Genomic DNA, 144,061 nt, shown 5'->3' with positions numbered 1-144,061 from the left:
ACACACACACACACACACACACACACACACACACACACAGTGTGTGAGCCTGGGAATTCAGGAGTGGTTTGCATGTGTATTGTTCTGTGCTGATGGCAGGCCTCAGGCTGGGAGACTAATGCAAAAAAGGATTAGTGTCTGCTAACTGGTGATCATTATCTGCTGGGAAAGCCCCTGCAAATAGGAAACCACTCAGAGTCAGGGCTCACAGCATGGGAAACTCTTGTTTAAAACACATCCAGATAAATGACATCCATAGCATTCCCACCTTCTACTAAACTGGTGACCTGGTCAAAAAAAGATATAAGGTTAATTGGGCAGGATTTGTTCTTGACAAATTCATGTTGGCTTCTTCTAATCACTGCATTATCATCAAGGTAATTATAGATGGACTCCTTATAATCCATTATAATTTTTTTTCTGGCATTGAGGTCAGGCTGACTGGCTGGTAGTGTCCTGGATCATCATCTTCTCCCCCCTCCTTTTTTTTAAAGAGATCACCATCAAAATGCCTTTGTCCCATCACTGCACAGAATTTTCACTGCCACTAAGTCATTAAAACCAATGCAAATATTATTCATTTCTTTTTTTTTTTTAAATAAATAGGATTAATGTACCAGATGAGTGAATTCTGGACAGTTTTCCGTCACTGATCTTTCATGTTTCAGATGAACCTCTTAAGTTTTCTAGAGTTCTTTGATTCATGCTGACATTTTGAGTGCAAAACGGTTGCAGGGGAGAATGGAAGCACAGGCAAGTAGAGCCCCTGGTTGCACTAAGCATGGGAGGAGGCCCTTGCTACTGGCAAATTTAAAGACCCCAGATAATTTTCATAGAAGATACATGAGCAAATAACCTGTTCTTAACTTTCAAGTTTTTAAGCCTATCAGAGACAGATGCCAGTGGGTTTGTGTGATAAAAATAATTTCAGAATTCTGGATATTTTAAAAAGAAATAGTGTTACATTTCTGAAACTGTAACTACCACTTCAAATTAAAATATCTTTATCATGATTATATGTTGGAATAAACATATATGATGACAAATGTATGTTAAATTGCCTTTTTAGATGGCATAGTACAGTTGAACCTTGTCTTATGCAAGGGATCCGTTTCGGACCCCCCCACATAAGGTGAATTCCACCTATGCTGGAGCCCCATACATTTGCGTTTGCATGACGCCGTGGTGGCATGCACGCAGCAGCGTAACAGTACGTATGTGCCATGGCCGTGTGCCCCATTCATTCGAATGGGATGCACCGCCCCTTCTGCCCTGTGTGCTCCTGCGTGGCTTGAGCGCATATGTTCAAGACTGCGTATAGCACACCCGCATATAACACGGGTGCACTGTAGTGCTTTACTGATGTTATTTCCTTGGGTGAAAATTGATAGTTTGAAAAAGGTTCTGTGTCGCCCCCTTTTTTGCTCAGGAAGTTTAGTTTTTAAACCCATTCCATGCTTCAAAGCTTCAGAGCCCTCAGCACATGCTTAAAATGATATTGTTGCTAACTGCTCTGGAGTTAATCTCAACTCCTGGCGACCCTATGGATGAGACATCTCCAAGACCCCCTGTCTTCCCCTGCTCTGCTTAATTCCTGCAACCTCCTTAATAGAGTCCATCCATCTGGCATGTGGCCTTTTTTTCTTCCTACTTCCCTCCACCTTTCCCAACATTATTGTCTTTTCCAATGAGTCCTTCCTTCTCCTGATGTGTGCGATCATCATGATCTTCTTCTGATTTCCTGACTGCAGTCCCCATTTCTATCAAGTTTGATCCCAGGTATGGGAATTTTTTTTACTATTTCTATTTCTTCATTGTCTAGGTTGAACTTGTGAAGGTCCTCGGTGATCATTATTTTTGTTTTCTTTATGTTCACCATTAAGCCTGCCTTTGCACTTTGTTCTTTGATCTTCCTTAGTAGGTGTTCCAGGTCTGTGAGGTTTTCTGCCAGTACTATGGTGTCATCTGTATATCTTAGATTGTTCATATTGTGAAGTCGAAGGCTTTCATGGCCAGCATCCATAGTTTTTAATGGTTTTTTGGGGGCTATGTGGCCATGTTCTAGAAGAGTTTGTTACTGACATTTCGCCAGCAAGCAAAACAATACTCAAAATACCAGCCACAGATGCTGGCAAAATGTCAGGAACAAACTCTTCTAGAACATGGCCACATAGCCCAAAAAAACCCACAAAAAACTATTGTTGATATCCCTTCCTCCTATTTTCACTCCTTCTTCTTCTGTGTCCAAGCCTGCTTTTCTTATAATATGTTCTGCATACAAGTTGAACTGATAGAGTGAAAAGATACAGCCTTGTCTGACCCCTTTGCCAATTGGAAACCATTCTGTTTTTCTATGTTCTGTTCTGACAGAAGCCTCTTGTCCTGAGTACAGATTCCTCATCAGGACTATCAGATGTGTTGGCACTTTCATGTCTTTAAGGGCATTCCATAGCCTTTCATGATTTATGCAGTCAAAGGCTTTGCTATAGTCTATAAAGCACATGCTGATTTTCTTTTGGAATTCCCTGGTGTACTCCATTAGCCATTGTATGTTTGCAGTGTGGTCCCTAATGCCTTTTCTTTTCCTGAATCCCATTTGAACCTTTGGGATATATCTCCCAATGTATGGTTGGAATCTATGTTGCAAAATTTTGAGCATGATTTTGCTTGCATGGGAGATCAGTGCTATGGTTCTATAGTTGCTGCAGTCTCTTGTGCCTTCCTTTTTGTGGATGGGGATATGTACTGATTGCTTCCAATCTGCTGACCATCGTTTTGTTTTCTATATCTGTTGACATATGTTGGTTAGCACTAGAGCTGACTCTGTCAATGTAGATTGCAGCAGTTCAATTGGAATATCATCTGTTCCTAGTGATTAATTTTTCGCTATTTCTCTTATTGCAATTTCCACCTCACTTTATAGAATTTGGAGTTCATCTTCATATGGCTCTTCGTTCCATGTGTCCTTCATTTTGTCATCTGTTTTGTATAATTCTTCTGTATATTGCTTCCAATGTTTTTTTTAATTCTCTCCTGGTCTTGACTTATGTTACTTCTATTGTCATAGAGCATCCCAGGCCTTGGTTTGTCCCTTGATTTCCTGGTTCTTGTGAAATGGATCTCTTGTTCTTCCCTTTTGTTGTTGTCTTCTATTTCTCTGCATTGCTCATTGTAGTAATTATCTTTCTGCACAAGCCGTTGTACTGTTGCATTCATAATTCTTAGTTTGTTCCTATCTCCATTTTGTTTTTCTTATCTTCTTTTCTTTATTGCATGTAGTGTTTTTCTGTCATCCATGCTTTTTCTTTCTTTTTGTTTATTGAAAATGTCTGTCTGCATTCTTATTTTATTGTGTCCCTGACTTCAGACCATAGTACAGTCTTCTCAAAATTTAATCAAATTCCCAGTGTTTGGGATCTACTGAGATATATGAAGTTTATGCCAGTGAAGCGGCCATTCCAGGTTACAAGTGCCAAATGACAACTAAAATAGACCACATAAGACTCACCATGATCATCATCAGTGTCTGGCTGACACATTTGAGAGCTGGTTTCATCTGTACTACTGTGCCTTCCCCAGCTGAGGAAGATGGCATACATCAGTGCATCTTTCTCATGTGGGGGACAGGCATTTATTGTCTTAATGTGCCAAGGGTAGCATATTGGCTGCAATTGTTTCTTTTTTTCCTGGAAGTTCACCAGGCACCGGCTGAGAATGGCTTGTGGACTGGTCCATGGGCCATCATTTTGAGCAGTAGTGGTGCCAACAGAGACCTGTGTGATTTATCTGGCTCAAGGGAGCTGTAGCTCAGTAAGGAGCTGGCTTTGCCTGCATCGCATCCTTGATGGAGGCAGATGGAGGATGCAATGGAGTGACATGCTTAATGAATGCTCCTTGACCCACACAGCTCAGTCATGAATCAGGTTCAGTCCCCTCTAAGGCACCATTCCTAACTGAGAAGTTTAAGGAGAGAAGGGAAATACGGTGAGGTTGCAAATTCCATCATTATTGCTCATCACTGAGCAGAGTTAACATGGAGGATTAACCTGCATGCTCCTTCCCCTCTTGATTTGGTAGGCGTGCAAACTGGGGAGGTGCTTTCCATGCCAGAGTCCAGGGCTGAGGGATGGACTTCTCTAGATCCTTTGCAACCCAATGGGAAGCTTCAATTTGCCACCCTTAGGCTTGGAGGCCTGGTGGGTCCTCATCCCTGCCATTGGCTCAAGGTCATCATTTGCTACCATCTCAAATATATACTGTAGATACGTTATTTGATTTATTGGTGGAGGGGCACAGAGATAGATACCCAGCTCTGAAAGTGGAGGAAGTTAGATTGATACTCCCTGTGTGGCATACCTCACTATAAATAGCCATGGCAGGACTGGGTGTGAAATCTAGATTTCAGACATGTGCCAAGGGGATGGGTTTTCACTTGCCCTGTGCCAAAGACTCAAAGAGTGAGAAAAATGCAAGTGGGGATGGTGCCTGTCTTCATCACAGAGCTAGGGCAGAAGTACTCAAACTCTGAAATGATAAGGAGACACCACTTTGTCATTGTTTGTCAGCCTTTGCTCATGACTCAGTGGCCTCCCTTATGCTGCCCTAGTTCTCCTGGGAGAGTGAGGTGCCATCCCAAGCCACATTTTTCTCCCTCTTTGGCAATGAGTGAGTGAAAGCCATCCCTTTGGCACAGGTCTGAAAGCTAGGTTTCAGTCCTAGGGGAATTGCCATGGCTATTTATAATGTGCTGTGTCCAGAAGCCACTGATGGAGGAGAAGACTTCAGGATGAGACAAAGATTTAAACTAAATATAAGAAGAACTACTTCTTCATACTTTATCCTTGAACCCAGTCAAAGAATTTTAAAAATATATACTCAAATGTTTAAAAGGTGGATGCATTTCAAAATGCCAGTGAAATTTAGGCCCCATACAGACAGGCCAAAATAAAGCTGCTCCGGGTCACTTTGGAAGTATGCTGTTTAAATGAAGCATGCGTCCTAAGAGTATTGAAGCTGCACCAAAGCTGCGCTCCAGTCCTTAGGACTTGAGCACAGCTTTGGCGTGGCTTCTGGGCTCTTGGGATGCACACATCATTTAAACAGCATACCTCCAAAGTGATCAGAAGCAGCTTTATTTTGGCCTATCTATATGGGGCCTTAGTTTCAGTTGTCAGCAACCAGCTTGCTTAACAGATGCCCTGGAACTACAGAGAAAACGCACCATTCCAACCAATGGGGGGCAACATTTCTCTCCCATTGGTGTGATTTGGGCACTGCCCCTTGCTGTTCTATACAGCACAAGGAGTGGGGGAGATGCAAGGAAGGGGAGCACTATAGTTTCTAGAGTTCTGTGGCAATTCTATAGAAAATGCTGCATACCATGTGCTTCAACTGATGCAAGAAATATGGTACTTTCTGCTCCAAGGCGTGGAAGTGTTTCTTTCAGAACTAAAAGGGACCCCTTGATGGAATCCAATTGAAACCTCTCAGCCAGAGTTTGGAAGTAATGTGTCACATATGACACTGTTACTTGCAACAAATTACCTCGCAGATTGGCAGGGGGGCGGTGTGTAACAGGAACATAGATATTTAGTTTAATTGTATTGCAGCTGTTGTCTTAACAGTTTTTAAATTGTATTGTGTTTTTGAAATGTTGTATGCCACTTTGTATCCTGTATTTGCCGAAAGGTGGTGTATAAATAAAATCATACATACATAAGATAACATTCGCTTGAGCAGATGAAAATAAGGGTGCATGAGGCCAAACAATATCAGAGTGTGATCAAGCTGGCAAAAGTTATTAATGAGGAAGAACACACAAGTTAGAAGTTTACACAAGTTACAGCAGTTTGCTTTTGCCTGAGCTTCCTAGGAAGGGCAAGACTCAGCCCCCCTCTTCTACTCTTCCTGCTGCTGAATTAATAGGATGCAAACTACTTTTGCACTTTGAACTCTTTTGCATCAACTGAGGTAACTGAGGAGAAAGTGAGAGGAGGAGAGACAACCAGAACATTTTAAAAGCACCTGATATACTGAGATGACAGAGGATTAATCAGGACTCTCCCTACCAAATTGGGACAGTTGGAGGGCATGCAATACATTTTTGGGGAAAAATTCTGAAAATTTAACTCATATCTATTCTAGGTATATATTTTCAAAGCTGCTGAAAGAATCAGATAGCAGGAAATTAATTGGGACTGCTCAGTCAGGATATTTGAAGGATACAAAGGGCCCGAACAGACAGGCCAAAACAAAGCTACTTGAGGTCACTTTGGAGGTATGCTGTTTAAATGACACACACATCTTAAGAGGCCAGAAGCTGTGCTAAAGCGGTACTCCAGTCCTTATAACTGGAGTGTGGCTTTGGCATGGCTACCTGCCTCTTAGGATGCATGCATCATTTAAACAGCATGCCTCCAAAGTGACCCGAAACAGCTTTATTCTGGCCTGTCTGTTTAGGCCCAAAGACATGTTTCTGTTGCAGTATGATGTAATGATGTTTCTTTCTGGAATACTACTATTTATTATTACTTGTTTTGGAGGTGGATAAAAGTGTTACCATCTTACATAACTGTATCAGGTGGTCAGAGTTGTTTCCCATATATGGTTTTCTGAAACGATAGGTCTCATATTGCTCAGAGAAGCTCAGGACCCTGTCTCCTGCTGGCCTGGGAGGGACGTCTAGGGTCATTCAGTCTGAATCTTTGGCCACTCTAGTAAGTCCTGAAGGGAACCAGCAACACTTCTAGAGTGGCTGGAGGGTTGCATCATTGTAAGCTGTATTTCTGAGTGATGCAACAAGCAACAGACAGGACTCTGAGCTGATCTACATGTATCAGCAGCACCCTTGCTTTCAAGTGAACCGTAAAGAAAGACCCTTTGCCCACCGCATGTAAATAAGCCACATGGCAATGTCCTTCTCCCTGCTCCAATAGTAAGAAAAAGAATGGCAATGCAGGTTACTTCTAAACTCTCCCCAAATAGTAACATTGGAGAACTGTGCTTTTAGACTTACAATGGACAACAGAATTAAATGCATTTTAAATGTAATTTTCCAAGCTCTGATCTCAGCAAGGTTCTGATCTTCCCCCAGGTTCTGCTGACTCAGGTGGGCTTGGCATTACATCTGATAGTATGGTTTACACGGATAAAACATTGGACTAAAGCTGTTATCACCTCTGCGCATAGTCCGGCTCATTGCCCGGCAGGGTAAAGCAATACCATGATTGATTAATCTGTTGGGCCCAAAATAATAACTTGCTGATTGCATCACTTTTGAACATGAGATGCTTCTGTTATGCCACCCTTCAGAGGTCACCTTCAGCCTTGGGGCCAGGAGCCAAAGAGTACAAGACTGTTTTGGGATTTGTAGCCTGGGGAGGATCATACAGTCTGCGTGTGGCCACCATCAAATTTGGTGGTAGTTTATCACATTTAAAAAGGTAAAAAGGTTTCCCCTTTGACAAGATTGTCTAGTCATGTCCGAGTGCAGGGGACGGTGCTCATCTCTGTTACTAAGCCGAGGGAGGCAGCATTGTCAAAGACAACTCCATGGTTTTATGGCCAGCATGACTGAGTGCTGAGGCACACTTAATGCTGTTATCTTTCCACCAAAGTCGTACCTATTTACTTGCAATTCTGTATGTTTTTGAACTGCTAGGTTGGTAGAAGCTGGGACTAGTGATGGGAGCTCACTCCGTCATGTAGTGCTTGGGCCTCGAACTCCAGACTTTGTGATCATCAGTCAGCATCTTAACTACTAATACACTGCATCACATTTATAGCACCTTAAAACCATTACTTCACTTTGTCTTAGGACATTACCAAACAAGTCCTGCTCTCGCAGCAATCACTCCAGTTTTTTTAAAAAATGCAAACATACCACTTTCAGAGCATCTGTCATTGCCCATCTTCTCAACTGCGCAACTGGGTCTTTTGCCCCATCATACTCTCTTCCTAACTCACCCTTAACTCCTGGTCCTATTTCCTACCCAGCATACCTTTTGTTTATTCCCCCCCCCCCCACCTTTTTCACATAATTCTGGAGCTCTGCTACTGTGTGTTACTGTATATACTTGAATATAAGTTGGCCTCATAGATAAGTCAAGAGCAAGTTGTGGGGCCAAAATTATGGATTTTGATATGACCCGTGGATAAGTCGAGGGTAAAACTTAGGGGCATGTAATGAAGGATGTAAAGGACGAAGTAAAGGAAAACAATGGCAAAGAACGTACAAGATTCCAGCAAGCATAACTATTTCTGCACATACAAAAGGATGGATGGATGAGAGAGTAGAAGGGGGTCAGTGCTTCCAGGGCAGATTAAACTCTTGCCTTTCACCATGCGTTAAAATACAGTATTTACATTGAACTGTGGATAAGTCAACTCAGGGTTGTTTTTTTGGGGGGGGTGTCAATTTTTAACCTAAATTTCTAGACTTATACATGAATATATACAGTATTTTTTTAAAAAAGTAAAGGAATAGAATAGAATAGAATAGAATAGAATAGAATAGAATAGAGGGAACCAGGCTGCTTGGGAACAGCTTGGGGCAGGGGACAGGAAGACACTGGCACCATTTCCCTGCCAATATCATAACTGCTCTGGCAATGATGTTTCACACCGGGGGACTAGTGCAATTGCAAGGTTATTGATGGGCTTCCATCCTCAGTGAAAAGAGATGCAGTTGCTACAGGTCAAGGACAGAGCAGCTATGTGTCAGAGACATTTTCATGCAATAAGTATTGCCAAAGCCACATTTTTCTAGTCTAATCAGGGTTTAAAAGCCACTTGTAATTATCTCCTTAGAAAGAAAACAGTAGTAAAGCCTTAATTTCCCCACCCCCATACATTTACAGACATGGAGTTTCTGCAGAGCATCATAGTACCTCCTTGCTTCTCAGTAGCTCCATTTTAGTTGTGGACCCTGGAAAAAAAGGGGCTCAACACCCCACCCCACCCAGTCTAGGCTGGAAGTACTGATCCCTACCTGAAATGATCCAGCACAATGGACTACCAAGACTCCTATTTAGTTAAGATTCCCCAGGCATTATCGGTCTGAAGGGTACTAAATTATCAAGCACTAAGAAATATAAAGATAGCTATTGTCATTGAGCCTTCCCAGAAATAGTAAAGGCTGCTTAGTCTGTGCCCACCTACTGGAGGGCAAACTCCACTGAACACCTGGAAGGGCATTTCTTAAGTGTGCATTGTGCTTGTAAGAGTCTTCATATTTAAGGATATTTGAATAATAATGGATGTGGAAAGTAATTCACCCTCCAAAATTAACTTGCTTGTTAAAGTGGAGCCCCTACCACCCTAAAAACAATTTCAAAGATCCAGGTTTTGATCACAGTTTGGGAAGTTCTCACCATCTGAGCTTGGTGTTAGTGTGGGCCCTTGGTATCCATTGGTGTTTGGTTCCAGGAGCCCCCTGTGGATACCAAAATCTATGGCTGCTCATGCCCCATTATACACAACGACATATAAAAATGATGCCCCTTATGGCTGGCACGCCTACTTGTTCTATGATAAGGAAAGAGTGAACCGTGATTTTAATAACCACTTTGTGACACAATCTTTAATGAAAGTCTGGAAGAAATATAAGAGGAGAATCTGTTCCAAAATTCCCCTATGGGCTTTTTCCCCATGAGGCTTTTTTTAAAGCAAAGCTTGCAAATGGAAGGAAATTGGATTTTGTATCAAGATTTGTTAGTCCTAGTCCTAGAAGGCTTGGATTATAGAATGAAATCGCAAGAAGAACTTAGAGAGGAAGGTTATGATATCTCTTGGTTCCTCTGTAGACAATTGAGAGAACGTTACTTGATGGATAAAAAACAGGAAGGTATTGGGAAAGAGAATTCAGACTTAGAGAAAGAAATAATGTCAAATAAAGAAGCATTATTATCAAGACTGTATAGGTGTGCCTTGAAATTTTTTACAGAGGAGGAGGTAATCAAAGATAATATGATTAAATGGGCCCGAAATTTTGGATTTGTGATAGATTTGGACCAATGGGAAATAACATGGAGGAAAAGACTGAAATACACCTGTTGTCAAAATGTTAAGGAAAATTACTACACAGTTTTTTTCATTAGTATTTAACTCCTGACAAATTAAGCAAAATGTATAAGGATTGTAGTAACTTGTGCTGGAAGTGTGCTAAAGAGAGAGGAACTATCTATCACATGTGGTGGGCTTGTGAGAAAGCAGTTAAGTTTTGGAAACAAATTTATTTTGAAATTAGAAAAGTTATAAAACTTAAGATTTTTAGGCTCTCTCCTGAAATATGATTACTTAACATAGTGGATGATTTAACTGAATGGAAATACGGTAAAATTTTGTTTTAATGTTAGCAGCCGTGAGAATAGTCTACGCCAAAACATGGAAGAAGAAGGAGATACCTTGGGTAGAGACTTGGGCCCTCAAATCACAATGTTACTGGTATTCTTCTTGTTACCTTTTACCTTGTTGTTACCTATTGTCTTATTTTGTTATGTATGTTTTGTTGTTTTGTTAATGTAGTTAATGTTTTCAGTGTAGTTAATGTTTGAATGAGATGTATGAATGTCCAATTTTATATATGTGATAGTTTTTAAAAATCCAATAAAAGTTGTATTAAAAAAAATGATGCCCCTTATATAAAATAGCAAAATCAGGGTTTGCTTTTGGGATTTAAAAACAACAACACATTTTCAAGCTGTGATGGGCATAATCCATGGTACTGAGGGCTGACTGTATTATAGGACAAGACAACAGAGAACAAAATGGAGTAGTAGATATTGCTTCCTAACAGGAGTGACATTAATCAATTTTTTCAAGAGAAGCCTATAGAGAAGTGCCTGGGTGTATAGTGTCCAAACAGAGAAGGATTTGAGGAACTTGAACCATTTCCCCCCCTTCCCAGGACTCATTCTCACTTACATTCAAACTGGTTTGCAATTTGCCTTCGCTCCATGTTGGTAATGTGATCGCAAAAGGTCTGTCATTCCCATTATGAAAGCGGATCTTTTCATTATTCCCTTGTAATCACTTCTTTTTTGGCATGATTGTCATCCCCACTAGTTTGCCCTACTTCAAAATGCATGTCAATCATTTGTGCATCATCAGTGATGTAAGCAGCAGCCAGGCTTGGGAACCATTTCAGTGAATAGTGGTTGCCAGTACATGCCTGGTTGTTGGCATGTGAGGTGCTGGCTGGGTGTTGCTCTTGGTTCTAGGGTTGCCAACTTTTCAGTTTGCCCTTATAGCTGTGCTTTTGATAACAGCTTGTCACACAAATCTTAGCTATGGATAAACTGACCATTTATTTTGAAACACCTGCAGTTTGAAACACCAGAGCCAGCTAGCTGGTTCTTTTTGCTCTCCTACTTTTGAACACATGAAATGGGTTGCACAAATCTAAACCATCACTGCATTCAAGTTTGAAAACTTGACTTAGGCTGCTGCTGCACTGTAGAATTAATGTAGTTTGATACCGCTTTAAATGTCATGGTGCCATCATATGGAATCCTGGGATTTGTAGTTTGTTATTGCACCAGAACTAGGGTTGCCATATTCCGCCAGGGGGTGGGACTTTCCTGGTTTGGGGTGGGTCCACACGGTCCCGCCCCGGTTTGCCCCCGCCCCGGGATTCCCCCCCCCCCCCGGGATGGACGCCAGGCAGGGAAAGGAGCCTCCCCTCAGCGAGGTCTGTTCCCTGCTTGGCCTCCTCCGCCAGTGATGGAGGCGCCCAGGCAGGGGAAAAGGGCCTCGTCTCAGCGAGGCCCCCTTTCCCTGCCTTGCCGCCTCCTCCGCTTATGATGGAGGCAGCCAGGCAGGGGAAAGAGCCTTTCCTCTTCTTTCTCCTCCTCCTCTTCTTCTGCCTCCTCTCATCCTCCTCTTCTTCCTCCTCCTCCTCTTCTTCTTACTCTCCTCCTCCTCCTCTTCCTCTCCTTCTTCTTCATCTTCTTCTTCTCCACCTCATCCTCTTCTTCCCCTCTTCCCCCTTTTTCTTCCGCTCTACTTCCTCTTCTTCCTCCTCCTCCTTTTCCCCTCTTCCTCCTCCTCTTCTTCCTCCTTTTCTTCTTCTCCTCTTCCTCCTCCTGTGCTTCTTCCACTCTTCCTCCTCTTCTTCTGGTTTTTGGCCAGAAAGGGAAGCACATTTCTGCCATCTGTCTAGGAATAATGCCAAATGTCCTCCATTTTGATTGTGGCTAAGAAACATGCATTTATATGAAAAAAATTTTTTAAAATCATCAATTTTGTCTTCCATTTTTTAAAAAATGTGCCCTATATTTGAAATTTTTGTCCTACATTTGTCCCGGTTTGGAGGTCCTGACTTATGGCAACCCTAACCAGAACTCTCTGACAGACAAGGCTAAATGCCTCACAAAACTACAAATCCCAAAATTCCACAGCATTGAGTCATGGCAGTATAAGTGGTGTCAGGCTGCCTTAATTCTGCAGTGTAGATGCAGCCCTAGTTTCTCTTTCAATTTTTTAAAAAATATATATTATTTCCCCCCTTTTCCCACTGATGCTGATAATTCTGGGAAAAAACTAATATTAATTTTGAGAATGTAAATGTTTTACCATTCAGTTTATATTTTGACCATACTGAACACTAATCCTCTTTTTGACTGCAGGAGGTGAACAAGCCAGGGAAGTCACTACAAGTAGCTTTTAATACAGTTTTGTCAGACTTTTGGTCACCTCTTTTACCGCTCATCTTCAGCTCCTCTCTTCTTTCAGCCACCACTCATGATTTCAAAGAATTACTGCTTATAATTCAAAAAAAGCAAGAGTAGTGAGCCTTCAAAGCAAAAATAAAATATATTCTAACTATGCTGAAAACTAGGTTTTGAGTTTTAAATGAAAATAATTAAACCTACCTGTGCTAGCTCCCCTAAATTCCTACCACCATCCATCTGCACCCGTTCTTCTTGTCTCTCACCTATGAAAGTGCTCTTGCTGAAATTAAGGTTATTTCTGACTTTGCAGATGTCTAGCCTTGATATATGGTCCAGCTGAGCCTGACGTCAGGGGCTTGTGGAAAGGAGACATATTTTTAAACCTGACTGAGAGGTCAGACTGGTCTATGGGTCATTTGAGTACCTCAGCTGCAGCAAAACCCTGTGAATGTTTTATGTCAAAGGAGTTTCAGGGGCAGTTTTCTCTCTCTTGCATGTAAAGCTATCTTTCATAGTGTTATATGTGGCTGTTAAGCAACTCCAAAAGCAGAACTATGTTTCCCAAGTTTCTTTGGTGGGAGTAGCTGTGCTTTAAGCCACTCTTACTTATGCAGTGTAATACATGCTCATCTCTAAGACCCACTGTTTTAAGCTCCCACTGTGGGCACTTGGTTCCACCAAAACAAAACGCTTCCGCATCCTCAGTCTGTGATTCTTTCAGAAGCCAATTGCACTGTGATCTATAAAACCTTTTTGCTCGTAAGTTTGAAACATTAAATGTCATCCGTTTCAATGATATCACTAAACATGGACTTCAAGCATTGCCACTCATGGACACCGGACTTATTTGACTTATTCACTGAAGGCCGTTCATAAATTCCTTTATGGGGATCAGAGAGCTCTCCTAGAGGTGTTGTGGAAGATCAGGGAATCCTGCAGTTCTCTTTTAACTTCCAAAATAGGTGTGTTAGTGTGCTACTCTGACCAGGGAAGCAGCAGCAGCAGCAGCAGCGGATCACTATGAGGCAGTGCTGTCACTGGGGGAGGTGACACTCCAAGACAGGGTGACATATCACTGCTCCTCAAACATCTGCCTTTTGGCAGAAATGGGCTGTGGCATTCGCCTATGTCCAATTAAAATGCTGCAGAGATGGGGTGAGTGGGGTGAGGCTGAGTGGGAGGAGAAAGGAGAGCTCCCAGATTTATTTTTAAATTAAAATTTCAAGTTTCAATTTTTTTAAATTAAAAAAAAAATTTCTAAAACATCAGATTTTACCAAATTTTCACTTTAAGCACATGAAACTATGTATATGTAAATACATTTAGGCTGTGTGTATGACATTGTAATTTAAAAAGACAATTTTAATTTGTGCTGGTTGTTTATGTCACAACTACTACCATTACATTCAGTGAGATATGGGAATTATGATTTATCAGTAACATTAGTATAAAAAACATGACTAAGGGTTATGTATGGTGTGGCATAGGAGGAGGGTGACACCAAACCATAGGGACACCACTGACTAGGGGAGTGCAGGAGATGCCGATCACACCATGTGACACCCCAAGGGTGTGTGAAACACCAAACATAGACTCATAGAGTTGGAAGAGACCACAGTGGACATCCAGTCCAACCTCCTGCCATGTAGGAACCGACAATTAAAACACCCCCAATAGATTGCTATCCAGCCTCTGTTTAAAGACCTCCAAAGAAGGAGACTCCACCACTCTTCAAAGGAGTGTGTTCTACTGTTGAACAGTCCTTACTGTCAGGAAGTTCCTCCTAATGTTGAAGTGGAATCTCTTTTCCTGTAGCTTGCATCCATTGCTCTGGGTCCTATTTGCTAGAGCAGCAGAAAACAAGCTTGTTCCCTCCTCAGTATGACATCCCTTCAAATATTTAAACAGGGCTATCATATTACCTCTTAACCTTCTTTTCTCCAGGCTAAACATAAACAGCTCCCTAAGTCTATCCTCGTAGGGCAAGTTTTCCAGACCCTTCACCATTTTGGTCATTCTTCTCTGGACATGCTGCAGGTTCTCAACATCCTTTTTGAATTGTGGTGTCCAGAACTGGACACAGTATTCTAGGTGAGACTACTGCTCCACAAATGCCTGCCTTTCTTAAGACCAGTAAGCAAAAGTTTTGACATTTCTGAAAGAGTGTAACGCACAAAATAATACTGAAACCAGAAAAAAAAAATAGATGACAAGTTATAGAAGGTCATAAATTGTAGGTCATAAGACACATAATTCAGAGAATTCACAGGAAATCAAAATGGATGGGGATTAAAGAGATTTGTTTGCATAATGATTAAATGAGTAAATTAACTTCAAGAGATACTGATTTTTTTTGTTTTTGTAGTAAATGTATGTAATAAGACTCTTGTACTTCAATAATGTACCAATCTTGAAGTTTCTCTACAAATAAATTACGTAAAAGCAAAACTTTGGAGCTCAGTGGAAAAGAAGGCAAAAGTGGGGCGAGTTTCAATGAAGTTAGTAGCTCCATATGGTTGCTCTTCTCTGAAATAAACATGAAAACACAAGATTGTGATCAGAGATTTCCCATATTACGTCTACTGCAACCCTGAGTTCAGGACATCATGTTCCCAGATGGACTCCAGCAGACCAAGGATAACTGTGAACTGGGATTTCCAAACTGCTAGGTGAGCCCCTGAGTTATTCTGTCATTCATCTTCTAGCAGCTTGGAAAAACACTATTGAGAGGCTTCACACTCTGTGTATGTATGTGCACCTAACTGGTGATACAGACCAATATAGAAACTGCAACAGTCAAAACTCATTCCTTTTTAAATATGTTTTATTGAATTATAATTAATGTTGCAAAATACAAATAGTGTGAAGCCAACAGAAAAGTTCTTTCTAAATTTTTTGTTATATTTATGATCATATTTTGATTTATTATATTGCATTCTTTTACTCACAACATGACTTCTGTTGTTGTTGTTGTTGTTAAGTGTCTTCAAGTCATTTCCAACTTATGACAACCCTAAGGTGAACATATCATAGGGGTTTCTTGGCAAGATTTGTTTAGAAGGGGGTTGTCTTTGCCTTCCTCTGAGGCTGAGTAAGTCAGATATGCCCCAGTTCACTGTGGTTGCATCCACACTGCAGAAATACTGCAGTTCAACACCATTTTAACTGCTGTGGCTCAATGCTATAGAATTCTGGGATCTGTAGTTTGTTGTGGCACCAGAGCTCTCTAATAGAGAAGACTAAATAGCTTACAAAATCACAAAACCCAGAATTCCATAGCATTGAGCCATGGGGATTAAAGTTGTATCAAACTGCATTATTTCTACAGTGCAGATGCAGCCTATGTGAATTTTCATGGTTGAGTGGGGATTCAAACCTTGGTAATGAAAAATTGACAAACCACAATATAAAGTTTTAAATGTATAGCTGTGACTTGCTTGTTGGTCTATATAGCTATATATCTGTATCTATAACTATACAGCTGGTGCAAGGTGCTTCAAAGTAGACTGTTATCAAGAGTATAGAATGGGCCCTAGGTATCCAGGACCCCCTGTGGATACCAAAATCTGTGGCGGCTCAAGACCCATTAAATACAATGACACAGTAAAATGGTGTCTCTTATATAAAATGACAAAATCAGGCTTTGCTATATTTTATTTGGAATATGTTCAAACTGTGGATGCTTGAATTCATCGATAAAGAATCCATGGATATGGAATCTTCTACATCCAGTGCTTAATTGATTTGTCCAGGGGTGCATCTACACTGTAGGAATAATGCAGTTTGATACCATTTTAACTGCCATGGCTTATCCTACAGTATATTGGGATTTGTCATTTTGTGAGGCACCAACGCTCTTTGGCAGAGAAGGCTAAAGACCTTGTAAAACTACAAATTGCAGGATTCTATAGGATTGAACTACAGCACTGAAAGTGGTATCAGACTGCATCTACAGTGCAGATGCACCCTAGGTGCAGTGGCATCACTAGCGGAGTGTAGAGTGCGTGAACCATACTGGGTGACAGAAGAGGGGTGACACCCAGCTAAGTGGGCCCCCCACTTCCGTGCTGCATGCCATTTTACTCACAAGGAGGCAGGGATGGCGGGGCCAAAAGGGTGTGCCCTCGCCTTCCTGCCCCTTCCTGTTGGAGCAGACTCCCTCATGAGTAAAGCAGCACATGGCAGGAAGGTGAGGGTGTGCCCTTTTGACCCTGCCCCTGAAGCCCCGTCCCCTGCACCAGGTGACGCCCAGGGCTGGGATGCCACTGTCTAGCTGAGCTTTAGAAGTGTAGAATATAAAGCTTTGTTCCTAATTCCCTGCTGCAGCTGTCTCTTGCTGTCAGTACAGCAAAACAGGCTAAGGGAAGCATGTGGTAGTTTATGTTGCAGCCTCCCTGAAATAAAGAAGTCAACTAAGGCTCCCCTACCAAGGTTACTCAGCAATGTCATCATCATTGCTCCTGCTGATAAATTTAGCCTTGACTGGCTTATAAATTAATATAAGCTGCAGCTGTAGGATGAGGAAAGTCTTGAAGGCTGCTCCTCCAGAGTGTAAGAAGAGGAAGATGTGCCCTTTCCTCAACACATACTGTTCTAGTGAAAACTGCTACTTTCAGCTGCTTCTAGACCATCACCAAAAAAGGCTGATCCTTTGCTCATAGATTTGAGTAAGAGCCCATGAGATTGAGCAAAACTCCTGTCCCACATACCCTCCAACATTTTGCTGATGAAAACAGGGACATGTGTGGCCCAGCAACATCAGAGTATGTTTAAGATGGCGAACTTAATTAAGGAGGAAGAACACACAAGGTGGGAAGAACCTGTATCAGTTTGCTTTTGCCTGAGTGTACTGGGAAGGGCAAGATGCTGCTCCTCCTTTGCTGAGTTAAGTATAAACTTTTCACTTTGAATTCAGCAATTGCACTAGTTGAAGTACAGTGGGCCCTCAATATCCCCTGGGGTATGGTTCCAGGACCCCTTGTGGATACCTACATTTGTGGACGCTCAGGTCCCATTATATATGGGTATAATGTAGTTGCTTATACAAAACAGAAAAATCAAGGTTTGCTTTTTGGAATATATGTATTTCTGGAATATTTTCAAGCCATGCATAGTTGAATCCATGGAGAAAGCATCTGTGGATATGGAGGGCAGAAGTAAGCTGAAGACAAGGGGCTACATGAGAGTAGGAGGGAGACAATGGGGCCTTCTAAAAGCAGCTGGCAAAGTAGGATGATAGAAGATTATTTGGGATATCCCTGTCAAATTGAGACAGTTGGAGGGCAAGGACCCATAGAACATCTCACAGGAGTATATCACATGGGGCTTTTTGCAGGTCAGATCCGGGGTGACTCCTGGTTCAGCTATGCGAATTAGTCGTAACGTGAATGTTTTATCACACCTGGTTGCCCTTCCGTTGCCCTTCCGAATCGAGGGGGAATCGAATCCAAGGCAAGTCATGTGATGTGGATTCATGCAAAGCAGAGTGAGTGCAAATTGTATTACCACACCAGTGCATACCAAGCGGATTCAACGATTCGAATTGGGACCCTTGCGCATGCTCAGTGGGCGTCTGGATGCTGTCCTCCTTCCCTGCCTCCTCCATAGCTGTCATCCTTCATTGGACTGAAGGAGCAGTCAGGGGATGATGGGATAGGTCACAGGGGGTCACTGGAGCCAGGATTTGGAAGTAGGAACAGACAGGGGATGATGGGATAGGTTGCAGGGGGTCACTGGAGCCAGGATCGGACTGAAGGAGCAGTCAGGGGATGATGGGATAGGTTGCAGGGGGTCACTGGAGCCAGGATTCGGATGCAGGAGCAGGCAGGGGATGATGGGATACGTCGCAGGGGGTCACTGGAGCCAGGATTTGGATGCAGGGGCAGGCAGGGGATGATGGGATGGGTCACAGGGGGTCACTGGGGCCTGGATTCGGATGCAGGAGCAGGCAGGGGATGATGAGATAGGTTGCAAGGGGTCACTGGGACTAGGATTTGGATGCATGAGCAGGTATGGGATGATGGGATAGGTCACAGGGGGTCACTGTAGCCAGGATTCGGATGCAGGAGCAGGCAGTGGATGATGGGACAGGTGGCAGGGTGGCAGAGAGGACGAGATGGCATGAAAGAGCAGGACGCAGGGGGCCAGGGGGGCGACATTGGAGTGATCTTCCACACCAGACCAATTCGAAGTGAAATCAAAGTGAGCTTGAAAGCAAATTCTGTGAATTGACTTTTTTCCCGATTTTACCAAAATGAGGGGTCACTTTGGAAACACTGTGGAAGCCCCACGGAAGGAGCGACCATAGAAAGGAATCTCATCTGATAACACATTCACGTTATGACGTGAATTCGCATTGTGGACCCGCAGTCACCCCGGATCTGAGCTCCAAAAATCTCCAAAAACCTCAGTGTGATAAATGCCACAGTAAAAGTGCAGAAAGTGCTGGTGGGATTTTTCTGTGCATCATATTCATTTAGATTAACTGGGTGCCTATGCCGCAACAATTCCTATGTATATAAGATGAGGAAGTTCTTATTTTACAGTGCTTTTTAACCACTCCTTAAATAGAGATGATCAGGATCTATTGGCACTTGCCTCCTTTTCTCTCTTTCATTCTTTCTGCTTTTAAAAGGTTGCCTTGTTAATGTTGTTAATCTGATTTGTCATTTGGTAAGATTCAAACCCTTATCTCCCCAACCTCCTAGGGTAGGTACATCTCATCAATATTGACCCCAGACATATAGATGATTTTTATTTGTTGCATTTGAATCACACCTTTTCTCTTTAAAAAAACCAACTAATAAAATTAAAAGCAGAGCAAATTAAGGAATAAAGAATTAAAACCAAATTAAGCAATAAAACCATTACGTCACTTCCAGAAAGCTGGCTGTTGTCTCAACTGCCACCTGAGGCTCCAAAGAGAGCACAGAATCAAGGAGTACTCTCATAGTAAGAATTTGATATTTCAGGATAGAAGATGATCCCTTCCAGAGCAAGTTGAATCCAGATTGCCAAATTGGACTTTCTGCTAATGGGCAGCATCTGTATTGCCAGAGTTTATTTTCAGCCCTTATCAGGAGCACTATCATTTAAAGGTATTGATTGCCTCATAAGCACATAACCTCACTCCAGAGTTTCAGCCCCAAGTGCTCCATGTACAAATTGAATAACATGGAGGAGAGAAGAGAACTCTGGCCATGCTGTTGAACGGTGATTCCCCCAGCAGCATCTCATGGGTATGACTCAACAGGAAGGATTGGGACCATAGCAATACAGTGTGTTCACATCCTAATCCAGGCAGGGGATCCAGAGAGTCCATGCAAGGGTGCAGCTATAGGGATGGGAATTGAGAGATTTCTTCTTCACAAATAAGAACATTGCCCTCAATGACATTTCCTTTTAATCTCCAAATTTCTAGTGCTGAGTATCTGAGCATTTGGAAACACAGTTTAGGCCAGGGGTAGGCAACCTGCGGCCCGCGAGCTGGATGCAGCCCAGCGAGGCCTTGGAACCGGCCCCAGCCCAGTCCTGCCCGCGATTGCCGCCAGGGGCTTTGGCCTCTCGTGTGCAGGAGCAGTTGTCTATAGAAGCCTCAGAAACATGCATTTATATTAACATTTTTTAAAAAATCAGCAAATTTTTTCGCGTGTCCTCCATTTTTTTTTAAAAAGTGTCCACCATTTGAAAATTTTGTCCTACATTTGTCCCGGTTTATTTATTTATTTAATTTTTTTAAAAAATATTTAATTATTTATTTTTTGGCTTCGGCTCCCCAGTTGTCTGAGGGATAGCAACCCGGCCCCCGGCTCAAAAAGGTTGCCTACCCCTGGTTTAGGCATTCAAGGGAAAGGGGCAGGCACAATGACCAAGGGAATGTCCACACAGCAAGAGTAAGAATTCTAGGTATGAACAATTTTTCCTGTTTCACTTTCTCAAATGCTAGAAATCTGGAAATTGAAGGAAAAATTTATTGGGCAGCAGAATTCTTATTTGAGAGGGTGATGTCCTCACCCTTGGGCCCATGAAAATTAATAGGGGCATGCCCCCCTCCAGTCCTCAGTGTGGGTCACTCACCAAGGTGACCAAAACAGTTATGGTTTGCTGACCTAGCCTAAAGCTTGGCAGAAATCAGTCAAGATAATCATGGTGATCCAGGAACATTTGGTGTTGCAGTCCTCTCACCAAGAGGTTAATCTGAGACTGGTCTTTAGTTGGTCAAGACTTCTAAGCCAACAACAGGTTTTGCTTTGTTGTTGTCGTCACTGTGTACCTTCAAGTTGTTTCCGACTTATGGTGACCCTAAGGGTAATTGTATCCACTTTATCTTGTATCTTGGGGTTTTCTGGGACTGAGTGTGTGTGTGACTTGCTCAATGTCACTTTCCATGGTTGAGTGGAAAATCAAACCCCAATCTGTAGAATCAGACGCTCAAGCTACTACACCATGCTTGGCTTTTAGTCCAAATCCTCCAGCCACCATGGCCACTAGGCTAGCAAGCTCACAGACCATAGGAAAGGAGTGGGCAATTATAGAAGACTAGGGAGCCACATTAGCCCTCCTGAAGACCTTGGAGGGCTGCACCCTCCACCCCACCTGCTCCCACCTGCTCCCCTGGAGACAAAAACGCATGGTTTTGATCTTCTTGGGCCCTTAGAGGGTGGTTTGAGGCAACCTCCGTCTTTTTGGAAAATTTTGCAAAGTTTTGTTTTGATCAGAGGGTGGAGTGTCTAAGGGGACTCCAAATATGGTGGAAATACCCTCCAATTCCCAATCATCTGGGGTCATTTTAGAGCCACAAAAATGGTCCTAGAAAGACCACATTTTGCCCACTCCTGCCATAAGACAACTAATGTCTTAGTCCATTTGCAAGGAATTGACTCTATATCTCCAGAGGGGGCTGGCAAGACTTGGGAGTTTATCACACAGGAGGAATTTCTCTTAATTTCGAATGAAAAGAAAGTGGGACCAGAACACATTCACGTGAATTCGCTAGTTCAGATAATTTACGTGAATTTGAATTGCGTTCGAACTGACTTCCCATTACCCGAAAATAGCTTGCCATTGCCTGAAATTGCGTGTGGCAGTCTATCATGCAATAAAGTTAAACCCCATGATTGTGTTCAGATTGCCATTGGATTATTTTCTCTTGTCTGATAAACTCCAAAGAAAAAGCTAATCTAGTGCTAATAAGATGAGAAGTGGATGCAGGTGGAAGATAGGAGTTCCGTAGCTTTCTTTAGAAAAGGAAGCTTTGGGCAGGTGCATCCTTTCTTACCCCAGTACAGTATCATCCTAATGATGACAGGATTTGCCTGCCAAAATTTCCCCTCACCTGCTCAACTAGGAAAGCTGCAGGAGCTCTGTTCTCCTCTGCATTTTGAATTCTAGAAATGCTGCCATCAAATCCCAGAAAGAGCCTGCAGCATCTGAATGAATCTTTTGTAACAATTGAGCCCTCTACAGTCAGCCTGTATTGCCTTTCACACACCCCAACTTGATGCCTTCTCTATGGTGGGATACAGACCACCCCATTCCCCAATGGATCGGGGCCTGAGCTGCCACAGCAGCAGCCGTGGAGGCCTCAATCCGCCACTTTTCCAGGCCTTGGGGAAGCAGCAAACGCCGCTTCCCTGCGGCCTGGAAAGGAGTGTCCTTGAGGCTTTATGCCCCAGGGACACCCTGACAGCAGCGGGGAGGCAGAGAAAGGGGCCACTTGGCCCCTTTCTCTTCAGTATCACTGGCGCGGCCGTGTAAAGCCCATGCCAGCAATACGTGGCGCAAGAGGAGCTCTGTTTTGGAGCTCCTTTGAGCGCCACTGAAAAGGCGCCACAAGCGCCCTTCAGCAGTGCCAGGACGTAATGGCTGCACTGTGCCATTTGGACACAATGCAGCCTGTATGTCAAAATGGTGGCGCCTGTGTGTACAGGGCACCGCCATTTTGATGCCCCCGTCATGTGCTAGGGGTGAGGCTGGTATGCACGCTGCATCCTCGGCCAACCCCTAGCACGTGACGGGGGTGCACTATCTGCCGGTATGTACAGTGCCTATGTTCCTTCAGAAAAGTACCAGTGGTGCTAGAAGCGGGATTGTGGGTTTGTCAGGAATAAAAACCAGACTGTAGAAAGTAGCCCACAGAATCAGTAGCACTTGGGTTGGTTCTTTTCTAAAGTAATTTATTGCTGCTTGGTCTGCTAAAACACAACAACGATCAATTCCCATTAACACTGCTCCTTTTTTAAAAACAGGTAATCCATTAATATTGGATCCCAAGAAGGGTTACTTTATGGCTATTAATGGAATCCAAATTTTACTGTCCTTTGTCTTAGTCCGCACATGGCCAACAAAGGTGTGGTCTCTGCCTCCACTGAGATCCCTCCAGACCAAATGAACGGAAGCAGGCAACATCTGATACAAAATGTAGGCATGTGACTCCAACATCAATATTTTTTTCTTCCTTCTGCATTATTTTGTTCACATCTTTTGCCTATGAAGAAGTCACTGGACTCTCTCTCGCCGCCGCCGCGGCGCTTTTCAGCGGGGGCGGGGCCGGTGAGAGCGGCCCCATAAAGCCGGCTCCCGGCCACCCCCCGAAGACGCCCCCCGCCCGCCCTTTGACACCTGGGCAGTGGCCCAGGAGGACTCTCTCTCGCCGCCGCCGCGGCGCTTTTCAGCAGGGGCGGGGCCGGTGAGAGCGGCCCCATAAAGCCGGCTCCCGGCCACCCCCTGAAGACACCGCCTGCCCCCTTTTTCACCTGGGCAGCGGCCTAGGGGGACTTTCTCCCGCTGCCAGAACAGCGCTTCCGCAAGGGCCACTAGAGGGCAGAGGAGACGCACCTGTCGGCCGGTAGACGAAGAATGTTCACTGCGATTTCTCTTCGTCTCTTTTGCTGTACTGTGGGGGGGGAGGGGGAGGATATGGAAATGGGAGATGTTTTGGCTGGGGAGGTAGGGGATAGTCCATCTAATGTGAGCGGAGCTCCTATTGAAGTAGTGTAGGCCAGGGGGAGGTATGGCAGTAGGAGTAGGGACTTGCGTTACAGGGGAAGGAGAGATCGATGCTTAATACCTATCTCTCCTTCCTGTCCCTCTCCTAACCAAAGGGACCTGAGGGTCACTCCAACCACACCACAAACCCTGACTCTGCTCCTGTGCAATGCCAGGTCCATTAAGAACAAGTCCTACATTATTTATGATCTAATTGAGGATACCAACTGTGACCTGGCTTGCATAACTGAGACCTGGCTTGGGCCTGGAGGGGAAGCTGTGTGGGCCCAGGCCCTACCTGCCGGGTACTCAGTGAAGGACCAGACCAGGTTAGGTGGGCGGGGGGGGGTGTCGCCTTGATCCATAAGAACACCTTGTCTCTTTCCAGGAACCATGTTCGTCAAACTTCCTACATCGAGTGTATTTACCTGACCCTGAAGGCCAGAGACAGTCTAGGGATTCTGTTGGTGTACCGGCCACCTCGTGCGCTAACAGACTCCCTTAACGAACTGACACAGCTGGTCTCGGAGGTATTGTTGGAGTCCCCCAGGCTTTTAGTCCTGGGAGACTTCAACATTCCCTTCGCGGCCAGCTATGTTCCATCCGGTGCGGTTCGTGAATTCATGGACACCATGACTTCCATGGGCCTGTCTCAACTGGTCTCGGGTCCAACGCATTCTGCGGGTAATATGCTCGATATGGTCTTTTGTACGAGCATGGAAAATCCGTGGGCGGAAATAACCAACATTTCCCCCCTGTCATGGACGGATCATTTCCTGGTAGAGGCAAAGATCAAGGCTTCTACCCAGATCCCTCCCGGGGGTGGCGGACCTATTCGAATGGTCCACCCTCGAAGGCTGATGGAACCCAATAGGTTCCAGGAAGTCCTAGAGGGGCTTATGGTTGGAAATGACGGCGATTCTGTTGATGCCTTGACCGGTATCTGGGATACCGGTCTATCTAAGGCTATACACAGTATTGCTCCCAAGCGCCCTCTCAGGCCTGCTTCCAAACGTAAGCCCTGGTATACGGAAGATCTCCGGGCGAGGAAGCGGGTTCTGCGACGGCTAGAGCACCGCTGGCGGAAACACCAGCGCTTATCCGACAAGACTCTCCTAGACCGCCTTTTGGAGGACTATGGAGAGGCGATTCGTGCAGCTAAGAATTTGTTCTATGCTGCACGTGTCGCGTCCGCGGAGTCGCGTCCGGCAGAGTTGTTCAGGGTAGTGAGGGAGCTAACTCAGCTCCCTCCTGCCCCGAACCAGATCCTTGAACCTTCCAAGGCCTGCTGCAACCAATTTAACAACTTCTTCGCGGATAAAATCTCTTGGATAAGCGAAGGTCTTGAGGCCAGCCTTAGAGCAGAACCTAGAGTAGAGGTATCCAGGGCATCCGTGAACTTGGTTAGTCTGGATCAGTTTCAGTCTGTCAGTACCGAGGATGTGGACAAGATCCTTGGAAGTGTTAGGAAGACAACATGCCCTCTCGATCCCTGTCCCTCATGGCTAGCGGCACAGGGGGGGCCGGCTGTAACCTTGTTGTTACAGCGGATTATTAACACCTCATTGAGGGATGGGCAATTTCCAACAAATTTGAAATTGGCCATAGTAAAACCTCTTTTAAAAAAGCCCTCCCTCGACCCCCTGTTGCATAATAATTATCGGCCAATCTCGCTATTGCCATTTTTGGGAAAGGTGATCGAGCGAGCGGTTGCAATCCAACTTCAATCGATCTTGGATGAAACGGAATATCTAGACCCATTTCAAACTGGCTTTCGGGCAGGTTACGGGGTTGAGACTGCTATGGTCGCCTTGGTCGATGATCTCCGTCTGGGCATGGACAGGGGAAGCGTGTCCCTGTTAGTGCTCTTGGACATCTCAGCGGCTTTCGATACCATAGACCATGGTATCCTTCTGGGGCGCCTGGCGGAGGTGGGAATCGGGGGCACTGCGCTCCAGTGGTTCCGATCCTACCTCTCCGGGAGGTCCCAGATGGTGCAGCTGGGAGACGTGCGCTCCGATGAGAGGGCCCTTACATCTGGGGTCCCTCAAGGAGCCATTCTGTCTCCCATGCTTTTTAACATTAACATGAAACCGCTGGGAGAGATCATCCGGAGACATGGGGCGCGGTGTTATCAGTACGCTGATGACACCCAAATAGCCTTCTCTATGTCTCCGACTGATGCAGTGACCGGGAGTGGCGTCTCTCCTCTCGTGGCCTGTCTGGAGTCGGTAATGGGCTGGATGAGGGACAACAGACTCAGCCTGAATCCAGAGAAGACGGAAGTACTGGTGATAGGTTCCCCCGGTCCGGGGTTGGCGGTGGTTCCACCTGTCCTGAACGGAATCACGCTTTCCGTGAAGGACTCTGTACGCAGCTTGGGGGTGCTCCTGGACTTGTCGCTCCACCTTACATCTCAGGTGGATGCGACGGTCAGGAGCACCTGTTATCAGCTTCGGCTGATACGCCAGCTGTGTCCCTACCTTGACCGGGGAGACCTTGAAACTGTTGTACACGCCCTGGTAACCTCTCGTTTGGATTTCTGCAATGCGCTCTACATGGGGCAACCCTTGTACCATACCCGGAAGCTGCAACTTGTGCAGAATATGGCAGCCCGTCTGGTCACTGGCACTGCCAGGGCCAGTCATATAACTCCAGTCCTTAAAGACTTACATTGGCTGCCTATTCGCTTCCGGGCGCAATACAAGGTGTTGGTAATTACCTATAAAGCCCTAAATGGCTTGGGCCCAGGGTACCTGGAGAACCGCCTCTCTCCGTACAATCCGCCCCGCGCACTTCGATCTTCAGGGCAGCTATTGTTAAGTGTTCCAGAGGCGAAATATAATTCCACCTCTAGGAGGGCTTTTTCCATCTCAGCCCCCAACCTCTGGAACGCGCTGCCCTTCGAGCTCCGCTCAGCCACCTCCCTACCTCAATTCAGGAAGGGGTTAAAAACCCATCTATTTGAGCAAGCTTACCCTGACCAGTAACTCTTCCCCCCCCCCCATGTCAGCATCGTGCTGCCGACATGTTATTTTTTATTATTTTTATTGAACTGTTTTTAATGTATTTTATTTGGTTTTGTGTAATTGTATTGTAATTTCTTGTTGTTCACCGCCCTGATTTTTTAGAAGGGTGGTATATAAATAAAATTTTATTATTATTATATTATTATTATTATTATGAAGAGTGTGTGTGTGTGTGTGTATATATATATATATATTTGCATTTTGACTGGCAATAAATGTATCACTCTTTTGTGGATTTTGTATTTTGTTTCATTTTACTGTATGGCAGGCGTGACTACTCCTGAATATGTTTCCATTAGTTTTGTGTTTCATTACTTTTTATTATTTGAAACAATACATTTAAAAATCTGAAATCCCACAAAAGTAGTTTTAGGAGTAACAGAGCCAGTGTGGTGTAGTGGTTTGAGTGTTGGACTACAACTCTGGAGACCAGGGTTCAATTCCCTGCTTGGATGTCCTGCTTCCCTCTGTGAGGGAAGCACAGCAGGAGAATATGCACAGGAGTATTCCAGAGTCCAGTCCAAGGGTCACACAATGCCAGTCAATTAGTCATAGCAAAGGGCAGAAGCAAGAGCATGGTCAGATAACTTGAATCCAAGAACAAGGAACACAGGAGCTGCAAGACCAGTTGTAGGCTGCAAAGAACCTCTGCAGCTGGAGGGCTTTTAAAAGGCCTCTGTTTCTCTCATCTGAAACCCATTAGCTCGCCTCTTGGCTTCCAGCCCAGAAGACCTCCTCAAGGACTCCTTGACCTGCCTTCTCTCCACAGGCCCTAGCACCTGCAGCCTAGAGCCTGTTTCTCCCCCTGCAGCTTCCTGAGCCTACTCTGGGACTGCTGATCCAGGCAGCCCCAGATCTGCCTCTGTCTCAGCCTCCACCATGTCTTCAGAGTCTCAGTCCTCTGACTGTGCCTCTAAGTCAGGCCCAGGTAGAGTTGCCATAATTCTCTACCACAAACTGGGACAAAATGTAGGACAAAATTTAGAGCAAAATGTAGGCCAATTGTAGGATAAAGCCCAAAATGCAGGACATTTAAGGTCCTCCATTTTTCTTAAATATCCTACATTTTGGGGTAAATTTTATCCTACAATTGTCCTGCATTTTGGTCTAAATTTTGTCCTCCATTTTATCCCAGTTTGTGGTAGAGAATTATGGCAACCCTAGGCCCAGGGCAGTCCATGACATTGGCCATGAAAACCCACTGGGTGATCTTGTGTGAGCCATACACTCTCAGCCCCAGAAAACCCTGTGACAGGGTTACCTTAGGGTTGCCATAAGCTGCAAAAGACTTGAAGATTTAAACAACAACAGCAACAACAACAACTGTAAACAATATTTTCCATCATGACCAAAAATTAATGATGCTATCAGTCATTCTGTTATTTTGCAAAAATAACATTGTTGTCTTCTAGTTATTCCTTAAATTCATATGTTTCAGGTAGCATTGTTACTTTGTCATGTGTTATTCCAAAATTCTGACAATGGATTATTACTAGAGCAGTGGATTAACAGTAGGGACGTCAATGCCTGGGGAAAATATCTGGAAAATTTGGAAAAGCCTACTTTCCCCATATTTTCCTCTCTCTCTGTGTGCATAGAATCCTATAAGGGAAGGTTTTGTGTTTTTCTCCTGGGTCTTCATGTCTCTAATTATCACTGGAAAGTACCTGCACAAAATAAAAGTGAATATGGAGTAGTGGCAGAACTTAGTGAGACCTGGTCTTAAAGAAGTCACTGCTATGGTAAAATAAAATGTGATACAAACATGTGCCAGCAGCTGAATCAGTTCAGTGTATTATACTCTCAAGTAAGTATGCATAGGCTTGCACTACTAGAATTTAAACCAGACCAGAAGCCCATTTTCAACAGAAATGAAAACTTATAAATAAATTGAGAATTTGTGCAGCCATTCTAATTAATTGAAAATGTTTGATATCTTTGAGCAAAATATACAATATTCAAGAAGGATTTCGTGTCACATACTTTTGACTCATAAACAGGTTTATGATCATGTAAAGTAGAATTGTGCTATCACGCAACACCTGTAGTCTCAGGAGGAGAGTGGAGATGTAACTATGTCCCCAGTAGTGTGACCCCAGGAGTGTAACCATTGTGCAATAGCAACGTCTCCTTGTGCTTGGCATGTCCCAATGAACAATGTGTGATGTTGTGCAATGAGAGCCCCTCATGTGCAATGCCTCATTTTGCATCATCATAATTTACTAGCATGGTGGTATATTGTGCCAGTAATGTAGCTTTGTCATCATAAAGCTATACATTGTAGCTTCTGACACAGGATCTTTGCCCAGATCTTTTCTACCCAGTGGTTTAAATGTTGGTCTCCAGAATCGCAGTCCAACTGTCAAACCATTACATTATCCTGGCTTTCTTAACCTGGGTTTAAAAAACTCACAGTTTTCTCTTGAGTTTGCTTGCAGGAAATCTTGCCAGTTCTTGTAGTGTGGACAATGGATCCACCTTGGATTCAGGACAGGCATGGAAAGGCAGGACAGATCACTGCCTGGCAGATGCCCCATCTACCTCAATGTCCAGCCCAGCCCAGCATGGTTACAGGAGGGTATGTCCCTCCCTAGCCCCATTGCCATTAGTACACAATTGCTTGCTCTGAGGTCAGAGACCAAGCACCCAGGTCACAGCAGTTCCAAGGAGCAAAAAACATTTTGTAATCTCACCGAGCTGGGAACTGGCTTGGATATTGAGGTAAATGTCAGTGCTTGCCATGCAGAGAACTGTCTTGGCTCTGCCAGGGAGCTGATGGAGGAAAGGCAATAGAAAATGCAGCAGCAGTGGGATCTGACAGAAAAGGCAGCAGTGATGGACCAAAGCAACATCTGGATGCAGGGAAACATGCAGACATCTACCCAATGTCCATGTGGAGAAACAGGTAACAGGGTGTCTCCAGTGTGGGTCCCAGGCAGAATAGGTTGGGAAGTCCATTTGGACTTTGCCCCTTTGTGTAGACTAGCCCCAAGAAAACCCCATGACATCTTAGGGGCACCATATATCCAAAATGACTTGATGGCATGCAACAACAACAACAACAACAAATAAACATCTAGTCATAGTACATGGTAACATCTCAGTTTCAAACATAGTAACATTTCTCCCTGAGCTCACTCCACATTCTCAGCTTCCCAAATCCTGTTCTGATCTTGCCAGTTTCTTCCTGATAGCCGGGACTCTATTTCTGACTTGCCCTAACTCTCTTACAGATTAGCCTCTAGGCCCACAGCTCGACCCCTCAGCATTTAATGAGCTGTGATTGGCTTGCCCAGCTTCTTGCTACACAGCAGTATTATTAGGGAGAGGTTTTCATAATGATATAGATTGTGTTTCCTACCAACATATGCAAGCCAATTTTCTCCTTTGCTTGATTTTGTAGTTTTCTACCCGTTGTGTCTATCTAGGATAAGTCTTCAATAAGCAGCAGCAAATCTGCCACTTTTATGGTTTTGTTTGTGAGACTGAATTGTTTTATTTTTGGATCACATTCACATTAGTATACCACAATTCTCCTAAGACTTTGTTCAACAAAGATTCTTTTTCTTCTTGTGATGGTGATTCTGAATATGCCCAATTTACCCCTTCTCTTTAAACATCTGCCTCCCATGTGCCCATCCTGGAAGGATTTTGAAGTCCACGTACACAAAACTCTATAAATATAACTGGATTTTCCATGGAAGATTTTGACCTGGCAGACCTGATGATGGGAGCTGAAGTTGATGTATCCTTGTGCCCAGGAACAGTTTATAAATTAAGTGCAGATGTCATGGAACACGCATAAGATGCCCAAATGGTAGTATAACAGCAGAACACTCAGATCCCACACTGGGTCTGTGACAGAGATAGGTGAAAATCTATGTGGGAAAGATGGCTGTTGCTAATATTACTGTTAAGAATCGTGTGAGAGGTATCTGTGCAAAAGCTGTTGCAGGAGATTTGTGAAGCACTTTAAAGACCAAAAATGGAAATCGTGACACTGCCCCCCCACCCTTATGTTGTTGAACTGAAATTCCCCAGCAGCCTTAGCCAGCATAGCCAGATGTGTGGCATGCTGAAAGTTGCAATCTAGAGGGTTTAAATATTTCCACTCCTGGCTTAGAGGATCACTCTTACTCCAGAGCACATGTAGGAGATGGAGCACAGCACTCCTTACCAACCGAGACCCCTCCATTTCATTGATCAACAGACTGTTGCCAAATGAGTTTTTATGGACCAGAATCCACATCATCATACATAAGGTTTATGTGTTTATACGTTTATATTTCACTTGTTGACATGTGTGGTTTTATTGTAGCATTAGTTATTGGTGGTTTTAGGGAAGTTGCCATCTGTCCTGGCCATCCTGTGTGGAACCGGTTCAATATACAGTGGACCCTTGGTATCTGCTGGTATTTAGTTCCAGGACAATCCCCCTGTGGATAGCAAAATCCATGGATGCTCAAGTCCCATTAAATACAGTGGTGTAGTAAAATAGTGTCCCTTATATAAAATAGGAAGATAAGTTTTCCTTTTTGGAATTTATACATATTTTAAAAATATTTTCAATTCATGGATGCTTGAATCTGTGGGTATGGAGGACCAGCTGTAAATCAATATGTGTGTATGTGTAAACATGAGGACAATGGCCTGATTTTCCTGTCTTTCTATAAGAGTTTGTGCAGATACCAAAGCTGGGATGATTACACTATTCTCATCAATCTATGAATGGTTCTACAAGCACCTGGACAACTTCAACAGGAAAAATGAAACCATTAAAATTAGCAAAGTTTGGCTACCAGTTCTGAAAAACATTAAATCAAGACCCAGCAAATGCAAATGAAAACCACCCAGAGTCAGGGGTGTTCTCAGCAAAGAATGGATCTCTAATTAAACAGACACAAATCCTCTTTGCATATCCTGCCACCCTGAGGCCTTGCCATTCAACAACAGAACAATACACAGATTAACATGGAAATCACTCTTCCCAACCTAGGGTCACACAGTGGAGCATATATATGTGCCCCACTCACTTCCATGACAGTATTCTCTGAAGATGCCAGCCACAGATGCTGGTGAAACGTCAGGAACAAACTCTTCTAGTACATGGCCACATAACCCAAAAAACCCACAAAAAGCTGTGAATAGTTATTTTGCTTCAGATAGAATTCTGAGAGACAGTAGGGTTTTTGGTGTTTTTTTGCATTTAATGATCCCATTTTCTCTCTCTACTTATCCACCCACCTTCCCACAGGGAGATAAGACAGGTAAATATGCCTGACAGTTAGGTATAATAAGATTTCCCCCCCTAAATGACCTTGGAAATTTCACTGAAGGGCAATCTGCAATCTTTTAAAATAAACCACACAGTATATCTAACAAACAGATTTCTGGTCTGCAGAAGCTTATGCTACAATAAATCCATTACTCATGACTGCATTTTCTGTATCTTGCGATATTGTCCTAGTGAACATCTGAAACCAGTTTTCCATCATGTATAGCCACACCACACTTTCCTAGGCAGTTGCTGTTTCTTTTCCTGAATATCTGCTTTGGTACTTGTATGTCTACAGATAAAGCGCAAGGCCTTTTCTGTGACTGCAGTGACAGTGAAGAAACCTCAGGAGATCCACTGTCTCCTGCTGCAGCCAAGTTATTAGAAGACTTTTTATATATTTCCAAGAACTAGAGGCAGTCTATAAATTTCTGTCATGATGATGATGGTTATATATATTTATTTTTCTTCTAGTGTTTTGCAATTGTATTTCTTAGAAACATTTTATTTTATATGTGGTTTTATTTTCTATAGTAGAGAAAAATCATTCAAGAGCTTGGAAAGCTAGTTCTTAAAAACAATTTATTTCTTTTAGTGATTAAAAGCTGTTACTAATTGGAAAAAGAACAACAGCTCATTGTGACATTTGTTCCTTTTCAGTCAGTGTTTATTATTATTTGAACCTCAGGAATGATAAGGAAATACCATAAACTATAAAGACTGTCAAGGTTCTTCTAAAATACTTTAAATGCTGTTTTAAAAATTACTTTGAAATGTAACAGAATTGTTACTTATTACATTCATAAGCATAAATCCTGCTATTAGTCCTGAGTAGAGTAGACCCATTGAATAAATTACACTTACCTATGTGTTGACCCACCATTTGATTATGGATTCAATGAGTCTATTCTAGTTTGGACTAACCACTAGGATACCAGTCATATTTTTTTTCTTATTACTTTTGAAATAAATTGCCAACATTATGACTCTATGTGATGTTTCTTCTTCAAAAATAAATTGGTCCTTTTCTATTTGTTTTAATAAAGTGGAAAAAGTATATTACTTTGAAATTTAAGTTATGGTGATCTTGTTACTGGGGAAAAAAAGCAACTTGCTCTGGATAACTGTTACTTGAACCAATTACTTTCAAATTCCAAATTTAGAAAAACAAATAGAAAGATATTGGAAAATAACTGAGAAGCACATTTGGGAGACAATGTGCTGAATGCAAAGCTGAATTTATGAGGAAAGTGTGAACCATTGTGCTAAGTCATATGTTGTGAAGCAGCCCTCATCAGAGTTTTGTATGCATTTTTTTGAGCGTGGCTACGATGTCTAGGGCTTGGGATCTTCTTTAACTGTTACAGTGGTGCAACACACACAAACACAGTTTCCCAACAAAGGAACCCATGTTCTGGCCCAGCCAGGCGGGGGCGGGTTGTATAACAAGGCAAAAACACAAAAGGAGGCTGATGCATTGGGAACTCTGACAGATGCCTTGCAAGGAGGCCCTTGTCTTCTGGGTGACCAAGGATTTCCTAAACCCACACGGCCAAAAACGTGTGGCATCCAGGCCTGGGAAAAAAAGAAGAACAGTCTGGGATTCCATCCCTGCCTTTACGTCAAGATTCCCTTTTACTATTGTACAGCCTTGGAAATTAGCGATCAATATGGAACAGAAAGGCCGTTGTTCTGGAGAGGGCGGCCAGCCAGCTGTTTATCTCAGGGCATGTCAATGCCCCTCTTGTTAGCATAGTTATGGCCGTTCCCTACCCCACCCCCATCCTCGTCCTCAATCCTCAAGAGCCACTTGCGAGGCAAAAGATGAAGGACTGTGAAGTTTCAGATGGTGGGGAATATTCCCTGTAGAGATTACAGCCACCAACCAGCATAGGAGCCTTTTGGGGAAAGCAACAGCTTCAGCTGAAAGAACAAACTGAGAAGGGAGGCTTCAGGGGACTGGGAATGGAACTGAAATGAGTTCAACTCTTTGTCAGCGGCAAATTCACTAGGGGTACATCCAAACTACAGAAATAATATGTTTGGGGACCACTTTAACTGCCATGGCTCAATGCTATGGAATTCAGGGATGCATAGTTTCTTGTGGCACCAGAGCAGAGTACTGAGCCATGGCAGTTAAAGTGGAGTCAAACCGGATTATTTTTGCAGTGCAGATCAGCCTAGGAGATGGAAGAGTACAAACAAATTTAAACAGAGAGGAAGCAGAGGGTTTTTCCAATATTGCAATCCTCCCTTCAAAATATTTCTATCCATCTGTTGTGCGAGAACAGATATTCATTTACTTGGTGTTAGGCCATGGCAGAAATTCATAAGGCAGGGGCAGACAGATTTCAAGCTTATGAAATTTATTTGAATTTGTGATTGTTGTTTCTGACTAGGACCCCAAAATCCACTAATTGGAGCCAAGGGCAGACATTTGGAATTAAAGAATTCTAAATCCTGAATTTTGTTTTGATGTAGCTCAAATCGGCTTGCCAAGATTTGTGCCGAAAGATAGGGAACTAGGGTCATCAGAGTGAAAACTGGAGTGGGCTCCCATGCCTTAAATGGTTGTGTAGAAGAGGACACCGCATGATGGTGTGAGCTCCCTTCATTAGTCCCAGTTTCTGTCAACCTAGCAGTTCTAAAGCATGTAAAAGTACACCAAGCCATGTTATTTTTGCCTCCTCCCATGCATGCACATCATCTTATGAACACACCACCCCAGACTGTCAGTTACCTTTCTCTTTCTGTCCAGCTGCCTTCCCATCGGATGCTCTGTGTGTTCAGCCACACAGTTGCACAAACGATACACTATCTGTACAATGCATCGGTGTGCCCAATGACACATTGGCAAAGCACAGTCATGGAGGGCCCCAGTAGTGTCACTGAGGCAGTGTGGTCTGCATTGAGTGACACCCCAGAAGGGGGTGTGACACCCCAGAAGAATGGGTAACACCCAGTCAGCCCACCCACACCACACCCCCTGTTGTGTCCGGTGCATGTGCCACTCAATCTCCCCACATACACACTGCTCCATTCTCCCGTGTGCACTCTATGAGTGAGGGGTACTTCATGCCACTCCATCCCTCCACACATGCTGCTTCAACCTCCATGGGCACGTGCCACTCCAGTCCTGCCCGGTGTGCAGGCTGCTCCAGCCCTCCTGCACACATGCATGCTCATCAGGAAAAGGGTAGGCCAGTTCAGGGAGAGGGGGTGCGCACCGTCCCCAAAAGCTCCCACCTCCGAAAGCCAACCTGGAAGTCCTGCCCCTGAAGTCCACCCCCCTGCGCTATGTATCACCCAATGTGGGAATGCCACTGGAGGGCCCCCGTACAAGCCACTTTCCCCTCTTTTGTCTCCTTGTTGGACTGTCTGATTTGTGTATGTTTTAATGACATCCATTGCATTATTGGTGATCTGCCATGTTTGTTATATTGTTGCATCATATAGTGTGTGACAGGTCGATGGTGTGATGGGTCGATGGTGCAGCTGGTGACTCATGCACCCGCATGGTGAGGAATAGCACCGGCAGCTGGTGTCTTAACTACTAAGCCACCGCACCCCTAATAATTATATATTGCCTATTAGAACACTGACCATCCTGTGGAATAGCTTTCCAAGTCAAATTTATCAGATCCTGACATTGTTGCAGCCATCTGCAGCCTGACACCCTCTAGATACCTTGGACTATAATTTCTACTATCCCAAGACAACTTGAACCATGATGTGGCATCTAGGCCTGGAAAAAGATTACTCTGGCCCTGCTGACCTAAGATGATGGGAGTTGTAGTCTGACACATGAGAGAGAACAGAGGTTTAGAGGGCTGCTTTATTGCTTCAGGTGACTGGTGAAAACAAGTTTCTTGCATAAAATATTTTGACTCATGCCAGTCCTTCTGTTAGGTAGCGTAAGGCATGTGCCTTAGCTGGCAGACACTCATTAATGTGGTGGAAGTAGCACCGGCCAGTACCTTCCATTGGAGGACAGTGCTGGCTGTATGCTGAAGAAAAAATCAGCAGCCAGTCTGGTCACCTTGTGTAGGTGGCATAAGAAGGCAGCTACCTTGTCCTTTGATTTAGGCAGCCAGTGCCCATGCTGGCTGGGGGATTCTGGGAGTTGTAGTTTAGGGCCAAGAGTTGGTTTTCTGACATAACTATGCCAGGAGTAAAAAAGAGATGGAAGCACGTTTAGAAGAAGAAGAAGAAGAAGAAGAAGAAGAAGAAGAATTGTTAGCCACCTTTCCTTGTAATTTTGGAAACAAGCAAAGATATTTCTGGGTTGTTTTTATTTTTTAGACAAACAAAGAAGGTAGGAACCTGCTCACAAGGTTAATTGAATGAGATGGTTGTGTGGTCTTGCTTTTTCCTGCAGTAGCAGATGACCCTGTAGTAGGAATGGCTGGGGAAACAGGGAGGGTAAAAGGACTAACAAACTAAAGCAGAAGCTGCCTTTCAAAACTTCTCATAAACTGCTAATGAGACTGTGCTCCCTGTTCCCACAGATGAACGACACAAGAGAGGTTGGTGCAATCTGCTAATTGTGCAGCATTTTACTTCTATTTACAAATTATCTGCTCTCTTGCATTGGCTTGATTCCCTTCAAATAAACATTCTCCTTTTTGGGGTGGTGGCAGTTTACAATTGGTACATGTTCTGCCTGACTGTTTCTAAATTTGGTTTTATCTGGAACGCCATGAAGCATAGCTGCTTATCCACCACTTAGTGCTTTCTGTCTAAGGAAGCTTGTGCCCAACATGCTGTTATGCGTTAGTGTGACCAAGAACCCAGAACCCAGGATGAGGCTGTGGTTTGATTCTTAATATCTGGGACAAATGGAGGGTGGGGGAGGAGGATGACAAGTAACAGATCTATTCTTCTCCCACAATAGCCCAGAGAGTATCAATTTACTGGTGTACCTGTTCCTATTGGGAGGACACTTGCTACTCCAATCAGGTTTCTATTCCTTTAAAGCTGTCACCCAGTTCTCTGGACAAGATATCACCAGCCATTTATTTCAAACCATTTATATTGAGGTGGATACCAAATAGGGTTGTCATAATTCTCTTCCACAAAACTGGGACAAAATTATATAGGACTGGATTGGGCCGCTTATCAACAATCTCCCAAAACACGCCCCCCCTTTGATATTTAACATGGTTTTATTTCAGTTATTGTTGTTATTTATTTATATATTGCTGTTAATTTATATTCTAGTTTGTTGTGGCACCAGAGCTCTCTGACAGAGGCTACATAGTTCACAAAACTACAGATCCCAAAATTAGCATTGAGCCATGGCAATTAAAGCAGTGTCAAACTGCATTATTTTTGCAGATTAAAGTTATGTCACTGAATTCTGGAAGGAAATTTAGCAAAGGGGTGTTTTTTTTCCTCTTTTCACAATGTGTGTGGAGAGAAGCTCCCAAGCAGCAACCAGGTCAAGAAGAACTCTCTTCTACTCTGGCAGCTACTTGGAAGAGAAGTACTTCCATCACCTGAAGCAGCATCACCATACAATTAACAGAACACAACACAAACCCTCCTTTGCTCGCCTCCTTTCTTTTCCCTTCCGACCTTCTGGGCTCTGGGTCTGGCACACCTGCACAGTACAACCCAGAATCTCAGGCACAGGATGGTGAATCTTTTTGCAGTTTCATTCTTGCTTTTAGGATCTGGGATCTGCTGTTTCAATTGGCCCAGTGGTCCAGGACATTTTTCAGACCCTTCAATCTGGGATTTTCCTGGTTTTCCAGGACAAATGGCAAGCCTCACACCAAATGGCTGCTGGCCACATGTTTCCTCACCTGTTTTGTGGCCTTCACAATTTCCTCTCTTACCACTGATGCTCTGCCACTGACAACATGAGATGTCATTTGTCTTGAGAAGTGGCTGTGTGGGGAGCACACGCTGTGCTTCAAACCAGCATCATACTCTCAGAGGCCTCCCAGAAATGTAGACCTGTTTTAAATTCTGCACATCTTGCATGTCTTGTTCCCAGAGGCCATCTTGTTTTGTTTTGCTGTCACCCTTGTTCTACTGAATTTCAGCAGCAGAGCAGAAGGAGCGAAGTGCGATTATCAGCAGGTCCAGGTGGGCAATTTGGCTTGCACTGGGGGATGTCATGGGCCAGGAGTTGGCTTCCCAGCTGAACAGCAGCCTTCAGTTTGGGAAAATGAAGTGGCTCCACCACTAATTACTCCTCCAGGCCACAGAGGCGAAAGGTACTAATGAGAACCTGCTGGGTACAGCCCTTCTTAAGCAGGGCATGAGGTGGTCCTCAGTAACATCAGTAGTTACTAGCCTGGACCTTGTTCCTAGTATCCTTCATCTCAAACCCCTACCTTCTGTCTCCTTGGATTTCTTGATCCCTGGAATGTCAGACCCTTACATTTCTTGGACATCTGAAATTGTTTTGAATCTTGGAAATCACCCCACAGAGGCAAGCAATTTCAAGACTGTTATCTGCTGCTGGATACTTTACTCTTTACTTTATTGTTGCCTGGTGACTGGACCCGGGAGGAGGGCTATAACAGTGGTGACTGATGGTTCACATAGTAGATGGAGCAGTGAATTCACTCTAGGTTTTAATCCAAGCTTTAAATGATCTTTCAAGTGCTGAACCTTATTCCTAAATAAACAGGATGAAGAAAGCCTTTAAATCTAGGCAAAAGAAGGAATAAATTCACTGCCCCACTGACATGGGATCCAACAACTGGCATTGGCCTGCAGATATTGCCCATACCCTTCCCAAAATAAATCATAGCTGCTTACAAGTTTAAACAGAAACTGATGAGACTACAACTAATACTAGATATGCATACACACATAATAAACAAACAGCATAGTTAAACAACCATAAGATGGGAATCTGACATCAACTTCAGTTTTAAAAAACTGAAGCAAATAAGGAATTTATTTCCTCTCTTCTGTCTTTGGAAAATTAGCAGGAGGGGTAAATTATAAACCTTTCTTGGAAGGGGGTTCTTCATTGTTGGGGTAGCAACAGAAAATACCATGCTCTTGATGGGGACCACAGTAGAGTCACTAGGGGGGTGCAGACCGCGCCAGATGACACCTTAAGTTTGGCAGAAATGGGCTGTGGCATTCATCTGTATCTCTTTAAAATGGCTTAAGAGATGGTGGCAGTGGAGTGAAGCTCAGTGGGAGGAGAAAAGAGAGCCCCCAGAATTTTTTTAATTTAAAATTTAAAATTTTTAACCTTTTTTAAAAATTGAAATTTTAAAATTCTCTTAAAATTTTCTTGAAAAACATCACATTTCAACCAAATCTTCACTATGTATATGTAAATACATTTTGGCTATGCATGTGTTATTGTAATTTGAGGGTGTAATATTAATTTTGCTAATTGTTTTATGTCACAACTATTAGACTGAAACTACGTGTGAAAGGGATCTAGGAGTCTAAGTAGACCACAAGTTGAACATGAGTCAACAGTGTGATGCGGCAGCTAACAAGGCCAATGCGATTTTAGGCTGCAACAATAGCAGTATAATGTCTTGATTAAGGGAAATAATAGTGCCACTCTATTCTGCTTTGGTCAGGCCCCACCTGGAATACTGTGTCCAGTTCTGGGCACCACAATTTAAAAAGGACATTGAGAAACTGGAGCGTGTCCAGAGGAGGGCAACTAAAATGGTGAATGATCTGGAAACCATCCCCTATGAGGAATGCCTTAGGGAGCTGGGTATGTTTAGCCTGGAGAAGAGAAGGTTAAGAGGTGATATGATAGCCCTGTTTAAATACTTGAATGGATGCCATATTGAGGAGGGAGCAAGCTTGTTTTCTGTTGTTCCAGAGACTAGAACGCGGAACAATGGATGCAAACTACAGGAAAAGAGATTCCACCTCAATATTTGGAGGAACTTCCTGACAGTAAGGGCTGTTCGACAGTGGAACACACTCCTTCCTCGGAGTGTAGTGGAGTCTCCCTCCTTGGAGGTCTTTAAACAGAGGCTGGATGGCCATCTGTCAGGGATGCTTTGACTGAGAGTTCCTGCATGGCAGGGGGTTGGACTGGATGGCCCTTGTGGTCTCTTCCAACTCTATGATTCTATGATTAAATTCAGTGGTATATGGGAATTATGATTTATGAGTAATATTACTGCAAAAAACAAACAAACAAACAAACAAAACAAACATTACTAAGGATCCTGTATAGCAGTGGTTCCCAACCTGTGGGTCGGGACCCCTTTGGGGGTCGAATGACCCTTTCATGGGGGTCACCCAAGACCATTGGAAAACATCTATTTCATTACAGTTATGAAGTAGCAATGAAAATAATTTCATGGGTTTGGGTCACCACAACATGAGGAACTGTATTAAAGGGTCATGGCATTAGGAAGGTTAGGAACCACTGCTGTATAGTGTGAAATGGGAGGAGGCCAGTAATGGGGGGTGACACCATAAGTTCCCACACCAGGTGACACCAACCCTAGGGATGCCACTGGGGGGGGGGGGAACCTAGCTTGCCATCATGTAGACATCAGAGTAATATGTATGCACTTGTTGCTGTGTGTCTTCAAGTCATTTCTGATTTATAGCCAGACTAAGGCAAACATCATGTTTTTTTAGCATAATTTGTTCAGAGGGGGTTTGCCCTTGCCTTCTTCTGAGGCTGAGAAAGTGTGACTTGCCCAAGGTCATCCAATGAGATTACTTGGCTGAGTGGGGCTTCGAACCCAGGTCTCCCAGTGTTCCTATCCAACACCCAAACCACTACACCACACTGTATATGAGATTGTCTTAAATGCTGGGGAAGCTCATGCTGGGAGGAAATATTTCCTCAACTAAGCAAAGCACAAGACATTTCAGACGAGGGTGAGAAAGCTGTGGTTGAGAACCAATTTTTTTTGCCTGCACAGCTTCAAGAAGCCTCAGAATACACTAACAAATTGGCCACCACCAATCAATACAATAGGCACTGGCTCAGGATGCCACAAAGCATCCTGGGGTAGTCAAGGCATCACCAAATATGAATAAATGTAGTAGAACCGAGTGCCAAAATGCACTACTGTTGATAACAAGCTCAGGCAACACTGCAAACGCAATGTGGGAAGAGGAAATGGGAATGTTTTGCCACCATTGCTGGTACTGAGGATGCTCTAACATGACCTCTGATCTGTTGGATTTAGTCCAATTTTTCCTCCCTGCTCTTGTCATTCCAGCTGTCATCTCCCTGCTGTTTCACTGCCTGAAGCCCCTCATCATCACACCTTTAAGTAAACATGTCAAGTGCCTGGGCCACCTCCCCATAGCCCAGCTCCCTTGGGTTATCACTGTTAAACAGTCCCATCTCCATTGTTTAGAATTCAGAGACATAGCCATGTTAGTTTCGAGTATCAATATGCAAAGGGATCTTTGAGACTAAAGAGATTACTTACTCATGGCTTTTAAATCAAGTTTATAGCAATATAAAAGAAGCTTTGGCGATACTTATCACACACCTCTGCCTCTGATCCATAGCTGCTGTGTCCCCAAAAGCATCCCTTTTCATTGATGGGGGAAACCCATTAATGAGGTTCCAATCACATTAGTCCCCAGGTGCAAAACATTACTGCCAGGGCAGTTGCAATATTGGCAGTCATTTGGTGTCAGTGTCTCCTCCTCTTTCCTGGTCCACCCTTCTCCTGGCTATTCCCAAGAAGACTGATTGCCTTCATTTTTTTTCTCTTTCTCTTTCTCTTTCTCTTTCTCTTTCTTTTCTATTTTTTTTTTAAAAGAAAACTTAAATTGCAGTTTCAGAGCTCCGGAACTGGGTGAAAAAGTGTAAATAAAATTAAAAAGCCCAGAAGGCATGCTGGGTAGGGCATAGGGCAGGGAGGTGGGGTTAAATGGAAGTGCAGAAGACTGTATGATGGCAGAAGTAGCCCCAGTTGTGATATTGCAGAGACATGCAATTTTGGCTTCCCAAAAACAGGTAGGTTTCCAGTTTTTTAAACTGCCACAATTGTGGTGCAAATGGGGCTCTAGTCGTATGTCCTAACTAAGCGAATGAAGTTGTATCATAAACTTTCATAGACTTGGTCTACTTCCTCAGATGTGCAAAAGCTTATTCTACAATTTCTTTCACTCAGTCTCAAAGGTGCCAGAAGATCCCTCCGTATTCTGAAAATTTTATAACAATAAAAACCCTGAAAGCTAACAAAGGGGCTGTACATACAGCCCACGAGGGGTGGCCTCCAGCCATCCCTTTTTCAGCCAGATTTGGACCGCGGCAACTGCATGCTGCGGCCCCAATTTGGCCTTTTCAGGGTGCGAAAAGAAGCCGCAAAAAGCAATTCCTTTTTGCGCCCTGGAAAGTGCACAACAGCTGAGGTGCCATGGCTATATGGTGCTCCTTTGGCACTACGTTGTGTGGACACAGCGCTGGAGGAGCACCGCGATGCCGCTCACCATGTGGTGTGGTGCATGGCACCATGGCACCTTGGGGCAGAGCTGGGGCATGCATCGTGTAGACGCTACACCCTGACTCTGCCCCCAGGCCAGCCCAAAGTGCTGGTCTGCACAGGGCCTAAAACTGAAATGGATCTGTCATTGTGGAAGGTGAACTATACCAATAGATTCCCCCATAAATCCTTCTAGAGTTATGATTATTGTGTCTTTAAAACAGGGTTGTGAATCAAGCAGTCCTACAGATGTTGTTGAATCACGCCACTCCTAACAGTCCAAGCCAGCATAGCCAAGGGTGACAAATGCTAGGAATAGTAATGCAACAATCTCTGGAAAGCTGCATGGTTCCTATCCCTGACTGAAAGCATATGGCATGCTGCCTTTGATCTAGTAGCTTCTAGGGAGGTGAAGTCAGCAAATTTAATACCAACTACTATTAGTGATAAAATACAGAGCAGGTTAAAGCATTTGACAAATTAAAAGCTAGATCAGCGGTTCTTAACCTGTAGTCTACAGATCACTGCAGGGCCACAGTGTCTTCATAGGAGGTCTGCAAAGTCTTGAAGAAATGTTATGAGGTTTTATACTTGGAAAAAAAGAAGGAAAGATACCTGAGTTAACTTTGTGCACTGCCAAATTTCAGCTTGTGTTCTCCATATTGTGTCACCGCATTCTCAGAATGTCTGTTATATCCCAGAATTCTGTAGCTGTGTCAAGAATTTCTTAAAGAAATTCATGTATAAAAGGAATATTGTATTTGTGAGGAGAGAGTTGGAGTCCATCAGTGTGAGTGTTTGTATAAATTTCAAAATGACTGTGGATTATTGAGAAAGATTGCATTTCTTGTTTGATTTCTGCAAATAAAAGCATTTGGCTATTGTTGGGTAAAGTGACTTTTCAGTGCCATTGTGGTGAGTTTCATAACAGTACATTTTGGCTCACTTTGAAACACAAAAGTACTGATGATGTTGATGAGGATGCATCCTGTTCAAAGAAAATGAAGCTTCTTCCAGTCATCTTAAAAAGTGCTGCTGTTATAGAAGGAATATCTTTTGACTGGCTTCACACGTACAGGCCCAGTAGACAAACAACAACCACAGTGTGTGTTATGTTACAATGTATTGTCCAATGAGGCTATGAAAACATTAAAACTGTGAAGACATCTTGATACCAAACACAAAGAACATGCCACAAAAAGCATTGCTTTTTTGTGGTCCCCCCAAAAAAATTAAGGAGCCAGAGCTTTGGGAAAGCAAGAAAATGGTAAAAAGCAAGCAAACAAACAAAAACTCTGCAAGTGGTTGCAATAATATTGTATACAGTGAGGGCCTCCTAAGTTTGAATAATAGCAAAAATTGGAAAACTACATACAGTAGCTGAAGAACTTATATTACCTGCTGTAAAAACCATGGTTTCTGCATCAATCATTCCAATAAAAACATTATAATAATAGTATGTGCATTTACTTATGTCTTCCTTCTCTCTGATTTTAAGACCTTTGATGAGTAACTTTAAATAACTATGTGATGTACTTTAGGGGTTTAAATCTTGAGTTAAGTCTTGATAGTCCATGGCAACAAGCTGTTTAATCGGGGTCCATGGTGAAGTAAAGGTTAAGAACCACTGGCCTAGAAAAATATAAAATATCTTATCTTGGGCTCGAACAGACAGGCCAAAATAATCATGGTTTTGATATTCATGTTTAAACTGAGATTTAACCACAAGCAAAAAAAGTAACCCAGAACAATAAAGTGCTTTGTCTACATTAAGCCACAGTGAACCCATCAGCTGGCCAGATATGGAATGACTCAAGGAGGAAAAGCAATTACCCAACATACTCCAATTAATATGGGACCATTAGCCAAATTTCACGCCTTTTGATATCTTCTGCTGCAGTTTCATTCCAAGTGTCTTATCCAAAGTACCTTACTGTCATAAATAAAGCCCTCTCATTTATTGTTGTCTATGGGCCTGAACAGACAGGCCAAAATAAAGCTGCTTCGGGTCACTTTGGAGGTATGCTGGTTAAATGTTGCATGCGTCCTAAAAGGCCAGAAGCTGTGCCAAAGCTGCCCTCGAATCCTTAGGATGGAGCATGGCTTTGGTGCGGCTTCCAGCCTCTTAGGATGCATGCATCATTTAAACAGCATACATCCAAAGTGACCCAAAGCAGCTTTATTTTGGCCTGTCTGTTCAGGCCTTAAGGTATTTCTGATAAGGCACTTGGGGTGAAACTGCAGCAGAAGATATCAAAAGGCATGGAATTTGGCTAATGGTCCCATATTAATTGGAATATGTTGGGTAATTGCTTTTCCTCCATCAGTCATTCCATATCTGGCCCACTGATGGGTTCACTATGGCTTAATGTAGACAAAGCACTTTATTGTTCTAGGTTACCTTCTTTGCTTGTGGTTAAGTCTTAGTTTAAGCATGAATATCAAAATCATGATTAAGATTTGCCACAAAAAAGGCCGTGGAAGCATGTTTTGAGGTGAGTTTGCAAAGCATATGTTGGCTTAACCATAGTTCAACATTATCTTTCCCCTTTGTAAACCATGGTTAAGGCACGGTTGTCAAATCCCTGCCCCTGCTCCTGGCTCTTCTTATTCTCAGGGTGAGGGAGAAGAATCTCAGGGTTAGAGTGCTCCCCTTAAATGCCTGTGTATGTATTTTTCTATTGGTTAGACTAGGCACTTTTTCACACTGCACAACTATATCACTTCGGCTGCTGTGATTTTCTCTGTGGTATCCTGAGATTTTCAGTTTATAGAGGAGCATGATATGTTAAAATGGAACCATAGTACTATAACAGTTTGTATGAAAAGGTCCTTGGTGTTTTGTTTCTTTGAATGCGTACTCTGTATGGTTGTGGTTGATACTTAATGTATCATGCTTAATGACATTAGCAGGGCCTGCTCCCTAATGACATCACTAGGGGCTGTCCCTAGGATTCAGGTTTGGGTCCTGCAATGTAAATGTGTCAAGTAGGCCATTTAGTGCCTTATTCACCCACATGAATCAGGACAGAACATTTTGGACTTCCAGAGTAATTTTGTTTTTGTTTTTTGGGGGTTTTTTTTTGGGGGGGGGAAAGACTGCGGAATCCACACACACTGCAATCTGTGTAGTCTGGGGCACTGACACTTCAATACTGTAAATATGGTTGTCAGGCTGAAAACTGGAGAGGGATCCTGTCCCTTTAATGGTTGTATAGAAGAGAAGATTTCAGAAGGGATTGCTTGCCTAAATGACAAGCAACACCTGCTAAAATTCCCCCTTTTATATAGCCATTAATAGTAGAAGTTTTCAACCTGGCAACCCTAATTTTCTCCAAATTTCATTATGATAGACATTCCCCTCTGTAAAAAATATCCTAGCAAACCTATTTAATTTTTTGGCCACTGAGACACCTTTTGTCCTACCAAATGTAAAGTATTGGGACAAAGAGTCTCATACAACTTTTTCTGTGTTAACTGTGATTCTTGACGTGTTTGGGTTGTCAATAAACTGAGCCCCATTCAAGGTGAGGGGGTTGTTAGATGTTGTAATTGTCATGGAGGTCAGAAAAAATAAGGTGTACATTAAATTTTAATCCTGACTGACACTCTCAACTTTGACACATGGTGATCCTGTGGATGAAACCTCTCCAAGACCCCCTGTTCTCCACTGTCCTGCTCAGATCCTGCACACTCAGTCTCATGGCCTCTCTTATTGAGTCTAACTATCTGGTGTGTGGTCTTCCTCTCTTTCTACTGCCTTCCACCTTTCCTAGCATCATTGCCTTTTCTAATGATTCATTTTTCTTCATGATGTGGCTGAGTACAACAGTCTCCATTTAGTCATCCTGGCTGCCAGGGATAATTTGGCTTGATCTGTACTAGAACCCATTTGTTTGTCTTCTTGCCTGTCCTCAGCACTCTTTTCAAACACCACATCTGAAAGGAGTTGATTTATCTTTCTATTGGCTTTTTTCATTGCATCCGTACATAGTGATGGGGAGTACAATGGCTTGAACTAACCTCATTCGGCCCCATTCCCACTCACCTATTTTCCTTGGATGGAACTGGACAGATTCGGATCCCCCCCTCCCAAATCTCTCCGGAAGCAAGTGCCCACTATCATTTACCTTAATGGGGGTTATTTATCCCTGAATGCCATTGCAGCTCTTTGCGGAGAGTTCACATTTGTGGTACCGGTTTAAAATGAAGGCTACTTTGCTGCCAATGAAATTCACTTCTGCTTTTGTCAAAGGTGACGTTTCCTACAGCAATTGGCCAATGGAATGGGTGCTTTCCCCCCTCCTTTTTTGAAAAAAACTGGTGGCAGAGTGTGCATATTATGTCAAATTTAAAAACTTCCAGGTGTGTGTGTGTGTGTGTTGTGTGTAGCAAAAGCAGTCACTCTTGTATCAGTTTGCCAAATTGAAAGGGAAACATTTGTAACATTCGCATTGTAGCAGTCGCATTTTAAACAAACAAACAAACAAAATAATAAAAAAAAGCCTCTTGCAAAGTGAGGCTGCCATTCAGGGAGCAAGCAAATGAAAGGGAAAATGTAGCACAAGCAGACACACATTCTATCTATTTGTAACATTCGAATATTAAAATAATAAAAATAATAATAAAAAGCCTTTTGCAAAGTGAGGCTGCCATTCTGGGAGCAAGAGGAAATGAAAGGGAAATGTAGCAGAAGCATTCTAATTGTAGCATCCGCATATTATACAAACATAATAATTTAAAAAAGCCTCTTAAGGTTCCGTTCCAGGAGCAAGAGGAAATGAAAGGGAAATGTACCACAAGCACACACACATTCTATCTATATGTACCACCCAAAAATCATTCACATTGTCAAAAATAAAAATTAAAAAACAAAGAGAGAGAGAGAAAGCTGCCTGGTGTGAGAGGGAGGCTTGTTCCATTCTCTGCCCTCCCTCTGACCACCCCTCCCCTGAACTTGACCCTTCCTCCGGCTCCTTCCTCCTCCTCCTCCTGTTCCGTCACCCCGATTGTCCTTGGCACCCTTCCTCTGGCTCCATCCTCCTCCTCCTCCATCACCCCGATTCTCTTGGTCCCTGTTCTCTGAGGCTCCATCCTCCTCCTCCTCCTGCATCACCCCGATTCTCTTGGCACCCATTCTCTGAGACTCCTTCCTTCTCCTCCTCCTCCTCCTCCTTTGCCCTGATGAAGGGGAGGCATGTTCCGCCCTCCACCCTCCCTCTGACCTAAATCCCTCCCCTGCACCTGACCAGATCATGATCAGGAACAAGTTCATATTTGCCAGACCCGGTTTTTCTCAAAATATACAGCTTTTACTCTGCTTTCAAAAGACCCGCGCCAAGGAGCATTTGCCCCTGAACAAGTGTGAAAGCCTCATTTTTGCTTGTGAAAGGATCAGGGCCAATATGAACTTCCCGTGGTTAATCCAGGTTCTGAACCAGGGTAAAAGGTAGTTTGAATGGGCCCAAAGTGTTCCGAGTTATGTCTTTACACTTTATGATCTTGAATTGACAAAACCCACAACTCACTCAATGCACTTATAAAAATCATGGTAAAAGAGGGTTAAATATAATTTCCCAAACCAGGCTTTGCTCACCAAATTAACTAGTGGTTTCACAATAAAACTGAGATCTTAACCAGACAACAATCAATGGTTATTACTAAGCCTGGTGGTTAAGCCTCTCTGTTGACTTATAGCAACCCTCATGAATTTCCTAGGGTTTTCTTGGCCACAGAATACCCAGAGGTAGTTTTGCCAGTTCCTTCTTCTGAAATATTGGCGTGTTACAGACCGCCCAGAAGGGGCGGTCTGCCGCCACCTTCATTTGCAGCATGGAGGAGCCCCAGCGTCCAAACCGCAAGGCTCCTCCGCGCTGCAAATAAGAAGCACCAAAATGGCACTTCTCTTTGCAGCACGGATATGACGCCGCGAGGCACCAATGGCGCACTCGCAGCGTCATATGTGCTGTGCGATGTGTGGACGCGCGTCTGCTACGTAAAGATGGTGGCCCCTGTGTGGAACGGGCGCCGCCATTTTGTATGGACTCGGTCCGTATTAGGGTTAGGGGCCTCCGGAAGTGATGCCCCTTTCCAATCCTAATACAGACCCAGTCCGTACTTTATGCCTGTTTGTAATGGGCCATTGCCTGCAGCACCTGGGATTTGCTGGTGCTCTCCCATCCAAGTACAAACCAGGACTGACCCTGTTTAGCTTCCAAGATCAGATGGAATCTAGTACCTTTAGGGTGTTTAGGAACTCTCAGTTCTGAGTCAAAACTTGCAGGAAATTAATTTGTTGGCCATAAATCCTTGCTTTTAACAATTATTTTTGAAGATGTTATTGTAATTATTATAATCCCAACAATTGGATTAATAGGCCCACTAATTATGAACATTTCCAGTCACTTTAAATTATTACTTTAGGAAAGGCAATTTTGGTAAATTTGGGGCCATTTGTAGTAGTTTTAATTGATTTTTAAAATATCAAATTAATATGTTATTAATGCATTACAGTACTAATGCTCTAATTTTTACTTAAAGTTTAAACATTAACTTGCTTATATCAAATGTTTAACAAGCAGTATGATTAACATTTTGAACTGATGTTAACATACTACTATTCTGAGGGAACAAGAGGGAAAGAGGCATTATGCCAGTATAATACATTAGAATAACTTATTTTGAGAGCTGGCATGGTGTAGTGCTTTAAGTGTTGGACTACAACTCTCGAGACCTAGGTTCGATTCCTCACTTGGGCATGAAACATACTGGATGACCTTGGGCCAGTCACAATCTCTCAGCCTCTGGGGAAGCCAATGACAAACCTCCTCTGAACAAATCTGACCAAGAAAACCCTATGATAAAATGTCGTAGGGTCGCCATAAGTCGGAAACAATTTGATGGTGCACAACAACAACCTATCTCACTTGCAATCATGGGGACTATTCCCCTAATGGAATTCCCATAGAACTGAATTGACCTCTTCCTGGTCAAGGGTAGCCACTTGGCAGGGTTAGGGGAAGGAAAAGTATCATCTGAGCATGCGCTGGATGAGAACAGGAATTATTCCTCCCTGCATGTTCTCATTGGAATCAGGTTTCTTCCAAGTACAGTATGTACAGTTTGTGCCAGACACACCCTTCATGAAAAAAGCATTCCAGCATCACCATGGCTCATTTTTCATTATCTCCCCACATCCCTTACTGCCAGGGTCACATATTAATGGAAATAAACAGGCATGCTGTATGTACAAAGGAGAGAGAGAAAGAGAGGATGGGGATGGCTATAGACTCTTCATTCTCTGCAGAGAGGAAGATGATAAGATCCTACTGTTGAAATCTTGAATCTGAATCAACAGTGCAGTGTTCGGGAGAACAACAAGCAAGTGCTATTTTGGGATGTGTTAACTTACCAGAAGAATTATGTGTAAGTCATGGGGAGCAGGAACAAATCTGCTTGGCTCAGCATTGCTCAGACCCTGGTTAACAAAGGAGCGGCGCACTTGATCCTCCCACCACACTTTTCATCATGGAAACAAAGGAAAGTGAACCTGACTTAGAGGGTGGGTTTCCCTTCCCTAATCCCCCACCCATGTTTCACTCTTTCTCAGAAGACCCAGATCTTTCCTTTTTAGGTCTTCTCCTCTATAGAGGACCGCCTCTCCCCATACAATCCGCCCCGCACACTCAGATCTTCTGGGACAAATCTGTTAGAGGTCCCTAAATTTCATCTGGTAAGGACCTCACAGAGGGCTTTTATTGTTGTTGCCCCTTCACTGTGGAATGAGCTTCCCATAGAGCTCCGCTCCTCTGCATCACTAGTTTCTTTCAAGAAACAATTAAAAACATATTTATTTCAGCTGGCTTTTTTCACTTTAGCTAATTGTGTTCTTCTTTTTGTTCTGCCCCTTGCTCTCTGTTTTTTGACCCCACATTCTGTAAAAATTGTCACTTATTTAGCCCCTGATGAATGTGATATGTTTCATTTCTTGTTTCGTTTCATGTTTCATTTCCTGTTTATATCCCCTAGTAATGTCTTTTTAAATTTTTATATACTGATGTTTTAACTGTATTTTTGTAAGCCGCTTTGATCACTTTCGTGGAAAGGCGGGATAGAAATAAAGATTATTATTATTATTATTATTATTATTATTATTATTATTATTAGCTATTGAGCTTTGTGCTTCCAGAGCCCTGTGTCAAAACAAAGGAGCGATGCCACACCATTGTGCTGGCAAGAACCTGCCTCATCCAGGGACCCAGGCTTTCTGGCACATCAGCACCAAAGAGCCCTGTGCGTGCGCGTCTGGATTTATGTCCCTTTCTGCCCACGCATTGTTCCACTGAGGTCTCAATGGTGCTACTGTCCAGAATGCAGTTACCAACCAACAGCCCGCCTGCAAAGTGTTCCCCCTTCCTGGCTCGGCTGCTGTGAAATGAGATGGAACGGAACATTCCACACCCACTAGGCTGAACACCCAAAGATGATTCAGGGCCCAGCAACAGAGATACACAAGAGACCCTTTGGGCGTGGAATGTGTTATTATATTGTCGCCAACTGGAAGGATGCAGCCGGTCTTGTGCCTTTTCCCAGTCATTCTCTGCCTTCTTACCATAGCGAAGTTGGGTAGAGTCACTGGAAGGCTGCTCTTGGAGGTCTCATGTTTGGGGGTCCTTTCTGCTCATTCTGTTGAGTGTATGATTAAATGTGCATCTACACTGAAGAAATAATTCACTTTGATATCACTTTAACTACTATGGCTCCATCCAACAGAATATTGTAGCTCCATCCTACAGAATCCTACATGAATCCTACAGAATCCTACATGGTGCCATCCTAAAAAAATCCTACAGAATTTTGTAATGCCCCAGTAAATTCTGTAATAACCCAGCACATTTTGGCTGAGAAAGTTAAAGACCTTATGAAATACAGATCCCAGAGATTCCATAGGATGGTTATACATCACTTAAAGTAGTATCAATCTGCATTCTTTTTACACTGTAGATTAATGTTTCCCAAACTTTGGTCCTCCAGATTTTTTTCAGCTCCCAGAAACCCTAGCCAGTTTAGCCAATAACCAGGAATTCTGGGAGCTGAAGTCCAAAACATCTGGAGGACCAAGGTTTGGGAAACACTGGATAGATGCACCTTAGGTTTATGACTAATCATGACTAAGGCGGGATAGTGAATATAAAACAGTTACAGTTAGGTAACAGTTTCATATTCACAATCACTACTTAGTCACAATTTTGACACTATTGCCATGATCAGCTGCGTGGGGAGAAGGAGGTCTGTTCTGCTGAAAACCAGGGCACAGGTGAATGATATATCCATCAGGTTTGGAGGGCTCTGGCAAGGATAAATTACTTACTTAAATACTTAATTAAGCATAAGCTGATACAGGATTCTGGTCATTAACCACAAGTGTGCTTTCCTGCCACCACAGACATTGATGTGCCTGACCTGATCACCAAGTATAAAAATCTAATAATTACATAGCAACCCAAGAGGCATGTTTGTGTATTACCAGTTTATTTATTACACATGAATTTATCAAGTGACTCATGACTACCTAGTGTGCGGAAGCATATTATTACAAATAACAATGGTGTCACTAGGGTTGGTGTCACCCACTGCAGTAACTCATGGTGTCACCCCCCCATTGACCTCCTCCCATACCACACTATACAGAATCCTTAGTAATGTTTTTGTATTAATGTTACTCAGAAATTGTAATTCCCGTATATCACTGAATGTAATGGCAATAGTTCTGACATAAACAACTAGCAAAATTAAAAATTATACCTTTAAATTACAATATCACACGCACAGCCTAAATTATATGTACATAATAATAATAATAATAATAATAATAATATAATTTATTTATATTCCACTTTTTCATAGACGAATCAAAGAGGATTACAACAGTTTAAGAATAAAACATCATACAGTTAAAAAATTTTCAAGTGAAAATTTTGTAAGATGTGATTTTTAAAAGAATAAATATTTAATTAAAAAATTAAATTGTTGTTATTATTATTGTTTTCTTAAAAAATCCTCTCCTTTCTCTTCCCATTGAGCCATGCCACTCTTATACCATCTCTTCAGCCTGTTTCTTCTGAAAGGCAGATATTTAGGGAGCAGTGGTGTCAATTGATCATAAGGGTATCACCTGGTGTGGCTTTCATCCCCTGCATCCCCTAGTGATGCTCCTGACAAATAAGAGTTTGGCTTAATTGTTACAGTTTAAAATAATGCTATTTAGGGTATGCTAAGGGCAGGCCACACTCTCTGAGCCTCAGAGAATGGCAGTGGCAAACCCTCTCTAAAGAAATCTGCCAAGAAAACCCCATGATAAGGTTACTTTAGGGTTGCTGTAAATCAGAAATGACTTGAAGACACACCACCACAACAAATATCCTATCTCAACCATACTTCACAGATTACACTCACTGCCTTGACTCAGCTATTCTGAGTAAACCCAGCTGTACTGACTGCTATCCCTGCTCTATACCAGGGGTTCTCAGCCTTTGATCTTCCAGCTTCAAGTGTACTTTAGTGTCCAGAAACCTCCACCAGCAAGGCCAATGATGGTGCATTCTGGGAGCTGAAGTCCATTTGGAGGACCAAGGGTTGAGGACCACGGCTTTAACTTGACCTAGTCTTGCCACCCACTCAACTGACTTGCCACCCACTCAATTGGCTAACTACCTCCCCATTCTTCCACAGAAGCATCTTCACCCACGTTTAAAAACCCTCCCAAATCACCATTCACTTTCAACAACCCATACGATCACCCTAGAGATTCCTTACCTCACTCTCTCTCAGGGATGGGTAAGGTATGGCCCTTGGCATCCCCAAGTGTGGCCCCTGAATCCCCTCTAAAGCCCTCCCCAGATCCCAGACCCCCAATTTGGGGGCTTTTCTTGGCCTGAAAACCAACCACAAATATGTTGCTTAACTTCCCCAATCCCCTGAGCCCCCAACCCCCAGAAAAAAAAACCCAACAAAAATTCTCCCAAATCATCCAGAATGGCAGCTGGAAGAGATGTGACATCATTTCCAGCACATCACCTGGGATTCCTCAATAATGGCTGGCCAGGGCTGCTGGGACTTGTAGTCCAACAAAATCTATACAATTTCCACTCATTCTTTCCATGCTTCAGCAATAGGAACTATCTGGCAGCATCTGTACCACTATCACAAAGGGGTAGTTGCTCTTGTTTACTCTTGTACTGTCTTATGGCAGCCTGCCTTTCCCACAGGATCTGATACTTATGTACCGCTTCCTTTGTTTCCCTGTCCCCAGAGGATACGGCCGTGCTTTCTTGTTCCAAGAGTGGCCGGATGTGACTGAATAACAAGCACCAGAATACTTCATTCCTGCCAAAAGTTATGAGCAGGGAAGGGAGCAAGCAAAGGACAGGGGAAAGCTTGGTGTTAACATTGCCAGTCACCTCTGACTAATATAAATTGAAGCACAGAACTGGCTCTACTATTAAGCAAAGTGAGATGACTGCCTCAGGAGGTGCCTGCTGACACCAGGGAGTCCTGGTGGCACCGTGGTTAAATGCAGTTGCTGCAGCCCCAATGTTACACATTTGAACCCACAGGGCTCCAGGCTGACTCAGCCTTCCATCCTTTTGTAGGTCGGTAAAATGAGGACCCAGCTTGTTGGGGGCAATTGGTTAACACATTGTAAACCAGTGGGTAGTTCACTATGAAGCAGTATAGAAATGTAAAGTGCTTGCTTGCTTGCTGTTGATGGAGCAGGAGGAAGAGGATAGAGGAGAGAGTTGTAGGAACAACTCCACTTGTCCTTTCCTCCCTAAGCTGTGTTGCTACACTAGGGTGCGATGTGCAATGCTGTCCCCCCTACAAGTATTGAAGTAAGATTCAGCTATCCTGGTTGATGTCACTTTGGGCACAACTTATTTTCATCCAATCCTGTCCAGGTGAGATCTTCACAGAGACTAACAAGTTTTTGACCTAGTCAAAATCCTGTTAGACATTCTATGGGTGCATCTACATTGCAGAAATAATGCAGTTTGACACCACTTTAACTGCCATGGCTCAATGCTATATAATCCTGGGACTTGTATTTTTGTTAGATATTTCTCCTTCTCTGCCAGAGGGCTCTGGTGCCACAACAAACTATACATCCCTGGATTCCATAGCATTGAACAATGGCATAGGCAGCCCAGCTCTTACATAGATTTGATCAGGTGGACTGGTAGCTGACTGGCTGGGGAACTGGGAAGTTGATCTGGTCCCTTGAGGAAAGTCTTATTCTTTAAATGTTTCTATTGAGTTATTAACAATATGACATAGTGGCATAATATCACTATTTTTTAAACAGAACAAACAAGTAACCCACTGGGCCTTGCATATTACCTCCTCCTCCCATAAGATTAACAGTATTTATATGAAATCTTTGGTTCATAGGAGCACAGCATGAAAAAATAAATCACTATTCAACAACAGCATCACTACATAGGTCCAGATGTGATGGTGGTGGATGTATAAACTTCCCACTTTTGTTGATGAGATTAATAAAAAGAAGCCATGTTGAAGAGAAGTTTAATTCTGACTGCTCATTCCTATTCACAGGACGAAATTTTATGTTGACCCTTGTGAATGGTTGAAGCTCAGATTCTCCTGGCTCATCATAACATCAAAGGCAATCTGGCATTTGAAGCTAGTTTGAATGCACTTTGAATGCACATGTTTTTCTTCAGGGAGTTATTGAGTGTCAGGACTGGTGGTGCTGAGGAAGGGAGAGAAAGGTCAACAGAAAGGGAAAAGCCCTGTAATTCTCCTGCTAACCATTTGGAGAAATTGCCCCAAACTGCTTCAGCCACAGGGTGGTAGGTGTCCCAACCAGCTTGTTGCATCCTCACCCCAAGATTCATTTGGAAACCACATAACTAGGCTTTTCTTGCAGCCAGAATCCACTGATATACTTGAGAAAGCAAGGGCTGGGTGAAGAGGCAACAAATGTCAGAATCCACTTGCCATGCTGGCAGGACAATTCTGGAAGCTATAGTCCAAAAAAGGAAGCTTTCTAAGATCTGGCATGGAGAATTGATAACGTTCCAGCTTCCATGTGCACATGGCACCATCATTCACCCTTCAGACATTGCCTTGTCCTCAGGTCAGCTCACTGGGACATCATGTAGCTCACCATGCTCTGCTCTGAGCCTCTGACTAGTAGCAGGTCTCCAGGTTTTCAGGCTGGGAGAGATCTTTCCCATCACCAGCTACTTGATCCTTTGACCTCGGATTGGACCTGTGATCTTTGGCATGTCAAGCTTGTGTTTTACCACCAAGCTGAGTCACTCAGCACATGACAGTGTGGCTAAATGTCAGCTGCAGGCAGCTTAATAAAAATGGTAAATCAGAAGGAGACAGGAGGGAACAGGTCTCCAGAGGTGGATCTGGATGCCTAATAAAGTGGGCCTGTGGATTGCATTGCAAATGCAAGCCTTGTTTGGTTTTGATTTTTATAGGAGTGAGATCCTATTTGCTCATGCTACATCCATCCCACCAGGCAACCCACTTATACCTCATGTCTACAGTGAAGGTTATATTGGTTTTGCACCTCTTTAGTCATCATGACATCCAGCAAGGAAGCCTGAGATATGCAATCTGGAAAAATGCTGACAGAGGTGTAAAGACTGGGAGTGGGTTTAAAATGAGGGTCCTTCCATGTTAGAATTCTGTCATCCCCAATAAATTTTTCCTTCAGTCCCCAAAATTCTAGCAATGCAGTAATGTCAGTTGAGCCTTTAGGAATACAGTTTAGGCATTCAAAGAAAAGAGGTAGAAAAATTTACCAAGGGGAATACAAACACAGCAAATAGAAGAGTTCTAGGTGTGAACAATTTTCAAGGGTACACTCTCTACAATGGTAGACATTTGGAGATAGAAGGAAAATTTCATGGAGGGGGCAGAATTCTTATTTGAGAGGAAATGTTATTATTTTGCAAAAACACACCACCTCAGTAGTGACATCTTTGACTGAAGGTTCTCTGACCAGCTCTACCCCCTTTTTGTTAGAGAATTCTGACTTTCCTCTTGCAGAACTACCCCATCCCAGTTCCTTGGGAAATGAAGGGAATTAATGAGTGCTAAACCAATCATTGCACTTATTGTGCTTTACACATACATTACCTATCATACTCCTTTACCATGACTGTAAAGTGGGCTATGAGGAAGAGGTAGAGATGTACAGAAACCTTAAGAAGCAGAGCCATCCCTCCAATCCATCTGCCTTGGTCCAGGCCTCAGAGGGAGAGATGAACTGCTGGACCTGATCCCCTTCCCCATCACCAATCCCTTCTCCTTTTGTGTCGTGTCTTTTTAGATTGTAAGCCTGAGGGCAGGGAACTGTCTAATTAAAATAATAATTGTAAGCCGCTCTGATAACCTTTAGGGCTGAAGGATGGGGTATAAATACCATAATAAATAAAAAATAAATAAAGACCTGTGCAAGATTGGAAAGAAGATATATCTGGATAGATCTCTGAATAATATGTGTTAAACTGATACGGTTTTCTGGTTCCCAGTTGTTCAGTAACAGCTAACAATATGGCCATTACCATAAAATATACTGTGGAGATCAAGGAGGTTTGAGGACATCTGGAGCACAATTTGTGCATTTGTTTGTTTTGCAGAAGGACTGTGAATTCCATACCCCAGACCAAATTTCTGGGCTTGGAATTCTACTTTTTGCTCCAGGCTCTGTTTGATGGTTCTAAGGACTTTATTACATGGGCCTGCTATCCTGTCACAATCATGCTAGTTTAATAACAGAAGCATATTGGCTTTGCATCAAGCTTTATCACATGTTCTCTGTTATTAATGCTTTAGTGCTGCTTTGGTGATCCATGTCCGTGTTATTTGCTTTACACAATACAGCCATAATGCTGCCTTCTGACCCCTGCATGCCCTCTGAATCTACCAAAAACTGAGAGTTCCTTGTCAAACCTGCAGGGGAGACAGAGAGAAGCTGGCTGTGTCCCTCCACTCATCAAAAAAGAAATGAGAAGATTATCATTTCTTCCTTGGGGGGGGGGGGGAGGGCAGAGAGAAATAAAATAAAACAACAACTCTGGAATAGTGAGTGGGGGGAAAAGAAACACTGATACCATGTGACTGCCCAGTACTGTAATTGCCTATTGCAGCTAAGGACAAATGCTGTAGTAGGGGATTTGGAAGCTTATTGATGGGTTTTCCCCATCAGTGACAAAGTGCACTTTAGCAGCACTTGGAGGACAATGCATCAGTGAAACAGTGATAGCATCGTGGGATAGGTATCGACAAAGGGCTATTATCTAACTTTAATGGTGGTTTAAAAGCTGTGTGTGATAAAGTCCTTAGAGTTTTAGTGAAAAACAACATAGATCATATAAGCCTGAAGTCTGCCTACTTTGTGCATCATTCAAGAGTGGGCAACTGTGGTGGCTGCAGAGACTGTCAAAAATGCAATTTTTTAAAGAAAGTGAATACACATTTCTGGAGGCTCAGCCAAGAAAATCTACTGTTTTGCCTTGGGCAAGTCGCTCTCCCAGTCTCAGAGGACGGCAACGGCAAACTTCCTCTGAACAAATCTTGCCAATAAAACCCTTGGATAGGGTCACTATAACCCAGAGTTGATTTGAAGGTACATAAGAATGGCAAATAGAAATTTTAATGGGAAGATCCATAATCCAATTTCTTCCATGCTACAGTGCTTTCCACAAAAAAGCCTGTTCCACTCCAGCAGATTTCATCGTTCTTGTCACTCTATCCCCCTCTCCCTTGTCAACTGGAAAGGGATCAAGCGGGTGAGTCACATATTCCTCAGGAGACGGGACTCTCTCTGCTTCCTCTCTGTACTTAAACACCATTCTTTCAGCGACCTGATGAAACCCTTACCCAGAGAGAGAGAGAGAGAGAGAGAGAGAGATCTGCAGCAGGCAGGGTGGACACTGGGTGCCTTTGATTCTGTGCCAGGTAGAGAATTATTCCTGTCAGCCGGGAGAAAAGTGGAGAGATCATGATGCCTGGCCTATTCTGGGGAGAACAAATCAACAGCACGACAGGTGTCCAGTCTCTCAGCTGCCGCTTGGGAGATATTACTTACTGTTCAAGGGCATCAGAGTTTCCACAGGGGCTCTCCGTCCGGCAGTCCCACCCACCTATTGGCATTGACTGAACTGCTGCCCCACTGTAAAGGCTTTTGAAGTGGAGGGTGAGTGGGCCTGGGGTGGGATGAGAGGCTAGATCTCTCACTTTGCATGGAAAATAGAGAATCCAGTGCAAGATTTTAAAAGGCAGGGGTTTAAATGAGGCAAGAGACCAGAACCTGGGACAAAAGTTCACTGCCAGTGTAGCCAGTGGTTTTGTTGGCTGGGAGGATTTGGGGAATTGTAATCCAAAAACTAACTTTGTTAAGATATATAGGAGATGAACAGATGGTAGATATCCATGCACTGAAGGTAGTATTGGACTAATAGTTATTTTGTTCTAAACAAGGATCCATGTTCTATTTGGAGCCTCTCAAGAGGGCAACATGCAGCCTGCCAAAGGTTGAAGAGCCTGAGTTTAACTCTCTGAGTTAGATTAAACTTGGGAACTAGGCAGAAGGCAGCAAAATGGTCTCCACAGGTCTTTTCCTCTCCTGGCTATTTGTTTCTATGAATAATAATAATAATAATAATAATAATAATAATAATAATAATTTATTTGTATCCCGCCCCTCTGAGAACAATCGGGGCAGCTAACAAGGTTAAAAATACAAAACATATAAAATCCCTGATACCCTCTCCTGCTTTGTATTGTTGTTTTGCCTACCTATAACAAGCCCATAAGAGTATTTGAAGGGTGAGGGGATATCCTTGTGGTAACTGGATGTAGACTTGTCTGCAGCTGCATGGTATGCGGTAAACTCCTGCGGCTGTGAGAGGGTCTCTCTGGTCCTTGGCTGCAGCCAAGTCTACATAGGGGCCACCAAACGCAGTGTGCAAACAAGAATCAAGGAACACGAGAGACACTGCAGACTGGGTCAGCCAGAAAAATCAGCAGTAGCAGAAGATGTTACAAACCATCCTGGACATAAAATACTGTTTGAAAACACTGAAATTCTGGATCATGCCAACAACTACCATGTCAGGATGCACAGGGAAGCCATTGAAATCCAAAACACCTGGGCAATTTCAACAGGAAAGAGGAAACCCTTAAAGTAAACAAGGTTTGGCTACCAGTCCTGAAAAATAGCTAGATGAAGACTCAACAAATGCAAATGCGAAATTTCCCAGGGTCGGGGGTTTCCCAGCAGACAATGAGCATTAATCAAGCAGACACTAATCCTCTTGTGCAGACCCTCCCACCCTGAGGCTTGCCATTAGCAACAGAACAAGACACATGCAAGTCACTCCTGCCTTTCCAGGTTACAGTACATATATACCCAACTCTTTTCCAGGCAAGCATTCTCTGAAGATGCCAGCCACAGATGCTGGTGAAACGTCAGGAAGAAACTCTTCTAGAACATGGCCAGATAGCCTGAAAAACCCACAAAAAACTATGGATGCCGGCCATGAAAGCCTTCGACTTCACATTTTGGCACTAGCATCACTTGCTTTGCTTGCTTGTTAGCTCACTTGACAACTAGCTTTTTTGAAAGTTCACTCTAAGGAAAAAGGTTATCTAGGACCGGTACACACAGGCAGAGAAACACTGCCCCTCTTTGCTGCACAGCTGTGCAGCAGCATCTACATGTGACTGCACAGATGCACACTCAAAAAGGAGCTGCTCCAGGTGGCTCTTTTTTTGCACTGTTGTAAGGGCTGCAATGCAGCCCTATGATGCCGCTTTTGCTGACAGGCATCTGTATGGGGTGCCACAGCTGCACAGCTGTGGCGCCTGCTGTATGGATGGGTGTGCACACCTGTGACGTTACTAGGGCTGGGTGCATCTGGATGCCCAGCCCTATTGAGCCATAATATTGCCACAACGTGCCCGTCTGTACTGGGCCCTAGTTTCTTCCATTTTTTAAAATTTGTTTTTCTTAATGGGCTTTTTTGAAAGTTTTTATTGAAATATACATATAAAAAAACACACAACATAAAACAGACATTACACATTTTTTAAAATTTGTAGTGGTTAAATTGATATCTTGCTTGTTCTTCATTGAGCTCAAGGCAGCAAAATAGAGCTCTTTCTTCCCATTTTATTCTCAAAAGAACAACTCTTTGAGATAAAGACAGGTTGACAGAGAGTGTGTGACTGGGCCTAAGGTCACCTGGTGAGTGTTCATGGCACTGTGGGGGCTAGGACCTAGATCTCCCACATCCAATCATTATAGCATGCTGGCTATCTAACATGACTATCCCCTCCTTTTCCCAAGTGGGCTGTCAGGTGACGCTCCCATGAATTGCATGGATCGCATTGATGCTCCATCTAGTGGAACCCATCCCTCAACTTCCCACCATTGTCTTAGCCCAGATGTGAGAATTATATGGGTTTCCAAATGTTTGACTGCAAGTCCCAGTGGCCCTAGTCAAACATCTTTAGCATTGCATGTTTCCCTCTCTTGGTTTTGTCAGGTTCCTTAAAGAAGACACTATCCCTCTTCTGTTGTTAATCCCATCCAGCCAGTAATTCATTTTCAGGGATGTGTGTGTGTGTGTGTGTGTGTGGGCGGAGCTGGCGCTGCCGGCTGCATGTGGGGAAAACAAGGCAAGACCTTTCACGTGGGAAACAAACTTTCCTGGAGCCAAGTGCTTGCAGTAACACTAACGCCTTTATTGGCAACTATCAACGTAACAGAATAAACAGTCCAAGTAAACTAGGCCTTGTGAATAAACCTTCTCAGACTGTAGAAATAGTCTCTCCACCAGACTCTTCCGCAGGGCCTACGGAGGGCTCCCCACGGCGTTTTCCTCCCGCGTGCTTCTCCAACACCTCTCGTCCGCTTTTTCCCAATCCTGAGGTCGGGGCCCTTGCTCCCAAGTCTCCCCTTTGGCGTCCCACCACTCTCCTTCCAAGTTCACGGGGTCCCGCTGACGCCCCTCACCCTCTCCTTCTAGTCTGAAATCCCCTTCCACTCGAGGGTCTATTAACTTAACAGCCTCGTGGGGTCCAGGCTTTCTGGGACTTGCTCTTCCCACCAACGATACGGGTCTACCCACTCTCTGAGGGCTGTAAGTCACCTTTCCTTGTCTCAACTCGACCGCCTCTCCGCGTCCCCCTCTTCCGCGTCGTCTCCCTCTCCCCGCGCAAACTCTCTCTTCCTCTTTTATACCCATGGGGTGTTCCACCCTCTTTTCCTCCTGCTCCGCCCCCGAGGCTTCCTCTGTTATTTCTTCCACCTGGTCCTCCTCCGTCCTCCCAACTCTACCACTCTCTATCTCTACCTCACTACACAGTGTGGCTTCAAGTGACCTGTCAATATATGGCAACCCTACACATTTTGTAAAGTTTTCTTAGGCAAGAGTTATTCAGATATGGTTTTTCCAGTTCCTTCTCTGAAATATAGCCCGTAGCACCTGGTATTCATTGGTGATCTCTCATCCAAGTACTAACCAGGGCTGACTCTGCTTAGCTTCCAAATCAGACAGGAGCTGATGCCTACTGCTCCTCTATTTGAGGATGCCTTCTGGATTGGCTGATGGACAATGAAGCAGCACTACATAGGATGTAAATATTGGCCTCTATACCACCTGTTACTCCTACATAGGGACTATGTGTATAGAAGCAAATGTTCTACTATTAACATAGTATCAGCCACCCCTTCCCATACATGTCACCCTTTAGGAATGATGGAGGTTATCTGCTAATACATTAGGAGGACATCAGGCTGTGGATGGGTATAAAATCCACTGGTATCTGAAGGGCACTTTAGAACATACCCCTCTTCTATTTGGAGTTACTCCATTCATTAGCAAAGCAGTCCTTTGTAACTTCCCAGTTTTAGTACATTGATCCCTCTTGATAAAAAACTGCTATCAGGAACTGCAAATACCAGATGCTGCACACATTTTGAAAGTACATTGGTAGATGGACAAGAATATTCTGTGTTCCACCTAGCATCTCTTTTACTCTGCAATTTCATCTTATTATTTCACCTTACCTACTATGGCAACATCCTGTAGAATTCTGAGATATTTTAGTTTGGACAAAGGCACCAGAGGAGCTCCCTGGCTGAGGATTCGAAGTATCTCCCTACCTAGCCAGTATGATGTTGTGGTCTGGATATTGGACAAGATTCTGGGAGGCCAGGCTTCAAATCCCTACTCAGCCACATAGAAACTCACTGGTGATCTTGAGCAAGTTAGGAGGAAGGCCGTGGCAAACATCCTCTGAATGAAATTTGTTTATCAAGAAAACACTATCATAGTGTTGCCACAACTTTGGGTTAACTTTAAGACATGCAATAAAAACAACAACAACAACCACCCCCAGGAGTCTATAAGATTTTACCATGGCTGTTAAAGTGGAATCATACTGCTATAATTGCATAGTGTGAAAAGGCCTGGTGGTGGCGAATCTTTCATTTGAGCCTTCTCTGTTCCCCATTTTGAGAAGCCATGTGAGTTTGTAAATATAAGCTGGTAACAAAACAGAAACTATGGCCCTATTCAGACTGACCTTTTTGTGCTGGAAGGAACTGGGAAGATTTGGTCCCCCCCCCCCCCACTCGAATCCCTCTGGAAGCAAGTGCTCACTACCTCATCAGGGTAGTTTAACCCTGAATGCCCTCTCGGAGAAAAAATCGGGTTAAAATGAAGGTGCCTTGCTGTCAGTCAAATTTACTTCCGTGTTCGTCATATGTGACATTTCCTGCACTCATTGGGCAATCGGAAGTGTGCTTCCCCCTCCTTTTTTTAAAAAAAAAACACGTGCCAGTATGCACATATTTTGTCAAATTTAAAAACCTCCTGTGTGTGTGTGTGTTGTAGGTATTGTGGGTATTTGGGTTGTGGGTCAGTACAGCTTATGGATCTTCCCTTGGCCCAGTCCTTGCCACTCCAGAATGCCTCATACACATGTAATAATAATATTATTATTATTATTATTATTATTATTTAATTAATTCCTCACCTCGGAATGCCAGAAAAGGATGCCAGGCATTCTTTGCTTTCCCTCAGCTACCTGTGAATTCCTTAGAGACAGCAGCAAAAGCATTCTGTATCAGTTTGCCAAATTGGAAAGAGAAACATTGTAACATTCGCATTGTAGCATTCACAAAGGTCAAAAGCCTCCTGCAAAGTGTCCTTTGCAGCATTTCCTTTGCTGGAAGCAAGGAAATGAAAGGGAAAGTGAACAGGCAGGCAGGCATGTTCTGTCTATATATCTGTCTATCTATTGCAATAAACATGCGTATAGTTTGTAAAAAATAATTTAAAAAAGGAGAGAAAGCTGCCTGGTGTGAGCTCCGTCCTGTGCCCTCCCTCTGACCTGCCCTGAATTGACCCTTCGTCCTGCTCTTTCCTTCTCCTCCTCCTGCTCCATTACAGAATGCCCTCCATGACTCCTTTCTTCCCCCCGGCTCCTTCATCCTCTTCCTTCTCCATCACTTTCTCCAGTTCCCCCCTCTGCCCTCCCTCTGACTGCCCTTTGCATCCCCTGTCAGTCACCCCGATTGCCCTTTTTGCATCCTTCCTCCGGCTCCTTCTTCCTCCTCCTCCTTCTCCGATGAAGGGGAGGGAATGCTCTGCCCACTGCCCTCCCTCTGACCTAAATCCCTCCCCTGAACTTGCCCCGATCATGATCAGGGGCAAGTTCATATTCGCCAAACCCGATTTTTTTCCAAAAGAGATGGCTTTTACCCTGATTCCAAATGACCAGCGCCAAGGGGCATTTGCCCCGAAATGGTTGTGCATGCCTCGGATTCAATTATGAGAGATTCGGGGCCAATATGAACTTGGATTGCAAGATTCGATTCCTGATCCGGGGTAAAAGGTAGTCTGAATGGCCCCTACGCAAGAACAGCAACTAGGTGATACAAGGTAGGTATTTAAGAAATGACCACAGGCACAAAAAGGGGCATTCAAAAATATGGAGAAAGAAGCAGCTAGCCATTTCAACCCACACTTATCTAAACTGACCTATCTGAATTGAGATTTCAGATTAGTTAAATCCAACACAAGGTTGTCAGAAAGCTTCCACAAATTCACACTAAAAATGTGGCAGAATAGACTAATTGGTGGTTTATCCATTTGTCATGTTCACAAAAGCAATATTGTCCAAATGCAAGAGAGAGGGCAAAGCCTGACAATGCAAGCATTCCCACCTGGAATACTGTGTCCAGTTCTGGGCACCACAATTCAAAAAGGATGTTGAGAAACTAGAGCATGTCCAAAGGAGGGCAACTAAAATGGTGAAGGGGCTGGAAACCATGTCCTATGAGGAATGACTTAGGGAGCTGGAGATGTTTAGCCTGGAGAAAAGAAGGTTAAAAGGTTATATGATAGCTCTGTTTAAATACATGAAGGGATGTCATATTGAGGAGGAAACAAGCTTGTTTTCTGCTGCTCCAGAGACTAGAATGCGGAACAATGGATGCAAACTACAGGAAAAGAGATTCCACCTCAACATTAGGAGGAACTTCCTGACAGTAAGGGCTGTTTGACAGTGGAACAAACTCCCTTGGAGTGTAGTGGAGTCTCCTTCTTTGGAGGTTTTTAAACAGAGGCTGGATGGCCATCTGTCAGGGATGCTTTGGTTGTGAGTTCCTGCATGACAGGAGGTTGGACTGGATGGCCCTTATGGTCTTTTCAAGCTCTATGGCGGGATACAAACCGCCACTTTGCGGCGTTCCCCCGCCGGCGCCATTTGCTCCGCGAGGGAGCCGCAGCATCCAAACCGCGCGGCTCCCACGCGGAGCAAAAAAGAAGCTCCATTTCGGAGCTTCTTTCTGCAGCGCACGGATGAGGTAGCGAAGCGCCAAGGGCGCATTCGCTACATCATTAGCGCCGCGACACGTCTGGACGCTATGCGTCCAGTACATAAAGATGGCGCCGGCCATGTAGAAGGGCCGGCGCCATCTTGTATGTATTGTATACGTACTAGGGTTAGGGGGGTGCAGAAGCACCGCCCCTTCCTAACCCTAGTACGTATACAATACGTACTATATGGCGGTGTGTATCCCGCCTATGATTCTATGAAGTCGTTTGCTAGTTCCCAGGTGTTTGTTTGCATGAACTTGCATGAACAGCTCTAAACTTAATGATATTCTGCATTGTAAATGCAGAGCAATGATCCTCTTCAAGATAAATAAGAATTCTCTACAGCCAAATCTCTGCTTTTTGTTTTTGTTTGGGAAAGCATCATAATATTTGATAAGGCCAGATGACAATTGCAGGAACAGAGTGGGTGCAGTTGTATTGCCACAATATGCAAGTCAGTCACACCACATTAATCCTACATCTGTACAATCAAGAGTGTGTCCTGTTATCAAGTTGCATCTGACATCTTGTTATGTAAGGCATTGTCAAACACAGAAATACATGCTGAATTTATCTAAAATATTGCTGGATTTTGTACCTGCCTACAAACTGTGGGCCATACCGCAACATACATTTGCACCATTTAGGTGATTATATTCCAGGCCAGAATTCTGGTACTATCTTAGCCCTGAGTAGCAGTCTGTAGCACTGGCATTAGGCACATTTTTGAGGAGCATTTAGCAGCAGTGGGGTGGGGCAGCAAAGAAAACTATTTCTGTTGCTGGAGAATACGGCTCTGCCAGCTCCGAATAGGAATGTAATTCTTTGCTAATTTTCTTCTCAAGGGAAGCAATGAGTAATTTTAGCAATTTTCTTTTCACTGCAAGAAACTATTTGGAAACTGCACAGTGTTCAAATACTATTCACAGTTCAGTACTTATTCTGTACACACATACACAGAGAGAGAGATCTCATGTGGTTGTTTTGCAGACAAAACAACATTTTCTGTGCAAGGACCAGCATTTTCAGTGCTGAGCAGGATGTGCAAGAAATGCTGGACAAAATATTCACCAGAATCCTATATAACCCTTTGTATAATGTAGCTCTATGGCTGCATCTGCAGGGCAGAACTAATCTAGTTTTCGCCATGGCTCAGTGCTATTGAATCCTGGGATTTGTAGCTTTGTGAGATATTTAAACTTCTCTGTCAGAGAGTTCTGGTGCCACAACAAACTACAAACCCCCAAATTCTATAGTACAGAGCTATGGCAGTTAAAGCAGTGTCAAACTGGATTATTTCTGCAGTGTGGGTGCAGCCTATGTAAACTTAGCTAAGTAGCAGAGGTGTTAAGAAACTATATATGCATTTATTAAATAATGTTGTTGTTGTTATTCACCACTCTCGAGGTGATATTGACCCATGGCAACTATGGAATGCCTTTAAAGATGTGGGAGTACCAATGTATTTGATAGTCCTGATGAGGAATCTGTATTCAGAACAAGAGGCTACTGTCTGAATAGAACATGGAGAAACAGAATGATTTCCAACTGGTAAAAGGGTCAGACAAGGCTGCATCTTATCACCCTGTCTGTTCAACTTATATGCAGAACATATTGTAAGAAAAGCAGACTTGGACACAGAAGGAGAAGGAGTGAATAGGAGGAAGGAATAACAATCTAAGATATGCAGAGAACACTAGTATACTAGCAGAAAACGTCATAGACCTGGAACAACTACTGAGAAAGATCAAGGAAGAAAGTGCAATGGCAGGCTTACTGTTGAACATAAATAAAACAAAAATAATGACCATGAAGACTTACACAATTTCGAACTAGACAATGAGGAAATAGAAATAGTAAAAGAATTCTCATACCTGGGATCAAACATTGACATTCTGTAAATTTTATTTTGTTCTGTTAAATTTTTGTTAAGTAGTATTTCTTTCAGTTTTTTTATAAAACAAAAATCCCCTTGTTAATAAATCATGAAGATGCGTATCGGGACACTGACAAGAGTGCCTGTTTTGTCCCAAGAGCGATGCTATGGACTTTGGGTGTAGTAAGGCCTCTGGCTCTCGGGATCACAGCCAGAACAAAAGACTTGTCCACAAATTTCTCAAGTTTCTAAAAGCTTTACTGGTTATAAACACAAAAACATGAAACTGATTTCTTCTTTCTCAATAGTCCTTCCTAAATACCTTGCTCTCTTGGTGGATTCTATCTTTCTTCTTCTGAGGACTTTCTCTTTACTCTTCTGTGGACGTATCTTTTTGTCAAAGGAAAATACTCTCTCCAGGTCTGACTTGGCTGAAATCTTACTACACACAGAAGGTAACTACTAGAGGGAGACAGTATAAGACCCTGGGATTTCCCACAATCCTTGTCTTTCTTAAAGCTATAGATCTGTATTTCCCCTTCTAAACTAATACATAGAAAAGCTAATATAATCTCAACTAACTATATGTCTCAAGAGCATCAAAGATGCTCTGGAGGCATGACAGTGCCCAATGCACATTGGTGTGCTATGGGCATTCATCTGCAATGCGCTGTGGTGCTTAATATGCATGAGGCACTTTGCTGGCTCTGCTATGCAGTAACATAACAATAGCCTTCTCCTGGATATAGATGTTACAAAACTGACCAGTTCCAAATTTTTGCATATGTAAACCTACATAAAAAGACATAACTCCCATGCAGGATCCTGATCATTGTTATCTACTCAGAAAAATGCTGTTTTCTGCACAAAACAGCCATGTACAAATTTTGGATAGAATATGTCTCAAACTGCAAAGATTCTGGTCAGTCTAGAAATCAGAGGCTTTCGACATTTGGGAAACACATTTTTTTGAATACTTTGAAATATTTTCCCCGACCCTACTCCCTTTGGGAATCAACACAGCAGCTTTAACTCATGAAGAAGGTGGCTTTCCTTGTTGTCTCCATCCACCCCTTGGAGTCATGCCTCAAGCCATTTTAATTCCTGCGTCCACCTAAATGGTTACACCCGAAAGCTTTCTGTACATGCAGAGAACTACCAAGCACAGCCAGCAGCATGAAAAGTGCTCCAGAACCCGTAAAGCCTTGTCCTGCATAGGAGTTTATCACACGGGGTACAATTGAAGTATAAATGGTGATTAACTAATGATAATCCCACAATTGTGATAATGGTTTTCACACGACGTTGTGTTCAAACCGCTATTATCCCATGAATAACCCGTGATTATCCCGCACTTATGCTAATGGTTTTCATATGATGTCAAGATGAAAGGTGATTAAAGTGCCATTATCCTGTGAATAACCAAACAAGAAACAGCAGCAAATCCCATGAATGTCTTTTTGCTATTTATTGTCTTGTTATTCTCTGGTTATTCACGGGATAATGGCTCTTGTGTTAATTTCATTTTAATTGCATTTTAATGTCAATTGCATGATTTTCATGAGTTAATCACTGTTTAAACTCCACATTTTACCCTGTGTAATAAACTCCATAGCCACAATCAAGACTTAAAACATGATTCTTTTAATATCATTTAGTATAGGTTTTTAACACTTCATACCAGCAATCCACTTATCCACTTTCTTAAGCAAGGGGATATCATCCTTTGGTCTAGATTGCAACTCTGCATTGTTTTTGTTATTGTTTTGTGCTTTCATGTCATTTTGACTTGTGGAGACCCTAAGGCAACCCTATCATGGGCAGAATTTCTTTGGAGAATTTGTTTAGAGAAGATTTGTCCTCTGGGGCTGAGAGAGGGTAACTTGCCCAAGTGGGTTTCCATGGTCAAGCAGAGATTCGAATCCTTGTCTCCCAAGGCCCTAATCCACTCAAACCACTACATCACACAGCCAGTTTTTATATACCAGCTGTTACCATGTGCACAGAATCAGTGAGTTTGCAATGGATGTAGTTCTTCTTGAAGGCTAATCGCATGTGGTCTGGGAAAGTTGCTGCTGCTGCTGGTGATGGTGTGTTTTCCCTGCAGCTTATCCTTTTTCTGTCTCTAGATATTATGCCTATATACACATTGGGGAGGGGAGAGAGAAAGAGAGAAAGTGGCTTTTTGGACACGTTCCCCAAATGCTGCCTGGGGGAGTCTAAATTTTGTTGTCCAGATAAAAGATACTTTTGCAAATGCTGCAGAGGGATCAGCCCAAAATGAGTAGGTGCTTTAGAGCTTATCCTAGAGACATCTCATGGTAAATAAAGTGTTTTGTGAGCATTTCCAGAGGGGGGCCTCCTGATCCATACTCAAGTCCCCAATGAGCCATAAAATTCACAGGACGATCATTCTCAGTCTGACCTACCTGATAGGGTTATTATGACCATAACATGAGCAGAAACAGGAAAGCCATGTATGCTGCTGGGAGCTTCTTGGAGGAATGGTGAGTTATAAATACAACTAATTTATACAGTATTTACATTCCACTTGGTGGAACCACTGGTGTTTCCTATGGAGGGGGGCAGGCTAAAAAGAAATACATTTATAAATATAAATGATGAGGTATAAATACAACCAATCTATTAATTGAAAGCCAGCATGGCATAGCGGTTTGATTGTTGGACTATGATTCTGGAGATCAGGGTTCAATTTCCAGCCTGGCCATGAAACCCACTGGGTGATCTTGAGCAAGTCACACTCTCTCAGCCTCAGGGGAAGGCAATGACAAACCTCCTGTGAACAAATCTTGTCAACAAAATTCCATGATAGGTTCACCTTAGGGTCACCATAAGTTACAAATGACTTGAAGGTACATAACAACAACAAATCAATCAATCAATCAATCAATCAGACTACTCAGTTTCCCCCTCCTTTGCAGATTTTCTGTGATAAGCAAAAAGATGGGTGAAGTAGAGGAAAGACTGTGAGTTGCGGTGTGTGTGGTCAAGCCCTTGTAAAAGTCAGCAAATGAGTTAGGGAATGATGTGATGAAAGCCTCTTCTGAAACTGCTACTGGTGCTGGGTGAGGGTGGAGAAACTTGGAAAAGATATGCCCAGAGTTCAGGGTAGAGAACTGCAATAGTTACCTTGACTGTGCTGTGTGTAAGAAGGTAAAAGAAGAAGCCCCAGGATGGGAGGGGGCTTGTTACTTCTGTGGAGGGAGTTGTGAGTGGGGAAAAGGACCAGTCTGTCTGGATTTTGGACAGTGGGTGTTCTCACCACATGACCCCTAATAGGGATGAACTACAGAGCCCAAGGCCAGCACCAGTGGACACTGTTGTGTTTGCAGATGGTGACTCTGGCAATGTGGAAGCACAAGGGTCTGTGTTAATCCCAGGTTTGAAAAAGGGTTTTCATAATGTACTGTGTGCACCAAAACTGTTAAATAACCTTGTAAGTGTATCTTCTCTTACCTCTGATGGGTATGAGATCCTTTTCAAAGGGAATGAAGGGATTGTATCCAAAGAGGGGATAGTGTGTGGTAAAGCTGTAAAGAAAAACCATATTTACCACATGGTTGCACAGGGGCAGTGTGGGAATGTAACAAATAAGCCACTGCATGACAGTTGTGCACATTACTTCCATTGAGTTATGGGCCACATAAGTTTCAAAGGTTTGAGAAACTTGGAAAAGATATGCCCAGAGTTCAGGGTAGAGAACTGCAATAGTTACCTTGACTGTGCTGTGTGTAAGAAGGTAAAAATCAAGGCTTATCCTGTGGCAAAGGTGAGCAAATGCGTAACCCAAAGGCCTTTTCAGGTGGTACATGCAAACTTGTCAGGGCCACATCAAGTAAAGAGTGTAGGAGGTAAGAAGTTTACTTTACTGATTGTGGACAGGCATACCCGGTTTTCTTACATTGCAATGCTCAAAACCAAAAGTGAGGCTGCTGATACTATCAAAAAGTGGGTGAATTCCATTGAGAGGGAGTTTCCCTACTAAGTGGGCACTTTTGTGATGGATAGAGGTGGGGAATTTCTCTGTAACAAATTACAGCAATGGTTTGGGCGGAAGGGAATCCAGCATAAGACCACGAATCCTGGTAGTCCTGCAGAAGATGGTTTAGCTGAACGCAGGATAGGAATGATTAATCAAATCAGGGACTGTATGCTGGAGGATTCTGGAGCACTGGCTAATTTGTGGGGAGAAGCCACAAGAACGGCTTGCCACATTGTAAATAGGTCATGGTGCAGTGTAATTAATCAAACCCCATATAAACTGTTATATGGCAGAGCACCCAACCTAAAATACTTGAGGGTATTTGGCCAGTATGCCTCTGTGTACATTCCTTCTCAGTACAGGAAAAAGAATGAGCCCAAGAGCCAAAGGCTGCGGTTTATGGGCTATGAAGGGAATAAGTACAGGTTCCTAATGGATGGGAACAGGATTTTGTATTCCAGGAGTGCTAGATTTGAAACCCATGCTGGGTGGGAAAAAGTGTATCCAAATCAAGATGTTTTTGTTACGTTTAAAAGCATTGGTGTTAACACAAACTCTGGAAATGGAGGGGTACAAGCATCCAGGGATGTGAAGGATGAGGAACCAGTCACTTCACATCAGCCTAGTGATTCACATCAACAAGGCACTTTGGAGGAGCCTAGCACTTCAGTGGACACACAAACACCGGAGGTTAAGCCAGATGGCCAGCCTAGCACCTCCAGAGAACATAGAAGTACACAGACCTCACCCATCACTACTAGAGAGAGTGAGAAAGTGCCATCTGCAGATGCAGAGGTGCAGACAAGTAGTGAAAGTTAGGGTGATAGGGGTGTACAGAGATTATTCCACGAAGGTCTCAACGAGTCAGGAAACCACCAGAGAGGTTTGTGGTGCAAGAGGCACGAGCTTGCACTGATGTGGTGGATGAAGGAACAGGTGTGTTAAAACAGCCTGGAGACTTGCAATCAAAACCAAAGAAAGAGACTGTAAAGAAAGAACAGATTGAGGTTCAGGAGCAAGACACTCAGGCCAAGGTTAGTGGGAGTGACACTGAGGGTGGTCAAGAAACGTTCCTGATACCTATGAGGTCTCAAAAGGGCAAGTTCTTTGTGGTGAAGCAGGCAAAAGCCTCTTCAGTGATAGCAGTAAGGAGATCTGTAAACACCCAAGAAAAGCTCAGGGGGACATGTACTGAGCAGGAGGGGTGGAAGAGATCCAGGAGATCAAGTAATGTGTGGAATGGGAAGGTTCATGGGAACACACATGGAACTAGTGTAAATGACACACCACATGTCATTGGGAGGGGAATGTCAGGAAATGACATTGGTGTGGCCACTAGGGGGAGCTGTTGTGCAGATAATGTACAGTTCCAGTGGAAGCTAATGTGTCAGCATTCAAACAGGGCATCATCGGAATGTTGATGCAACGGTCAACTGTCAGTTCTCAACTGTCACTGAGATAGAGAGAGACAGTTGGTGCCTCAGACAGTGGGCTGTGTCTGTTACTGAGAGGCAGTGAGATGGTTGTGTGTTAATGTGGCTGCCTCAGAGGTTGTGTTATTGTTCGTTGGTGTAAATAGTGTGTATTAGGGACGGATGTCCAATACACTGTGTATATCTATGTTGTAAATACTGCAAAGGAAGATTAAAGCCCTCCTTTAGAGTGAAGACTTGTAAGAGTCATTATTAGTTGAAGACATCTTCACAGATTCCTTCTTCTTGGCGTCCTGTCAACGTGGTTGAACTCTGCAGGTGGTCGTGGTGGACACTGCGCGTCATTTCCATAGGTCCCAACAAGGGTTATGGGCACAGCGCTCAGGCCACAACAATGACAGTGTCATATGGAATCCTGGGATTTAAGTTTAGGGACAGGCCTTTAGAATCCTCAGCCAGAGAGCTTCTCTGGTACCCCTCATTAAACTACAAATCCCAGGATTTAATTGGAAACAGGTATGACAGTTATAGTGGAATCACTGTGCTGTAAATAATTATGCAGTATGAAAAGGCCCTATGGTGGAATCCTATCGGTTCATCCCAATTAGAGTTGATTTACTTGTTGAAGGGGGAGTCAACACTTCTCTAAATCCCATTGAATTAATGATTCTTCTCTAATCCTAAGAAATAGGATTCAGGAGTATGCCTAAATGGAGGATGGGATGCAGGGATAACATAAGAGAAGTTGCATGCATGTATTTCCAAGATACAATAGCTTCTCTACTGGAGGAATGGCATTGCATTTGGAGTAGTTTAGAGGAACTGACCCTCCATGCTGTGGAGGATGAAGTGAACGTGCTCCTCTCCCTCTATCAAGGACTGGAGCCATGGCGTGGTCTGGGATGCCAGGGTGGGTCCAGTGCCAAGCCCCCACTCTGAGCCATCTGTGTGAGGATTAAAGAGAGGCTATTTGGGTGGCAGAGATAAGCTTGGCATTTGTCAGCTCAGCAGCTCCTGCAAGGGAGGGGGGATTGTCCCCCTCCCTTTCCGACCATTGATAGCCAGGGCTCAGCTACCCAGACCTCCTCCCATAGGAAACACCAATGGTTCCACCAACTGGAATGTGCAGCCCACAAGACACAGAGTGACAGCTGTCCTAGAGCACACCAGTACTGTGCCATGTCCATTGGCTAGCCTGGGAGAAGGATCAGCACTAAAATGCTTTGGAAAGTTTTATCACAGTAGTGTCAGAATAGAACTTGCTACTTCCTGCTAACCAAACCCTCTGGGCAGATTAAGGTATTAAACAGACGGGAAGAGGATTCTCACACCTACAGGGAGAACATTCAATCTTTCATGTTTTGATGGGCTGTATAGTCCACAAAAGCATATGCCTTAAGAAATTCTTTAGTCTTTAAAGGGACACCAGTTTGTTGGTTTGACATACTATATGCCCAGAAATAATTGTCATGGAAGTGTTTCAAATTAACAGCATGCTGTGGAAGAAGGCAAAACAAATACCTGGTATTGTTGTTGCTATATTAAATTTCACCAATTTAATACAGCAACAAGTCTGAAATACAAGGTTGCTATATTAAATTTCATTAGGTATCCTGATAGATTTCTCTTAGTTTTTAAGGTGCCAGAGGACTCTTTTTTATTTTTTCTGCTTATTCAGAAATAACTTTAATGGGAGAGAGTGTTAGATTAACTTTGCTGTAAAAAAGCAAATACAGTGGACCCTTGTTATACGCTGGAGTTTGGTTCCAAGATCTCCCGTGTATAACAAAATCCGTGTATGCTCAAGTCCCATTACATATAATGACACAGCAAAATGGTGTCCCTTATAAAAAAATGGAAAATCAAGGTAAATTTATACTTTTTTGGAACATTTTCAAACCATGTATGCTTAAATCTGTGTATAAAAAAATCAGTGTATAAGAAGGGCCGACTGTACCTTGTATTTCAAATCTGTTGCTATATTGAATTGAATTGGCTGTCTTTGTTGAACATGGACTTTTTTGTGCAGCCTCTGTGTGGATATGCTACCTGAGTAAGTGCCGAGTTTTAGAAGAAACTTCAGCGCTTCACAGCTTTGTAGCTGCATGTGTTTTGTGGGCCTTAACTATGAGATGGCTTAACATGGGACCTTATCACACGTGGGGGGGTTTGCAGCTCAGATCCGCAGTCACTCCTGTCTAGCAATGTGAATTAAGGTTAAAACGTGATGTTTTATCACACCTGGTTGCCTTTCCGCTGTCCTTCTGAACTGAGGGGGAAGCGAAGTCAGTTCTATGCGGATTCAAGCAAAGGGGAGTGAGTGCACATTGTATTACCACACCTGAGGGTTCAACGATTCGAATCGGCACCCTTGCACATGCTCAGTGGGGCTCGGGATGCTGTCCTCCTTCCCTGCCCCCTCCTTAGCTGTCATCCTTCATCAGGGTGAAGAAGAGGGGATGATGAGATAGATGGCAGTTTGGCAGAGAGGGTGAGATGGGGATGCAGGAGCAATCGGGGGATGATGAGATGGATGGCAGGGAGTCACTGGGGCCAAGATTGGGATGCAGGAGAAGGCAAGGGACGATGGGATAGCTTGCTGGGGTCCCTGGGGCCAGGATCGGGAAGCAGGAGAAGGCAGGGGATGATGGGATAGCTTGCTGGGGGTTGCTGGGGCCAGGATCAGGATGCAGGAGAAGGCAGGGGATGATGGGATAGCTTGCTGGGGGTCCCTGGGGTCAGGATCGGGATGCAGAAGGCAGGGGATGATGGGAATGATGGGATGGGTTGCAGGGTGGCAGAGGGGGCAAGATTGCATGAAGGAGGAGGAGGGGAATGATGGAGCAGGACGCAGGGGGCCAAGGGGGGTGACATTGGAGTGGTTTTCCACACCAGACCAATTCGCAAAGTGAGCCTGGAAGCAAATTCTGTGAAGTCACTTCTTTTTCAATTTTACCAAAATGAGGGGTCACTTTGGAATCATTGCAGAAGCACCTTACAAGGATCTCCCATAGAAAGGAATGGCGTCTGATCACACATGCACATTCTGACATGAATCTGCATCATTGGAAGTGCAGTCACGTCGGAACTGACCTGCAAAAGCTCTAAAAATCTCTGTGTGATAAACCTCATGCTCTATGCAACTGTAACTCACACCAGCTCACTGACAAAACATGTATCAGGTCTTGGGTTCAATCTCTATCATTTATAGATAAGAAAAATGGGATAGAGTGTACAATGGGATGGAGTAGAGCTGTAGGCTGTCATTTTACTGTAGGAAACATGGAGCTAGACAGTCTTGAGCTGCACACAAGACAAAATCTAAATACCTTGAAGGTCCCAGATCCCATCTGATCTTGGAAGTAAAGTCAAGCCTGGCTAGTACTTGGAAGGGAGGAAGACCACCGGGTGCTGTAGTTTATATTCAGAGGAAGGACATAGCAAACTGCCACTAACTATTCCTTATAACCCTACAATGCATAAGTCAGTAGGTGACTTGAAAGGTGTATGCGCGCGCGCGCGCGCACACACACACACACGTATACATAAGCACATAATCATAGAGCTCCCACACTAAGCACTCGTGTTGTGGTAAAGCAGGGTAGGCTTTACTGTGCTATAAATAATTATGCAGTATGAAAAGGGGCCCTCCAGATGTTGGTCTGCAATTCCCCAACATTGGTTATGATGGCCAGAGATGCTAGGAGTTGCAGTCATCATATTTGGAGGGCTATGTGACTGTGATAAAGTCACATTTTAAATTGCTTTGGTATCCTGCAAAATTAATTTCCCTTGGACATCTCATGAATGCAGGGCAAGGGATCATGTGCCTCTGGTGATGCTGTTGGATTGCAGTTCACAGATGCCTTTGCCAGCTTAGACTATGGTGAGCAATGCTGGGAGCTGCAGTCCACTGAGATTTAGGCTCAAGCACATGATTCCCACATGTGCTGTGGAGGCAAACTACACCACAGTCTTTGCAGGGCATGCATTTTTGAATATGAAATATCCTAATAGCATCCTTCTCCAATTTGGGGCTCTCCAGTTGTGTTGGACTATAACTCCCATAATCCCCTTTGCTGGCCAGAGATTAATAGGAATTTCAGTCCAACACATTCAGAGGGTGTTAGTTTGGGGATGGCTGCCCTGTTTGTTTCATATTTTAGATAACTTAGATTGAACCCACATGGAAATCAAGGACCTAAACTTGAGTTTTGTTGTTGTTTTTTTTCTTCATTAATGCTGCAGCACTTGTGGGCAGCCATGCAATGGTCTTACAGAAAGCAGATGTTTCAGTGTATGAAGACAAATGTGAAGCATGATGTCAGTGGAAAACCCATGAACCAAAAGGGCCACGGGCAGCTGTGAAACACAGGCATTCCAAGTGTCCCCTATTATGCATAGCAGGGCACATGTGACCCTGTGGAAGTGGTTCGACTGTAATTCCAAACATCCCTCCCTATTGGCTTGAGATGATAAGAACTGCAATACAAGCAGAACAACTGGAGAGCCACCTGTTCCTCATTCAAAACATATTATGTGCTTTGGTTTATGGCGACCCTATCATAGGGTTTTCTTGGCAAGGTTTATTCAGAGGTTTGCCATTGCTTTCCTCTGAGGCTGAGAGAGCATGCCTTGCCCTAGAACACCAAATGGATTTCCATGCCTGAGTGGGGACTCATATTCTGAGCTCTCAGAATCCTAATTCAGTACTCAAACCACATAATGCTTACTTGGGTAATCTCAGGAGTTTTCATTTCATGAGCCATTCTAAATATCAGAGCAGTTCTGGAGGACATGTAGCCCTCCAGATTTTGTTAGTCCAAGCAGAAAAAGCAATGTCAAAGGGAGTTGCAGCTCAAAAAGTTTTGGCTTGTAATTTTTTTGTATTGTACAATTTCAAGATGAAAGGCAATGCATATGTATCATTTCCTGTATTGCTATGTATTTTATATGTATTATCCTACTATTTCTTAGATTGTACACCATAGGCAGGTTTACTCTTTTATATTTATTGTTTTTATGTACAGCGTTGTGCAAATCTACAGCACTATATAAATAAAGAATAATAATAATAAATAATAATGTATGTGTAACTCCATCAAGTATACAATGCACCTCTATGGAGCAACCTTGCATATCATGGAGGATGATAGAAATCTGGGTGGGACTCATATGGTCTTTCTAATGCTACTAGACAGCAGCTCCAAGCATCCCTTGTTACTGGGATGTTGGCCCAAGCTGCTGGAAACTACAATCCAACATTTTGAGGGTTGCAGAATCCCCCCTTCCAGTCTAAATGTAGCCTCTCAGGTATGTGAGAATTTCTGTTTCTAGCCTGTTGTTGAAGGATTCCCATTTATGATCCATATGCTCCTCTTACTTTGCTTCTAATGAAACAAGCTCTTGTAATTTTACAACAATGGAAGAAACCATTCTCTATATACCTTCTTTTTTTTTAGTTTTTGAACGTCTCATCTGTTTCTAGCCTTTACTGCACTGCCTGCTATTCAGTACCACTTTCTAAAGAGGCGCAACACAATTTGTAAAGCTTTTCTTAGGTTCAGCAAAGGGGGTGGTCTCTTGCTGAGCAGCTGTTGAAGCCCACACCTCCGCAAAGCGTTCATTATCACCATCACCTGGTCCCATTTTTGCTTTTTCATTTTCACTACCTATTAGCCTGCCCTCACTGTGCAGACAAACAATGACAAGAGTGAGGAGATGTGCCCTGGGCTCTTCCCTATGTGGTGTACACACTGGACCCAGTCAGCGAGTGTGTGCATGTGAGTGTGGAAATAGGGAGCAATGAGGAGAGGGATCCCCAGTGATGTAGCCTTGAGTCAACTCATTAGGAGTTAAGTCAGACTCAAGTTGCTTCAATGAATCCACTTGGACTCCACTTTGCAATAAATGTCATAATGACGTGGCCTAATTCAATTTACGAATTTTGCAGTTGGCCCTCCATTGACACAAGAGCTTCCAGCTTTGGGAGTGGGGTGCATGAAGAATCCAGGGAGTCTTTATCTTCCCAACTCCAAAAGTAGGAAGGAAGCTGCTGTCTCTCATTGGCCATCTTGATAAATACAATTAACAGCACAGCTTTAAATAAAGCCCTGTTGAAGTCGAAGGCTTTCACGGCCAAAATCAATAAATTTTGTCAGGAATAAACTTCCAGAACATGACAACATAGCCTGAAAACCCCACAAAAAGCTATGTTTATGATAATTTTATTTTCCCTTACTTTGTGCACTTCTTGATTTTCTAGTTACTGAAACTCCAGCCCCTCACTTCCTTTTCTTCTGACTTGAGACTTGACAGTGTCTTGCAAGGACTAGAGTCTTAACTTGAAACTTGATCCCAGGAGACCACTCTGGGGACAAAACCCTAGCGAATCACTCCAATCCCTGAAACCAGAATTTATTATATTTTGATTAAATCCTGTAAGGAACAATTCCTGTAGATTCCTTCTGCTTTTTATGATGTCAGGGAAGTTTTGGCAGCTCTTCTGAAAATTCCATTTTGTCCAATAAGACTTGTCTCAAGAATATTTAACCCTGGGAATTCAAAGCTTCTGGGCTATATGTCTTGTCTCTAATCTCCTTATACCCCCCCCCCCTTAATCCAAACCCTTTTTGAGCCTCTAGGAAAAGCTATAGATTCTAGTCCCAGAAAAAACCACTTGGACACAAATGTTCAAAGTAACAGGAAAAAAACAAAAGGAGAAAAAATTGGGGAGTGCTCGGTTCACATGGCAAATTCATTTATAGCAGTTTCACTTACCTATGTCTGAAAAAATGTGTTCTCTCTAGGCATTTTCCAGGTCCTCCAGTGTGATTCTATGGCATGCTTTGTGCTGGAGGACCTAGAACTGACATGAGAAGCATTTCTCTCTAGGAATCGCCTCCAGTGTGTCTCTACGGTCAATTTCTGCCAAAAGTCGTTCATTTCAATAGTTTGCTATTATCTGCTGTTTCATGCTTCCACAGTAAGCCTGGGAACATGTTCCCCATGGATACAGGGCCATACTGTAATACAAAATATATTCTGTGTATGTATATTATCTGTGTGATACTGAAACACTGCTTTGTGTTCTGAAATGTCCATGTTTAGTCCCTGTCACTTTCAGATAGGGAATACAAAAAGGAGTATATCATAATGCTTGAACTATTCAGAACATTATGATTCTGAATATTGTATTCATTGGTTTGCAATTGAAGGTGGGAAAAATTAGATTTCCCTTCCTCAACCTTTCTTCTTGTATTACTTCTTGTATAGTCTTGCATGGCAGGGGGTTGAGTAATTTGTTTTAGTACGTATGTGACCCCTTCCAACTCTATGATTCTATATCCAACTTGACTGAATGACAGATTTCAGTATTATAGGGAAGAAAATCACATCCCAGTCCACTTTCTCCACCCAATTTTGCACACCTTTGTAAAGTTCCTCCCCTTGGGTTTTTCTTCTGAGCTCAAGAACCTTAAACACAGTAAGAGTTCTGGAGTTAGGCTGTTTCTGGAGGAATGCTCCCCCCATTTTACGTGGGGTTTCAGATTGCAGCTCACTGTCAGAGCCTGTACTTTGCATGTAGAGATCTCAGGTTCATTCCCCAGCAATTCCAGCCAGAATGAGAGAAAATACTTCTTTGAAAGCCTGGAAAATTATTGAGGTAGCTCAGGGTTGGGGAAGGAGTGACCCTCCAGTTGTTGTTGGACTGCAGTTCCCATCAGAACTAGTCATCTACACCAATATAGATGGAAGGTAGGAGCTGCCACTCAACATAATCAGGAGGTCCATGTTTTCTAACCCTGGAACTAGACAGACCAACTGCCTGGCAGGGTAGTGATGCAGCTTCGTATGTTTAAAAAACATACATCTGTTTCCCACTAGACAATTTGATTTCACTTCAGCTGCCATGGCTGCATCCTATGGAACCCCAAGGTTTGCAGTTTAGAGAATTTTAAGTGATTCAAGAAACTGCACATCCCAGGATTCTGTAGGCTGCAGCCATTGCAGCGGCAAAGTGCTATAATTGTGTAGCATGAAAAGAGGCCACAGGCAAGAAGTAGAACAGAAGTGTTTACACAGCATGGTACGTGATGTCTGTCTCTGACTTTATGCCCCCCTTACATCCTCTTTAAAATGTAGGATACTTAACCTAAATCCCCCAGCACAAGCAAAGGGGAGAGACAAGGCCTGGCCTGGAAAGACTAAGAGCCCTCCCCGACCACCATCTTGAGGGGGAGAGATGAGGCCTGGCCTGGCAAGACTAAGAGCCCTCCCCCCGACCACCATCTTGAGGGGGAGAGACGAGGCCTGGCCTGGAAAGACTAAGAGCCCTCCTCCCGACCACCATCTTGAGGGGGAGAGAGGCCTTGCCATTTTTTGTATTGTATTGCAACTTTTACTGTACACCGCTATGATCATTGCGGAATAGCGGTCTATAAATAAAACTTATTATGATTATGATTATGATTATAAATTTTCTCTACAGAAGCTGTTTCAAATAGCTTGGGTTGCCCTGGAATTTGAACAAGTCTCAGGATCAAGTACACATGCCAATGTGGGAATGAAAGTTACATCTAATCAGGATACTTTTTTTAATTCAATATATTAAATATATATTAATAATTGGAAAAAAGTCACATACTGGAAATTGGAAAGCAAGAATAGACAAATATAAATGTCAAAAAAATTGGTGGACTTTACAATACAAAGTTATGTACACAGAAAGGCAGAAGGTGTCCAGCAGGCATAGGGCATTGCACGATTGTCAATGGCTCAAACAGAAGAGCCTCCCTCCCTCCCACCACCTCTGCCATCCATCCATCCATCCATCCATCTAGTCATTCACTCACTACTTCATTCGTATTTACAAAGCAAATATGCTGTTTGTCTTATATACAACTTGTACAAAAAAATCCAGACATTCAACAAACACTCAACTGCCTCGGACGAAGCAGCAGGTGGGCAGCAGCAAGCTGTCCAATAGTTGCGTGCGTATGTACGGCAAAACCACTTCCCCCTCTCTCCTGTTTTCAGGATGCAAGCAGCAGCTTCTATGCAAGAGACCTATTCCCATACCTGGGAGGGAATTCTTAGCTGGGGCTAAGACTCAGGGCCTGATTATGTGGATAAAAATAAGAGGAGGCAATTCTTCCCTCCCCACTTTTTAAAATCATGAACTTTGACAGTATTTTATATATATGTGTGTGTGTGAGTGTGTATATATATATATATACTGTATATATATTAAAACAAATATGGAAAACAGAAAACCCAACATATTCCACACTTATTACAGACTGCTGATCTGTGTACGACTGTACAGAATCTAAGGTGTCAGACTGCACGCAGAGCTGTTGGCAGGCAGGTCATAGGGAAGGCAGCATCATTTAGGGATATTGTGCATGTAACTCTAGAAGGCACACTGGGATTTCCCCCCATAAGGGTTTGTTTTTTTTCCAAAAGAAAAAATAAAGAAAAAAAAATCCAAACCCAAGATGTTATCCCAAGTTCAGAGAGAATTACATGGCAATTCTGAATGTCCCAGTAACCTCTGAATATTGGGTTTGGGGGAAACAGATAGGGCATATGGTGCTCTAGTAGTCTCCAGTCTGAACATCGTTCTCAAGTGTCCCTGGAAATGTTCCCACCATCTCCCCTCAGGATGCTGAATGGCAGGGAATTTCTTTCCTCCAGTTTTGCCCCATCCGGAGGAGAGCAGGAGTGGGAGAAACAAATCAAGCCAAAAAGGGGGAGGGGAAAGGAAGAAGACACCCCCTGACAAAGAAAGCATTGTCCATTCATGGCAGTTTTCCAATTTCTCAGAAAGGTAGCGTGTCCATGAAAATTTTATCCACAATTGGAGGTGGGGGCACCAGGTCCTCCAGTTTCAGGTAGAAGATGCGCTGCAGGCCTTGAGTGCAGAGGGTGCGGAGCTCAGGGAGTTTGCTCAGCAGCTTTGAGAGGCAGTTGGGATGGGCCTGTTCGTTGGTGGTGGATGTCACGTGGTCTTTAAGGCAGCTGACAATGCGGTTCTGGAGGTCCTCAACCTTCTTTGGCTCCTTCAGCCCATGGCGGTCTGGATGGGAGACAAAGGAGTGGTGGATGGGGCACGGTGTGGGGAGAGAGGGGAGAGAAAAATGAATACCAAAGGAGCCATTAAAAGAAAACCAACCAAGGCCATAGTTTAAAGCAGTCAGGGATGCTGAGATCTCTAGAATGTAAAATTCATGACTCCCTGCCACAACTAGTTTTCAAGCTGATCATTGGCTGTAAATGCTGCATCAGAAGAACCATCTCCAGACCTGAAGTGCTTGGAGGCACCATCCACACAACCTGGCTGCTCCTGTGGATACCCTAAGATGCCTCCAGGCTCCCATGAGTTAGCTGTATTCTCTCAAATACCCCTTATGTGCTGGAACCTCCTAGGCCCTGCCTCCCCATTCCCCTGGCATGTCCACTCCATCCAGAAACCCCACTCTCCACCTACCTGTGATTATGACCAGTGCTGCAAGACAGGAGAAAGATGGTACATCAATGTTCATGCGATGGAGGTTCTGGGAGAACTCAATGATAGAGTCTATCCACTCGCCAAAGCCCCGGACACATTGCATGCGATGCAGCACCACACCATTGCAGAAGATCAGTTTGCCTTCTTCTGGCTTGGACCTGCAAGGTAGAACATGGCATTGATATACTGGAGGTGACTCAGGGCAAAGCTTGATAGGAAATTTGTTTGGAACCCTCCTCTCCTCCCTGCAAACCTAGTGTCATCTTACAAGAAGGAAAGCCATGAAATAAATGGGGAAAACAAAGTATAAGACATTGAATATCCCACCCCACCCTTTACAGTTGTGAAGCGTTTTACCAAACATTTTGCAACAGCCCCACTAATTCTGCCTTCCAGACTGATTTACTGGATCCTCTGTAGCCAGTGAAGGGACGATAACAAGCCATGGGGTGTAAGCACATGGCTGGCTCAAGTAATCCCCCTTCTTCTCACCTCTGTCCAGAGGAGCAGCAAAACACTCCTTTCCATGCATTGCATTCCAGTTAAACATACTGCCACCACAGGTGAATGGTTGAAAAACTCATTCTGCATGCTCAAAGCCCTGAGTTCAGTCTCTGGGCATTTGTTTTGTCATTCTGGTCTATATGTGTGCATGGCAAGAGAGCTAAGTATATTTAGCTTGGAGAAAAGACCGAGGGGTGATATGACAGCTCTCTTTGAATACCTTAAGTGATATCATGTAGAAAATGGAGTGAGTTGTTGTTGTTTTTGTTGCTCCAGAGACTAAAATACACAACAATGGATTCAAATTAGATTCCACCTAAAGAATAGGAAGAATGTTCTTACTATAAGAGCTCTTTGCCTCAGAGGGTGGTGGACTCTCCAACTTTGGAAGTGTTTAAACAGAGGTTGGATAGACATCTTTCTGGAGGGCTTTAGCTGTGCACTCCTGCAAGGCTGGGGCTTGGATGCAGTTGACCTTGTTGTCCCTTACAACTCTGATTCCATATGGCTGGACTTCCAACTTCCATTATCCCCAGTCAGGGATTATGGATGTTACAGTCCATCACCATCTGGATGAATACAATTTCCCCATTCCTGGATCATATGCATTTTGCACCATGCATATGATGATGCATAGCATGCCTCCCTCCAAAACCTGGAACCTATATTTAACTCAGGGGTGAGAATCATGCAGCCCCCCAGATGGTGTTGGACTGCAACTCCTGGCATCCCATACCACTGGGTATGTCATTAAGGACTGCTGAGGGCTGCAGTCCCACAACATTTGGAAGGTCACACAGTTCCCACCCCAGATTTATGGGTTAAAAAGGCGAGCGTTCACGTCAGAGTACAGAGGTGCCGCATGTTACCTGTATGCTAGTCGGAGAATGAAGAGTTCCAAAAAAGCAGATTCCAGAAGCAGGTCTTGATCTTCTTTTGGAAGCTCTAAGAAGCCTTGGATCTTCTCTGCCCATTTCCGAATCACATCCATTGATCCTGTTAACAGGTCATAGAACTGCTGCACATCCACACAGTCTTCCTTCTCAAACTGGTAGGAGGCTGATTCCTGGAACTGGTGGCACAAAGATAAGCAAGCTGTTAAAAAAACAGGCAGGATCAGGGTTTCCTTTCTGTCACCTGCCTCTTTTCAGGGAGGCAGGCAGAAATACAGAAACCAGTACAATAATGTTCCAGCCACCAACACTCACTTTACAGAGAAGGGAAATTAAAAGAAATCTACTGAAAGTTCTAGCTGGAGTATCAAAGCTGTATATATTCCAATTCATAAGGTGACTCATGCTCAGGAACAACTCTGCTTCTAGACTGCTGATTTGGAGCTGGCAGGTATTCAACAAGACCTCTGCAAGTGTAGTCTGGTTCTATGTTAGAGTCAGTACCACTGCAGAGCAGAGGCTCCTGCATAGGAGTGTTCTCCAGATAATTGGGATTACAACTCCCATTTGACCTGGCCAGCAATGGCCTGAGATTACAGGAATTGTAGTCCAAAATGTCTGGAAGATACAAAGTTCTGTACCTTGGCTCTTGAGCACAACCAGGACATTGTACATAAAACGCAAGGAAAGATGCAACACAGATTTTCCTCCAAAAACTGAGAAGAAAGAGTGAAATGAATTTGCTTTCCTTTTGACTCACTGTTAAAATTCGATAGGGCTGTCAATAAAATAGGAACAGGGGGCCATCGTTCATAGGTAAAGCAGATGCTTCATATGCAGAAGGATTGAAGTTCAGTTTCTTGAACTGCCAGGTAGCAACTGTGGGGAAAGACCTTTCTTTGTTTGGCATACTGTGGACATTTCACACCTGATAGTCCTGTGTTGGACACTCTAGTGAACTGATCAGTTATAAGGTAGCTTCCTTTGTTCGAGAGAAAAGGGGCCAGATCCTAACCAACAGTGATAATCTGGTTAATGGGGTGGAAGTCACAGGATCTTTAGGTGAGAGTGACCACATTCTCCTGGAATTTGTTATACAGTAAAAAGGGGAAGCCAAACATAGGTGCACAAAAGGAAAGCAAATTCACTTCATTATGCAGGAGAATCTCATATCAGCAGGTAGTGGGGAATTACTTTCTTTCTCTCTGCTTCTTGAGTTTCACAACTCACTAGCCAATTTGGAAAGGAAACCCAGAAGAATTTGGGAAAGGTTCTTCTATTGGCCTGATTTGAACCAACAGCATCTTTTAAGATATCTTGAGTGTATAAAGAAAGTGAAACAGTTTAATATTTATTATATAATTCTAGACCTTGGGATAATCCAGTAAAACAGTTTAATATTTATTATATAATTCTAGACCTTGGGATAATCCAGTAAAACCGACTGATACAGATTTTGAAGGAATTCCTCTTTTAGCTGCCTTGAATCCCAGTTTTTTGGGGAAAGTGGGTCTAACACTAACAACAACAATAATATATCCACTGCATGAACAAGTTGAGACTGCCCCATGGTGTGGTGATCACCACCAACTCAGATGGACTGAACTGGGAGTGAGAGATCTGTCGTCCTCTTTATATTGTTGGTCATGCTAGTTGGGGCATATGGGCACTGAAGCCCAGCAACATTTTAAGAAGTAGCAGGTTCCCCATCCTGGCTCAAACAAAAGGATTACACAGAGAGGATATTAGCTCACCAATTCACCTGAAAACTAGTCTCTGAATAGCTAGTGATGCGGAAAGAAAAACAGGGGCCCATTTACACTACACAGTTATAGCTCTCTGATTCCACTTTAACTGCCATAGCAACATCCTATGGAATCTTGAGATTGTCATCTGAGAGCGGGGCCTTTAGCTCCTCTAGAGCCTCTGACCAACTAAAACTAAAACTAAAAATCCATGATTCCACATGGTGTTGCCATGGGAATTGAAAAGGTATCAAGCTAGTATAAATTCTCTAATGCGAAAGGAAACCAAGAGTGGAGACTGGTGCCTTCATGGTCCACTCGTGTGACTCTCAATAGCATCTGTCTGACCTGTACTTGGAAATATGCTACTGGTCAGATCGGCCTTAATCTATTCTAGTCACTTCCATTACTGAAAATCATTATATGGCAGGGGTAGTTAAGGTACAATGGCATGAGCCTGGCCGTCAAAGTGGCACATGGGCAAGATACTTCCTTCTGTACTAGTCCATTCCATTAACAATAACAAAAATAGTATCCCAGCATATGTTCAGAATGTTATGGAAAACAGATCTTTCTCTTAGGACACGCCTTGGGCTCTTTGCTGACAAACATAGCAAGGCGCTGGAACTTACCATGTCTGGGCTCTGCCTTACTAATGGCATTAGGATTTGGCCTCCAAAACATTTGGTATGCTGTTCCCTTTATCAGTTCAAGACATTCCTCCAACCCCACCTAACAACAACAGTTGTCTCAGAAGGTAGATTAGTACCTTGGAATAGTCAAGCTTAGTGGCGCTGGGTATGGAATCTATGTGTGCTCTCACAAGAGAGGAGATGAGGCTGACCGGAGAAGTATCTTGAGCTTGTTTCGGTTTGGAGGGCAGACGACCTCGGCGGCCTTTCAAGCTGTCTGTCCGCACCACTGAGGGAAGAGAGGGAGGGAGAAGTAAAAATGGAGAGGTGAGAACAGACTTAGGAACAAGCAGGAGCTACTGACAGAAGCAGCATGTGGTTTAGGAAGGTTTTTAATCAAGGCACACTATGTAAAACCTAGCCAGAGGAGCAGCAGACGTTGGACTAATTACCACATGCTGACAAGTTACACACACACACACACACACACACACACACACTGTACTACATGGTCTAGGCAGTTTGGAAGTGTGAGGAATGTGATACTGGCCACAGAGTTTGCCATTTCAAGAGGACCTTTAAAATATTCAAAAGAAACTATGTAATATATTTCCACTTCTTTGCAGGTCTTCCCTGGAAGGAGGGATTGGAAGAAAACCCATCTTTCCAAGGAGCAAAGCTGCATCATTTCTCTCTTTTCTTATTACTGATTATTTGACATGGTTCTACATACCTCAGCATCTCAATTCCTCCTCCTGCAAAACACGTTGGAGAGCGTGCTGGCCAGCAGAAGAGAGTGGCAACCATGCCTACAATGGCCACTGGCCAGATCCTCACCTTTGCTATGCATTCAGCCACAGAGTGGCCCAGTGTCCATTTCTTGTTTTGCTTAGCACCAGCAGAGCAGTGGATGACTTAGCCCTGCTGGCAATTTACAACTAAAGAATAGATTCCCAGCACATCCACTCCTTCAATACCTCTTTATGACTATATCCACCTTTCTAGTAGCTGCAAGTTCTGAACTAGGAAAACTGGCTTCCTTAGATAACCAATGCAGGTTACAAAGGTGTCATTTTTTTTGGAGTTTAATTTATCAGTTTATCACACCAGGAAGGTAAATCACAACTAGAGTAGGGTAACAGTCCCTTTGACTGGGGCTTATCCCATAACATCACCCCGCTTCTGCTATTCTCCCATGGAAGACTGTTTTGAAAGCTTTATTATTATTACTATTATTATTATTATTAAACTCAAAAATCAATTACAGTTGGCCTTCCTTATAAACGGATTGTTACACAGAAATTCAAGCATCCATGGCTTGAAAATATTCAAAGAAAGTATAAATTTCAAGTAACAAACTTTGATTTTTCCATTTTATATAAGGGACGCCATTTTGCTATGCCATTGTATTTAATGGGACTTGAGCATACATGGATTTTGTTATTCACGGAGGTTCCTGGAACCAAACCCCAGCAGATAACAAGAGTCCACTGTAATAGCCTCCTTTTCCTCTACTGTTTTACTAGGATTTTGAGTGTGATAGTTCAATTCTGCTTTAATGCTGATTTTGGGTGGTCAGTGGGTATACTTTTGGAATGGCTTAGATGTTCTAGTGACAAATTAATTGCTATGTTAGCTGCTAGCTTTCATCTCTAAGTGATTAATTAAGCCTATCCATCATCAAAAAGTCCCACCTCACATAAGGGAAAAAATGTATTTTTAAACATAAGGCTGTTTTCATTTCATTTTATATTTCTGTAGGGGGAAATCTTTGTGTGTGTGTGTGTGTGTGTGCCAAAATAGGAAAAGAAGCAGGGATAGCCTTGGAAGAGGTATTCTCAAATGTTGTGTGATAAGCTTTTAGCACAAATAAAGTCTGCAATGCCAGAACAGGGAAGAGAGCAATCCCGATTGCATAGTGTTTTAGAAAACAACGCTGTACTAGTGGGAGAAGAGACTTGTATGACAAGCCTCTTAAGTCACCCATTAGCTACTGCTTAACCTGCTCAAGACAGAAGGAAAACCTAGACGCAGACAACTAATGATATGGAATGTGCCTCACCTTCTTTCACCATTCCCACAGCAAGGCACTTTTGGAAACGACAGAACTGGCACCGGTTTCTCCGCCGCTTATCTACAGGGCAGTCTTTGTTGGCTAAGCAGATGTATTTGGCATTCTTCTGCACTGTGCGCTGCAAGTAAGAACAAAAGAAGGGTGGTTTAACTATTGTATTCTTCCACAGGACAGTCCACTGCAACCTTGGTGACAGAAAAACAAAGGTCTGCCTCCTAGTGATTTATGTATTTGTCATGTTCCTTTAACCTGTGGTGTCTCGTTTCAGAAGGGCATTATCCCAAGCATATGACAGAAATCTCATTACCCATGTGGGTGGGTGCACCTTGCAGACACATCTGTGCTGGCACTTTTCTGCATGTGGGTAATACTACTCTACTACCACAGAAACATGGTGATGAAAGATGGAAATGGCATCAAGCTTGACAAGAGAAAATGAAGCATCCCTTTCTGAAATCATTTTCAGAAATGTTTTTGTTTCAAATCACAAGCAATAGGTTTTGGGTATATGAATGTTTACCAGGGCCTGGGTAAATTAGTTCCAAGGGCTACAACTCCCAAGAGATTCTGGGAGGTGTAATAAGAAAAAGTAAATGTTCCAAATTTCAATGCTCACACACCCTCATTTCCAAGTGATTACCAGTAGCTGGACATTTCAAACACTACCACTGTCAATGGCTTCTGTTAGGGAGGGGTAGTATGTCTATTATGGTCTGTTCACAATTAAAACTATTCAGCATTACAGTCATTGAATGATGATATATGCATGAGCCACTCTTCTAATATAACATTTCCTTTTGAACACTTTGCAAAGGGAGTCCTTAATGCCACAAACCAATTCCTTCCTCAGTCCACAGTTGGTATCACAACTTGAATCTTTTCAGATGCAACTGAACACACTCACCCTCTCTAGCACACATTTAAAAAGGTAAGCTGTGAGTAGCAAATTTCACCAGTTCTGAAGAAAGTCTATTTCAGGTTTCTCAAAAGGTTTTCTGGAGGCTTCTAGGAGCATGATTTTCCATTTGGGGGCATTTTTTGTGGCCATGAAAGGGGCAGGATTTGAGAAAACAATTCCAACTCCTGTTGCATTGACAATTAGGCATAGTTCAGGATGAAAGTCGGATGTATATCTATGATGTTTATCACACTATGCTCTTAAAGAGGTACTATTCCAGTGTGACTCCTCTAGCAGCCTCCTGTTGCATGCTGGGATTGGCAGTTTTAATAAATAAATAATAAATAAAGTTTTTATTTTTATCCCGCTCCTTCCCAGGATCAGGGCGGCTTACAACATATATTTAAAACAGAGTGGATACAATAAAAACACAAAACAACTAAATACAATAAAAGAACAAGCTAAAAGCCCCATTAGCCCAACCTCTTGGCCATGAAAGAGGAGGGAGGCCCACAGGATTTATTCAGGGAATGCTTGTTGGAACAGAAAGGTTTTTAAATCCTTTCTGAATTGGGCCAGGGAGGTTGATGAGCGGAGCTCAATGGGCAGCGTGTTCCAAAGGGCCGGGGCGGCGATGGAGAATGTCCTCTTCATGGTGGAGGAAAGCCTGGCACCTTCAGTAATTGCTGCCCAGATGTTCTGAGGGTGCGGGACGGAATATACGGGGATATATAAGGAGCTGAACTTCTCTGCCTGAGAATTCTAAATACCCCTCCTTAAAACTGCCAATCCCAGCATGCAACAGGAGGCAGCTAGAGGAGTCACACTGGAATAGTACCTCTTTAAGAGCATAGTGTGATAAACATCAATGTGTGGTGAAGCAGCTATGAGATGGATTTGCTTTATGTTCAGACCATAGCTCAGCCTACATTTAGATACATATTTTAAAGGAAGTTCACTAGGCAACCACTTCTGGATGTTTTATAGGAGCAATGGAAATATAATCCTGAAGGGGGGATACAGATGGGCAGAAAGGGATGGCCAGATGGCATCCCTTTCTGCCCCAAATGGAGGCTGCAGCCTCCGTGAGGCTTAAAAAGAACCCACTCCCAACGGCACAGGGCACCATTAGCGTGCATATGTGCAACAATTACATCTGTGTGGCACTGCACTGTTTGGTTGCTGCGTTGCGTGGACGTCATCGTTGCGTGTCCTAAGTAAGATGGCACCTGAGGCACGCTGTAGGGCTCTGTAGTGGCCCCAAGCTGACGCAAAGCACTGGTCTGTACTGGGCCTAAATTATTAAATACCGCACAGTCACACCAAAGCCAACATGGTTCTCCAACAATGTCACCATGTCAAATCCCTGCTCAGCCATGGAAATCCACTGGGTGATTTTATGCAACTCACAGTCCCTCAGCCTCAGAGGAAAGCAAGGGCAAAAGCCCTTTGAACAAAATCTTACTAGGATAACTCTAGGAGAGAGTCACTCTAAGTCTACTGCCACACTGCAGAATTAATCAGTTTGACATGGCTTTAACAGTCATTGTTCATCCTATGGAATTCTGGGATTGTAGTTCATGGTGGTGCCAGAGCTCTCTGACAGTGAGGGCTAAATATCTCACAAAACTACAAATCCCAGAATTCCATAGCATTGAGCCATGACAGTTAAAGCAGTGTCAAACAGCGACAACTGGAAGATACATAACAACAGTAGGCTTAATTCCAGAGGTGAGCTAAAGATTCCCTACGTTTGCTTAATTACAGCTGCCATTCAGGGAGTCACAAAAATAAATCACTACTGAGCAAGTATCCATATCGTCTTAAGAAATATTCTCTGTGTTCTGAGCTCTGGCTATTAGGTTCAGGCACTGTCTTCTCTTTTTTTGAAAGATGTAAAGACCACATAGTTATGAACTGTGCTCACTAGTCAAGCTCTATCTGCATTCACCAGCACACACACATGGCTTGAATGAGAGACAAAGGATGGATTTCTCTCATCTGTATTTCTTACTCCCACTGTTTCTCATTTTCCCCAATCCCACTTTGGGACAGGGATGTGTGCTGATTAAGGGACCTCCTTTCAGAAGCACTTGCCCAGCAGAACAGATTTGGAAACTCTTGGACAAGTGAAGGAATGTGTCCACTGTTATAGCAGCAGAGTCAGCATGGCGTAGTGGTTTGAGTGTTTGACTATGACTCTGAGAGCAGAGTTTGATTCCCTGTTTGGCCAAGGAACCCACTGGGTGACTATGGGCAAGTCACACTTTCGCAGCTGCAGAGGAAGGCCATGCCAAACCTCATCTGAACAAATCTTGCCAAGAAAACCACATGATACATTTGTCTTAGTGTCGCCATAAGCCTGAAACAAGTTGAAGGCACACAACAACAGCAGTTGTTAAATTCTCACAAACAAACTCCATCATGATTCCTGTCCTCCTTGGTATGAAATCAACTATGAGATCTACACTGAGGGCTATAAACATAGAGGATCTGGTTCCCCTAAATAATTTTTCAGGCCTCTTGGTAATTTTCAGATTTCATTATAAAATCCAAAAATCTTATAAGAAAAAAGAAAAAGAAAAGAAAAAGTAGAGCCTAATCTTTGTACTTATCGAGATATGGAAAAGTGTGCATGCTGCATTGTGTCCCACATATATGAATATTAAGTCCTTTTGTAGCCAAAACAGCAGCCCCACATTCATGATGCAGGTATTAATAGGTTTGAGGGAATCCTGAGGTTTTCAAAAGTCTTTTGGCAGGGCAGAGGGAAACGAAAATAACTTAGTGAGCACACTCAGTGGGCAGGGAAGGTTGAGTGACTCCTAAGGGTGAGAAAATCCAGAAAGTTGGCAAGCTGAGCAAGAAGATAATAGAATGGAGTATCCTGGAAAGGGCATGACCAACTAGAACCTCTAAAGTAGCACTCAGCCACACCACACTTTATTGCAGGTGTCATACTTTCTATCATACTGTTCACCAAAAAGTGATCCAACTTGAGAATGTCAAGATATTGTGGCTATCTGTGTATGGTCGCTGTCCTGCAGGGACTCCTAGCCTATTTATGAACACTTTCTGGCTACTGGCCTCTAGACCAGTGCTTTTCAGGCCACATTCACACTACGTTCTAAACCGGTTTGGAAACCAGTTTAAAAGTGATCCTTTCCCAACCCAATGTTTTGGGTGGTGGGGTGGAGTCCCCCTTAACCTGCTAGCTGTGTTGAAAACCGTGTCACTTACCATATATTCTTTCAAAAGCACAGGTGTTTTTTTTTAGGGAGCCACCAATGGAGACGCACTCTGCTGATCCCATTCTGGGCTCACCAGGATGGAGGGTAATGGGCAGAGGGGCAGAAGATGACTCCATCCGTACCAACAGGTCTGGGTTGTGTTTTTCCCCCTCTCAGAGCTCATGGGTGGGCCAGTTGGATAATGGTTTTTTGGGAACATGGTGTGGCTTGTTGGCTTTTTGTTGTTGTTTTGTTTAATGTTTTGACAGCTTCTGTGCACTGTTGCATTTACATGGCTTCCACCGAGGTTCTGTTACTGGCACTGGGGTTTGTGTAGCTGGCACTGGAGGTTCATTACTGGCATGGGGGGGGGTTGTTGGCGGGAGAGGGGTTGTTCCTGGCATTGGCCTCTGAGGCTGAGATAATGTTCCTCCCTCCAAGAGGGACTGTTCACAGGGGTTCTCGCCAAGGATTTATTCAGGGCATGGTACCCAAAAAAGAACTGTTGTGTTATAGTGCAAGTTCTATAGTGCAAGCTCTCATGCGAGAATGCATAAAAAAATAAAATAAAAATTGTGTAATTACTTTCCACACATATCAAAAAAATGCATGAAAACACTTTAAAATTCTCTGCAGTTTGCTCACTTCAAATTCCTCCATACAGCAGAGGAATGCAATTTATTGTTGGACTTGACCTGCAAAACATCACAGTGACAAAAATGTGCGTCACTAGATTGACATTTAAAAAAAAAAGCCAGCTCCAATCGATCTTGTCCGTGATGGAGTATCCATTTTGAATCGGTCAAAAGCTAATTGTGAACGTGATGTGGGTTAAATTCCAACTGACATTTTTGATAGTGGCAAACTTCTATTAGGGGTCAAATCAGTGATGAGGTTTGAATGTCTTCAGTGCAAAAATATAAGTGTGAATGGGCCCTTTGACTATCTGATGTGAAGGACTGGGTATTACTTGTTTTTACCAGTGTGTCAGAGACTAGTACTGTATTTGTGGCCATTGCTCACAACTGTTTTCCCCCCTTTTAGGTAGCTTCACAGCACCAGTCTCTGGATCACCAATTTGAGTAGCACTACTTTAGATCACTGGTTCTCAACCTTTGTTCCTCCAGGCCTTTTGGCTTTCAACTTCAGCTAGCAATGCCAATGGCCAAGAATTCTGAAGGACCAAAGGCTGAGAACCACTGCTCTAGACCATTATATACTTGTGGCCTTTGCAGTGATCCTTGTTGGTGCAGCTGTGTGCCTTCAATTCATTTCTGAGTCATGGCAACACTGGAATGAGACTATCCTGGGGTTTTCTTGGCAAGATTTATTCAGAGTAGGTTTGCCATTGCCGTCCTTTCATATAGTGAGTGTGTGTGACTGACCCAAGATCACCAAGGACATTTCCATGGCTGAATAGGGATTTATTTTCCAGAATCCTAGTCCACCACTCAAACCACTACACAACACTGTTTATACTCCTTGTAAAGCATCTAGTGAGAGTGCTAACACCTGCAGGTAAAAAGAATTTGTAAGCTGTAAATTTTTCATGGGATGAGCAAGTTACTTTTTTGGACCACAACTCTCAGATTCTTCAGGGGAAGATACAAAAAGTTTTGAACCAAAAGGGTAATACTCTCTATTTCTTTCATTTGGGCAATTCTTGCCTGCCTCTGAAAAGCACAAAAAAGGGTCACATTGGAAGTACAAGAACAATCAGCAACCGCTGGTATGGGTCTTTTCATCTCGGAACATACTAATCATTTGCAATGGGAAGGATTTCCATCCATGAAGACAAATTCATAGTTATTGTAGGTAAAGAGTTCTCTGCAGCCAATACTGGCTGGGAATCCTGTGGCCCTCCAAGTGGTGTCAGATTGCAAGTCCCAGAAGAGCCACAACAAAAAAGGTCTGCTTTCCCTTTATAATTGGAATGAGTTTGGAACAAAAACTTCTGAACTACAATAATCTATTATTATTTGTGCCTCACAGTGATGTTCAGGTTTACCTCCTGGCAAGACAGCCAGTGTGATGTAGTGGTTTGAGTGTTGGATTATGACTCTGGAGACCAGGGTTCAATTCCCAGACTGGCCATGAAACCCACTGGTGACCTTGGGCAAGTCACATGCTCTCAGACTCAGTGGAAGGCAAATGGTAAACCTCCTCTGAACAAATCTTGCCAAGAAAACCCCATGATAAGTTTGCCATAAGTTGGAAACAACTTGAAAGCATACAACAACAATGGCATGCTGCTCTCTGAAAACTGTAAGAGTACTGCTTTTTCTTTCCAATATCCTCTTAAATTATTTACATTGAGGAAAGAAGTATGTGGCCCTCCATGTTTTCACACTAGAGTTCTCAGCAGTCCTACCCAATGTAGCCAGTGGTTGCTAGGAGTTGCAGTTCATTTGGAGGGCACATGATCCCTCTCCCCCAGTTAACCAATGGAATGACTATCCGCATCTTACTCTTTATGTGAAACAGAAAACATCACAAGGCTGTTGGAGCTCACCAAAGACTAATTTCTAGTCCCCAAAAATGTTCTCCCTGCCACCTCCCTCCCTCCCTTGAAAGGGAAAGTAGCTCTACAATGGGCTTCTTTATTCAGAGAGGGGCCAGTGAGTCATCCTTGGAGCAGTCAACAACAAAGTCATCCACCACTACCATCACCACCACCCACCTCATCCTACAAAAGGAGGTCTTGATGGTCCAGCATTCTTTGCACTGGCTGCAAAAGCACAAAGAAGGCTAGAACTTGTTTGCTTGGCTTAGAAATTTCAGTTATGGGTATTAATGGGCCTGTACAGACAGGCCAAAATAAAGCTGCTTTGGGACTTTGGAGGTATGCTGTTTAAATGATGCATGCATCCTAAGAGTCCAAAAGATGTGCCAAAGCCATACTCCAGTCCCAAGGACTGGAACGTGGCTTTGGTCTGGCTTCCAGACTCTTAGAATGTATGCATCATGTAAACAGCATACCTCCAAAGGGACCCGAAGCAGCTTTATTCTGGCCTGTCTGTACGGAGCCTATGTGAGAAAGGAAAATGCTGGCCTTACCTTGAAAAAACCCTTGCAGCCTTCACAGGTTCGAACACCATAGTGTTGGCATGAAGCATTGTCCCCGCAGACAGCACAGCGCCCTTCACTGGATCCAGGGCTGCGTGCCTTGGTTGGTGAGAGGGAATTGTCCATCAAGCCAGAGCTATCCAAGATGGGCGAAGCCTGGCTGAGCGGCAAAGGTGAAAAACTGACAGAAGGGGAGGTCTGGGGCAGTGAGAAGACATCACTGTCCACCAAATGCGGGTGGGATGCTGGCTGCATCTTCAGGGGACTCTGGGGAGGCACACCGGGACTGTGGGCCGAGTGACTAAAGGAGAAATACGAAGGTTGGGTAGAACTGTTTTTGGGAGGTTCTGTTGTCGTTGTTGCCGTCACCCAAGGCCTCATGTTGTCATAGGTGTGTGTTGGGGAATAGGCCCCAAAGGAGTTCTCCCAAGATGGTCCCTGGGAAGTCTGGAAGCTTGGTGTGGAAGGGGAAGGGACAGAACAGGGGCTGCCGTAATAGTCTGAGCCACTTGAGGACATGGTCTCATCCAGTTGGCTGCTGAAAGGGCCTGGATAACAACCATACACCTGGAAGTCTTCCAGCTTGAAGGAGGTCGCGGTGGGGTTGGCAGCTGGGATCTGGTAGAGGAAGGCGTCAAATTCACCCGTGTAATTGTCCATGAAGGTGCTGAAGCTGGGCAGAGAGGTGGTGGCAGTGGTAATCTCTGTATTAACCAGGTCCATGGTGGGCTTGCCAAGCTCTGAGGTCAAGAGGTCTGCTGGATAGCGATCGCAGGGTCCTCCGCTCTGAAGCAAGGTCCCATATTGGGTTTGAATACAGGGCATCTCTAGGAGAAAAAGTGGGGAGGGGAGAAATACTGTCAGTTACTGGATATTCACTTATAAGTCCTCCAAGATGAGGCTGTGAAGGTGCGTTTTAACTCTGTCGTAATGGCCTGGCAGGAATAGAGCTTGGGATAGTTACTTTTTTTTTTTTTTTTGCTGCAACTCTCAGAATCGCCTAGCCAACACAGTCACTTATCCAAAGTGTGACAAAAAAAGTAACTTTTACAGCAGGAAATTGACCAAAATGTTCCTGGGAGAGGAGTGGAAAGCAGTCCCAATTTCTCCTACCCACGCCTAAAAGAAATGCCCCCCCCAATCTTACAAAGGAGTTTTCGCTGATTTTAACTTCTTGAGATCTTGGGTAGGAAGCTATTTTAATTTTCAGACACATATACACACCCTAGGTCTTAGCACCCCTAAGCCAAAGTCCACCTAACCCAGGCGTGCCTTCCAACTGCTATCTGATGGCAACTTCCACTAGGCTCAGCCAGTATGCTCAATGGTCTGGAATAATGGGCATTGTAGTAGATGGATGTAGGGTACCCACTCCAACTTCAACCTCTGCTCCTATTTTTTTAAAATGGGACGTATGTCAAGAAGAAAGATGTGTTTTTAGTTAACATTAAAAGAGGACTAACAGTTCTGATGTTAATGGAATTAGCAGGAGTAGGAGGAACAATAGGGTCCAGCCACCCCAAGAGGCTTCTCCCTACTGCACAGAGTGGGGATGTTTGCACTGCAGAAATCACAGCTAGGACCCAAACACTTCTGCATATACTCTTCACAACATGTTTCTTCTCTGGGTAAAAACAGAGTTTATGCATGTGTGTCCTTTGAAGTTGCCCATCAATTTATGGTGACCCCATAAATTTCACAGGGTTTTCCTAGGCAAGATATTCAGAGATAGTAGTTTGTCATTGTCCTCTTCTGAAATACAGCCCACTGTCTCTTGGTATTACCCAGCAGACTTCCTTCCAATTACCAACCAGACCTGAGTCTGCTTAGCTTTCAGGGTTTGGTGCCTTCAGGGTATATAGGACATTTCCGTGTTTATGCACTATTTGCTAAAATAGCTGGAGATGTGAAAAACCATTCTCTCTTTCCTGACCTGGAACTCCACAAGAACCAGCATTCTCATCTAGAGCCTCAAGTTGACCTCATAAGAAGACCTTTGTGTACAGGTAAGGGGCCAAATGGGAAAAGCCAATTTACCTTTGACAATACACATGGCTTTCTAGCTATCTTAGCTCACATCAGGCACTGGGTATATAAACTGGTTCACAGTCAAGGGGGGAAGCAATCTCTTTTTACAGATGTTTTAACCTCTTTTTATGTTTCTTTTTTATAGTCGTTACATGCCTTCAGTACTATCTTGTTGTTATTGTTGTATGCCTTCAAGTCATTTCTGACTAATGGTGACCCCAAGGCAAATCTATCACAAAGTTTTCTTGGCAAGTTTTCTTGGCAGAGGGGGCTTGTCATTTCTATCAGCTGAGGCTGAGAGAGTGTGACTTGCCCAAGGTCACCCAGTGGGTTTCCATGGCTGAGTGGGGATTCAAACCCTGTTTTCACAAAAACAAATATCACAGTAGGTGAAGATCATCATGCTCAAGAGTAAAAAGTTCCAGTCCACATCATCAGAACATTGCTTATTTTCACTTAGCCTCAAAAGTGCTACAGGATTCCTTTGTATTTTTTGATGCAGAAAGAAACTAATAGGGCTATATCTTTAAATATGTCTTAGATAAAGGTTCCACTTCCTAGATAATATGAACACTATGGATCATATAATCATTGGTTGAGTCCACCCAAGCAGTCTGGTAGCATGCAGATACTCTTGCATGAACATGTACACACAGACACATATATGCCAACAGAGGATAAACTTCAAAGGGAAGACATCCCTCCTACCCAGCCAGCAATTTTCTAATTTCTTGAGATGCCCCTGGATTGCACCAGAGAGGTAGCCTCAGGTCTTGAGAGCATGCCATGAGGTTTAATAGTGAAAGGCACCCTTTAAGAGAAGAGATGTAACTGGAGTTTTTGGCCAAGATGAAAGCCAAGAGAGTAACAACCCTTGTGGCAAGTTGATAATGTCATGTATATCGCAGACCTTTAAAGGTTAAGTTCAGCTGGTCAAGGAGCCGCTTGCTTTAATGGGCAGTAATGGATTAGGGAACGTTGAGACACACTGAATTCCACAGAGACTTTACAGGGTCGCACCACTGGAACAAGGTGAAGGCCCTCTTCTGGGCAGAAACAGGACTTTGCTTTCCAATTTAACTCCAGGAATCAGAAAGCATCCCTTCCATCTAGAATGGTACTGGAAAGACTGCAACCCTGGTGTAAGGACAAGGGTGAGCTGCAATTGTACAATAAATGGATAACTGATCCAGTAATTAAATAAAAAGAAAATGCATGGTGTAGTGATTAATAATGTTGGCTAGAGGTTTGGGAGATGCAGGTTCAAGTCCACACTGAGCCACTGAAATTCACTGAGTGAACTTGGCCTAGTCTTTCACTTTCCTTACAGGCTTGTTAGAAAGACACAATAGGAAGGAACAGAGCCATGTGTACCACCTTGAGCTAACCAGAGGCAAGGCTGGATACAAATTACACTAACAAATAAAGTTATCCCATACACTAACAAATAACGTTATCTCAAGCCAGGCTCGCTCTCACTCTCTCTCATTTTCTTTTCCCTCTCCCACCACAATCTGTCAAGAATCTCACATACATGACTGAATACAGATATTGTGGCAGAGGGAACAGGAATATAGAAAGCTCTTGGAACAGCAACAATTAACAACTAACATGTATAATGCTGATTATACAGTCAGCCCTTCATATCCACGGATTCAACCATCTACAGCTTGAATATATTCCAAAAGGATATAAACTCCAAAAAGTAAACCTTGAATTTGCTTTTTTGTATAAGGGACACCATTTTACTATGCTGTTGTATTTAATGGGGCTTGATCATCTATGGATTTTGATATCCAGAGAAGGGTCCTGGAACCAAATCCCAGTGGATACCAAGGATCCACTGTACTATCAGGCATCTGTCATCTTATTATTTAACTTGTTGTTCCCATTCACCTGTAAATGCTCAAGATTTCTGTGCCATTCTTGTCCCGCACCACAAACAGATAATGAATTCCGTGTTGGGCATATCTGAATAGATACCCAAACAGGCCAGACATTTCCCCACTCCTTCTAGGAGAGAAGTCAAAATAAGAAACAGGCTTCTTACTATTTAGTGGTCCCAACAGACCTGCTATGAGGGACACGTATTCCATTTACCCAACAGGTGGGCCAGCCCAGGTCAGTTGCTTTCCTTGAGAACCAACTTATTTTTATGCCTTCTGCTCTTCCCATTGCCATCTAAGCTTGTTATTTTGCATTCCTAAGATAGAAACTTGGTCCCTTAATTGTTAGAACCTATTATGATTTACTGTGTTCAAATAGAGCAACAGATGCTACCTAGGGCTCTCCATAACACAGTATTTATTAGTTTTTTGCCTCCAGTGGAAGGTCTGACGCCTGCAAATGTGAGAGGACCAGTCTCCTGAGGTAATGCAAATCTAAGTAGTTCCATTACACTGCCTAGAGATCTAATCTTGGGGACTGCTCCAAGGTTGGAAAGTACAAGGACAGATTTGAGAGCAGGTTTTTAGCTACTAGGAAGGGTCCACTGCTATGGCGCTCAACTATTGTGAATCTCTCAGAGCCAAAGCAAATACTACTTGTCATGATGTTAGCCCTGGCGTATAGGTTTTCAGAAATAAGTAGCCAGTGCAGAATTTTTAACCTAGTTTGGGATGGTGACTGAGGTAAGAGTGATTAACATGTTATCCTCTGCTGCTATCCTGATCGGGACTGGGGGGGCCTTTGTATTGGCTTTGTGTGTGTGTGTGTGTGTGTATATATATATACATACATACATACATATATATATATGCCAAGCCTGACCATGTGACAAACATCACATTGGTTCTCTGCTCAAAAAGGAAGACAGAAATAAAGATATGTCTCAGCCAATAATAGTAACTTCCCCTCTATGCTTGAGGGCAGAAGTATCAAAATGGATTTTTAAAAAATGCATAGGGAGGATGGGGCACAGCTCATTTCAAGATCTCAGAGTATGAAAACCACCCCAGTCTCATCTACGGAAAACATCTGCCTCCACAGATCTAGGAAACCCAAAAGAGTTGGGACACATTCTAGTCACAATGCTCTGAAGGCTTGCAAGATTTTAGGAAGATTTTCCACTGCAGGGCTAGATAATCGTTGACCCTCCAGGTGTTATAACCACACTGGCTGGGGTTTCTGTGAACTGAAGTCCAAAACATCTGGAGGGTATAGGTTTCCTCAGATGTTTTGCTGCCTCCCCCAGACCTGGACCTCCATAAGCAGAAGCTGGGCAACTGTGGCCCACCAGATGTATTTGGACCATAGTTTCCCCAGCTGATGGGAAATGTAGGCCAAAATCATCAGGAAGGCTGCCACTGCCCACCCCTGCCCTTAGGGAAATTAACAGCAGTACATATTCCTGGGGAGGCAAGGAGATTATGGACTTCTGCTCAGTAACAGCTTTGCATGAATTACTGCTGTACTTAGAAGAGGGGTGGGAATCATGCAGCCCTCCAGATACTGTTCGACCGAACTCCCAGGAGTCTTAGCCAGTATAGCCAATGGTGAGGAATGGTGGGAATTGCAATCCAATAATATATGAAAATGCTAACACAGAAACATTAGCAACCAAGCATGGCTCTCTCAATGTCTTCATGATAGCTTTGCTTACTGATTTCTCCCCATTTAGCTAATATTCTGAGGTAGAAGAGCAGGTTAGGCAAGATTTTCTGCCCCTTGGCAGTCCTACTATGGAATACCGACAGCACACCACCAAGGCCTTGCGACTTCCTCTAGACTGGCACAGTGGTAAATACTGTAGTCACAATTTTTTAACAGCTGTACGTCCATGGAAATCTATTTCTGCACTATCCTCAAGACTAGAGGGTAAAGTTGTTTCCTCTCCCAGGAAAAGAGATACTTGTTGCTCAGTTTTATGTCATAAATATGCAAAGGGTACTTGCCTATTTCAGTTTATTTCTTAGATCCAAAACAGAGGGTAACGTTGTTTGATGTCCCAGGAAAAGAGATACTTGTTGCTCAGTCTTGTGTTACAAGTATGCAAAGGGCACTTGCCTATTTTGGTTTATCTCTTAGATACAAAAACTAGAAAGAAAAAAATCACTGTTTGGCTAGTAAAAAGTAAAAAGAAAGAGAAGTGGCAAGAACTGAGGTAGATAGCAATATAATCCATGGGGGGGGGGGGAAGAGTAACTTTCTGCATGGGTGTATTTGTGGCACCCTATTAAAAATGTCTCTCCTGACCACTTGAAAGGAATGGAACCTAAGTTGGGCATGCCTGGCCAAGATCCCACTGTTTTCAGTGGGTCTGCTCCAAGTTTGATGAGAACCATCATCCATCTTTCCAACTCAAACCCTTATTCCCAACTGCTGCTATAAAGTAGTTTTTGAGCCCTAATTACTGAAAGAAGGCATCTGACCTCCCAGGGCCCCCAATTCTTTTGCTACCCTATATTCCACCTACCTGGCTGCACGCTGCAGAAGAAACACTCCTACTCCTGCCTGGGGAGGGGAAGAGACCAGCGTTTGCTCCTGCCCTCTTACCACAAAGAGTCAGGGTCCAGACATGATGGAGGTTAGCATCAGTGGTCTGCAGCAGAAAGCTTTGTGGCACACGGCAGGGAGTGCCAGTCCCTCCTGCAAAGGCCTCTGAGGATGAGCATCTTTCTCTTCCTGTGGGCAGTGCTACCTACCAGCCCCTTCCCCGTTTCTCTCTCTCTCTCTCATGCTGCCCTGCTTGCCACCCAAGAACAGCCACGGTGCATTGTTGCTATGACAACGGGTGCAACTCTCCACCTCAGCCGCCAGCCCTCCTAGATTCTTGTTGTTCTCACATACAAATGGCTCTTCTCGTAATGGCAGGCCGGCAGCCACAGTCACGCCACCCCTCTCTCCAGCCCTTGACTCTATGGACAATAATGTTGCAGTGAGAGTCACCTCCCTGTGTGCTTCTCTTCCTCTGACAAGCTGGGTTGTTTGGATGCAGCTCCCCCAATGCTCCTCTTTCAAAATCAGGATGGGCAAAATGCAGCTGCTCAGAGGTTTTTTTGATTACAGATCCCAGCATTCTTCAGCTTTAACTATGCTGGTTAGGCCCTGCTAGGCCGTGAATCATAGAATTGGATGTTTGGATCATAGAATCATAGAGCTGGAAGACCTCAAGGACCATTCAATCCAACCCCAGTTCTGCCATGCAGGAACTCACAACCAAAGCATCCCTGACAGATGGCCATCCAGCCTCTGTTTAAAGACCTCCAAGGAAGGAGACTCTATCACCCTCCGAGGGAGTGCATTCCACTGTCAAACAGCCCTTACTGTCAGGAAGTTCTTCCTAATGTTGAGGTGGAATCTCTTTTCCTGTAGTTTGAATCCAGTGTTCTGTGTCCTATTCTCTGGAGCAGCAGAAAACAAGTTTGCTCCATCCTCAACATGACACCCCTTCAAATATTTAAACAGGACTATCATACAACAACTTGTTGAGAGCTGCCCTTTGCCCACCTTCAGCTTAAAACAAGAGTGGAAAACATTTAGCTCTTCAGATTTTACAGGGAGCATCCAAACAGCATAATCATAGCATGTTGATTCCACTTTAATTGCCTTGGCACCATTCTATGCAATCCTGGGAGATGTAGTCTAGTGAGGGAATTGGAATTCTCTATTGCATTCCCTTGAACTACAGCACCAAAGCTCTCTGTGAGAGAATTATCTCACAAAACGGCAAATCCTAGGATGAAACCGGAACAATTAAAAGTGGTAGAACACTGATATACAGTGGTCCTTCCATGTTTGCTGGGGTTAGGGGTGAAGGACACTCCTCCCCCCCCCCCCCAAATGTGGAAAAACTGCAAATTAAAAAAAAAACCTATTATTTTTACTTAAGAGAACACCTTTCTAAGAATCTCCAGGTCCTGCAGTGCAACTATATGGTCAACATCTGCCAGAACCTGATCATAGAATCATGCTGGAGGACCTACAAATGGCTAGAGAAGTGTTTTATCTAGGAACTTTTAGGTTCCTCAACCTCTGGCAGAGTTGTGCTGGAGGACCTTGAGATTCCTAAAGAGAACATATTAATCAAACCCACAAATAACCAAATCTGCAAAAGTCAAAGCCACAAACGTGGAAGGCAACACTACCCTACAGTAATGTAGAGTACAATTCCCCCAGTTTCCTTACTGGGTGGGTTTCAAAGAAGCTGATCTGAAATAGCTGGAAAATCCTCACCTGTTTTAAAGGTAGAGCCAAGCACAGACACCAAACTCACACACACACCCCCTCATTCACTACCAAAGCACTGATGGAGTTACCAACTGACACAAGCCAGTTATTCCAAAGATTTCTGCTTGCTTGTACATCAAAATAGTTGCCTCGGGTGAGACAAGTCACCTCAAATATGGCATACGTTTTGTAACAGCAGTCAGAAACACCTCAAAAGGAACTGGGGGCTCCAATGCAGCTGGGGGTCTCCCAATACAATTTTCATTGTAGCTCTCTCCAGTTTGCTTGCAGACTCCTTTAGACATCACAGGCTGTTCAGGAGCACCTCCTGCTGGAGTACCAAAGCAATGCTGATGGGTCAATGTCTCTGCACTTGATTATACTGTACTGGAGCAAGTTTAACAGTAAAGCCATTGAAAGAAATCCCTCACTAACTAGTAAACTAAAACACATGCTGCTCCAGCGCTTTGACTACCGTGTTACTTCTGAGCAGGCAAGGCTGACAGTTTAAAGAGGCTTGCAGCAAAGACTATTACTGCCACTGTGAAACACATGTTTTTTCTTTCCCTAAAAGCAAAACATTATAGAGCGAATTCTTGCTAGCCAAACCATTCCAAAGCTGACTACCAAAAATATTTGCTTCTCTTCTGAACCATTTAAACAGAAGGGAAGGAGGTTGGCCTTGTCCCAGATGCCGAACTCTTGCCGTATGCAGACAAGGTGGGCCACCTCTCTCCATCCTCCACTCACAACTTTTAAGTTTGTGCCTTTAATAACTCCTTGTGCAGATTTACCCAGGAGTAAGCCCCATTACATTCAGTAACTTGTCCTTCTGAGCAGACACACCTGCAATTTGCTGCAAGAACATTGCATTTTTTTTGAACTACCATATTACTGAACAGCATTTTATTGCTTCTCCTCTGACTGCACAGTGATTCAAATTTCTATTTTGTATCCATAAGTGATGGACATATATGTGTGTGTGTAAGTTTGCGTAATAACAAACATCACTGAAAAAAGCAGAAACAGGTTGTGTACTTTATTAACACAGCTTTTCAAACATATTTTCAATGGCACTTCTAAAGAATGAATCTGACATCACAATCCTAGGTACATCTGCTTGCTCCTAACACCAATGAGGCAAACTTGTGACTTGCTTAAATCCTACTTCAATGGCTCTATTCTACATATCTTGGATCAAACATTGATCAGAATGGAGACTCCAGTCAAGAAATCAGACTAGTAATGGGAAGAGCAGCCATGAAGGAACTAGACAAGATCCTAAAGAGTAAAGATGTACACTTGAGCACCAAAGTTAGAATAATCCAAGCCACTGTTTCCGCATCATCGTGTTCAAATGAATGTGAGAGCTGGACAGTAAAGAAAGCAGATAAAAAGAAAATCAAATCATCTGAGACATGGTTCTGGAGAAGAGTGCTGAGGATACCAACAGCCAAAAAGAAAATAAATAGGTCCTTGAACAGATTAAGCTGGAAATCTCCCTGGAAGCCAAGATGACCAAACTGAGGCTATTGTACTTTGGTCACATCATAAGAAGGCATGATTCATTAGAAAAGACAATAATGCTAGTAAAGGTAGAGGGTAGCAGAAAGAGAGGAAGACCGCACACCAGATGAAGATTCAATCAGGGAAATGACAGGCCTGAGTTTGCAGGACCTGAGCAGAGCAGTGGAGAGCAGGGGGCATGGAGACTCCATGGATGAGACATCTCCAAGAGTTGAGGCTGACTCAAGGGCAAACAACAAAAACAAGAACTCTAAGTATAATGTAGGCTGGATCCAATCTGAAGCAATACAAGTTATCTACACCTGTCCATCCCCAGGTTTGCAGAAGTTTCCCATCCCTCTTTACATTTTTGATGTGGCCAAGACTGTAAGGCGAGGTGTCTGTGGTTCCATTTGGAAGAAGGATGACTGAAAACACACAAGTGCAGCAAGTCGGCTGTGTCAGTCTTTGAAGCTCTGTGCATGAACTTAGATACAAGAGGAGCCTTGGGAGCTGTGAAGGGTGGAGGGGGAGAGTGGGCTGCCAGGTGCTCGAATTTGATGCTGCACCTGTTGCTCAGCACATGCCAGGAACTGCAAGCCCACATGAAAGAGGCCAGGATGGAACCCTTCCTGATTTATGCCCTTCACCACCTGTGCTGGTACCAAGCTGCTTTGTAAATCAACCCTCCCCCCCTTTTTTTTTTAAGTGAAGAAGAGCATCTCTTTTGCGATGGTAATGGTAGTAAGAAATCAGACAGCTAGAAAAAAGAAGGCTTCACGTCTTCCCTGTACCATCCAACACAACCCACCCTTCACAGAATGAAGTGACAATTTTCACACTCTGGGAAATACAAAAGCAGTAAGCTTGGACATGCTGGTTTGGGACTATTATCAAGATAAGTTTACATCTTAGAATTTCAGTGAGTCTAAGTGTCATAAAGGGCGCAGCCAGTAGCTGTGGGGACTAGGGGATTCTGGAATATGTACTCTATAAAGGAACCTTTTATATTATGTAGTAACGCTTTATAAAGTAACTGCTCCATGATCTGGTTTGGATCAGCTCTCCTGGTGGACATTCTCTAAGGAGGGAGCTTTACCTTGCAGACCTGAATGTGGCACCATGAGATCCAGTTGTCTTCAGAACAAACCAACCAACCTGAAACTCTCTCTCTTGCTTTGTGCAGAAGCTTGCAAGCTTGCAGGTTAGGCAGAAGTCTTTACCAGGCAGGGTACAGTCAGCCTGATGAAGCAAACTTCTGCGTAACTTGAGAGCTGCAGATTTCTAACAACCCAAGGGGCCGACATATATTGCTAAGATATTTATCTCCCTCTTCTCCCTCTCTCTCTCCCCAAAACATGGGTGGAACAAGGAAGCACTTGCAGCCTTCCGGTGAAGCCTTGCAACTGGGTGGTCTTTATTAGATGTATTTCATCACAACCCACCGGCTGCATGTTGTACTTTGCCTCTCAAACATCAGGCTGAATCCTGAACACCACCAAAACCCTCCCATCGCTTTTGATCCCAAGCTGCAGAACTTTTCCTGCCAGGCTGTTCGGCTGCCACCATCAAGGCTAGAGAAGATAAAAACTGTAAAAACAAAACCCCTGCCACTTGAACGTCACTTTTGGACGGCATCTGCCAAAACTCCCACTCAGCTCAGGTTACAGCAACTTCATCCTTTAAAACGCAAATGTGGATGAGGAAAGCTGGCACTTTTGAAACAAGTGCACCATTATGGATCCTTCCCACCCAAAAACCACTTTGCACTCGAAGCCTTCAAAGCCCAGGAGGAAGGAAAATTCCACACCCCTCTTCCCAAAACGAAATTATTTCCGTTGTCCCCATAAATGAATCCTCCCAGGCAGATTTAGGGGTACGAGTTTTCTGAAGTTGTACACCACCATGCTTTAAATCCTATCCTTTATAGAAAAGGAACTACCAGGAAGAACCTGACAGCAATGTCCTCCTCCTTGCTTAGCAGGCTCCGCTTTTTCCAACCTGCAAGCCCAGACACACCTACTTGGGCCACATCCACATTGCAGAATTAATCCGGTTTGGCACCACTTGAACTGCCATTGCTCAGTGCTATGGGATTTTGGGAAATGTAGTTTGTTGTGGCATCAGAGCTTTGATGAACCATGGCAGTTCAAGTGAAGATGCCAAACCGGATTAATCCCGCAGTTTGGACGCCATGGCTGTGGTTGAAATGCTCCCTTAAAATGCATCACTGAGATATATCCAAGTGACACAGTAAGGATGTGGTGGGGAAAAGTTTTCAATGCGCAGCCATAGCCGGTGCTTACACTTCACCTGCCACAATTCCTCTTTGCTATCCAGAAAAGCTTTCTGGGCTGCAAAGCTCCATGCATGAGAGGAAAAAACATATATATTAAGCAGGCATCCCCCCCCCCACAAACCCCAAATCCCTTCCCGCAGAGTAACTTTTCAGTGTGCAAGGTCCCTCTGCCCATCCCCACAATCTGCACAGAGACCAACTTCTGAGATTTGTCAGCCTGAGGGCAGGGAACTGTCAAATCAACAAGTGATTTGCTCTGACAGCAGCGCTGGAGACAGGGGTGTAAATACAAGACAGACAGACAGACAGACAGACAGAGTTCTCCCTGCTTCTCAACACTGCTTCTCCATCGTGCCAAGCTAGCCAGTTCCCATCTCCCTTCTCTCCAAAACTCATCCATTGCACTGCCCTGCAGCTCCCCTCTTTTGCACAGGGAAAATAAAAGAAATAACAACAACAATAACAATAATAATATAAGTCCCCCCCAGCCTGTCAATATTTCTTCTCTCTCCATTGCACAGGCTAAATCCATTTCAAGTTCCCTTCTCCACCAAATCCGTCCATTGCAACACGTTGCACCCCCCCTTTTTTTTTTTGCAGAAAGAACTTGGGTGGAGACATAATTATTATTATTATTATTATTATTATTATTATTGTGTGCCTTGAAGCCATTTGTGACTTAGGGCTACCCTAAGGCATGGGCTTTCCTTGGCCAGCTGGGTTCAGAGGAGGCTTGCCTTTGTTTTCTTTCCTCTGAGGCTGAGAGAGTGTGACTTGCCCAAGGTCTCCCACTGGGTCTCCATGGCTGAGAGGCAATAAATAATAATGATATAAGCACTATAAGTAATAAGAATATAAGCACTGTAAATAATAATGATGATGATGATGATGATGGACGTACCCGATCGGAGGAGTCCCGAGAGAGAAAGAGAGCGCTGCCTGCCCTTTCCTGCTGCTGCTGCAGAAGGCGAGCGGAGCGGAGCGCAGCGCAGAGCGTGGCGTCGGAGAGGGTCTCCCCAGCAGCAGCAGCGGCGGCGGCAGCGTCAGTGGCGTGGTCGCGCGGAGGGAGATCCTCTTAAGCTCTCCTCTGTGACGCACAGCGGGGCGGAGGGGGGGATCCTGTGACGCACGCGCCGGGCTCCGGCCTTCGCCATATAAGGCGAAAAGGGGCGGTCTGTTCCGGCGCCCGCGGAGGGAGGGGGGAGGGCGCGGAATGTCGGCGCGGGTGACGCACGCGGGGTTCCATTGACGCACGCCTCCCAGCCCTTTGATCTAAAAATAGGGCCCCGGATCATGGCCCCCGGCTAAAAATAGCCCCGCTGCCCGGAGGAGGAGGAGGAGGAGGAGGAGGAGGAGGGGTTTCAGCGCTGGGCCAGGACTCGGCAGAACTGGGTTCCAATCCCAGCCCCAAGTCACACTCTCTCAGCCTCAGGAGGGGAGACCTGGGTTCGAATCCCAGCTCAGCCACGGAGTCCCACTTGGGAGACCTTGGGCAAGACCCTCTCTCAGTCTCAGGGGAAGGCAAGAGCAAACCCCCTCCGAACAAAGCTAGCCGAGGAAACCGCTTGATAGGGCTCTCTGAGGGAGAATCCTGGAGGCCATCCAGTCCAGCCCCATTCTGCCATGCGGGAACTCTTAGTCAAAGCATCCCCTTTGACAGATGGACATGGCTTGAAGACACCCCAAAACAACAACAACAACAACGACAACCGTCTTGGGTCCCTGTAATGAGAGGAAGGTGGGATATAAAGAAGGAAATAAATAGAGACAGGCCTCCCTGCGCTACAAAGGCGACACCGTGCTTGCGTCCACACGGCAGAAATAATCCGCTTTGGCCCTGCTTCCATGGCCCTGGCGCCACTTCCTCGGGGCCCTGACCGGGGCTGCCCTTTCCCACGGCCTCCGGAGGAGGGAGGGAGGGCCTGCCTCTGCTGGGCTCCAAATGCAGCCTTCTTCTCCTGATAGGCCTTCGAGGCATTGCCCACCTCTGGCCGTTTTCTTGGCTGGTTTCTTCAGAGGGGGTTTGCTATTGCCTCCCCTGAGGAGGCTGAGAGAGTGTGACTTGGCCAAGGTCGCCCAGTGGGTTTACACAGCCGAGCTGGGATTCGAATCCTGGTTCCCCAGTGTGTTAGCCCAACGCTCAAACCAATAGGCCCCCTAAAATCCCAGTTCATACCCAAGACACACACAGAGCCAAAGGTCCAAAGCCCACTGCAGAAATCATTCAGTTTAAGACCGCTTTAAAGGCTTTCGCTCAGTGATAGAGAACTCTGGGAATTGCAGTTTTTATTGGCAACAGAGCTCTCTGAGAAAGAAGGCTCAATGTCTCACAAAACTACAGTTCCCAGAATGCCCTAGCATTGAGCCAAGGCATTTAAAGCAGTCTCAAACTGGATCTACCAAATATATGGACTTGGACTCAGGTTCGCCCAAATTCAGAAATGACTCGAAGGCACCCAACCACCACAACAGGCAGGCCGATGCTTTAAATCATAGCAGAGGTGACCCCTGGGTGACCTTAGGCAAGTCACACTCTCTCAGCCTCAAAAGAAGGCAAAGCCAAACCCCCTCTGAACAAATCCTGTCAGGGAAAACCCAGTGATAGGATTGCCTTTGGGTTACCCAAATCAGAAATAACTTGAAGGCACGCAGCAGCAGCAGCAGCAGCAGCAGCAACAATAGTTAAGAGTAGGGTTTAAACACCCTGAAGGCCCCAGATCCCCTCAGATCTTGGACACTAAGCTGGGTCAGGGCCAGTTAGTACAGTATCCATGGACTCTGCACCCACAAACTCAGTCATCATCCATAGCTTGAAAATATTCACACACAAAAAATTTCCAAGACGCACACTTTGGTTTTGCCATTTTATAGTTGAGACTCCATTTTACTATGACACTGTATTTATTTTATTTATTATGGTATTTATATCGCACTCTTTAGTCCTAAAGTCTATCAGAGCGGCATACAATTACTATCTTTAATTAGACGGTTCCCTGCCTAGAGATTTGGGTTTCCACAGGAGCTTCTAGAACCCAACCCAACCCAAGGGCTACCAAGGGCCCACTGTACTTGAATGGGGGGCTACTGAGGAATACCAGGTGCTGCAGGCCATTGCTTCTCAGGCTATTTGAGGGGGATTGGCCATTTCTCTGCCCCCAGTGTGTCAGAAAGTGGCACCATATATGTGCCTGTTAGCTATAATGGTTTCTTTTTTGTGTGTGTTGGAAATTCAGAGACTGGCATGGGGACCAGCACTGGCCCAGAGACCACCACTTCAAGTAGCACTGCAGTAGGCTGTATTTCAGAGGAAGGCAATGGCAAACAACGTCTAGAGGATCCCTTGCTAAGGAAATCCCATTAAATTCATGAGGTCTCCATAAGCCAACTCAATGGCACACAGCAGGAACGCCACATTTGCAGCTTTGACTTTTGCAGATGTGATTAATATGTTCTCTCTAGGAATCTCTTAAGTTCTCCAGCACAACTCTGTAGTCAATGTGTGCCAAAAAGACACACTGGAGGACCTAGAGAGGAAAGACTTCTCTAGGCATTGGTCAGCCTTCCAGCATGATTCTGTGGTCAGCTTCTGGCAGATGTTGACCATAGAGTTGTGCTGGAGGACCTAGAGATGCCTAGAGAGGTGTTCCCTCAGGTAAAAAAAATGCTGTTTTTTTATTTGCGTTTTTTCCACTTTCATGGGTGTCCTGTGCCCCTGACCCAGCAAATGTGGAGGGCCCACTGTACACATACAGAGACAAGGATGACATTTTGTTTCCGTTTTACTGCCCCTACACCTACGTTTTCTCTAGTAGCCGAACACACTGGAGTGGGTGTGTTACACTTTTTCCTGGCGTGGTGATAAAGTTTTGATCTCCCTCATATCTGTGTGCCCTGCTGCTGCTGCTGCTAAAGACACCCAGTGATGCAATCCTCCAGAGTTAATTTTAGCCGACCAGTCATTGCCCTGTCTTAGCCTCATTTAGCAACACCAGGATGTTTCCCAGGTTTTTGGCTTTCTTGCAGCACAGTTCACTGGTCCTCAGCCAGGCCTCAGTCTAATAAACTAATAAGGCACATGTGGAGCCACATCACTGGAGCTAAGCAGGTCAGACAGTGTGTGTCGATAGGACACTGCTTGGGAACCTCATCCTTTAAAGTTTAGCATAAGCTTAAACCAGCTGCTATTGTAAAGCTTTCCCTATGAGCGGTATACCTTTGATACAATGAAGTAAAAGGGGGTGTGTACCTTTGAAAATCCAACATCAACAAACCAACGAAATCAACAAATTAACAACAACAAAAAGAATAATATCATGCCACAGACTGATCTGTTATTTAAAATCATATGCATTCTAGCTGATTTCACAGATGGATCCATTGGCATTCCATTCCATCCCATTCACACTGTACAGTTATAGCACTTTGACTCCACTTCCAACTGCCACGGCTCCAGCCTATGGCATCCTCCTGGGATTTGTAGTTTGGCCAGAGGCACCGGAGGAATTCCTGTTGAGGATCCTAAAAGCCGCTCCCACAGCTCCCAGTTCCCATGGGATGTTGCCATGGCAGCTAAAGTGGAATCAGAATGCTATAACCATCTAGTGTGAATGGGCTCTAAGTTTTTAGGTGATGCATACTTTTCTGTCAAGTATCCTCACTTTCTACACAGGGGAGAAATAGCTTTTCTAAGATGATGATTGCTGCTGAAGCAGTTTTAATTTTGCCTTTAAAATTCACTTTCCAATGAAGGATTCTTTGTGTTGACTTTCCTTCTAAAATGTTTAGTCACTTAATCTGTTGCATTCCTAAAAAGATACAGGGAGTGATTGAAATCAGCCATGACAAGGAGGAACGAAGGGGGAGGAGGGGGGAAAATAAAGAAATGTGGCAACAACTTTGTGATGTATCTCGAAAAGTGGGTTTATATCCATGAGAGCTCATGCAAAAATAAAAAAACAAGTCAGTCTTAAAGATGCTGCTACATTTCTTGTCCCCCCTTCCTTCCTTTTTTTAATGCTGCAAGAGACTGACAGGGCTACTTCTTGAAATCAGCCATGTGGATGAAGTTAATTGGAATCCTAAAGTGGATAATAATAACAGGCCCACGGAAAAGGACAGCAGAGTCCAATAAAACAGTTCTCCTCCATCCCCATCTCTAGCTGACTGGCTGTTTTGGGCAGGAGCCTGCTGGAATCCCTGGTGTGCAAAAGAAACTAGAGACAAGGGTGACTAAGAAGTCCAAAGAACTAGGTCAGCTCCCGCACGTGCCGCTGTGCACCTGTCCCTGGCGGGGTGGCTTTCATTGCCTGCCTCATCCATAAATATATTTTCAGAGGTATTTTGCTGCCTCCCAGCGAGTTTCCTTAGAGACGTATCTCTAACATTCGGGGGGAGGGGGTGGCGGTAAAATGCAACCTGGGGGCTGTATATGCTCACCCACAAAAGCTACTCTTGAGGACATTAACTATTCCAGATTCCCCGGACTGTCCTTTTTCTGAGCAAATATAGGAGTGCATTGTTTTTCCTGGAAGCAATGTACCTATTAAACAGGTTATAGCCTCCCGCTCCACAGCTAAACATCAAAAGATACTAGTTTTTCAAAACCAGAGGTCACTTTGGGACGCTTCCGGTTTGGAGGAGTCGTTTTTGGCTGTCCTTGCTACCCCTGGAGAGTCCAGGGCAACCATAGCTGCCCATCTCTGCCCTCCTACAAGGAACCTTCTGGCCACTCTCCGTTCTCCACACTACCCTTTCAGGGAAGGCACAAGTTCACACAACTTACCGTAAGTTTGTTCTGGAATCTTGGCCTCTCCTTTGTATGAATTTATATCCTGTTTACCGACAGCAAGTCATCAAGGCAGATTATAACAGTAAAACAAAATATTAACACTGAACTAGTGTGTGCAAGCTTCATTCTCTGAAGATGCCAGCCACAGATGCTGGCAAAACGTCAGGAAGAAACTCTGCTAGAACATGGCCACATAGCCCCAAAAACCCACAAAAAAACCTATGGATGGCAGCCATGAAAGCCTTCGACTTCACATAGCATGTTTTTGCATAAAAATCAACATATACACACAGATTTCACTTTCCTTATATTGTACCTGTATGAAACCATACGCAAAGAAACAGCATTTACCTTTCACTTGAACAACAGACTACCAAGTTTTCATAATACCAAACACTATGCAAGTAGTCTCAATGTACCACCAACCTTATTTATTTATTTGATTTCTATCCCATTTTTCTCCCAAATGGAACTCAAAGCAGTTTACAATATAATATTGTGTACACACACACACACACACACACACACTTAAAACAGAACATCTAAAGCAATGCATTGTAAAAGCATTAAACCATGCATTCAATTAAAACACTACTTTGAAAACATTAAAACAATTAAAAACAACAACAACAACCCAGCACTCACAATTGCAAAATCATTTTTATCTCTAGAAAGAAACAGAAGTATAGTTTTTGTGGGCTTTTGGGGCTATGTGGCCATGTTCTGGAAGAGTTTATTCCTGATATTTTGAATAAACTCTTCCAGAACAACGCCACAAAGCCCCAAAATCCCATAAAAAACTATGGGCTGTGAAAGCCTTTGGCTTCTGTGAAGCATCTTCGCAGAAAGCTATGTGCTACAAATAAAGTGCAGCTAGTGTGCTGTACTACAAGCATGGCCCATGGGTAAGGGAACTTTAGATTCACAGGAGCATACAAAGGGCTCTGCTGGACCAGTCCAAGGGTCTGTCTAAAACAGCTGATGCTGAGAGGCATACGGCCTTCAGTACAAGAAGAGAGAACCCTTCCACTGGCAAATAAAGATCTTACTTCAAAACATTTTTGCAAACTGATTGTTTTATTACTGTGCTTTGTTATTGTTGTGTGCCTTGAGGTCATTTTCCAACTTATGGTGACCTTAAGGCAAACTTATCATGGTGTTTTCTTGACAAGTTCCTTCAGAAGGGTTTTGCCACTGACATCTTCTGTGCTATGCTATTTTAAAAAAATTTTTGCTGTTTAATGGGTATGTCTTAAATGGTTTTTTATTCTATAGATAGTTTAATAAAATTTCAAATGTAGCTTTTTCTATGCTTTTAACTGTATACATTTTTGTCTCTCTTTCTATTTTATAAGATGATTTGACTCTCAGCTTTGAAGAAACGGTGGAGTATAAATAAACAAATGTCATACACTAGATAGCTATCATCACTGGTCATCACTGAGAGCCATGGATTCTTCTAATCTTCTCTTAAAACTGTCCACATTGGTGGCCATCATATCATGTGGTGAAAAAGATCTCAGTTTTATTATGCACTGTGTAAAGCAATGCTTATTTTTATCTGTTCCGAGTCTTGCACTGTTCAGCTTCATTGGAGGATCCCCAGATTCTAGTACGGTAAAAGAAGGAGGGAGAAATGACTCCTTGTCTACTCTAGTGGCACCGTTTATAATTTTACACACTTCTATCATCCTCCCCTTTCATCTAAATTGAGTATGCATCTACACTGCAGAAATAATGTAGTTTGACACCACTTTAGGTGCTGCAGGTCCATCCTATGGAATCCTGGGATCTGTAATTTTACAAGGTGTTTAGCCTTCCTTGCCAAAGAGTGCTGGTGCCTCACAAAACTACAAATCTCAGAATTTCTGTAGGATGGAGCCATGGCAGTTAAAGTGGTGTCCTACTGCATTATTTATACAGAGTAGATGCCTGTGTTTTCAAACTGAATAATATCCATTTATTCAGGTCCAATGACCAGAGTAGTACAATAGTATTCAAGGTGTGACCACACCATACTTTTGCCCAAAGGTATTAAGATATTGACAGGTTCTTTTCAGTTTCTTTGACAATAATTGGCAATAATTGGGGGGAGGGGGGGAGGGATAATTGGGTGGGGCATAAATAAAACATTACAATCCCTATGGTCCACTGACAGTGGAATACACTTCCTCGGAGTGGAGTCTCCTTCCTTGGAGTTTTTAAACAGAGGCTGGATGGCCATCTGTTGGGGATGCTTTGATTGAGAGTTCCTGCATGGCAGAATGGGGTTGGACTGGATGGCCCTTGTGGTCTCTTCCAACTCTACGATTCTATGATTCTATGATTTTATATGATTAATTCCCAGAGCAAGAGCACATACTCTGAATTCCTTACCTATCCTGTGTTAAGTGATCCTGAATATATACTCTTACTTTCCTGAAGTAGTCCAGTACTCTGTGCAAGAATCCCCACAATCCAAAAGCGCTAGGCCAAAGATGGCCAACTGAGGTCCTTCCAATATTTTTGCCCTACCTACAATTCCCCCTTGGCCCATTATAATCAGCATAGCTAATGCTGAGTGTAGACAGGGATTGTAGTCCCACATCTGGAAGGCCTCTAACCAATAACAATACTGGGCATTTGTCTCCTAAAAACTGGTATGCTCTGTGCCAAAAGAATGCACAGTGCAGAAATATGCCCCTTTATCCCTAGATGCTAATTCACGCCTTCTGGAGCCACGAGGAGAATGGATCCCACACCTCGAGTAAACCACATCCAATTGTCTTGAATTGGCAGGAACAGTCCTGATTAATCCTATGTCATCCCACATTTTCAGCTGCTTCTAAAATATCACGGTTTCTCTCTCTTACTCCCATTTTCTCCCTTTAAGCTCATCTTACTGCAGTAGCTGCAAAGTGAGTTCAAAGCTCAAAAGTAGTTTGTATTCCATTCACTGGGGGAGGGGGGGATCTTGCCCTACCCAGAGGGCTTAGGCAAAAGCAAGTTGCTGCAACCTCTCCTGCTTTGTCTGTTCCTCATCATTACAGTGGGCTCTTCGTATCTGCTGGGATTTGATTCCAGGGGACACACACACGGATACCAAAATCCTTGGATGTTTGAGTCTCATCAATTACAGTAGCACAGTAAGATGATGTCCCTTATATAAAATGTCAAAATCAAGGTTTGCTTATTGGAATTTATATATTTTTAAAATATTTTCAAGCCGTGGAATGAGGATGCTTGATTTCATGGATATGGACTGTAATAACTTTTGCCATCTTGACCACACTCCAATGTTGCTTGGCTACATGTGTGCAGTTTTCATCTGTAAAATGTTTGAGGGTATACAACTGAAGGATGAAACTCTCTGCATGCCTAAGTCAAACTGAATTCAGTTCCACTGTTTTAGTAGACATTTTTAGAATCAAGCTGCAAAGTTCTGCCTCCCCCTTGAAGACCATTGTTTTAGTAGTGGGCCCCAAAACACTAAACAATTCTGTCATTGTAAAGCTTTTCGTTTAAGTGATACAAAAAGGAGACCACTCCCTGCCAGTTTTTAATCTATCTAGCCTCCACACTAAACCCACATGCCATCCCAAAAAATTCTCCAGCTTGGCAATACATTAGGCCTGTAGCCTCCAAGTGGAATTTTATAGGCCAACCATAAAAGACACGGAAAACTCAGCAGCTGGAAAGATTGATGTATTTTCCTATTGTTAAAAATATTTTTAGCTTGGGCAGCCTCTGGGTTTGCTTAAAGGCCTCACGTTTGTAAAGCCGACTGCGTAACAAGATGCGTTTTTATTGCATGTTGGAGCTGAAGTGCCTGGCGGGAATCCCAGCACAGCAGCTGTGAAGGGGAATCGGCCCTTGATTCCTTCCATCACTTTCAAAACATTGGCTTTTTAGGGCAAACCCTAAAATTTAAGGAATGTAGAATGGAACTAAGGATGTCCTGGTTCCCCCCCCCCCGCCTCCCTTCCAAGTTAGGTTGGTAAATAGATCACTGGTTGTGTATGTGTGGGGCTATCCAGGAATAGTCAAAGCCTGCTTCTAAAAGAGATTGTGGGCAGTCTTTTAGTTAAAAATAATTAGTAATAGAGGAAGCTGCCTGATGCTGAGTCAGAACACTGGTCAATTCTGACCGGGGGTCTAATCTGCGCTGAAGAAAATGTTTGATACCATGGCTCAGTGCTATGGAATCCTGGGAATTTTAGTTTTTTGTGGCACCAGAGCCCTCTGACAAAGAAGGCTAAATATCTCACAACCCTATAAGTCCTAGAATTCATAGTACTGTGCCATGACAGTTAAAAGTGGTGTGAAACTGTATTATTTCTGCAGTGCAGATTAGACCTGGGTCTCCAGGGTTTCAACCAGGATTCCTTCTTAGTCCTCCCTGGAGATGACAGATTTTCCCTGGTGGCGGTTGATCCAAGAACTAACCAGGCCCTGCATAACTGATGAAACCAAGTGAGATTGGTATGTTTAGAATGGCTTTCTCTTAGGATCTCCACTACAGTCTTTTCTACCACTGCCATTCAGCATGGCCTTAGATTGTTTGCAGTGAAGTCACAGAATCCTAGTATTACTTGGAAATTTAAAGGTAATAAAGGCCCCATACAGACAAGCCAAAATAAAGCTGCTTTGGGTCATTTTGAGGTATGCTGTTTAAAAGATGCATGCGTCCTAAGAGTCCGGAAGCTGCACCAAAGCCACACTCCAGTCCTTAGGACTGGAGCGTGGCTTTGCCGTTGTTTCCAGACTCTTAGGACACATGCATCATTTAGACAGCATGCCTCAAAGAGACCCGAAGCAGCTTTCTTTTGGCCTGTCTGTATGGAGCTAAAGTCAACTCCCTGCCCCCCACATCTTAATGGTTCAAAATCTCAGTTAATACCAACATAATACTAAGGTCATGAAAAGAACTTATGCAAAGGAATGATTAGGGCTTGGAAAAGTTACTTAAAACATGCATCTGAGGAAGCAGGCTTAAGTTTACGAAATCTCATGCTACCAATTTCTTTCTTTCCGTTAGCCTCAACGGTACTACAAGATCCCTTTGCATACAAAAGCAACATCATTAGTCAAAAAATAGGCCTGTCACTCTAACACTGTCATTTTCTTCTTGTTCTGTATAATAATAATAAAATAAAAACTTTATTTATATACCGCCCTTCGAAACTTCAGGGCGGTTTACAGCAATAAAACTACATTCAATACAATACAATTTACAATTTAAAAACAATACAATTAAAACAGTATGATTTTTAACACCTCTGTTTGAAGAAGCCAGTGGAGCTTTGCAAACTTGCACAATATATTTTGTGCTTTTCAGTAGGCTCTATAAATGTAACACAGTTTTGTGGATTTTGGAATTTATTGTATTTTGCTGTGTGGCCAACATGGCTATCCCTAAATTATCAAATAACCAGAAAGGCCCTGTGATGAAAAAAAGGATAGTATTTGGACCACTGTGACCCTGCCCCCCCAGCTTAGTCAGACCTTGGGTAATATTTCATAGGTGTTGAAGGGTCAAAATAACCTAGCCCCCTGTAAAGTCATTGTATACTCCTTGGAGAAAGGACAGAAATCTGATATGATCTATCAGAAGGAGAATGACTGAGATGATTTGTAGAAAATGATTTTATAAATAAAATACAATTGATGGTGATTCCAACTGAAAGAAGAGAGTAGCACCATAAAAGGTAAAAAAATAAACTGGCTAGGTGGTAGACCTCACAGAGATGCAAAGAAATAACGTATTTCAAAGGCAGCCTAGACCTTCCATGGCTTCAATGGAAAGTTCCACTGAAGTGAATAAGGGCACCTCAGAGTGAGTAGTGGTTTGAGGCTTGCAGACTTACTGATGTCTAAGGATGAAGCAAGATCTCCCCCCTCCTCCAGACATGGAAATGTGGCTTGCTACTCTGGGGGAGGAACAGGGGAAACCTAGTCAGATCTCCCTGCCTTTCATGAGCCACCCTTCCTCCCGCATCCTCAAATTACAGTAATTGCTAAAAGTTGTCACAGGGAGAAAGGTGTTAGGTACACATCACACCCCAGTACACTAGGTTCCACTCTTGACCGATATATAACTGCAAAATGGGAACTGTGTATTATCAAAGGCTCACTATATAACAGCAACAAATTCAAGAATTTGTGTTGTGTGACTTCAAGTCATTTTTGATTTCTGGAGACCCCTAAGGTTATGAGGTTTTCCTGGTAGGATTTTTTCAGAGGAGGTTTGCCATTGCCATTAGGCTGAGAGCATGTGTTGCCCAAGATCACCTAGTGGGTTTGCATGTGGAAATCGAAACCTGGGCTCTAGAGTCGTAGTCTAACACTCAAACCACTACACCATACTGGCTCAAGAACGTTAGGATCACAAAAGAAGACCAAGCTCAGAAGGCAGCTAGGATAAAAATCTGAACTAATCTATAATCCCTTACCATTGTCCACCATGAACAATAGTAAGAGATTATAGAGACTGGTGTCCACAACATCAGGAAACCCCCCAAAACTTTCTAGGAGGAAAGATAGAAATCATCCAGCATATCTGGCATAGTTAAACAAGCTCCCTTTCACACTACACAATTGCAATGTTATAATTGCACTTGAAACTGGCGTGGCTGCATTGTACAGAATTTTTCTGGGGTTTGTAGTTTGGTCAGAGGCACCAGAGGAGGCCCCTGGCCCAGGATCCTCTAGGTGCCTCCCTAAACTGCCAATCTCAGGATTTCATAGGATGGAGCAATGGCAGTTAAAGAGGAACCATAGCACTATAACTGAGTAGTGTGAATGGTGCCCAAGTGAGACTTGTAATGTAAGACTTAAGATTCTAGACAGTCCCTTCCAATCCCCCTACCTACCAGTATTCTGCAGGTGCGGAGCATGCTCAGTTCCCATTAGCTGGGTTTCTGCAAAGAGTGAATGGGGAGGATGCATCGTTTCAATGTTGTCCCCTGCATGTTCTTTTTTTGGCTACTCTGAGCCCTCCTTAGATCCCATTTCAAGCTGGCTGATACTTCTAGTCTTGCGCTATGGATGCTGCAGTCTAGGCTTCATAGATACTAGTCCTTAGGGAACTGAGGTTGTTATTAGTATATATAAAAAGACAGTGATGGCATCTCTTTAAATTACAGGTGGTAACTGTGTGGCCCTACAGATATTGCTGAACTACAATTCCCATTATTCCTCACCACTGGCTCTGCTGGCAAGGGCTACTGAGAGTTGGAGTGGAAAAACATCTGGAGGGCCACAAACAATTCCCATCCCTGCTCTAAATAATTTTAGAGGATATTGGAAAGAAACGCTTTTTAGATTTCGGAGAGCAGCATGCCATTGCCTGGAGGTAAATCTGAACATCACTATGAGCCATAAGTAGTAATTGATTATAGTAGTTCAGAACTTTTTGTTCCAAATGGATGCCAATTATGGAAGGGAAACAGGCCTTTTTTGTTGTGGTTTTGTTAAATTAAGACGACCATTCCTTTTACTAGTCAGCTGAGTGCAGCAAGCAAGTGACCAGCCCTGCCTCCATTGCTGGGATGAACCCCATGTTAACATCCGCAGCAACACCATGTACTGCCAATCACATTGAATTGCCCAGTAGAAAGGAACTCAGCTACGCACCCTGTTCCGGCACAGTCTGGTTCTAAAGAAAAAAATAAGTTGCAAGCTTGGTACTCAGGGTATGTTCTCAGACAGCTTTTGGTTTCAGAATGTTCCTGATTTAAGCATCAGACTTAATCTTGGAATTGGGGGTGGCTGAGACTCACCAGAGAAGGCAATAAATTAGTCACTGTCACTAAAATGATTTGGAGTTTGCCCAAGAAATTTATGCTGCTTTGTGGATTTTGTTACTAAAAGTGTTTCTGTACCAGCTATCTTTTCCTGATTTTCCACCATCAAACACTCATTTTGTGTCTTTCTTTTTCTCATGCTGAGACTGGGATCCCAGTCTGTTGGGATTGAAAGTCAATGCCTTGTTCAAGGTATCATTGTCAAGAAAGATCTCAAGGAGCTGGGCCTCCTGGGTAGTAGCTTCATTTCACATATGAACTGTTTAGAGGAGGTACTGCACTGTGCATCATCATTAGCATTTAGCAAAATTTATATAGTGTGCATCTTTTTTTTAAAGGTAGGCTTTTGGTTAGTTAAGACAGCTAATTTAAGTGTTTGCTAACTGGATTTTTTTTTTAAGTACTGTAATAGAACTGAATATTCTGATTTGGCAGGCAATTTCAGCACAGGATTCATTTGAATTGCAACATGGGTGATGGGAGATCGGAAATCAGATAATCTACCTTGAATTGCCCCTAACAGGCTCGACCAGTCATTGCAAGGGAGGAAGGCTCCAGAATCCTTTGGACCACCACAAAAGGACTCTGTGGCATTGTTACCGTTTGTGTTGGTCAGGCAGTTGAGCCAGAAGGAACACAAACCTCTTATGTGCTGTTTTGAATCTAGCTGGCCTTGAACAACCACTGACCTTCCAGCTGTTGTATATTCCAGCTGCCAGAAGCTTCCTTCAACATGGCAAATGATGATGGGTTCTGGAAGCTGAAGTGTAAAACATCTGGACAACTAAAGGTTGAGGCTTCTGTGATTGCAAAGGGCTGCAGAACACATCCTCTTTCTGACCACCTCTCACTTGACTTTTCTCATATTCATGGGCACATTCACACAAGTCTTTTCAATGGCTGTTGGGTGAACCTACTTAGCTCTTCCACAGTGAAGGCAAATTTGGCTCCAATGCCCAGTTTATGACAGTGAATGGGTTTAGTTAAGGATTTTTGGGTTCTCCTCATACATTCTATCAGGGTATGCAGTACCTCCTGTTGAAAGTAGGAACCAGTACCTGAGCAACCTACTGGGTGATAATGCCCCATCTACTCTCTGAAAACTATATAAAATGCCTTGTTAGCCTTTGAAAATTCATCATTAGCCATGCTAACTAGGGAATTCTGCAGTCCGAAAAGTAAGTTTTCTAAGTTCTGCTTATGGTCATGCACCATCTTGTACCTTTCTCACTTCACAACAAATTCAGGAAAAACTGTACATTAGTTCTCAAGTGCCAAGTGGGAGGAGGAAAACTGGAAGTCTCATGAGTACTGGGATTGCCAAATGGGTGGCCTGTATCAAGTATACACAGTCCTTTGGCTCTTGAGATTCCCTCTTCACAGTGAAATAGTTTCAGGCCTGTTGTGCTTAAATTCTAACACACAAAAGCTGCTTTTCCCCTAGATCAGGAACGGGCAACATGGGGCCCTTGCAAATATTACTGGGCATCAACTCCCATCAGCTGTTGTCAGTGGCCAGGTTGACTTTAGGGCAGATGGGAGTAGTAGGCAAAGAAACATTGGAAGGGCCACCATTACCTAGCCCTGCTGTAGATGGAGTCAGATCCCTGCAATTCTGCTTTGACCATATCAGCTCAGCCTACTGGCTCCCTTGTTCGCTGCCTCTCACTTTACAGAATAGACAGAAAGTCTGATCTCATGTTGATCTTGGAGCTTCAGGAACCAAACTGAACAGCTGAGAAGCAGACAACTGTGTGCCCTGCCCAGCAGCCCAGGTGCAGATTAGTAAAAAGTACAAAATCCTCCAAGCCAACTGCTGTGTGTTCTGGACAGGAATGTGTCAAGGGGGCTTGGAGTTCCTGGCTAGGACTGTGGCTTGTTGATATGCTCTAGATAGTACAGAAATGTCCAAGAAGCCAAGACGGCATTCCCAGGAGAGCAGGTGCCCCACTCCATTGAAGTTACCAAACATGTTCAGGACCAAGAGAGGCTCCCAGTTCCTTTGGATTCCAGGAGACTAAGTGGGAAGTCAGAATTTATGGCCTGTGCCCAAATTTAGGACTATAAAAGCTAGTCTAGTTTCCAGAGCTCGGAAAAATTGCTTTTTTGGATTACAATGATCAGAATTCCTCAGCCACTGGACATGCTGGTTAGAAAATTTTGGGAGTTGTAATCTCCCAAAAGGGTTTTTTCCAAGATCTGCTAGTGTCATAAACACAGGATGAAACTTGGATCAGAGAGGCCCAGGTCTGATCTCCCTTTAGCAAAGGCTGCATCTGCACTGCTGAAATAATGCAGTTTGATATTGCTTTAACTGCCATGTCTCCATTCTATGGAATCCTGGGATTTGCAGTTTGTGGTGAGTCTGGATCTCTCTGACAAAGAAGGCTAAACAAATCTATAATTCCATAGCATTGAGCTATGGCAGTTACAACAGTGTCAAACTGCATTAATTCTGTAGCTCAGGTGCAGCCAAAGAATCACATTCTGATTTTAAACCAATTTCAGCCCTCCAGATGTTGTTGGGCTACAACCTCCTAGCCAGCATAGCCAAAGGTCAGCAGTTCTGGAGCTGCAGTCCAACAACATGTGGAGAACCACACAACTTCTCTCCCCCACCTAAAGTACTACACAAGTTTGTGAGGATATTAAAACCTAAATCCTATACGTACTCCCAACCTCTGGATCAATTGTCAAATAGTGAGACAACACTAGATTAAATTACATATATTCAATAGGTTTATTCTGTTGCAACTTTAATTAAATTAATATCATGAGATAAGTCCTAAGGTGGCCAACCCCAAGATCTTTGAAAGAAAGATGGAATACAATTGTGATAAAGAAAGTAAATTGGGTGATGAGCAGAGCAAAATACTGTAGCTGGTTTCTAGGACATGGGCAGTACTGTTGTATCAGAGGAAGATTATACTTGTGTCCTGGTTTCCAGTGGTTTTATAATGTTAGTTCTGAACCCTTTCAGTTTCTGGTTCACAGTTCATTCGCCAGTATATCAACTATATTAAGATGAATCTTGAATCTTCTCATCCATCTTGTTTACTGACTCACATCAAATTGGTCAAATCATTCCAGAAAGCCAGTTCATGTTTATAAGAAACCATCAGGCCATTTCAAGACCTTCTGTTCCCAATGGCAAAGAACAAAATGACGCCCCCTTCCTATTCTATTCATAAGAGGCAGCATGACTGGCAGCTGAATCCTTCTCCAATACTGGTGATGGGTGTGTGTGCATCCTTCACTATGTGTGCAAGGCAGAAGGCTGCCTTAGGGGGTGCAGACTTCTTGGCACACAGCTCTCTCCTCTAACACCCTGCTGTCATATCTCCCAGAATTTGCCACTTAGGGCAGTGTTGTACCTTAGGGCCAGGGATCATTATGACAGAGTTCTCCAAGGTCCTTGCATGCTAAACTGGTTTTTATTTTGAAAGAGAGAAGCCTCTTAAATTATAAGTTTTCCGCAGGTTATGGATTGGGAAGAAATCCCTTCCTAATTATGCAGAAGGGAAAATACTGAAAGAGACAACTGAAAGAGGCTTTACCCTGGACAGCATCCTGACCTAAAATTACCTCTTATTGTTTAACTAGTTTCTCTCCACACCCCCAAATGCAGGACAATGTACACCTGTGACACATGCAGTTAGGAGCCCTGCCAAAACCATTTCAGTTGGCAGAGAACCAGCTTCATAGTAAAGCATCTTTCCTGGCACAGCCCAACAGGTGAAGGACAAGGTGTACAAACGTGTCCATCTGAGGACCGAGTCTGTTGATGCCTTCCAAAAAAAACAACAGGATTAGAGGAACAACCCAATTCCACAAGAAAGGCAATTTTGTTTTAAGAATTCAACCACTTCTTTAAACAAAAGCATGGGAATCAAACAGCCCTCCAAACGCTGTTGGACTGCAAGTCCCAGCAACCCCAGCCAGCATAGCCCAAAGCTGCACTATGCTCATCTCTGATTTAATACAATGTAACCAGGCTTCTGACAGGTGGTTGAAGTGTCAACCTTCCCCTTTAGCCAGTACTAGTTTTGGAGACCATTTTGAGCCCAGTGTTTATACAAACCACAAAATCCTAAGAGGAACCTTGCTAGATTATTAGACCCTAAGCCTATCTTCTTTAGCATTGTGTACCCACAGAGGCCCATCAGAAGCCTATGGAAAGCCAACCAGCAGCACAGGAGGGCAACAGCATCCACCCCAATTTAGCTGTCCAGCAATTGGTATTCAGGGACATCATGTTGTCTTTGATATAGGAGGTGTACTTGTGTGCAATTCGTTATTCCAGAACAGAGTTTGTAAACAGTTCCCTGCCACATGTTTTATCTCCTGGTCTGGTGCTTTAACCTACTGCTGAAATCAGCAGCGGATGTTTAGGCCAACGTTCCTCAGCCTGGTGCCCTTTAGGGAGTTATACCGCAGCTTTCATCATCTCCAGCAAGTGGGGCCCTTGGGCTGGTTTGTCTGTGGGTGATGGGAGTTCTTGTCCAACACATCTAAAGTGCACAAACCTGGGAAAGGCTGCTTAAGCCATTTTGGATCTGTGAAATTCCAACCCAACAAACAAACAAAAAGTAGCCAGACCTCAAATAAAAGAAGAGGTCTCTTCCTGTGCCCCATGATGTTACACCCCAATCTAGACAAATATAACTCTCTGACTATGGAAGATCACTTACTTAGTCCAGAATGTTAGAGCTACAAGTATTTCCAGGTTTTCTCTCTCACACACAAATACACAAGGAAGGGGGGGGGGACTTGCTATGTGCTTAGCAAAAGGAATCTGCCATGCAGTTAGCTCTTTGCTGCACAGAAAGAGTGTTCCTTTTGATCAGCTTAGACTTGGACTTGTGTCTCCTGCTCCCTCTCCCTCTCACACGCACACCATGCACAAAGAAAACCTGCAGGTGCAGCAAACACCTTGTGCAGGAGCCATCTGGCCACTTGCCAGCCGTGGTGGAAGGCACCAGCCCACAGCTGGTTCCAATCATCAAGGGCCGGGCCGGGAACCCTTCCTAGAGAGGTTTGGCAGGCGGTACACTCGACGCACGCATGTTTGTGTTTCAGTGGAAGAAGCCAAGCCCACAGGGGCGTCAGAGAAAGCGTAAAGGGTGTCCCACCCACCCCTGGACGTCAGCAGCTGGATGGGGCCCGGCTCACGTCAGCAGGACTTGGAAGGACACGCAGGCCTCCATATATGGGCCATGTGGGGAATCCCTTCAATACCAAGGGATCTTCCCCCTTCTCCCCCCACCCTTCACCTCTAAATCCTAGACCTTCTGGCTAAAGTCTGGGAAAAGAACTTGGAAGCCCCCCAGCAGGGCTGATGCCAAAATCCTGATGTGGCTGAGCAAACACTGACTGTGTTCTCCTCCTTTTAGCACAGTTATGAAAGAGAGTTTCTTTTGCCAGAACAGGAGGCAAAGCTCCAGGAAATTAACTGATGTGTACGACAGGAGTGGCGCTTATCTAACATCCATGCGACTCAAGTCCTTTTAAAAAGGATGCTTTTTAAATGGGGAGGGTTGACATACGCAAGATCCCATAAGGATCTGTGACAGCCCAACCTGCCACAGAGGTCCAGTCAATCCTGAGATTAGGCTGACTACTTTGCCACTCAAGCAAGTAGATTCTAACAAATTCAAAGTGTTCCTTTGTGGGGAAGATCAGGGGTGCACAGGTCCAAAGGTGAATGATAAACTTTGCCATGCACCTACTGAGTCTTCAGGAGGGGGATCCTAGAAGGAGCAGCACTCTGGTATGACCCTTACTGTGAGCTAAGCAATTCTAAGTATGTCCAGACAAGGGTGACCAAAATGGTGGCCATTCCCTAGGAGGAGAGACTTAGAAATCTGGGTATGTTTGGCCTGGAAAACAGAAGGTTAAGGAGTGATATGACAGCTCTGTTTAAATATTTGAAGGGGGTGTCATATTGAAGATGGAGCAAACTTGTTTTCTTCAGCTCCAGAAAATAGGACCTAGAGCAATGGATTCAAAACTACCTCAACATTAAGAACTTCCTGACAATAAGAGATGTTCAAGTGTGGTGGAGAATCCTTCTTTAAAAGTCTTTAAACAGAGGCCAGATGGCCATCTGTCAGGGGTGCTTTGATTCTGTGTTCCTGCACGGAAAGGGGGTTGGACTGGATGGCCCTTGTGGTCTGATTCTCCTATGCAACAAAAGGGATGTTCCCTAGGTAAGCCAAGTGTTCATTCTCAAGAGCCAGGGTGAGAGGAGCAGCTGCAGCCTGAGTTTTCATAAAGGCACATCAAAGTAGACACCCTCATATGGCTCTAAAGCCCATATGCAAAGTATTGGGTATTTTGTGCTAATTCTCTGGCAGGACAAACAACCAGAATTCAATTTATGCCTTTATTACTCAAGGATTTGTTTATTTTTTAAACCTGTGATAGAGAGCATGTTGTCCTGTAGCTACAATTCTCACCATCCACTATTGGCTATGATGGCTAAGGTTGGACTATAACTCCCAATTGTCTTAGCCATCATAGCCATGGTCGCCATAGCCATAGCCATAGCAACATCTGGAGGGTAGAGGACTCCAAAACCTTGGTTTAGACCCTGAACTTCTGCACTAACACACCCAAGGCAGCTAGGAGGCATGTATCATTACAAAGCTGATCAATAAAGAATGTACAGTCAGCCCCCCCTCCCATACCCATGGATTTAATCATCCACAATTTGAATATATATATATCCAAAAAGCAAACCTTGATTTTGCCATTTTAAATAAGGGACACCATTTTATTGTACCATTGTATTTAATGGGATTTGAGAATCCATGGATTTTGGTATCGACGTGGGGTCCTGGAACCAAATCCCAGAGGATACCAAGGGCCAGTTGTATGTGCAAACTACAGTTTCACTAGAAGGGATACAGGTGCAGTGCTGGAGTCTCACTACCCCAAGTCCTATTTGGTCTTCACTTGTACTGTTAGTATTTTACTGAAGAGTTCACAGATATATAGTTTCAAGTTTAACTTCATAGCCATGAGGACTAGAGGCTTCTTTTTTCAGTTTAGAAGGGCAAGACAGTCTATGAGAGACAGCACATACCATGCTGACCTGGTGCAACTGTAGATTTGCTAGATTTCTAGCAAACCCGATTAATGGGTAATAAAGCAAGAGAGCATGGTTGCCCTGTTGGAGAAAGACACAGCACTTAAAGAGGTGTTCTGAAGCATTGGCTTCAGCAATGCTTTGAGGTTGTCATTGAGTGTTCTGTGGAAAGCAGCACTGTGATTCACTCTAGCAGGTGAAAATAGGTTGCAGAGATGATCTTATATACAGTATATACATCCAAATCTCTAGATTCCAGGAGGGCAGCTGGGGTAGGGATGTTAAGCATATGGTTGCTCCAGTCCCAACACAACCAGAAATGATACCAAATTTGCCCCAAAACAAACAATTCCTAAGATTTTGGAGAGCTCTGGGGTAGTGAGAGCAAAGGAATTCAAACTACCAGGTTTTTGTGGTGGTGCAAGTGTTGAGTGTTTTGGCTGAAAAAGATCAAGGTCTGGGAGACCTCTCAGGTCTCCATGGAAGGTCTAAGGATCATAAAATAGACCCCCCCAGCTTCAACTGATATTCTGCGCATCTCAGCAGGCAGGTCAGAGTTCACAAAAAAGTGTGCTGTGTGAAATGGGCCAGCCTCAGGGCTCTTTATTGTTTTAGGTGCAACAGAGGAACATGTGGACCAGTTTAGAAAAGGTCCAGATATGGGTCAATTTTTACTTGTGATGCCAAGGTGGGAGCACACCTGATAGAAGAGGTAGAAAAGCCCTACTTGGAGATCTCCATTTGCACAAGAATAGGAGACAAGACACTTCTACAGTCAGCCCTTCTTATACACGGATTTTTTATACACGGATTCAAGCATACATGGTTTGAAAATGTTCCAAAAAAGTATACATTTACCTTGATGTTCCATTTTTTATTAGGGACACCATTTTGCTATGTCATTATACTTAATGGGACTTGAGCATACACAGATTTTGTTATACACGGGGGATCTTGGAACCAAACCCCAGCGTATAACAAGGATCCACTGTAATTCATCTGACTGGAAGACTCTTTCAACTTCTTCTTTTTTTTTTTTTTGGAAAGAGTTGAAGTAGCCTGTACTTTCCAAGAAAAACCTACAGTGCCTCGAAGTGGCCCAGTGTCTGTAGAAGGAAACTCTTTCAGCAGCATCTATAGCCCACAGACTGCCTCCCCCCCCACACACACAATCCAGTCATCAACAATGTGTGTACATGTGTGTTTCCAAACCATCATGATCCATCTGCTCAAAGAAGGCAAGGAAACCATGGACATGCCATCATCTTTCAGAATCTAGAGATAACAACTCCCTGGTACCATCCATATCCTAGTACTCTACAGCAGTCAAGCCAAGGGAACACAGTCAAGTTTCCTCCCAAACAAGGCTCACAACTTTGCAGAATAAAGATATATAAGAGGATATGTGAGTCCCCAAACCTCCTTTTAACCAGGGATACCAAAATCTGTGGATACTCAAGGCCCATTAAATATAATGACATAATAAAAGGTTGTCCCTTATATAAAAAGGCAAAAATCAAGTTTACATTTTGGAGTGTGTATGTATATATATATATATATATGCACACAGTATATATTTAATATTTTAAATAAGTGAGGCCTGAAAGTATTAATAAACTCATTTTAAAAAGTACTCAAATGGACTCCCAAGACCACTTGTATAGACTGTGAGTTTAGAAGGAAGAGAGAGGGAACAAAATTAACAACAACAACAACAACAACAACAACAACGCAACTTTTGTTCTTTCCTTTCCCACCTCTCTTCAAGGCAGGGCACAGCAAGTTAATTTATAAAAAAAACAAAAGACCACACACACAAGTCCACAGTTAAAACACAAGACTCTAAAATCCTTAAAATAAACCCATAAGAGTTCATCAGTAATTTATTACATCTTTACATCAGATTAGGTTATTCAAATCAGCCTCCTTTTCCAGGTCCTGTCCTACATTTCAACCTCCTGACCAGGAGGAATGTCAAAAGGCCCTCCCTTTTGAGCCTGACTAAAAAGCACAAACTTCCCTTTATACATGAGTGTTTCTTTAGCTTTTGTTTAGTCATGTCCTCCATATTTTCACTGAATGTCCTACATTCTGTGTTGCCTTGTCCCCTTTCCGGTGAGGAGGAATTCTGGCCAGCCTGAGCACATCTTGTTAAAACCCCAATTAAAAACACATAAGTTAAAAAACAAACAAACCAGGATTCTGAAACCATTCAAACAGATTCCTAGACTGCTAGAGTTGGAAGAGGCCCCCAAGGGCCATCCAGTCCAGCCCCTTTCTGCCATGCAGGAACTCACAATCAAAGCACTCTCAAGAGATGGCCACCCAGCCTCTGTTTAAAGGCCTCCCAAGGAGGAGACTCCACCACTCTTGGGGGCAAAGTATTCCGCTGTCCAACAGTTCCTCCTAATGATTTTTTTAAGATAAAGTTGATTTGTTAACATAAAAAAAACACCTGCATCCATCCATCCATCCATCCAAAGTTACACCCATACCTATACATACAAACAGAAATAATGTCCAACTTCCTCAACTAGAAGAACTCCGTGTTCCCATGACATACCTTTTCTTTGTCTTCTAAACTGTTCTTACCTTCTCATCTAGAACGCTCAGTCTAATTCTACTCCTACAAAGGCGTAACACTTAATCTCGAGATTTTTAGCTCTATTTATAGAACATCACATAACTATTCAGTCATCTTAGATATCTAATTGTATCAACAGACCCCCCCATTGACCCCTTCTGTATTTCTTTATCTGTTGTAACAATATCTAGATTTTTAGGTATATTTATTTAACATCATACAATTATTCAGTAATCCTAGATATCTAGTTTTATCAATAGATCTCCCCCCCCCCCCATTGACCCCTTCTGTATTTCCGTATCTGTTCCCATTCCTTTGCATATCTTCCCAAGGCTTCAATGTATCCACTTGTGCCACAGACCTTCCTCCTAGTGTTGAGGTGGGCTCTCTTGTCCTGGAGCAGCAGGGAACTCCCCAGGGGCTTCCCCCACTGAGGCAGCAGGGAACCCCCCCCCCTTCCCAGCCACTCACCTGCCCAGCGGTGCTCTCTCTCTTCTGGGGCCAGAAGTCCTGCCCAGCCATGGCTGACCCAGGGCAAGGGCAGCAGCAGCAGCAGCAGCAAGCTCCCTGCCTGCCTCTGGCCACCCTTTGCCTGGCCTGCCTTGCCTTGCCTTTCTTTTCATGCCTCTCCCTGGCGCCCCGCCCCTCCGACCCGGCCAGGAAGGAACCTCCGTGACGTCAAAGCCCGGCTCCATTGACGTCGTCGTCGCCCTCGGAATCCCAGCCATCAATGGAGCTCAAAATAGAAGCCGCCCGGAATGCCCCCCCCCCCCCCCCCCCCCCCCCCCCCCCCCCCCCCCCAGCTTCCAAGGGAAAGAAAGGGCTTCCAAGGCAGGGACCAGGCGCCTCCTCCTCCTCCTCCTTTCCCAGGACCTCTCCTCTCCTCTCTAGTCCAGGAGAATGAGGAGGGATTCCAAAAGAGCATCCATTTTGAGAGGCACCAAGAAGCGTGGATTGATATTTATATCAGTGTTTCGAGCTGTCATATCCTCGTGTCCTCCATTTTTCGCAGCATCCCCCTTTCTCAGAACCTGTCCTCCATTCCAGCCTTCTGTCCAGGAGAGGTTCCAAAAGATCCTCCATTCTGAGCAGGACCAAGAAGCAGGGATTTACATTCCTATATGAGTGTGTTTTAGCTTTTATTTTGTCATGTCCTCTACTTTTATTGAAGGTCCTACATTTTGTGGTGCTTTGTCCTTCCTTTGCGGTTAGGGCATCTGCTCACCCTGAGAGGGAGGAACCCTAGAGGCGGTGTGACCAGAGGTCCTCCTTTTCCAGGACTTGTCCTACATTCCAACCTTCTTCCAGGAAGGATTCCGAAAGGTCCTTAGCAGGACTAAGAACTGTAGATTTACATCTTTATATGAGCGTTTTTTAGCTTGCATGTGGATGTCCTCCATTTTTATTGATGGTCCTACATTTTACGACACCTTGCCTTCCTCTGGTCAACCTGTGAGGGAGGAACCCCAGAGGTAGGGTGACCAGATGTCCTCCTGGTCCAGGACCTGCCCTACATTTCAGCCTCCTGTCCAGGAGAGATTCCAAAATGTGCTCTGTTTTGAACAGAACTAAGAAGCTAGTTTTTAATTTTGGAACATCCTACATTTTTCTTGAGTGCCTTACATTTTGCCATGCCTTGTCATCCTTTGCAGTGAGAAAACCTGGTCACCCTCTTGGCTCCGCTCTGGTGCCACAACAAACTACACTTCCCAGAATTGCATAGCATTGAACCATGGCAGTTACAGTGGTGTCAAACTAGATTATTTCTGCAGTGTGGATGCAACCTTAGTCAACAGATGAAGGAGTGGCTTGCTGGGCAGGAAAAATAAGGGGGGACCTCTGCCCCTACATTTAACGGGAATAGAAGGTTATTCTTTTATAGTTTTTCCTACTAAGAATGGACCCGCCAAGGCAAAGAAAAGGTCCGGCAGCCAAATTCAGAGATCACGAGATCCTTATTTTGCAATTATCTCCCAAATCCAGGCCTAGTCCAAATGTCTGCAAAGTTCTGGGGTTTTACAGGGTTTGAATTTTCATATGTGAAGGTTAAAACGGGTTAAATTCCTACCTAATGCAAATGTTATAAAGCTATATGGGCCAGTGTATCTCTCCTGCCTTTTGGGGTGCATCTTCTACGCTGTAGAAATAATGCAGTTTGATACCAGTATAAGTGTTGCACCTCCATCTTATGGAATCCTGGGATTTGTAGTTTTGCTAGGTCTTTTTAGCCTTCTCTGCCAAAGCGTACTGGTGTCTCACAAAACTGCAAATCCCAGGATTCCATAGGATGGAGCCATGTCAGTTAAAATGATGTCAAAATGCATTATAGATGCAGCCTGCTGCTGCCACACTGCAGAACTAATGCAGTTTGACCCTGCTTTAACTGCCATGGTGCCATCTATGAGATCCTGGGCTTTATAGTCTGTCATGATAACACAGCTCTCTGACAGAGAATGCTAAATATCTCATAATATTACAGCTTGCAGAATTTCATAGCAAGGGGACATGGCAATGTCATACTGCCTTAATTCTGTGTCCCAGTATCCATTAAAAGTTATCACAGCTGTTCACATAAAGAGAAGCAAAGATGCTTGGATGGGAAGTGAGTCCCATACCTTCTAAGGAATGCTAACTTAGCCACAGTTCCCTCACTAAAATGGCATTATTTCTCTCGTGGTGTGTGTGAAATTTATCCCTATGCTTGGATATGTTGGATATAAAACTATGGTGTGTGCGTCTCAGTACAGGCAAACAGGATGCTGCCTCTTACCAAGGCACATATTTTGGCCACCTAGGCCAGGATCGCCCATTCTGCTCTCTTGGGTTTCAGGTAAAGTTGCTATTTCCCAGAAGAAATTGGCAACATGCCTCAAGATGCCCAAAACATTCTTGAGTTCCTGGTCCAGAGATTTCTGAAATTTGATATAAAACAGGTATGTCTAGGCCATAGGGAATGTACCAGTGTGATTATGACTTCATGTTAATGCGGCATCATGTATGTACATGTTATTCTTTTATAAATTTATATAGCCTGCGAGGAAGGCCTCAGGAGTATAAATAGACCAAAATATGTTGAGCTTTTTGTGCTAATAAAACCTTCAACTCTTGTGCATCTTGAAACATGTCTCCAATTTCTTCTGTGGATTCCATTAGATGTTTCCCAGTTTCTGCTTCCAGTTTATCCCAGCACCTCCTCTCTGATCTAAACCCAAACTTTGCTTCTCCAAGGTGTTTTGGACTTCAGCTCCCAGAATTCCTGAATTTTGGCCAAGTAGGCTGGGGATTCTGGGAGCTGAAGTCCAAAACACCCAGAGGACTGAAGTTTGGGAATCACCTTATCTAAATGTTTGAAACCTAAACTTTTGTGGCTATGTTCAAATAGCAGACTAAACCCTAATTTAGCCTGATGAGACTGAACCACACTGGGATTGTGTCTCCTTCTACTGTATGGTAATGCTAAGACAGCACAGTGAGTAAATCATACATAGGCTGCATCCACACTGCAGAAATAATCTAGTTTAACACCACTTTAAGTGCTATGGTTCAATGCTATGGAATTCTGAGAATTGTGGTAATTCTGGGAATTTGTATGAAATTCTGGAAATTGTAAATGACACAACAAACTACCCAGAATTCCATAGCATTGAGCCATGGCAGTTAAAGTGGTGTCAAACTGAATTATTTCTGCAGTGGATGCAACCATAGTTTAGCATAAGAAAGACCAGCTGAATCAAGGCTTCAGTTTGCATTCTCTTCCTTCTCCACCCCAGGCACAGCCATGAAGAGAAATTTGTATGCTTTTAGCTTTTAGGTTTGGTCAACTACAGCGTTCCATGTCACTTGAATCCTGCAAACTGGGGTTAATTCTAACTATAGTTAGTTTCAGAAATACCAATTTCAAACAATGGTTAGGAGGCTGACTTGTTTAAATTAGGCACAGTTGAAATTAAACATGGTTCCTGGTCCAGATGACTAGACAAACTATGGCTAATTAAAAATAGAAGCACTTACTTTCATACTCCTCTTTATGGCCACTATAAGTAAGAGGAGGGAGTCCGAAAGCCCAAATCCCACCGCGTCTCATCTGTACTGTGCAAAATGCAGAGTAGAAACCATGGGGCCCTTCAGATGTTGGAACACAACTCCTATCAACCTTTGCTGACACATCCTGTGGTGGGGAATGCTGGGAGTTGTAGTTCAGCATCATCTGGAGGGTCTCACTTTGTTCCACTCCTCTGATAAACTATAGTTTAACTAGATTTTTGAAGGTAGGCAAAGAATGTATTCTTCTGCTGAAGTACACACTGCGGTGCGGTCCCTCCAGTGAAAAAAGGCAACTCTAGATTTATTAGGATTAATTATTAACTTGATTTATATCCTGCCTTTCTCCCAAAATTAGGACTCAAATTTATATAGGGATTGTGTTTGTAGGGGTGGGGAATGAATGTTTATATTGACGTGAGGAGTTGTGAATGTATAATGATGTCAGCTTTCCAGGGAACTGAAGATGCACTAGAGGACCCATTGGGTGACTGTGGGCAAGTCACATGCTCTCAGCTTCAGGGGAAGGCAAGGGCAAATCTCCTCTGAGCAAAATCTTCTAAGAAAACACCATGATGGGGTCGCCATAAGTTGGAAATGACTTGAATACACCCAGCAACAACTACAAGAGGACTGTCAGAGAGTGATCCAGCTGTATAGGTATCTGCTAAAGGTTTCTTTCTCAAGACTCAGATAAAACTGTTTTCATCTCTTGTTAATTTATAGTCTTCTAAGAATGCTTGAGAGATGTGTCATGAACAAGATATAAGAATGTGGCTGAAGACTACATTAAAGAAAGAAAAAAGGTAAATGAGAAACCTCTAAACACTGTTGGATAACTCTGCTGTATGTATGTATAATAGCTGATGAGAGCCAGGGTGGTGTAGTAGTGCTGAGTGCTGGATTATGACTATGGAGGTGGGGTTCAAATCCTTGCTCAGCCATGGAAACCCATAGCAGGTCACACTCTCTCAACCTCAGGAGACAGTCAAGTTCTGTTCATCTTTATTACGGTCATAGACCAGCACATAAAAGACAGTAAAAACAAACCCTCTCTAAACAAATCTTGATAAGAAAACTCTGTGATAGCATCACTTTAGGGTTGCCATAAGTCGGAAATGACTTGAAGGCATACACCACCAATAACTGAGGGTGTCTGAGGTGGAACTTGACAATGGAAGTGAAAGAAGAAAGAAATCTGAGGAAAAAACTGAAACTAAGAGAGAAAGGAACAAGTTCTGTCTTGCGTGAAGGTAGCAAATCAAGTGGAATGAGAAGCCAAGGCCATCAACAAAACTTGTGTGGGTGGGCAGTGGTTTTCCTCCCAAATCTTCCATATGCTTTCATGAGATACCAATACAGTGGTTAGAATACCTGATCTGAAAGGAACAACACTGCCAGCTAACATACACTACTTGGTACATTAAGAATGGAACTATATGTTACATATCATTATGATCCATCTCCTTCTTTTTTTATTTAAAAAAAAACCCATCCTATACTACTGTGATTAAGATTGCAACTTGGAATAAAAGGCACAGGGGAGAGAAGCTTTCAAAATTATTTTCATTCATATACTTCTCCATTGAAAAGTATGCTAAGATTGTCCTTTAGAGACTGAAGTCTCAGCAGCTACATTATTGCTCTAAATTGCCAAAGAGAGCCACAGTTTATGTAATCCACCTCCAGATGGTATCCAGATGGCTTGGCAACTGGGCTGAACCTGGAAGTAACTGGTTAGAAATAACTTGTAAGATTTGTTGTTGTTGTTGTTGTTGTTGTTGTTATTGTGTGTCTTCAAATCATTTCTGACCTATGGTGTCCCTATCACAGGGTTGTCTTGGTAGATTTTTTTCAGAGGTGGTTTGCCATTGCCATCCTCTGACTTCCCCAAGGACATCTAGTGGGCTTCCATGGCCCAGTTGGGATTCGAACCCTGGTCTCCAGAACCGTAGTTCAAGGCTCAAACTACTACATCATGCTGGCTCTGTTTGTAAGATACTTGTAGTTAATTGCCTTTTCAAATAAGGAAGTCGACTCTAAACTGGAGTAGCTTATGATTGTAACTTAGCAAGCGACAATATCACTCCTTTTGCTGTGTAATAATAAGCTTTCCATTCTTTTATAGTTAAGGTTTACATGGTCTCACTACACAGTTCAAACACTGGCTTGTTTTGTGGTCTCTTTCAGCTGGACTTTGAGATTTAATTTATATAGCAATGGTGTAGTAGTAATTTAATTTAGTAATAGCAATAGCAAGTACATTTCTATACAGTGGTACCCCGGGATACGAATTACCCAGCTTACGAATTTTTCGGGATACGAAAAAATCCCATAGGGATTTATTGTTTCGGCTTACGAAGGTTTTTTCGGGTTACGAAAAAACCTCGGCGCTATTTTCAATGGAAAGGCCGCCACCGGAGGGCAGCAGAGAGCTATTTTTTTCCATTAGCGCCTATGGCAATTCAGGTTACGAAGGTTTTTCGGGTTACGAAATTAGCCGCGGAACGAATTAATTTCGTAACCCGAGGTACCACTGTACTGCTTACTGATGTACTAAACGGTTTTTACAAAGTGTAAGCTAATTGCCCCCACCAAGCTGGGTACTCATTTTAGTGACCTATGGAAGGATGCCAGGCTGAGTCAACCGTGAGCCCCTGGCTGGAATTGAACTCACAGCCTTATGGTTTGTGAGTGTGGCTGCAGTACTGGCATTTACCCACTGCACCACCAGGGCTCCTTTTTAAATTGATTTTATGTAGCAGTAGTGTAGAGCCAGTGTGGTGTTGTAGAGCCAGTGTGGTGTAGTGGTTTGAGCATTGGACTAAGACTCTGGAGAGCGGGGTTCAAATATCATCTTGGTCATGTAAACCGACTGGGTGACCTTGGCAAGTCACACCCTCTCAGCCTCAGGTGGCAAACCCCTTCTGAAGAAGCTTACCAAGAAAACCATGTGATAGGTTTGCCTTAGGGTCACCATAAGTCAGAAATGACTTGAAGGCACTCAGCAACAGCAATAAGCGGTGGTGGGCATGGGGTGATGTGCTACATTTCTTATCTTTCATTAGTAATTAAGTATTAAATGTGATTTTAATAGTTTATAACCATTTTTAAATGAATACTTGTAAAATAAGAATATAATGATTTTGTTTTAAGCTCCCTATTAGATCTCACTTTGGGAGAAATTAAAAGTATACATTGAATAAGTGCATAACTTTCCAAGTTCTGTACCTGGGCTGCTGGAGGGCTGCTTCACATGTTGTTATAGGACTTCAGCACTAAACAGAAATGAGACAAAACAGTTTCTAAAGATAGCTTCTGGCATATGGCTTCTGGGCCTCCACAGGTTCGACTCTCACCTAGGGTTGCCATAAGTCAGGACCTCCAAACCGGGACAAATGTAGGGCAAATGTAGGGCAACATTTTCAAATGTAGGACACGTTTTTTAAAAAATGGAGGACATGCGAAAAAATTGAGGTTTTTTTTTAAAATCTTAATATAAATGCATGTTTTTTAGGCATGATCAAAATGGAGGACATTTTGGCATTATTCCTAGACAGATGGCAGAAATGGACTTGCCCTCGGGTTCAACTGTACTTCACAGAAGTGTGAACTTGGGCAAGGGACTGTGGTTTTTATTCACAGCGCATGAGTTTGTAAAAATCACAGCAAGTTACATTGGCCATGCCTCAGAGGCTTGTTGATATCAATATCACCATCATCATCATCATCATCACCACTATAATTGGCCAAGAAAGGCAGACTTGTTAACATTCAAAGCGCCATAAATACACAGAAAATGCACTTGCATATATTTAATTAAAAAAAAAAACCAAGGCAGGGGTGTATATATTTAATAATAAAAATTAATGTAATAAAATAAAAAACAAGCAATAATAAAAATTAATGAAATAAAATAAAACAAGCAATCATAAAAAATTAATGAAATAAAATAAAGACAAGCAATAATAAAAATTAATGAAATAAAATAAAACAAGCAATAAGCACATGAATGAAATAAACAAAACACAGCACAAAACAACTATAATAAAATAAAAAATAAAAGCAATAATAAAAATTAATAAATAAAATAAAACATAAGTATTTTATTATTTTTAAAAATAATTAAAAAACCCCAAAAAACCAAGGCAGACCTAATGGCCACTGACTCAGCTTTCCTCCAACTCCTCCTCCTCCTCCTCTGCCCCATTTCTGCCCTTCAAGGCACCCTTCCTCCTCCTCCTCCTCCTCCTCCTCAAGGCTATGGAATCCTGGGAACTGTAGCTCTGTGGATCATTCAGCCTCCTTTTGTCAAGAAAGCTCTGGTGCCACAAGAAACTACAATTCCCAGAATCCCATAGCACTGAGCCATGGATGTTTAAGGGGGGGTCAAACTATTTCTGCAGCCTTTTGCTACCCTTCCTATTTACAAGTAAGGCAAAATCTCTTCCTTCCAAGCCATTGAAAACCAACCCAAATGGAGGGCTGATTGCTTCTTTCCCATTGCATATTACAAGTAAAGGTGTTTAGGGCCTCAAAAACGATCCTGTGATAAAGAATTACAAGAATACTGACGCGGTATACATTTAAAAGATGAGGCATTTAGACTCCCAGGGAAACAGGAACGATTTATGGCCTTTTTTTTCCTCACTGTAACCTGGAAAGTAATGCCTCTTGCAAGACATATATACCAAGTGGGCTGGCAATAGCTCTGAGTGGCAGGTGTCCTGAAGACCGGCTCTCTAGGCTGAGCCAGGCAGGGAGGGTGGGACACAGCCACGGGGAGGGAGGTGTGGAGCTGCCTCCAGGGCCTCGCTGGGGGGAGTCCTGGGGGTGGGGCCAAACCGGGGTGGGACCTGTGGGGCCCTGCCCCAAACCGGGAAAGTCCCGCCCCCCAGGCGGGACATGGCAACCCTACTCTCACCCTTCCCTGGTGTAGAACAGTAAGCTCTTGCAAAATGCTCCCTTGAGGCTGGAAAGCTGAATGGATAGATTTACGCATGGCTGTGCACTCAACAGAGTTTGTGCCAATGTGCTTCTCATTAGGCTGCTGCCCCTGCCCAGCATGATGGCAAAATTACTTACAAGTGTTGCTATGTTTACACTGAAAACCTTACATTATTTTTACACTGAATATGGAATGGTTATTTTAATACCATTTATTCTGACCTGGCATTTACATTCTCATTAGGCTATTTCACTAAAAACCATACAGGAAAGCAGGTGAAAACTGCTATTCATGATTTCAGGTGTCCCCCATTCTACTACCCTTACCCCTATTGTGAGTGGGTTGTATTCATAATGCTTAATACTGCTCTTAAATTCTCCTTAATTTTATTAGACATACATAAATGCCAAAGCAGTTCTATTCCTCTTAGAAAATACATTTTTCTTTAAAACTATTAAATTGGGATATACCTATTTAGAAATGTAAAAGACATTTCTATATACAATACTATTTTCTCTTTCTGGGCCTAAGTGGTCTTGCTAAAATGTTGATAATTAACCATGTCGCCTACAAAGCTGATTTTATGAATCCTTTTACTTTTTGCTCAGGAACCTTTGAAGCCCCACATTCCCTCCTAGCTGCTCTCCTCTTTCAAAATCTTCTTCATCTCCCATATTTTTGGTAATATTTGTCTCACTGCTACCCATTTTGGATGTCCCGTTTCTCCAATCCACCCTCTCTATCTTCCTCTTAGTAGTTCTCCATGTCGTGGTTGTGGACAACTATCATCTGTATCTGTGCCCTGTTGTGTCATTCTTTCCCCCTTTCTCTTTGTGTATTTAATTTTTTTATTTCTCTTTGCTCCCAAACTCCTCTCATTTCTCTCTGTCTCTGTCTCTCTCTTTCTCTCTTGATCTCCATCTCCACTCTCTCTGTTATCTCTCTTCTGTCTGTGCATCTACTCCCACTCTTTCTCTCATACTCTGTGGCTTCCTTTCTTCCTAGACATGTAGGCAGAATACTGTGGATTCCCTTGTCCTCCTCCTCCTACTGTCCTGTCCTTCGCTGTCTAGAGATAGGCAACCAGAATGGTGAAAGGTCTGGAAACCATGCCCTGTGAGGAGTAACTTAGGGAGCTGGGTAGGTTTAGCCTGGGGGAAAAAAAGAAAAGAGGTGATGTGATAGCCATGTTCAAATATTTGAATGGATGTCATATTGAGGATGGAGCAAGCTTGTTTTCTGCTCCTCCGGAGACTAGGACCTGGAGCAATGGATTCAAACTAGAGGGAAAAATATTCCAGCTCAACATTAGGAAGAACTTTCTGACAGTAAGATGTTGGACAGTGGAATATGCTGCCTTGTGGAGTCTCCTTCTTGGAAGGTTTTTAAAGGGGCTGGATTGGATGGCCATCTGTCAGGACTGCTTTGATTGTGTTTTCCTGCATGGCAAGGGCAAGGTGACCAGGCAACCTCCTTTTCCAGGACATGTCCTACATCTCAACCTTTTGTCCAGGAGGAATTCCAAAATGGCCTCCATTTTGAGCATGACTAAGAAGTGTGACTGCGAGTGTGTTTAGCTTTTATTTGGTTATGTCCTACATCTTTATTGAATGTCCTACATTTTATGGAGCCTTGTCCTTCTTTACAGTTAGTATATTTGGTCAAGTGGCCAAGAAGTTGAACCGGAAAGCTTTTGTGGTCTCTTCCACCTGTATGATCCTATGTGTGTGTGTGTGTTGTGTATATGAAAAATGCAGTTCATATCATTAATATGGATGCATGGTTTACAACAACTTTGTCTCTCCTCCCATGACCCCAGCCCCAAGTTCATGGGAAAAAGTATTATTTGACAAGCACTCTGCCTTACTGCTCAAAGGACTTTTTGAGTACTCTCAAATGCAGCTGATTAAAACTATAATCTAAGCTAAAATGTAGAGCTGTGTATTTTCCTAATGGAACAAATGTTCTTATGGCTGGTATTAAGCTAAACGTTTGATTTATGTTGTTAATAGTTTCAGTGGAAATTGCATCCTTATTAAAATAGAATATTTCGCCTTCCATTTTGTTCTGCTTCTCATTTTCAAACAAGAGGTTTTGTTAGGCCATGGCTATGGCTCAAAATCATTTTTCAAAATTAGTAGGGTGGTGGACTAGATTTTTATTTGGAGGCAGAGTTTAGGTGGTACTTTATATTTTAGCATGAGTATTGCAGTTGGATTTTGTGCTTCAGTTATATTGTGTAATATTTAATTGTAAATGCTTTAAAAACTAAATAACACTTTTATTTACATATTTCTGTATAACAGCTTTTGTGCCATGCCTTTTGAACCTCACAGCTGATGTGCAGTCATAAAGTAATAGTAGTACTTTGCCCTATGTATATTTATTTGGGAATAAGAAGCACTAAACATACACTGGTGCCTCGGGATACGAAATGATCGGGTTACGAAATTTCCGGGATACGAAAAAGTTGGATTGGCAAAAACTGTTTCGGGTTACGAAATATTTTTCGGGTTACGAAATTCATTTCGGCGCGAAATTCAAATGCTGCAAAGTGCAGCTATAGGCTTTCCAGTGCTAACGGAAAGCCTTTTCGGGTTACGAAATTTTCGGGTTACGAAAGGAATGGCGGAACGAATTAATTTCGTAACCCGAGGCACCAGTGTATGGGCCTTTGCTTTTAAGGATATATCAGTCATAAAGAATGGGAAACACGAGTCACGACGGGTGTTGCAGCTCCAATCTGAAGTCACTCCTGGTCCAACCATGCGAATTCATGTTAAAACGTGATAGATTATCACAAGTGATTGCTTTCTATGGGGAGTATTTCCAAGCCAGATCCAAAGCCAATCCAAAGTAACTCCTGATTTTTATGAATTCAGTAACAAGCGAATTCACAAAAATTGTTTTCCATTTTCGATTTCAGTCCGAATTGGTCTGGTGTGGAATGCAACTTTGCTTCTGTCCTGGTACACTCCCCCCCAAACCTCCAAGGTGGCAAGTTTCCCATGATGCAGCACTGCAATTTTGCTCCATTTGTTTCTGGTACTCCTTCAAGAATGGAGGCTGAATAATATTTCAATAATAATAATAATAATAATAATAATAATAATTTCTTTCCTTCCTCTCCTCAAGGCTGGAGGCAGGGTACCCAAAGGAGAACAAGGCACTAATAATAATAATAATAATAATAATAATAATAATTCTTTAATAAAAAAATAATAATATCTTTCCTGCCTCTCCTCAAGGCTGGAGGCAGGGTACCAAAAGGAGAACAAAGCACTGCAAAATAATAATAATAATAATAATAATAATAATAATAATAATTTATTAATTTGCTGAAGCACCAGAGCTCTCTGGCAGAGAAGGTTCAATGTCTTATAACACTACAGTTCCCAGAATTCCATAGCACTGAGCCAGGATAGTTAAAGTCAAACTGGACTATTTCCCTAGTGCGGAGCAACCTAAGAGAAGGCAACTGTTACAAAGGGAAGGAGAGTGGATTGGATTCAGGGAGGTGGTATTTTAAGGAGCATGGAGAATAAGGGAAACCGGATCATTTCTGCATTTCTGCAAAATGGGGCTCCTTCAGATCCAAAGGATTTACTTCCAAGTAAAGCTTCAGCTTCTACACTGATTATTTTGCAGTGAAAG

The 144,061-nt window shown here is 43.4% G+C and overlaps 1 protein-coding gene across 4 annotated transcripts; it reads right to left on the bottom strand.

The window, feature by feature from the left end:
- Positions 1-81,199: 81,199 nt before the first annotated feature.
- Positions 81,200-132,011, bottom strand: NR4A1 (nuclear receptor subfamily 4 group A member 1). 4 transcript variants are annotated; one of them, XM_042447767.1, is made up of 7 exons: positions 131,890-132,011; positions 96,163-96,998; positions 88,966-89,095; positions 87,041-87,192; positions 84,503-84,705; positions 83,109-83,287; positions 81,200-82,697 (listed from the first exon to the last, which is right to left on the bottom strand). In XM_042447767.1, the coding sequence occupies exons 2-7, from the start codon at positions 96,994-96,996 to the stop codon at positions 82,441-82,443; spliced, it is 1,755 nt and encodes a 584-aa protein (XP_042303701.1). In that variant the 5' UTR covers positions 96,997-96,998; positions 131,890-132,011; the 3' UTR covers positions 81,200-82,440. The 4 variants fall into 4 exon arrangements, with proteins under 4 accessions (XP_042303701.1, XP_042303700.1, XP_042303704.1 ...); XM_042447766.1 differs by lacking the exon at positions 131,890-132,011 and adding an exon at positions 109,074-109,237; XM_042447770.1 differs by lacking the exon at positions 131,890-132,011 and adding an exon at positions 102,614-103,365.
- Between the last annotated feature and the right edge of the window lie 12,050 nt (positions 132,012-144,061).

Source organism: Sceloporus undulatus, chromosome 2 (assembly GCF_019175285.1).
Source record: "Sceloporus undulatus isolate JIND9_A2432 ecotype Alabama chromosome 2, SceUnd_v1.1, whole genome shotgun sequence".
NCBI classification, from domain to species: Eukaryota; Metazoa; Chordata; class Lepidosauria; order Squamata; family Phrynosomatidae; genus Sceloporus; species Sceloporus undulatus.
The sequence above is the reverse complement of the archived record's forward strand: the minus strand, read 5'-3'. Positions and strand labels throughout refer to the sequence as shown.

Coding starts and splice junctions, on each gene's coding strand:
- NR4A1 (XM_042447767.1), bottom strand. CDS start 96,996: ATGCCCTGTATTCAAACCCAATATGGGACCTTGCTTCAGAGCGGAGGA. Junction 89,096..96,162: donor GCTGCAAGGGTTTTTTCAAG/GTAAGGCCAGCA, acceptor TCTTACTTGCAG/CGCACAGTGCAGAAGAATGC. Junction 87,193..88,965: donor TGTGGGAATGGTGAAAGAAG/GTGAGGCACATT, acceptor CTCTTCCCTCAG/TGGTGCGGACAGACAGCTTG.